The 144179-nt window shown below is 44.6% G+C and overlaps 2 protein-coding genes across 12 annotated transcripts in view; both read right to left on the minus strand.

The window, feature by feature from the left end:
* Positions 1 to 35240: 35240 nt before the first annotated feature.
* LOC133463659 (NACHT, LRR and PYD domains-containing protein 12-like) lies at positions 35241 to 99986 on the minus strand. 5 transcript variants are annotated; one of them, XM_061745320.1, is made up of 14 exons: positions 99936 to 99986; positions 90831 to 91017; positions 89549 to 89668; positions 86170 to 86405; positions 84282 to 86073; positions 68738 to 68914; positions 65094 to 65267; positions 56832 to 57005; positions 56509 to 56685; positions 50404 to 50577; positions 48245 to 48421; positions 40816 to 40992; positions 37763 to 37923; positions 35241 to 37370 (listed from the first exon to the last, which is right to left on the minus strand). In XM_061745320.1, exons 2-14 carry the CDS (start codon positions 90977 to 90979, stop codon positions 37360 to 37362), a joined length of 3699 nt encoding a protein of 1232 aa, XP_061601304.1. In that variant the 5' UTR covers positions 90980 to 91017; positions 99936 to 99986; the 3' UTR covers positions 35241 to 37359. The 5 variants fall into 5 exon arrangements, with proteins under 5 accessions (XP_061601304.1, XP_061601305.1, XP_061601306.1 ...); XM_061745321.1 differs by lacking the exon at positions 65094 to 65267; XM_061745322.1 differs by lacking the exons at positions 50404 to 50577; positions 56509 to 56685.
* A 20253-nt stretch (positions 99987 to 120239) lies between these two features.
* LOC133463660 (NACHT, LRR and PYD domains-containing protein 14-like) overlaps positions 120240 to 144179 on the minus strand; it is a 38067-nt gene continuing 14127 nt past the window's right edge. For 5 of the 7 annotated variants that reach the window (XM_061745330.1, XM_061745325.1, XM_061745328.1 and 2 more), the window contains 8 exons: positions 142974 to 143038; positions 141091 to 142882; positions 140413 to 140589; positions 127888 to 128061; positions 124507 to 124677; positions 123351 to 123527; positions 123034 to 123207; positions 120240 to 122641 (listed from right to left, as the gene is read on the minus strand). In XM_061745330.1, coding sequence (XP_061601314.1) covers positions 122629 to 122641; positions 123034 to 123207; positions 123351 to 123527; positions 124507 to 124677; positions 127888 to 128061; positions 140413 to 140589; positions 141091 to 142882; positions 142974 to 143038 — 2743 coding nt within the window. In that variant the 3' untranslated portion in view covers positions 120240 to 122628. The remainder of the gene's footprint in view (positions 122642 to 123033; positions 123208 to 123350; positions 123528 to 124506; positions 124678 to 127887; positions 128062 to 140412; positions 140590 to 141090; positions 142883 to 142973; positions 143039 to 144179) is intronic. The other 2 variants (XM_061745332.1, XM_061745329.1) reach the window with 1 other exon arrangement.

Raw genomic sequence — 144179 nt, forward strand, 5'->3', positions numbered from 1 at the left:
AGCTAGTGGAAAGCAAACCAAAGTGATCTAGGATTTTAATTATATGCTATATTTACCTTACACTTGTTCTCCACAACACATACGCCATCAGAGGACTGCAAATTTACAAAACAGTAAATTGAATTTAATTGTAATTTTTTAAAAGAAAACAAAAACAAAAAAGCAATTTGCCTTCACATCATCATCATCATCATCATCATCATCAGACAGTTTCCCCTTGCATGTCTTAATGTGCACTGCAAGCATCTGCAAAGGCATCAATTCATTACACTGGTAACATGTCTTCTTTGGCATTTTTGAGAAGTGCTGAGAGTCATGAGAAGGAGGAGAGGTGTCCAATGTCTCCTGAAGCGGGACTATGTAAAAAGTGGCTTTGCCACCTGCTGACTCGCGTCAGTCAGGCATCTTTAATGCTGTTTTGGGAGAAAATCACTTAAAGGCTCGAGAGTGGTCAGTTGCGCAAAAATGAATCACACACACACACACTCGCTTTTGCTATAATGATATATGAAAACATTTATTAGCAAGCAGTGCACACAGAAGACTCACACACAATTGCTCTTTTGCTAGGATAACTGTGTCAAGTTATCCCCCACAAATGGCAGAGCAACAGACAATTACACAGGGCTAGGCCTTATAACTCTTACCTCGACACAGAAGGACTGGAGAGCCGAACAGTCATGGCAGAGTAGCCAAAAAAACCTGGCTGGGCGTCGTGCACTAGACCCGCAGCTGACTCTGCTCGAACTTCCGGCTGTTTCGTCTTTATACCTTTTACTCAACATCTTGCGGAGGGGGGGGGAAAGGGCCCATTCACCCCCGCCCGCAAGCTCTCACAATAAGTCTCGCTTCCCACGGGAGCTAGGTCCCGTGTGAACAAGTGCCTCACTCACAGTTACATTTGTTATAATAAACAGCAGGTGCAGAGCTGATATGAGCATCCTTCGACCGGACTCAGACTGTGTTTTGGGAATTCAGGGCATTTCCAGGACACAAAATATATTTTTCTCCCTTCATTCCACCTCTGGCCTGAAAATGTCCTAATTCAAAAACAAGCATAATACATGAGCATAATTAATATGAAAAGTTGAATTCAGGGCATTCCAGGACACAAAACTTTATATATATATTTTACCTTTCATTCCACCTCTGGCCTGGAATGTCCTAATTCAAAAACAAGTATCCATTACCATGGTGATTATCAAAAGTGATATCCTCCTCTTCTCCCCTACGTCCTCTGTACTATCTACATGCATTTTGAATATAGTGGCATGCAAAATTTAACAAATCTGGTCTATTGTCAAATTGTCTCTCATTGTGGTAGTAATGTAGATTTACGCGGTAAGTACACGACCAGAGATCCCCAGGAACGTCTGGGTCAACTATGACCGTGTACCTCTCCGTTCCAAACCAATCTTCAGTCGTTCTTAGAGAGATTTTCATCTTAGGGCGGTGTTATATAAAATCCTTTGGAAGGAACGTTTCACCCTTCTTATATAGACACAAGTGAATATATTACACATGGTAAGCACACACAATACAACAACCAATATTAACAGTAGAGGCGCCACATGTGTCCTAGCTGTTGCAGACATTCCTGAAAAGATATCCCACCAATGATGTGCGCTATTCTGCTCTATCACCTTAGCGGCATGTACCACCTTTCCACCGGTGATGAGGGTCGACACGAGGAGTCTGGACACGTTAGACCCATGGGACTTCATAATCTGTTTTAGCTCTGTAGACTGATTCAGTGCTCACCTGAACCTGTCCAGGGAGATAGTCCAGGGCAAACTCAGTACCTTCCATTGGACCCCCGTCAGATGGTGTTCTGACGTGAAATTTGTAAGTCTAAAGGTCTGGTTGTTCCAGTGCCAAGTGTACACGTCCTTCAAACATCCAGAGAATGGTGTCTGCGGCAACCTTGGGTGAGCATGCATAGTAGCTAGACATAGGCTGAATCCCAATCTCCACCCTCACAGACTCACAGACTTACGTGCGCGCTCCCGCGACTTGCGTAAGGGTTTACGGCTGTCCCATTCCTAAAGTCGTGCGCCAGGGCTCCCGGCAGACATTTTGAGCCCTTACTGCTCACTTCCCGTAAGTCTGCATCTCCGCAGACTTTTGGAAAGGGAATTACCCACAGTTCATTGCGTTGTGACATAAAAGGAGGTTACCAGGGAGAATGTAAACAAAACAGGGGGCGGAGGAAAAGGAACCATGTGCGACTGTGAGACGAAAGAAGTTCACCTGTAAGTATAAATACATATCCCACTGGTGATTTAAATTCAGAAACTGTTGTCCTGTGATGATTTTTCAACGGCCCTATTATTTCCTTTACAAACAGGGAGCGACCAACAAACGGAGGGAAGAAAAACCAAAAAAAGGACAAATGAAGTTTTGGACTTTCTTCAAGACTAAAGACAAGAAAAGAGGCTGAGGGAGCTGGATGAAAAGGAGGAGGAGAGGGAAAAGAAGAGGGATGACCAGTTATCTAAGTCAATTGACATTTTTGGGAAGATGGTGGACAAAATGTAGTTTTCTTCATCATTTTGTTTATTCATAATTTGAAGTTCAATTTCTTTTGTTTTCATTTTATATTAAACAAATCCTCAGTTGACCTGGTGTTAAAAAACAAGACTTGCTTTTCTTTAATCTGAGTACAGTGTTTGAATTAAGATTCCCTATGTTAACAGAAATGCATACATGTAAATACTAGCAAGATAGTTTTAGATCCAACACAAACAAGTCAGGCAGTAATTTGGTTATTCATTTATTTATAACCACAAAATTTAAACAATTTCAGCAAGTTGAACAAAAACGTTGCAGTAAATAGTGATAATATAACTGAAATATTTAGCTCAGGTTACCATCAATTTATACGCTCTCTTACAAAAATGAAATTACTCGGCGATTGATCCTGGCATACTGGATGCGCTGGTATGGGTAGATTGAAAGAAAGATACTACATTTACAAGGAAATACATATTGTACTGTGCGCATATTTAAATTGTGTTCTTTGTTGAATTTTATGCTCCTTTACAGTATATAGGCTACCACTTTGTTTTCAAACATCCGTAGGATGATCATTCCCAAACTTATAATACCGGTACGTAACATTTTGATCTGACTAGGAATTTTGTAAATTGAAATGTTAAATAAAGTTTATAAAAAAAACAAAAGAAAACACAAACGTTTTTATCTGACGTGTTTCCGGTTTCTGCTAAGTGCTGTCCCATTCATATTTATACCATTTGGAGCCCTCACACCCTCTCACACTTGATCACGTGCCGCTGACGTCACGGAAAGTATGTGAGGGTTCAGGGCTGGAGGGTTTAGGGTGGAGATTGGGATTCAGCAAATGTTCCCTCGCCCTGCTGAGGCAGCGGGAGCTGTAGATATCAGACAAGGATGGCAGAGAGGGCAGAGGGCAGCCCATGATCTTCCGTGCTGTGTTTGCCACCCTCTGCAGCCTCTTCCTGTCTATCCACTCACCAAGTTTAAGGACCTCATCTCTGTAGGTCGCCTCGTTTCCCCCTGTGATTAGCCCCACCACCGTTGTGTCATCAGCAAACTTGACAATGACGTTCTCTGGGTGGGTGGGGCTGCAGTCCGATGTGTAGCGAGTACAGTAGTGGGCTCAGCCCACAGCCCTGAGGAGAGCCAGTATTGAGAGTGCGAGAGGAGGAGAGGTGAGGACCGAGCTTCACGCGCTGGGGTCGGTTCACCAAAAAGTCTTTAATCCAGGAGCAGGTGGGTGGTGGGATCCCCAGGGTGGATAGCTTGAGGATTAGAATGTCCGGTATTATTGTGTTAAAGGCTGAGCTGAAGTCGACGAAGAGCGTCCTGACGTAGCTTCCCTGTTTCTCCAGGTGACTCAGCGCGGAGTGGAGTGCGACGGTTATGGCGTCTTCCGTTGGATCTGTTTGCCCGGTATGCAAACTGGTGTGAGTCCAGGGTGGGGGGGAGACAGGCTTTGATGTGCTTTAAGATCAGTTTCTCAAAGCACTTGGTGAGGACTGGGGTGAGTGCTACAGAGCGGAAGTCGTTGAGAGTTGCAGTGGGTGATTTTTTTGGGGATCAGGATGATTGTGGCTGATTTCAGGCAGGGTGAGATAACAGCTTGGGCCAGAGACAGGTTGAAAATTGTCGTGAAAACCTGAGCGAGCTGGTTGGCACAAGCACTGAGCACCTTCCCAGGTACTCCATCTGGACCTGCAGCTTTCCTGGGGTTCACTGCACGGAGCACCCGTCTCACGTCCTGCTCCTCAAGAGTGAGTGGGGGGTTGCTGGTGGCTGGTGGGGGCTGTAGTGGTGGTTGTGTAATAAGTGTTGTATTCAAATTCTAACTACGGTGTATATATATATTTTTTCTAATGTAATCAGAAACCAAACTCCTGTCTGAGTGTGATTCAAAATGCACATTTGAATGTACACATCTTGGCAGTAATGACGTGGACCTAACGACAAAACGTTTTGTCCCCAGTACAAATGAGAATGACGTTGTGTGTCTTCAATAACAAACCTTGTCATTTTTTGCTGCACAGTTACATTTCCATTGGCTGGGCCGGGCTGCTCTGTCTCCTGCCTGGTGGGCGTTGTTGAGCCATTTGTGTCCAAAGTGACCACAGGTTTCTGGCTGCTGACACCACTGTACCATGACCCTAAATCAATTCATGATGTAACGTTAACATGTTGTCTGTTCAAGGTAATTAGACATGAGAGTGGCGGCTGACTTTAAAATCATGGCTAATGGTTGTTAGCTGCCAGTTTAGCTGGCTAGCTAGCAAAATTAATTTGATCTGAAACTGTCGGATAATAGGTGTAGGCATCATCATCAAAGCACAGACCAAAATGCGAGGTTGGTGGAGAAGCTGCAGCATTGAGGACGTACTGTTGTGGTGCTTGCTGATTGGGTAACGTACTGCGTCACGCATCGCGTCACTTCCTGGTGTTGCGGGCCGTTGCTGCTGCACGGCGTGCGGGCACAGATCTCTCCCGACTTTTTTGTCTTAAACTTAGACTGTTTTCTGGTAAAATAGCACTATATCTGGTACATTACTGTCTTTATTTCAACACTCGCTCATTTTCTCTTCCGTAACTTTCACTGTCACCAATCACCAATACATTTTCTGTCCGTTAGCCTCCGTTAGCATCTTAGCATGGGCTCTCCGTCTCCCACAGTTTCACCTCTTTGCTGCTCAGTGTGTGAAATGTTTAGTTATTCCTCTGCCTCCTTTAGTGAAGACGGTAAGTGCTTAAAATGTAGTTTATTTACAGGGCTGGAGGCGAGGCTCAGTCAGTTAGAGGTCCGGTTCTGCCAATTTGACCATAGTCCGATAGCCTCCTCAGCTAACCAGGCTAAGCTAGCGGCGGACCGGCCCATAGCAGCTGAGGCTAGCCGCTCCCCTGCAGCTCCCGAGCAGCCGGCCAGTCAGGACCGGTGGGTGACGGTTCGGGGGAAGCGTAGTAAAGGGCTCACGGAACACCACCACCCGCTTCACGTGTCTAACCGATTTTCCCCACTCAGCGACACACCCGTTGAGAAGCCGACCCTGGTGATTGGCGACTCCATAGTCAGACATGTGAAGCCGACTCCAGAGACCATAGTTAGGTGTATCCCGGGGGCCAGAGCGGGCGACATAGAAGCAAATTTGAAGCTACTGGCAAAGGGTAATCGTAAATATGGTAAAGTTATCATCCATGTCGGAGCTAACGACTCCCGTCTTCGCCAGTCGGAAGTAACCAGAATGAATATTGTCTCGGTGTGTAACTTCGCTAAATCCATGTCGGACTCCGTAGGTTTCTCTGGCCCCCTCCCCAATTTGACCAGTGATGACATGTTTAGTCGCATGCTCTCGCTCCGTCGCTGGTTGTATCGGTGGTGTTCAGAAAACGACGTGGCCTTTATTGACAATTGGGAAACGTTCTGGGGAAAGCCCGGTCTGATTAGAAGAGACGGCATTCATCCCACCCGGGATGGTGCTGCTCTTGTCTCTAGTAATTTGGCCTGTTTCATTAGACCCTCTCCCTGACATCGCAGGGTCCAGGCCAGGATGCAGAGCTGTAGTTTAACACACTTCTCTGCTGCTTCTCGAGGACCAACGCCTGCCAACAAAACTATAAGATTACATGATGTAACTGGTAACTCTAACCAGGTGCCTAGCAAAATAGAAGTAGTTGCAGTTCCCCGCCCTCCACTAGTTCACCAGGTGCGGCGTTATAGAGGCGTTAACCAAAATAATCTTGTAAAAATTAAAACCAATGCACATTTGGTACCAATAAGAGACCGAAAAATTAGATGCGGACTACTAAATATACGATCATTAAGCTCCAAGTCTCTGTTAGTAAACGATATAATCACAGAGAGCAGGAGTGATGTTTTCTGCTTAACAGAAACATGGTTACAGGATGAAGAGTATGTTAGTTTGAATGAATCAACTCCGCCCGGCTACTTTAATCATCACATTCCTAGAAACACGGGCCGGGGCGGAGGAGTCGCAGCAATTTATAACTCCAGTCTCCAAACAAAAATTGAACCTAAGTGCAATCATAATACGTTTGAAAGCCTCACGCTTAGTCTGAAATTTCCGAGCTGGAAATCAGAGAAGCCAGTTGTGTTAGTGGTAGTGTATCGGCCCCCTGCTGGCGCTTATCTAGAGTTTTTGTCTGAATTTTCAGATTTCCTTTCTGGATTATTGATCAGTACAGATAAATTCATCATAGTGGGTGATTTTAATATTCATATGGATGTTGAAAGCGATAATCTTAAATTAGCTTTCAATTCTCTTCTAGAATCAATGGGTATCTCACAAAAAGTGGACGGGCCGACGCATTGTTTTGGTCATACTCTCGATCTCGTTCTCACCTACGGTGTTGAAACTGATGGTCTGTTGGTGTCACCTGTTAACTCCCTTTTATCCGACCATTATTTAATAACGTTGGAATTGAATGTTGTTGATGTTGAAGTGCAGGGCAGGAGGTATTATTTTAGCAGATGTTTGTCTGATGAAGCTATTGCTAAATTTAAGGAGACCGTTGCTCGTCTTGCGACAGTGGAAAATAGTGAAGCCTCTACTGAAGCAATAGAGGCCAGTGACCTGGGTTCTACCTCTGATGTTGATTTTCTTGTTAGTAACACTGCTGATCTGTTGCACTCAGCTTTAGATGAAGTTGCTCCTTTGAAAAGGAGGGTTTCTAGCCACAGGAGCTTAACTCCCTGGTACAATTCAGATATTCGCATGTTGAAACAAAGCGTGCGTAAAATGGAAAGGAAGTGGTACTCTTGTAGGTCTGTAGACTCTTATCGTGAATGGAAAGATATTCTAATAGTATATAAAAAAGCCATTCGCAAAGCAAGAACAGCTTATTATTCAACGTTGATAGAGGATAACAAAAGTAACCCACGTTTTCTGTTCAGCACTGTAGCCAGGCTGACAAAGAGTCACAGCTCTGTGGAGCCGTGTATTCCTGCAGCTCTCAGTAGTGAGGACTTTATGAGCTTCTTTAACAGTAAAATCACGAGAATTAGAGAAGAAATCAACCAGCCGGTTGTGGGCGTTTCTTCAGCTTTAGCGACTTCCCTAGGCTCTGACTTGTCTCTAGACTGTTTTGATCCTATAGACCTCCCTGAGCTGACCTCACTCGTTAATAGAGCTAAGTCTACCACATGTATGTTAGACCCCATCCCGACTCGACTATTCAAAAATGTTTTTTCTCTTATTGGTGTGACAATACTGGACCAAATCAACCTATCCCTAAGCTTAGGATATGTACCACAGGTTTTCAAAGTGGCAGTAATTAAACCTTTACTTAAAAAACCTTCCCTTGACCCAGACACCTTAGCTAATTATAGGCCAATTTCTAACCTTCCATTTGTATCTAAAATTCTGGAAAAGGCAGTTTCAAGCCAGTTATGTGACTATTTGTATAGAAATGATCTGTTTGAAGTCTTTCAGTCAGGGTTCAGAATGCATCATAGCACAGAGACAGCACTGGTTCGAGTTACGAATGACCTTCTTATGGCCTCAGATAAGGGATTAGTGTCCATATTGGTTTTACTGGACCTCAGTGCTGCTTTTGACACTGTTGATCATGGCATTTTACTGCACAGGTTAGAGCATGTTGTTGGGATTAAAGGGACAGCTCTACGTTGGTTTAAATCATATCTATCTGACAGGTTCCAGTTTGTTCATGTACATGAGGTTTCTTCAGAACAGTCGAGGGTCTGTTATGGTGTTCCGCAGGGTTCAGTGCTAGGGCCAGTCTTGTTCAGTTTATACATGCAGCCGTTGGGAAGTATAATCCAGAATCACGGCATACACTTTCATTGTTATGCTGATGATACGCAGCTCTACTTGTCTATGAAGCCGGATGAAACAGAACCGTTAGTTAAACTTCAGGCATGTCTTAGGGACATCAAGGACTGGATGTCCAGAAATTTCTTGCTTCTAAATTCAGATAAAACAGAGGTTATCATTCTTGGTCCAGAGCATCTTAGGAAGGGATTAGATGGTGTTGCGATGGCTTCCAGTGCAACTGTGAGAAACCTTGGTGTTGTTTTCGATCAGGATTTGTCGTTTAAACCATATGTTAATCAGGTTTGTAAAATAGCGTTTTTCCATCTCCGTAATATTGCAAAAATTAGGAAAATCCTCTCGCAGAGGGATGCAGAGAAACTAGTTCATGCGTTTGTATCTTCTAGACTGGATTACTGTAATGTGTTGTTAGCAGGATGTCCAAGTAATTTGCTGAATAGGCTCCAGCTGATCCAAAATGCAGCAGCACGAGTACTGACAGGAATTAGCAGGAGAGACCACGTCTCTCCAGTGTTAGCGTCGCTCCATTGGCTACCTGTAAAATTCAGAATTCAATTTAAAATTTTATTACTTGCATATAAAGCCCAAAACGGCTTAGCTCCGCAGTATTTACAACATTTGATAGTACCTTATGTTCCTGGCCGAGCTCTCCGCTCCCAGGGTGCAGGTTTACTCGTAGTTCCTAGAGTATCTAAATGTAGATTTGGAGGACGGGCGTTCTGCTATCAGGCACCATTACTTTGGAACCAACTTCCAATCTGGGTTAAGGAGGCTGACACCACCTCCACCTTTAAAACTAAACTTAAAACCTTTCTGTTTAGTAAAGCTTATAGTTAGTGTTAAGTAAACCTCTAGCTGGTGTTGGTAAATCTCTAGGTAGTGTAAACTTTAGTGTGTTAGAGTCAGTAGTCATTGTCGCAGCTATAGAACAAAACTATAATAGTTAGTCTCAAATATAGCTTCGCGGTAGATATGCTGCTATAGGCTTATGCTGCAGGGGGGCACCGACATGATCCGCTGGGCGGTGCCTCTCACCCTTCTTCTCCTCTCCTTTTCCCTGCCTCTCTTCTCCATTACCATTTTTATTTATTATAAATATCTCATAGCTATCATTTTTGTCCATTGTTCCTGTAGTTTCTTGTGCCGGCCCCCCTTTTTTCTCTTTTGTGTATGTTTGCAGGCCGGAGCCTCAGGAGCTGCGTTCTGGCCTGTGTTCCCGGCCCTCCCCCCCCTCTGGTCATCCCATTGCTTCTTCCACCTGCCTACGTGGATGTCTGCTGTTGCTGCTTCCGCCTGCCTGCACCCCCCCCCCCCCTCTGGTCATCCCGCTGCTGCTTCCACATGACTGTTGTGTGCTGCTGACGCCCCCCCCCCCCTCTGGTCATCCCGCTGCTGCTTCCACATGACTGTTGTGTGCTGCTGACGCCCCCCCCCCCCCCCACCTCTGGTCATCCCGCTGCTGCTTCCACCTGCCTGCTGTGTGCTGTCGACGTCCCTGACTCCCCCAGTCTGGCCTTCGGCAGGAGGGTCCCCCCTTATGAGCCTGGTCCTGCTCAAGGTTTCTTCCCTCCTAAAGGGGAGTTTTTCCTTGCCACTGTTTGGCTTAAGGCTTTTCTCCCACTAAGGGAGTTTTTACCTGCCATTGTTTATATAATAATTGCTCGGGGGTTTATGTTTATGTTTATGTTTATGTTTATGTTTATGTTCATGTTCTGGATCTCTGGAAAGCGTCTAGAGACAACATCTGTTGTATTAGACGCTATATAAATAAAATTGAATTGAATTGAATTCAAAATAGCTAATCGCTAGTTCGCAAACTTACAATGGTTAAAACTAACGTGAAAACAGAACTTTACAAATGTTTTATGACACACTGTGTTTAACAAAGGCAACACAAATTTACATGTGGTTGTTGTTGTTCACCTGACATTATCTAATGGGGCCCAGGACAGAAAGGAAAAGTCTTCGTCAGTCACACAACAGCTAATGTCTCAAAATAAGGGTATCTAATGTAAGCCCAGACAACGCAACCCTAACGTTACAACACTATAGTACAAAAACTAACAAAGTAGTTCTGTAACATCAGACAATAATCATAATAATAATAAATACTGACCGAAATTTGTTTTAAAACACGTCCTCTTCATCCAGTCCGAGTCAATCTGATGCAATCTCACAAAGATACTCTATACAAAGTTTCAAATAAAACGTCTCTGATAAAACGTCTCTGGATCTCCTTCGTTTTTTCCGGGTTAAAGTAACCAGCGATCCAATTGGAGAGCAAACAGCCAATCAGGACGTACTTCCGCCAGGTCTCTGATTGGTTGGTTTTGTGGCACATTTGTAACGCGTGTGCCAAGCTGAGTGAGCGGAGAGAACAAACCCGAGCGCGCAGAGCGAGAGATGTTGAGCTAGAGCAGGATGAGTGGCAAGCGAGCGCAGCGGACTGTTTGTGCACACAGAATATGTTTTTGTTTGCTCAAGTGTAATTTCTTTTTGAAATATAATTGATGTGCTTGCAAAATATATTTTTCTCTGCTCAAAATCTCTCCTTGTGTGCTCAGAATATATCTTTGCTCGATTCTGGCACAAATATCACTCCATACCATGGTAGGGAAGGGGCTGATGTGGTTGTGCGTGGGTGGCAGACGTGTTTGCCATCCAGTTTGAGTGGCGGATGTACAGGACTGCTGCATCCTGGGACTGGACTTCCTCCGCCCGACGGCCCTCGCCAACAGTTGTCTCCTCTGGCCCCTGTGTTCACCCTGTCGCCCGCCCCTGACTCTTCCCCTTGGCCGGCGCTGCCTCCCCAGGTGGGGGAGAGGCGTCAACGGACACTGGGTACCTCCAGTGCCAGTCAAAAACTGCGGTCCTGCCTGGTGGCAACAGGGGTGAGCTGCCTTCCGGGGTGTGGAGGGAGGAATACGGAGACTTGGAGAAGAGTCAACAGGAGCAGCTGAGACAGGTGCTCTGGGAGTTCCGGGACTGTTTGGCGGCGAGTGAGAGTGAGGTGGGGAGGACCGATATGGCGGAGCCCTTGATAGACACTGGTCTGGCGCCGCCCATCAAGTGCCGTCCGCGCCGCCTCCCTCTCGCCCGTCAGCAGGCGTGTGACAAGGCCTTGGATGATCTGTTGCAGCCGGACATTATTGAGCCGTCAGACAGCCCGTGGGCGTCGCCCGTGGTCATGGACGCGAAGAAAAATGGAGACTGGCGGTTCCATGTTGATTATAGGTGGTTGAATGACGTGACCACGAAGGACTCGTACCCGCTTCCTCGCATCGATGAGTCCTTGGACCTGGTGTCTGGGTCCTCGTGGTTCAGCACCGGAGGGTATCGGCACCATGGATGACAAGGTGCGGGCCGTGGAGGAATGGCCCAACCCCCGCGACCAGAGTCAGCTGAAGAGTTTCATCGGTCTGGCCTCGTACTACAGCAGCCATTGGAAGAGTCGAGGGAGTCGTTTGCAGGGAGCTGCAGACAGTAACAGACGCCGAATGGAGAGCCGAACAGGAGAGAGACCCAGACCTGCAGCACGTCTTGTGGTGGGTGGAGACCAAACAACGTCCACCATGGGAGGAGGTGGGAGGAGGTGGCGCCCTTGTCCAAGGCGACCAAGGGTCTGTGGTCTATGTTTGACTCACTGCCCTTGTCCGGAGGAGTGCTACAGCGGGCGTTCAAGACTGCAGCCACCAGGGAGGAGCAGTGGCAGGTGGTGGTCCCTCGAGGCTTTCAGGAGGAGGTGCTGAAGGCCATGCACGGAGCGGGCGGGTCTGGACACTTTGGGGTAACCAAAACACTTCGCCGTCTTCGACAGAATTTCTACTGGGGGCGGCAGAATTTCAATTCAATTCAATTCAATTTTATTTATATAGCGTCTAATACAACAGAGCTGTCTCTAGACGCTTTACAGAGACCCATACCCAGAACATGACCCCCGAGCAGTTATTACATAAACAATGGCAGGTAAAAACTCCCCTAGTGGGAGAAAAACCTTAAGCCAAACAGTGGCAAGGAAAAACTCCCCTTTAGGAGGGAAGAAACCTTGAGCAGGACCAGGCTCATCAGGGGGGACCCTCCTGCCGAGGGCCAGACTGGTGGGTCAGGGACGGCAACAGCACAGCAGGCAGGTGGAAGCAGCAACGGGATGACCGGGGGTGGGGACCGCAGGCCAGCACACAGCTCCCGAAGCTCCGGCCCAATCAGCAAGTCCCAGGTTGGGGTGCAGGGTCAGGAAAAGACTTGTGCTCCGTAATGCAAGCTACAAGCCACCCACGGCCACCTGCAGGACAAAAGAGAGAAAAGGGAGGAGAAGGGGGGGCCAGCAACGGGATGACCAGGGGAAGGGACCGCAGGCCAGCACGCAGCTCCCGAAGCTCCGGCCCAATCAGCAAGTCCCAGGTTGGGGTGCAGGGTCGGGGAAAGACTTGTGCTCCGTAATGCAAGCTACAAGCCACCCACGACCACCTGCAGGTTCCGGTGTCCGGCAAAGGATGCTGCAACATGGACAAAAGAGAGAAAAGGGAGGAGAAGGGGGGGCCAGCACAAGAAACCACAGGAGCGACTCTGACACACTAAAGTTTACACTACCTAGAGATTTACCAACACCAGCTAGAGGTTTACTAAACACTAACTATAGGCTTTACTAAACAGAAATGTTTTAAGTTTAGTTTTAAAGGTGGAGGTGGTGTCAGCCCCCTTAACCCAGATTGGAAGTTGGTTCCATAGTAGTGGCGCCTGATAGCAGAACGCCCGCCCTCCAAATCTACATTTAGATACTCTAGGAACTACAAGTAAACCTGCACTCTGAGAACGGAGAGCTCTGACAGGAACATAAGGCACTATCAGGTCTTGCAAATAATGCGGAGCTAAGCCGTTTTGGGCTTTATACGCAAGTAATACAATTTTAAATTGGATTCTGAATTTTACGGGTAACCAATGGAGCGACGCTAACACTGGAGAGACGTGGTCTCTCCTGCTAATTCCTGTCAGTACTCGTGCTGCTGCATTTTGGATCAGCTGGAGCCTATTCAGCAAATTACTTGGACATCCTGCTAACAACACATTACAGTAATCTAGTCTAGAAGATACAAACGCATGAACTAGTTTTTCTGCATCACTCTGTGAGAGGATTTTCCTAATCTTTGCAATATTACGGAGATGGAAAAAGGCTATTTTACAAACCTGATTGACATATGGTTTAAACGACAAATCCTGATCGAAAATAACACCAAGATTTCTCACAGTTGCACTGGAAGCCATCGCAACACCATCTAATCCCTTCCTAAGATGCTCTGGACCAAGAATGATAACCTCTGTTTTATCTGAATTTAGAAGCAGGAAATTTCTGGACATCCAGTCCTTGATGTCCCTAAGACATGCCTGAAGTTTAACTAACGGTTCTGTTTCATCCGGCTTCATAGACAAATAGAGCTGCGTATCATCAGCATAACAGTGAAAGTGTATGCCGTGATTCTGGATTATACTTCCCAACGGCTGCATGTATAAACTGAACAAGATTGGCCCTAGCACTGAACCCTGCGGAACACCATAACAGACCCTTGACTGTTCTGAAGAAACCTCATGTACATGAACAAACTGGAACCTGTCAGATAGGTATGATTTAAACCAACATAGAGCTGTCCCTTTAATCCCAACAACATGCTCTAACCTGTGCAGTAAAATGCCATGATCTATAGTGTCAAAAGCAGCACTGAGGTCCAGTAGAACCAGTATGGACACTAATCCCTTATCTGAGGCCATAAGGAGGTCATTCGTGACTCGAACAAGTGCTGTCTCTGTGCTATGATGCATTCTGAACCCTGACTGAAAGACTTCAAACAGATCATTTCTATACAAATAGTCACATAACTGGCTTGAAACTGCCTTTTCCAGAATTTTAGACACAAATGGAAGGTTGGAAATTGGTCTATAATTAGCTAAGGTGTCTGGGTCAAGAGAAGGTTTTTTAAGTAAAGGTTTAATTACTGCAACTTTGAAAACCTGTGGTACATATCCTAAACTTAGGGATAAGTTAATTTGGTCCAGTATTGTCGTACCAATAAGAGAAAAAATATGTTTGAATAGTCGAGTCGGGATGGGGTCTAACATACATGTGGTTGACTTAGCTCTATTAACGAGTGAAGTCAGCTCAGGGAGGTCTATAGGATCAAAACAGTCTAGAGACAAGTCAGAGCCTAGGGAAGTCGCTAAAGCTGAAGAAACACCTACAACCGGCTGGTTGATTTCTTCTCTAATTCTCGCGATTTTACTGTTGAAGAAGCCCATAAAGTCCTCACTACTGAGAGCTGCAGGAATGCACGGCTCAACAGAGTTGTGACTCTTTGTCAGCCTGGCTACAGTGCTTTACAGAAAACGTGGGTTACTTTTGTTATCCTCTATCAACGTTGAATAATAAGCTGTTCTGGCTTTGCGAATGGCTTTTTTATATACTATTAGAATATCTTTCCATTCACGATGAGAGTCTACAGACCTACAAGAGTACCACTTCCTTTCCATTTTACGCACGTTTTGTTTCAACATGCGGATATCTGAATTATACCAGGGAGTTAAGCTCCTGTGGCTAGAAACCCTCCTTTTCAAAGGAGCAACTTCATCTAAAGCTGAATGCAACAAATCAGCAGTGTTACTAGCAAGGAAATCAACATCTGCAGAGGTAGAACCCAGGTCACTGGCCTCGACTACATCACTATTTCGCACTGTCGTAAGATAAGCAATGGCCTCCCTAAATTTAACAATAACTTCATCAGACAAACATCTGCTAAAATAATACCTCCTATTTTGCACTTCAACATCAACAAAATTAAATTCAAACGTTATTAAGTAATGGTCGGATAAAAGGGAGTTTACAGGTGACACCAACAGACCATCAGTTTCAACACCGTAGGTGAGAACGAGATCGAGAGTATGATTAAAACAGTGCGTCGGTTTATCCACTTTTTGTGAGATACCCATTGATTCTAGAAGAGAATCGAAGGCTAATTTAAGATTATCGCTTTCAACATCCATATGAATGTTAAAATCACCCACTATGATGAATTTATCTGTGCTGATCAATAATCCAGAAAGGAAATCTGAAAATTCAGACAAAAACTCCAGATACGCACCAGCAGGGGGCCGGTACACTACCACTAACACAACTGGCTTCTCTGATTTCCGGCTCGGAAATTTCAGACCAAGCATGAGGCTTTCAAATGTATTATAGTTGCACTTAGGTTCAATTTTTGTTTGGAGACCGGAGTTATAAATTGCTGCGACTCCTCCGCCTCGGCCCGTGCTTCTAGGAATGTGATGATTAAAGTAGCCGGGCGGAGTTGATTCATTCAAACTAACATACTCTTCCTCCTGTAACCATGTTTCTGTTAAGCAGAAAATATCACTCCTGCTCTCTGTAATTATATCATTTACTAACAGAGACTTAGAGCTTAATGATCGTATATTTAGTAGTCCGCATCTAATTTTTCGGTCTGTAATTGGTACCAAATGTACATTGGTTTTAATTTTTACAAGGTTATCTTGGTTAACGCCTCTATAACGCTGCACCTGGTGAACTTTTGGAGGGCGGGGAACTGCAACCACTTCTATTTTGCTAGGCACCTGGCCAGAGTCGCCAATATCATGTAATCCTACAGTTTTAGAGTCGCTAATTACATAATGCAATCCTACAGTTTTGTTGGCAGGCGTTGGTCCTTGAGAAGCAACAGATGTGTCGCTGAGTGGGGAAAAACGGTTAGACAAATGAAGCGGGTGGTGGTGTTCTGTGAGCCCTTTAAGACTACCCTTCCTCCGAACCGTCACCCAGCTGCCCTGCCTGGCCGGCTGCCGGGGAGCTGCAGGGGAGCGGTTACGCTCAGCTGCTACGGGCCGGTCCGCAGAGGATTCTATCGGACTATGGTCTAGTTGGCCAAACCGGACCTCTAACTGACTAAGCCTCGCCTCCAGCCCTGTTAAACTACAGCTCTGCATCCTGGCCTGGACCCTGCATTGTCAGGGGGAGTGTCTAATAACATTGGCCAGATTTCTAGACATAAGAGCTGCACCATCCCGGGTGGGATGAATGCCGTCCCTTCTAATCAGACCGGGCTTTCCCCAGAATGTCTCCCAGTTGTCAATAAAGTCCACGTCGTTTTCTGAACACCACTGAGACAACCAGCGGCGGAGCGAGAGCATGCGACTAAACATGTCATCGCTGGTCAGATTGGGGAGGGGGCCAGAAAAACCTACGGAGTCTGACATGGTTTTGGCGTAGTTACACACCGAGACAATATTCATTCTGGTTACTTCCGACTGGCGAAGACAGAAGTCATTAGCTCCGACATTGATGATAACTTTACCATATTTACGATTACCCTTTGCCAGTAGCTTCAAATTTGCTTCTATGTCGCCCGCTCTGGCCCCCGGGATACACCTAACTAAGGTCTCTGGAGTCGGTTTCACATGTCTCACAATAGAGTCTCCAATCACCAGGGTCTGTTTCTCAACAGATGTGTCGCTGAGTGGGGAAAAACGGTTAGACACATGAAGCGGGTGGTGGTGTTCTGTGAGCCCTTTAAGACTACCCTTCCTCCGAACCGTCACCCAGCTGCCCTGCCTGGCCGGCTGCCGGGGAGCTGCAGGGGAGCGGTTACGCTCAGCTGCTACGGGCCGGTCCGCAGAGGATTCTATCGGACTATGGTCTAGTTGGCCAAACCGGACCTCTAACTGACTGAGCCTCGCCTCCAGCCCTGCAAATAAGCTACACTTTAAGCACTTACCGTCTTCACTAAAGGAGGCAGAGGAATAACTAAACATTTCACACACTGAGCAGGAAAGAGGTGAAGCGGTGGGAGCCGGAGCGGCCATGCTAAGATGCTAACGGAGGCTAACGGACAGAAAATGTATCGGTGATTGGTGACAGTGAAAGTTACGGAAGAGAAAATGAGCGAGTGTTGAAATAAAGACAGTAATGTACCAGATATAGTGCTATTTTACCAGAAAACAGTCTAAGTTTTAGATAAAAAGTCGGGAGAGATCTGAGCCTGCAAGCGCCGAGAGACGGCAGCAGCACAGACCGCAAACACCAGGAAGTGACGCGATGCGTGACGCAATACGTTACCCAATCAGCCAAGACATGTATCTTGCTGCAAGAGAGATGTTGCTGACCTCTGCCGTCGCTGTGACCTCTGTGTTGCTCGCAAGGGCCCCACCGGGTGCCCGCAAGCACCACTTCAACAGCTTCCGGTGGGGTGCCCCATGGAGAGGGTGGGGATAGACATTACGGGGCCTTACCCACGCTCTGAAGGCGGCAACTGCTATGTCCTCTCTGCCATAGACTACTTTACGCAGTGGCCGGAGGCGTACGCCATCCCAAACCTAGAAGCTGAAATGATCGCCAACGCTCTCGTGGAGGGCATGATTAGCCGGTTTGGTGTCATGGAATCCCTACACAGCGATCGGGGAACGAACTTTGAGTCTCGGGTGTTCGCTGCCATGTGCGAGCACCTGGGCATGCACAAGACGCGCACTACCCCATTACACCCTCAGAGTGACGGGCTGGTGGAGATATTACACCGGAACATGGGAGATCAGCTTGCCATCGCCACCTCCCGTCACCAGCAGGACTGGGATGAACACCTGCCCCTGGTGCTTATGGCGTGCCGCTCTGCAGTGCAGGAGTCCACGGAGTGCACGCCGGCTCTCCTCATGCTGGGGCAAGAGCTCCGCACCCCGGCTGAGCTGGTCTTTGGTCGCCCACCAGATGCTCCGGGGTACGCCAGGAAACTGCAGGACCGCCTGGACTCAGCCCACAGCTTTTTAGGTTTCAGGTTTTTATGTGAGAGGAGAAGAAGAAGACGAAAAAAATTACACGTAGCGACTTTGAACACTTACCTTTTCACTTATTTTCTCGTTTGTTGTTCTTTTTATTCCTCGCTCTTCTTATTTCTTCCTTTTCACTTACGTCCTCTTCGTCTTCTTCTTCTCCTTTCACATAAAAAACACCGGTGCATCAGCAAAAACAGTCCCCGGTAATTCACTTCCGTTGTGGCTTTTTTATTTGCGTCGTTTTTTTTATTTGCATCGGCATTTATTATTTTATTTGCAGCGGGGTTTCTTTATATTTGCAGCGTTTCTTTTATTTGCAGCGGCGTTTGTTTTTATTTGCAGCGTTTCTTTTATTTGCAGTGGCGTTTATTGTTATTTGCAGCATTTCTTTAATTTGCAGCGGCGTTTGTTTCTGTTTGCAGCGTTACTTTTATTTTCAGCAATGGCGGGTCCGCAGGCCAGGAGGAGAGGAGAAGAAGGATGAGAGGCACCGCCCAGTGGATCATGTCGGTGCTCCCCTGCAGCATAGGCCTATAGCAGCATATCTACCACGAAGCTATATTTGAGACTAACTATTATAGTCTTGTTCTATAGCTGCAACCATGACTACTGACTCACATTGCAGATCATTCCGTGTTAAAAAAAACCTATTTGTGGATCGAGTCACGTCAGAGGAGTCTCAAAAGTCACACACAAATCCAGCGCAGCTCAGAGACAAAAAAAACGTTTGTAAATCAGGTTATATTTGTGTGTGAATCAAAAATACATTTGTATATCTTGTCCTACACACGTGTGAATTGTTTTGTGCATGTGTGAAACGGTGTGTGTATTTGCAAATCGGTCTGTGCATTTGTAAAACTTGTCCTGTGCACGTGTGAAACGGTGTGTGTATTTGCAAATCGGTCTGTGCATTTGTAAAACTTGTCCTGTGCATTTGTTAATTATGAGACTGTTCTAGCTCCATAGCACTCTGAGAGCGGAGAACTCTGCCAGGAAGATAAGGCATCAGGTCTTGCAAATAATGCGGAGCTAAGCCATTTTGGGCTTTATATGCAAGTAATACATTTTATTTATTATAATTTTACAAACCTGATTAAAATATGGTTTAAACGACAAATCCTGATTGAAAACAACACCAAGGTTTCTCACAGTTGCACTGGAAGCCATCGCAACACCATCTAATCCCTTCCTAAAATGCTCTGGAACAAGAATGATAACCTCTGTTTTATCTGAATTTAGAAGCCAGAAATTTCTGGACATCCAGTCCTTGATGTCCCAAAGACATGCCTGAAGTTTAACTAACGGTTCTGTCTCATCCGGCTTCATAGACAAATATAGCTGCGTATCATCAGCATAACAATAAAAGTGTATGCCGTGATTCAGGATTATACTTCCCAATGGCTGCATGTATAAACTGAACAAGATTGGCCCTAGCACTGAACCCTGCGGAACACCATAACAGACCCTTGACTGTTCTGAAGAAACCTCATGTACATGAATGTAGCGCCCTGCTATAAATGATGTTTGTATTCAGTATATGATACTGCTGTTTAAATGAGTCCCATGGTTATTTGGGTGAAGTAGTGAAATGTTCCATGTTTTCCATGGTCTGTGAATGTCTCATATGTTCTGGGTTTGTCATTTGTTTAGCCAGGTATCAATCTGGTGTTTTAGCCAATCTGTGCCTGTCAGAGAGGAATGTAATCTACCTACCGGATTCGAAGGGGGCGGGGCAAACGAGAGACGGGAGAAAAGATTGAAGAGCTGGTGACGGTGATGAGACGAGGAGAAGAGAAAACGGCAATTGTGTGTCTGCACCCTGCACGCCTGCCTGCTGCTGAGCTGCTGTTGCTGTAGAGGGCGCTCAGGATCCACGTTGTCGCCAGGAGGACCGCGCTGCTGCTGCCGCTGCTGCTGCTGCCGCTGCATGGGAATGTGACGGCGGAGTTCGGGTTCTGCATCAGGGCTCTCCACCTTACTCTTCTGAGTGAGGGTGTGGGGAGTTGTGGTTATCTGTGAGTACTGGGAAACCTTTTCAACAAGATACGAGCTCCAACTCATCAAGCGCGCCAACGATATGGTACCATAACTGACTCACAAAACCCCGAGGTATTCATTTTGTTTTATTTTTTTATTATTGAGCTCAAGGGTCACCAGGTTGGAGTACAAAGGTGATACCTGATTTTCTTTTGTGTGTAAATAAATACGTCATTCCTGCTGAACATATCTGCAGTCATAAGTGCTTTTTTAAGTGTGGTGTTATTAGGACTGTCGTGTGTTAAAGTTACATGCATGGGAGTGTTTATTATGACAATGTAGCTATTGGATCAGCTAACCAGGCCTCTCTGCACCCTAGTGAGAGTCATACGTTTTAAGGTTAAGTAAACGCAGTTAAACTGTCATATTTTCGTGGGCTCCCTCCAATTCAGCCCCCATGCATCAGGGGTCACTGACTATAAGGGATTTTGCTGTGACTAAGCTGAACTAGAATAGGATTGGTTGGGAGGGCTACATGAACAACTGGAACCTGTCAGATACAGTAGATATGATTTAAACCAACGTAGAGCTGTCCCTTTAATCCCAAAAACATGCTCTAACCTGTGCAGTAAAATGCCATGATCTACAGTGTCAAAAGCAGCACTGAGGTCCAGTAGAACCAGTATGGACACTAATCCCTTATCTGAGGCCATGTTACGATCACCAGTTAAAACACTTGGTTTAACTCTGACCAGAACATAAAGGACACCACACTCGAGGTTCAGTTGTGTATTTAATAAAAAGCAGGTTTATTCATGAACCAAGGAAAAACCCCATAACTTAACAAGACGAGTCTGGAGGCCTGACCAAACAAAACAATAAAGGAAAAGACCATGAGGGAAGCCTGAGCCAACCACGCAATGGGCCATCGGACCCAGAACCTCCCTCCTTGACCTAACAAGAACAGGAACCTAACCTCAAAACAAAAACCGAGGAAAGAAAACCAAACTGACAGACCTCCATCCTCAAAGCAACACAAACAAAAGAAACACAGGAGCAACCCTGGCACCAAGGTGAGGCTGCCTGGTTTGAGAGAGAGAGCCGGCTCCTCCTGTCCCTCTCAAATACAGGCGGAGCCAGATAATCGCCTGATGCGGAACACCTGAAGGGAGACAAGAAAGAAGAAGGGGGAAGGGAGCGCATAACACCCCCACCCTAAATTAGTGATTACTCTTTTTTTGTTCACATACACAGGAAATAAAAAAAAAACAATCACTACAATACACTCTACATGCGTGACAACGCATCGGCCACAACATTATCCCTGCCACGGATGTGCTCGATCTCAACGTTGTAGGACTGCATGAAGATACTCCAACGCATCAGCCTTCGGTTGGAGTTGCGCATCTTCTGCAGAAACACAAGAGGGTTATGATCGGTGTAGATCGTGACCGGAACATTAGATGACCCAACGTACACCTCAAAGTGATCCAGAGCCAAAACCATAGCAAGTGCCTCCTGTTCAATGGTAGAATAAACATGCTGATGTCGGTTGAATTTTCTGGAAAAATAGGACACTGGATGTTCCACCCCCTCAGCACCATCCTGAAGCAGAACAGCTCCAGCACCCCGCTCACTCGCATCGATAGCCAATTTTTTTTTTTTTTCTAAATATTTTTTATCCCCGATTTTTTTCCCATTTTATCACCCAGTGCTCCTACCTAGACAGTCCTGGGCATTGCCATCCTCTACCAACCCCGGGAGGGCCCTGCACTGAGCTCAGGTCTCCTCCTTAACCTGAGGAGTGAGCAGGCCGCATCTTTTCACCAGACAGGGTGGGGCTTCTCCGGCCGGACGTAGCGCGTGGAAGGATCACGTTACACGGATCCTCCCCACCCCATCTGGCGCCCCGGTTGGCCAGAGGGGGCATGTATAGCCCAGGACTGTTGCATGTTTTTGTGAGGGTAGCATTGCTACCCAAGGGAACATGGGGAGAACATGCAAACTCCACACAGAAAGGCCCCTTCGCCAACCCCACCCAGGGTCGATAGCCAATTTAAATGGCTGGTCAAAGTTAGGCGCCGCAAGCACAGGAGCATCAGTCATCAGAGCCTTAATCTGCTGAAAAGCCTGTTGACAGCTGTCAGACCACACAAACCGAACCTTTGGACTTAACAGGTCAGTTAATGGCGACGCGACAGCAGAAAAGTTCTTGCAAAATGCCCTATAATAACCAGCCATTCCCAGGAAGCAGTGCAAGTCTCGCCTAGAGCCAAGAATAGGAAAGGCCAGAACTAAGAAGGTAATTCGTGACTCGAACCAGTACTGTCTCTGTGCTATGATGCATTCTGAACCCTGACTGAAAAACTTCAAACAGATCATTTCTATACAAATAGTCACATAACTGCTTTGAAACTGCCTATTTCCAGAATTTTAGATACAAATGGAAGGTTGGAAATTGGTCTATAATTAGCTAAGGTGTCTGGGTCAAGAGAAGGTTTTTTTTAAGTAAAGGTTAAATTACTGCAACTTTGAAAACCTGTGGTAGGTTGATTTGGTCTAGTATTGTCGCACCAATAAGAGAAAAAACATTTTTGAATAGTCGAGTCGGGATGGGGTCTAACATACATGTGGTTGACTTAGCTCTATTGACGAGTGAGGTCAGCTCAGGGAGGTCTACAGGATCAACAGTCTAGAGTCAAGTTAGAGCCTAGAGAAGTCGCTAAAGCTGAAGAAACGCCCACAACCGGCTGGTTGATTTCTTCTCTAATTCTCGGGATTTTACTGTTAAAGAAGCTCATAAAGTCTTCACTACTGAGAGCTGCAGGAATACACGGCTCAACAGAGTTGTGACTCTTTGTCAGCCTGGCTACAGTGCTGAACAGAAAACGTGGGTTACTTTTGTTATCCTCTATCAACATTGAATAAAAAGGTGTTCTGGCGAGGGGGCGCTGTGGAGCAATGAGGGGATAGGACGCGTCTCGCTGTAGCTCCTACAGATTTCACGTTAAAATTACATTTAACACAAAACCTGTGCAATCTCTGACCTGCTGGTTACCGTATTCTTCATCCTAAACTCTCTGGGTGCCCACTACACTGCGAAAAATGCCGACGCGAGCGGGGACGACATGGGAAAAGGAGAATGAAGGTGAGGGCCCGACTGAAGCGCCGGTCCAGAGTGAGGGGGAGGACCCGGCGCCGAGCACGCCGAGCACGGACATTCAAGCTGTGCTGGCCGCCATAGCATCACTGCAAGCGGAGCTGTCCCAAGCTAAGTCGGACATTTGCGACAAAATTGACGAGAAAATTGCTGTTGTGAATACGGCTTTGAGATCTGAAATTGCCGCTCTGAGAACAGAAAGTGACGCCGCATTTGTTGTGGTACACGGCAAACTAAACTCCCAGAGTGAAACGCTGAAAAGTTTAGAAGCTAATGCTAATGCTACTTCCGATACTGTTGCGGACCTAGAAGCTACGGTGAAGCAGCTGCACAGCCAAGTTGAGCAACTGTCTGAAAAGTGTTTGGACCTGGAGGGGCGATCTAAGCGTCAGAATTTGAGAATCGCGGGAGTCAAGGAAGGGGAAGAAGACGGCCAGAAAGCCAGGGATTTCGTGGCCCAGCTGTTTATGGAGGTTTTACAGCTGGATGAAAAACCACTGATTGACAGAGCCCACAGAGCCCTGAGGCAGCGTCCTGGGGACAGCGAGCCTCCTCGGCACCTGATTCTCAGGGTGCACTACTGTCACGTGCTGGAGAGCATCCTGCAAAAGGTCATGAAATCCCGAAATCTCACATATCGAGGGCAGCGGATCCAAGTCTTCAGAGACTTTCAACCCACTGTTGTTAAACGCAGAGCCGCCTTCACTCCAGCCAGGAAGTTGCTGCGTGACCAGCCTGGAGTCAAATTTGGTTTCCTGTATCCAGCCAAGTTGAGAGTGACACACAATGGTAAAGAGACCACGTTCACAGATCCTGATGAGGCCCGTCGGTATGCTGAACACCACTTCGGTCAGGGTCGTACCTGAGGTGCACGTCTAAGAGCATGGCCCATGCACTTTCGATAGAGACTGGAGGTAAATGACAACTAGACCAGAGGCATGGATTCCAGTCCCCCCCCTCCCTACTACAATGTGAAACTTTTTTATTTAAAAAAAATATATATATATATATATTTTCTCTTATTAGGTTTACGTATTTATTTGCTTTTTGCCTGCATATCTGCTAGAATGCATATTTCATTTGGTAGTTTGAACTTGATTTTTGAACAATTACATTATTTTCTTGGACATTACTGTACTGCAGAGACAGCATGGCTTTAAGTCACTCAGAGGAGGGGACACCTTGTTAATCCTAGGGGTTTATGAATGGGTGTGAACCCCAGAGTTTTGTGTTTATTTCAATAAGGTCTGCTAAAAAGTGGAAGTTTACATATCTTTTCAATGCTGTTAATGGGAGATGTTTAATCCCTTTTGTAACTAAATAGGTTTTGTTAGAATTTTGACAACTGTAGGGCTACTAGCTCTAACTGTAGGATCAAGAGTTCAACCACAGTCGGTTGTTAGAGTTTCTTCTCTGTTAGAGAGGTTAGACTACATATTTATGATGTTTTTGTTTTTCCGTTTATCTGTGTCTTGGGTGGGAGGGGGGCGGGATTGGGTGGGGGGGTGGGTGGAGTGTCATTTAACTCACAGTTACATATACCCAGCGGAGCAGGGAGAGAGTCTGAGGATGGATGCCTGCAACCACCCTACATAATGCATAATAATAACAGCAGGAGGGATGATATAACATTCTGCTCGTGGAATGTTAATGGCGTTAACGAGCCAGTTAAAAGAGGCAAGGTGCTCGCCCACCTTAAATCCTTGCAGGCGGATGTAATTTTTTTACAGGAAACCCACCTGAAAAACGCTCACATGCTAAGCTCAGGTGTAGGTGGATACAACATATCTATCACTCTAATTTTTCAGTTAAGGCTCGTGGCACGGCCATCTTAATCCGTAGGGGGGTTCCCTTTAAACATCTGTCTACAATAGCGGATAAGGACGGGAGATATGTCATGGTTGTGGGAGAATTTCACTCTACACCTGTAACATTATTAAATATATATGGACCCAATTATGACGATCCAGGGTTTTTCAAAAAAGTTTTTAATCTGATTCCTGATATCTCCAGCACTAATCTAATAGTTGGTGGAGACTTTAATTTAGTTTTGGACACTTATTTGGATAGGTCTTCTTCACAGAGGGTGGAACCTTCCAGGGCCTCTAACCTGCTGAGATCTTATATTGAAAATATGAATGTTTTTGATGTGTGGCGGATTTCTAATGCTACTGGTAGAGACTATTCCTTTCATTCTAAGGTACATAATAGCTATACCAGAATAGACTTTTTCTTGGTTGATGGTAAACTAATGCCATTTTCCTACAATGCAAAATACCACAATATTATTATTTCCGATCACAGCCCAATATCATTTTCATTACAGCTCGGTGAGAACATGCCTGCCCAGAGAAATTGGAGATTCAATCCTCAACTCATCACAGATAAGAAGTTCTGTGAATATCTGGAATCAAACATTGAGTTATTTTTTGAAACTAACGATAATGAAAATACATCTCCTACACTGTTATGGGAAGCCTTTAAGGCCTTTCTGAGAGGGCACATTATTTCTTTTCAATCCTCTCTCAAGAAGCGTAATAAGGCAAAACAACTAGAACTTGAGGAGGAAATCCGTAAACTCGATATGGAGAATGCTCTGCGCCCCTCATTAGAAAAACATACTAAAATATCGACTCTTAAATTTAAACTTAACAAGTTACTATCAGATAGGATTTGCAGAGCCTTTATTTTTACAAAACAGCGATATTTTGAATTCGGCGATAAGCCACACAAATTACTGGCGAGACAACTACGAAAACTTGAGAACGACAGGACTATCCACAAAATTAAGTCTGGTTCAGGAAATGTCCTTACATCTCCCAAGGATATTAATGACAGATTTAGACAGTTTTATGAAACGCTATACACTTCTGAGGTTAACTCTGTGGGAGAAACAATGCAGAAATTTCTGGATAAATGTAATCTCCCGTCTCTGAGTGAAGCGGACCGCGATACCTTAGGAGCAGACATTACATGTAAAGAGCTATTAGCAACCATTGGTTCAATGAAAAACGGTAAAAGCCCCGGCCCTGATGGACTCAGCAATGAGATTTATAAGAGGTTTGGGGGATTGCTGGTTCCTTATCTGCGCAAAATGTACATCCAATCGTATGGGGATGGAGTATTACCCCAGACGCTGACCGAGGCCACTATCACCCTCCTTCCCAAAAAAGGGAAAGATTTGGAAGAAGTAGGTTCTTATAGGCCAATCTCGTTATTAAACTTGGATCAAAAAATTCTAGCCAAGACATTGGCCAGAAGACTTAACGTATTCATGTGCAAGCTGATTCACCCTGACCAAACTGGGTTTATCCCACAAAGAAATTCTTTCCATAACTTCAGACGTCTTTTAAATATCATGCATTCTCCCAGGCTTCCCCAAAAGGACCTTATCATTCTCAGTCTGGACGCCGAAAAAGCGTTTGACCGGGTCGAATTGGTATACTTATTTTCGGTCTTGCAGAAGTTCAACTGTGGTGATAAATTTGTGTCCTGGACTAAGCTCTTATACAATAGCCCCCGGGCCAGAATTCTTACTAACAGAACGCTTTCTGATCCTTTCCGGCTAGGTAGGGGCACGAGGCAGGGCTGCCCACTTTGCCCTCTACTGTTCGCGCTTGCCATAGAACCGCTGGCCGAGACTGTCCGTTTGCATCCAGATATACATGGTTACAATACAGAATACACTAAGAATAAAATATCGCTGTACACGGACGACATTTTGTTATTTGTCACGCAGCCTAGGATTACAATTCCCTCGATTTTGAAAACATTTCAACTGTTTGGTAGTTTCGGGTACAAAATTAACTGGGGCAAAAGCGAGCTACTACCAATACATGTAACAGATCAAGATTGGCTCAAACAGTTTCCTCTCAGAATAGCATCAGACAGTCTAACTTATTTGGGGATAGTAGTAACCAAGAAGTATAATGATCTTTACAAGGCCAATTTTCCCACCCTGTTAAATAAATTAGAAAACAATATACAATTTTGGAAGAAACTCCCCATTTCTCTGCTGGGCAGAGTGAATGCTATTAAGATGATTTTTCTCCCTCAGCTACTTTATCTTTTTCAAAACCTACCTATTTACCTTGCCAAATCTTTTTTCATTAAATTGGACTCAATCATTCTCCCCTTTGTATGGAATTACAAGTCTCATAGAATAAAGAAGGATCATCTCTGTAAACACAAAACTAATGGGGGTCTAGCACTGCCTAATTTTATTTTATATTACTGGGCCACTGGAATACGCTCTCTGGTATATTGGTTAGACGACAACCCGATACCCTATGACGGGCTAGAGATGGAACGAGAAGATTGTCTACCTCATTCTATTAGAGCTGTTGTACTATCTCCTGTCCCAGTCAATAGATCTTGTTTTAAACATAACCCTGTAATTTACGCTTTAACTAAGATTTGGAAACAACTAAGGAATCATTTTAATTTTAAGGCAGTTTCATTTCTGTTGCCTTTAACTGCAAACCCCTCTTTCACACCATCAGCTTTGGACGAGGCCTTTTCCACCTGGAAACGATTGGGGATTTGTATTGTTGGTAACCTATATATAGAGGGGACCTTTGCCTCCTTCCAGCAACTCCAAGAAAGGTTTAATTTACAGAAGAATCAGTTTTTCAGATATCTTCAGATTAGGAACTATGTCAGAACACACCTCCCTAATTGGGTACGCACTGTTGCCTTCTTTGTTTTGTTTTGTGTTTTTTTTTTCCTGTCGATTTTTGTTTCATCTGCTTTGTGGATGCAGGGCTTTGCTTATTTACTTGCTATTCATTTTTTGTCATCTGTCCCTTTCTGTCAGGGATTACTTTTCTCACCTTCTGTTAAAAAAAAAAAAAGATTGTTAATTCCTCTGTTAAATTTGTGGTTTCCCAATAAATATATTTGAAACAAAAAGGTGTTCTGGCTTTGCAAATGGCTTTTTTATACTATTAGAATATCTTTCCATTCACGATAGAAGTCTACAGACTTACAAGAGTACCACTTCCTTTCCATTTTACGCACATTTTGTTTCAACATGCGGATATCTGAATTATACCAGGGAGTTAAGCTCCTGTGAAACCCTCCTTTTCAAAGGAGCAACTTCATCTAAAGCTTAATGCAAGAAATCAGCAGTGTTACTAACAAGAAAATCAACATCAACATCTGCAGAGGTAGAACCCAGGTCACTGGCCTCTACTACTTCACTATTTTCCACTGTCCTAAGATGAGCAATGGCCTCTTTAACTTTAGCAATAGCTTCATCAGACAAACGTGCTGAAATAATACCTCTAATTTTGCACTTCAACATCGACAATATTAAATTCAAACGTTATTAAATAATGGTCGGATAAGAGGGAGTTTACAGGCGACACCAACAGATCATCAGTTTCAACACCGTAAGTGAGAACGAGATCGAGAGTATGATTAAAACAGTGCGTCGGTTTGTCCACTTTTTGTGAGATACCCATTGATTCTAGAAGAGAATTGAAAGCTAATTTAAGATTATCGCTTTCAGCATCCATATGAATATTAAAGTCACCCACTATGATGAATTTATCTGTACTGATCAATAATCCAGATAGGAAATCTGAAAATTCAGACAGAAACTCTAGATAAGCACCAGCAGGGGGCCGGTACACTACCACTAACAAAACTGGCTTCTTTGATTTCCAACTCGGAAATTTCAGACTAAGCGTGAGGTTTTCAAATGTATTATAATTGCACTTAGGTTCAATTTTTGTTTGGAGACTGGAGTTATAAATTGCTGCGACTCCTCCGCCTCGGCCCGTGCTTCTAGGAATATGATGATTAAAGTAGCCGGGCGGAGTCGATTCATTCAAACTAACATACTCTTCCTCCTATAGCCATGTTTCTGTTAAACAGAAAATATCACTCCAGGGGTCCGTTTCACAAAGCAGGTTTAGTGAAAACTCGGAGTCTGTTAACCCTGAAATGAGGGAAACTCTGAGTTTTCCGTTTCACAAAGGGAGGTAACTGAAACCAGAGAAAGAGGAGTAACTCTAGCCTGTTTCACAAAGAGAGGTAACTTAAAGTGGAAATGAAGCAGTCAGTCAAGTATACATTATTTGCTAAATGGATATCCACTCTATTCACCAATTATGTAATAAACATGAAAAACGTAATACAATAAAAAATAAAAAGAACTCCCGTTATAGCTTTCATAGCACGGACGCCGCCATCTTGGCCGTGACATCACAGGGTTGGTTAGCTTCACGGGAGTCCACAGACAGAGGTAGAGGTAGAGGTAGTGAGAGACAGAGACAGAGACAGAGGAAGATAGAGACAGAAAAAGATCCAGATAGAGAAAGATAGACATTTATAGATAGAGATAGTGACATATAAAGACGGTTATATATAAAGACAGTGATCTATATTAGTGATCAATAGAGTAAAAGAGGTTGCCTAGATAATTTGACAGACAGTCAAAGACGGAGACAGTTTTCACAGACAGACAAGATGGAAACTGAGGAAGAGCCACGACAGGACAGAAGAAGACAAGTCGGAGGTCATTATTGCATTGCTCAAGGGTGTAATAATGAATTTTACCGGGTTAAGGGCAGGGACAAAGCAGTCCATTTCCATAAACTGCCACTACCAATAAGTATTTCAAAAATCTTTTTTCCTCAAACAAAACTTTGCAGTGACAAATTGGATAACGTGCGCACGGCGCACTCCAGATATGGTGACATTATTATGAGCACCTCCACACAGATGCAAACATAAACATTAAGGTGTCAACGCATCAGAAACAGATGAAAACACAACTAAATATTAAAGGTGACGGCGCACCCAGAAACAGATGAAAATACAGCTAAACAGGTGGCGGCGCAACAGAAACCCAGATGAAAATTCAGCTAAAAACATTAAGGTGACGGCGCACCTAGAAAAAAGTAAAAAAAAAAAAAAAAAAAAAGATCAAAGTCGTGCGCATATTACCAGTGCATTAAACTGTATATAATGCAGCGGCGCAGCCAGCCGGAATCCCGTACGCACTGTGCATTCCCTTTTTTTGAAGGATTTATTTTTGGTACGTGCTGGGTCCACCGTTTGATGACAGACCAGAGGCTGAGGGGACTGGCCCGGGACTTTGACGAAACGGGAGGCGCAGACTCAAATAGGCAAGAACATCTTTATTTAATTTAATGACGCCAGATCTGGCTGGGGTTTATATTGTAGCATCGGCTATCTGCTAGTTGAAACGTGTGGTCCGTTAGTCTATCTGAGTTTTATGGTGTTTTTATAGTTCATGCTTTATGGTGCTGTATTTTTTTTTTTTTTTTTACTTTTTTGTAGGTGCACCGTCACCTTAATGTTTTTAGCTGCATTTTCATCTGGGTTTCTGTTGCGCCGCCACCTGTTTAGCTGTGTTTTCATCTGTTTCTGGGTGCGCCGTCACCTTTAATATTTAGTTGTGTTTTCATCTGTTTCTGATGCGTTGACATCATTGACAGCAGATACACTCCGGCACGGTGGGCATCACCGTGCATAAACCACACCTACACCAGGTAGTGTTGCCGACCCGCTCCTCACCCAAAACACTCGGCTCCTCCACGACTTCTTCCTCCCTAACCACCACCACCGCTCGGTTCCCTCGTCTAATAGGCTCAAAAGCATAAGCCATAGGGTTGCTGACCTCCACAGTCCTCTCAATCTCGTCCTCATCCATGATCTTTCGCAAAAACCACTTGCTGTCCTGTCTTGCCAATAGAGCGTTCAAAGCACCAACCAACCCCGTGACGTAAGCATTCGTCACTTCAAGATGGCGGCTCGCTAGCCAGAGAACTAGCTAGAAACTATGAAAATAAATGTGTTATTTCTATGGGTTTCACAATTTAAAAAAATCTGATTTTAGACAAAGTCGTTTTTTAAATATATTTGACCACTACCAGTGCCAAAACATGCACGTTTCATTTCCACTTTAAGCTCTCGGTCAGTTACCGTAGTAACACACTCTCTGAACCTAACCTGGTCGGGACCAGGTTTATATCGTGAAACCTGGAGTTTTTCTGCTTCTCCGCCTCTTTCTGTTCTGCCGTCTGTCATTAAAAACAGAGTCAGTATAAATATTAGAATTCCATTGTCACGAACATGGCATGTCCTTTTGATGAAGACACAATTGATGAAGGTGCAGAATTAATGCGCAGAGAATTAAATATTCGTCGGGAGATGGTTATCAGACCACGTAATACATGTACATTATACATAGTCTCATTACAGGCAAAACAATATATGTTAATCCTTTATTTGTTATAATTTTGATGATTGAATTGTTAAATGATTTCATAATATATTCTAATTTTTTGAGATTTTTTATTTGGGGTTTTCATAAACTGTGAGCCATAGGCTAATCACCAAAATTATAACAAATAAAGGCTTGAAATATCTCACTTTGCATGTAGTGGGAAATAATATTTGTTTCAACTTAAGTTGAATTTACTACGAATGAAGTTTTGCAATATATTCAAATTTTCCGACCTCCACCTGTATATTATTACATGAATAAATAAGAGCATAATACAGGGGTCTCCAACTCCGGTCCTGGAGAGACCTATCCAGCATGTTTTAGGTGTCTCCCTGCATGAACACACCTGATTCTAATCAATGGTCGTCATTAACTTGTCATCAAGGTCCGGACACTTCTGTTGTTGACACAGCTCCTTGTATCATGGTGTGCTGAAGCAGGGAAAGATCTAAAACATGCTGGATAGGTGCTCTCCAGGACCAGGGTTGGAGACCCCTGTTATAATATGTGTCTGTATTGGTTCAATACGGGACGCAACTTTTAATTCCCAATTACTGAACAATTCCGTATTTCAAGGGACTGGTGGCAAGCCTACATACACCTGTCCAAGCCATCAAGGGGTTCCACAGGATTGCAGGTGAATGATGTAGAGATCTGTTAAATTAATTTTATATTATTCTGTGCTGCGGTGTTACTCTTTTTTTTTTAATGCGTGCATTAAAATCTCTAATTCCATTCGGGTGAAAAAGGACACGGCGTGAAGTATGTGGATCTTCAGATGCAATGTTTCCTCAAATGGATTTTGTAAATTGAAATGATAAATAAAGTTTAAAATAAAAAAAAATAAAAAGTATGTCGCTCTTCTGTTGTAGCCGGTTGCCATGGTGAATCCTTGTATCAGCGCTCTACTGATGATGGCTTTTTATTTCCCTCACGCACGAACTTAACTCCAGGTGAAACTACTTAGAGTTGAGTAAATTACCTCAAATCCGCTGTTCTGGAACCGAAAACTCAGAGTTTCCGATCTCAGCTAAGAGTTCAGGATTAGACTCAGAGTTTGTTGAACCTGCTTTGTGAAACGGAACAGAGACTTGGAGCTTAATGATCGTATATTTAGTAGTCCGCATCTAATTTTTCGGTCTCTTATTGGTACCAAATGTGTATTGGTTTTTATTTTTACAAGGTTATTTTGGTTAACGCCTTTATAACGCCACACCTGGTGAACTTTTGGAGGGCGGGGAACTGCAACCACTTCTATTTTGCCAGGCACCTGGTTAGAGTCCCCTATTACATCATGTAATCCTACAGTTTTAGAGTCGCCAATTACATAATGCAATCCTACAGTTTTATTGGCAGGCGTTGGTTCTCGGGAAGCAGCAGAGAAGCGTGTAAGACTGCAGCTCTGCATCCTGGCCTGGACCCTGCATTGTCAGGTGGAGTGTCTAATAAAACTGGCCAAATTACTAGAGACAAGAGCTGCACCACCCCGGGTGGGATGAATGCCGTCTCTTCTAATCAGACCGGGTTTTCCTCAAAACGTCTCCCAATTGTCAATAAAGGCCACGTCGTTTTCTGAACACCACCGCGACAGCCAGCAACGGAGCGAGAGCATGCGGCTAAACATGTCATCGCTGGTCAGATTGGGGAGGGGACCAGAGAAACCTACGGAGTCCGACATACTTTTGGCGTAGTTACATACCGAGACAATATTCATTTTAGTAACTTCCGACTAGCGAAGACGGGAGTCATTAGCTCCGACATTGATGATAACTTTACCAAATTTACGATTACTCTTTGCCAGTAGCTTCAAATTTGCTTCGATGTCGCCCGCTCTGGCCCCCGTGATGCACCTAACTATGGTTGCTGGAGTCGGCCTAACATGCCTGACTATGGAGTCGCCGATCACCAGGGTCGAATTCTCAACGGGTGTGTCGCTGAGTGGGGAAAATCGGTTAGACACATGAAGCGGGTGGTGGTGTTCCGTGCGCCCTTTAGGACTACGCTTCCTCCGAACCGTCACCCAGCCGCCCTGCCTGGCCGGCTGCTCTGGAGCTGCAGGGGAGCGGCTAGCAGCTGCTACAGGCCGGTCCGCCGCTAACTTAGCCTGATTAGCTGACGAGTCTATCGGACTATCGTCAAATTGGCGGAACCGGACCTCTAACTGACTGAGCCTCACCTCCAACCCTGCAAAGAAACTACACTTCAAGCACTTAGGGCCTGATTTACTAAAGGTTTTACGTGCGTAAAAACGTGTGCAAACTTGACATCACCCGCAAACCAATGTGCAAGCTGATCTACTAACAGCGTGCAAAGAGGACTGTGCCTCTCAAATGACCAAAATAGCACACGCTGTTCATTTAGTACTTTTGCCCTGATGAATAATCAATATGGGGCGTACCCGCCAGAAAGCGCTAAATACTGGGAGGGGAAAATGCAAATAGGTCCATTTACCACACGCAATGAGATTTACCAAGCCTGAAAGTTATTGCGGGGATTGTGATTGCGTCTGTATTTAATACGTTCGAAAGGAAGGTGCTAATCTGCCCAGCATTACGCACCGATGGCTGCTGTTATTGTGGCAAGGAGGCGACATCGCCAAAATCAAAGAATACGCAGAGAGAGTCTTTATTCTGCTGCATGCTATTTTAAAAATGGTTGCACAAGTTTTATTAAAGGCCACTTTTTCTTTAGTTCTTCGCCTTATATCTTGCCACCTTCTTTTAACCTCATCTGCCGTTCTTTTTGTCTTACCAACTGCATTTATTCTATCGCAGATTTTCTCCCATATTGCGTTTCTTTTGGTAATGTTTAAATTTCTTTGCTGTAGTTCATGAATGTGTTTATTTGCCTCTTCCACTAATATCTCTAACTCCAACTCGTCAAATTTCATTTTGCGCTTGCGACTATCCTGCTTTCCATACAGACTCTCCATGGCGCAAACTGTAAGACACGCAACACCTCATTTAAATACTGCGCTTTGCACCTGTTATCAATTGCGCAAGCATTCTTAGTTGATCACCCGCAAAACACACAACAACAGCACGTGCAAACTTTTTCAGTGCACACGCGATTTAGTACTCTTTATTTAGGATCTTAGTAAATCAGGCCCTTACCGTCTTCGCTAAAGGAGGCAGAGGAATAGCTAAACATTTCACACACTGAGCAGCAAAGACGTGAAACGGTGGGAGAAGGGGAGGCCATGCTAAGAGGCTAACAGAGGCTAACAGACAGAGAATGTATCAGTGATTGGTGACAATGAAAGTTGCGGAAGAGAAAATGTGCGAGTTTTGAAATAAAGACAGAAATTTACCAGATATAGTACTATTTTACAAAGAGAACAATCTAAGTTTAGACAAAAAAGTCGGGAGAGATCAGAGCCTGCAAATGCCGTGCAACGGCAACAGACCGCAAAACCAGGAAGTGACGCGATGCGTGACGCAATACGTTACCCAATCAGTAAGCCAGCTGCTCATTCACTGTTGAATACATCTAGATGGTATGCCTACTTACCGAAAATAGCGATATGGTTCATGAAAATAGAAATGTTCGTTGCTCAAATGTGAATTTCTCAATCATGTCGCAGTTGGCCGTTAGCGCAGCACCACGTGATGCAGATGGCAGTGCGCGCGAACACACACACAGAAAACCCGAAAGAGTTGGGGAGCCGTTTGAAATAAAAAAAACACAAGGCAATGATTTCCTGATCTCGTTAACACATTTTATTGTGATGTAGATTTATTCTATTGTAACAGAATATAGGCAAGGCAAGTTTATTTGTATAGCACAATTCAACACAAGGTAATTCAAAGTATAACAGAGTATTCAAAGTATACCAAAGTAATAATACCAATACCAAAGAAATAATACCAATACCATAATATAATATGTATAACAAATATGAGTTAAAATAATAAAAAGCACAAGTTGTTAAAAGGTAAGGGCAGTAGAGTCCAGCAGGTAAGTATTAATTTTTTCACTTTTTCCTACCTAAGCGAGGAGTGAGCAGCTTCTTTTCACCAGACAGGGTGGGGATTCTCTGGCCGGACATAGCGCGTGGAAAGATCACGTTATTCCGGCCAGATCCTCCCCACCCCATCTGGCGCCCTGGTTGGCCAGAGGGGGCAGTAGAGCCAGGACTGCTGCATGTTTTTGTGAGGGTAGCTCACATTAGCTATCCAAGGGAACACGGGGAGAACATGCAAACTCCACACAAAGGCCCTTTCACCAACCCCACCCAGGGTGTGGGTGCTGAAGTCATGGGGGAACTAACACGCACTTCAGCGCCCACAGCGTCCCCGGCGGGAATCGAACCCAGGACCTTCTTGCTGTGAGATGCCATTGCAATAATCCAATTTACTGGAAATGAATGCACGAATAAGTTTTTCCATGTCTTGTTTAGACAGAAACCCCTTAATTCTAGCAATGTTTTTCAGGTGGTAATAGGCAGATTTAGTGATAATAAATTACACATCTGATAAATGACACATCAGATGTTGAAACATAGATTTTGCCATATCAAAGAATATAATAAGCCTATTTAAAAATTGATGGCAGTAACATGTTTCAAACACGTTGGCGAGTGTTTGTCGCAAATCTGTGTATCATTCTTTCTGTCTATTTATTATTGTCAATCACAAAGTAAAAAGTGACGTTTTATTTTGTTTTTTCGTCTTTTAATCTAACACAAAAAAACTGTCTTGTTTTGCATATTTCAATTTTAGACTCGGATAAAAATAAGAAATGGTAAAACGTAGGTCAAGAAAAAAACTTTGATTTTCTTCCTTTTACTCAATGAACTTAAAGGGGACCTATTATGAAAAACACGTTTTCTCTTGCTTTAACATATATAAAGTGGTCTCCCCTCAGCCAAGGAGGAAAGCAACCAAATTCTGCAGTGTCTGTACAGCCGCCTGGATGATCCGTCCAGTCTGACGTCGCTTCCACGAGCCATTCAGATTCTGCTCCCTTTCGTTACCTAACGGTGGGCGCGATTTGCATCGGTTGACCTCCGATGCCTCCGACGCCCACAACTAATCAAATCCCTACTAGTAAGGACTTACTGCCCCAGTTCTGCACAACCGGTGTCTTCAGCTACCTTGTTTGCCAGTGTTTGGCAGCTACTTTGGTAAATGTAAATTTGGTAAATGTTTCGCCATGTGTTTCAATAAATTAGTAGCCTATAATAGTACAACATACAGTACATGTTTTGTATTACTCTTACTTTTTTCTTTTCTTTTTTTGGCCGCTGTATTATGCGGAAGACGACCCGGAGGCATGAGCAATATTTTTGTTTTCCTCGTGGGATTATTTTTTTTCCCTGCAGCTACAAATAGAGTTGAATATTTTTTCCTCAACAAACTAGTTTTATCTGCAGATTGGGGTTAATCGCACAGCAGAGAGCTGGCCAGCGACTGCGTTTAGCTGGAGAAGTGGGGAATAAAACCCGTGTGAATGATCCGACCCCGGAAAAGTTAAACCATTAGCGATCTTTTCCCCACGTCTGTTATGTGTGGAGCTGCTGCAGCTACAACACAGCAACGGGTTACCATGGTTACAGAATAACGGAAAGTAACGATTACAAGTAAGACACAATGAAGAAGGAGCACGTCTGTACACAGTGGTCCGAAGAGCAGCTAATGTAGCATCCAACAGGGCGGCTCTGCCAGGTGATGACGTCAAGACGACCAAGCCCTATTCAGAAACTATGTACATCTTCATCATCATCTAGGTCTAGTCAAGAGTCCACACAAACTGGTACTGCTTCAACCCCCGAGGACCACCAGGACACAACTCATCCCGTCTCAGCACAAACACCGTCGTGGTCACTCTCCACCTGAAGAGGGAAGAAGAACGAAGAGAGGAGCTAAACGAGTGTTTGCAGAGACTCCCTCCATCAGCTGTCAGTCAGTGATGCAGCACATCCAGGACTTCAGAGTGTTCAGAGCTGCAGTGGAGCAGCTGTGTGTCTGTACATCCTGGAAGGCTGTCAGCTGGAATACACCTTTATTTCTGGACACGTGAACACAAGCACAACACTGGTCTACAACACACATCTGGATCATCTGATCCTGAAGCCTATAATCATCCTCCTCTCACAGCTTCATGAGGAAAGCAGCCGCTGAGAAGCTGCAGCTTCACTGGAAACACTGGATCTTTGCTCTGATACCAACTGGTTTTAGTAGAGAACCGCTGGAAGCAGCAGGACCGACTCCAACCTCCACTGACCTGAGAGTCTGCAGCTGATCACCAGATCAGACAGCTGCTCCACATCTGCATCCTGCAGGTCGTTCCCACTCAGGTCCAGATGTTTCAGATGGGAGGGGTTGGACCTCAGAGCTGAGACCAGAGAAGAACAGCTGATCTCTGACAGACCGCAGTTCACCAACCTGAATGAAGAATAAAAGATGTGAGCTGAAACCACCAGGATGCAGGTTCCAACAGTCCAATAGAACCAGTGAAAAAGAGCTTCATCAATAGAGCTGGGTATCATCACTGACCTCCCGATACGATAAGATTCCGATACACTAGGTCCCAAGACGATAGGATTTACGATTCGATTCGATATCAATATTCTAGTTATAATAACGGAATAACGTGATCCTTCCACGCGCTACGTCCGGCCAGAGAAGCCTCACCCTGTCTGGTGAAAAGATGCTGCTCACTCCTCAAGTAAGGAAACTACATCAAGATGATCAACCATGAAACTAATCCAACCGTGGAAAACATTTGAAAAAGCTGCAGAGAAAAGGAGATGGGGCCTCATTTATAAAGCTTGCGTGTGCACAAAACAGGGCTTGAAAGATGCACACACCACCACTACGCAAAGGTTGGGATTTAAAAAAAAAAAAAATTAACGGGAAAATGTGCGTATCTCTACGCAAACTTTGATCCTAGCGCACAAACATTTTGAAGATTTGTGGGAACTGGCGACGCAGACGGTGAGCTGGTGAAATTAAGCCAGATTAATGTCATACTTTTAATGTCATCACATATCAGACTTATAATATAATAGCGCTGATCGTGTCCCTCTGTGTTTGAAGCACAGCGTCAGTCAGGACTCGGCCACTTCCAGCTGCGCCATGCGCTTGGATCGCTGTGGTGCTGCTGGTGCTGCTGGTGCTGCAGCCGCGGTGCCAGGACACGCCGTGCCGGTTTCGTGCCAAAAAGTGATTGAAGGCCAAATACAGTTAATGAAAAGTTGTTTCTGCCTAAATATGACTTGATCTCATTCTTGAGCTTCATAATCTGAAAATCTGACGTTTTAGCGCTATCGCTCAATGGGCTGCTGTGCGCGCTCCCGCGGCCAGAAATCAGATTCTGGCAGGCAATCACTTTTTGGCACGACAACGGCGTTTACAGTAGCAATGACGTGCTGCCACTCACTCGCGTTAGTGATGCCAATTTCAATTCAATTTCAATTTACTTATTTTTGGTAGGGACAGTGTACATCAATCAACATTTTCTTTTAATAAAAAAAATAAAATGTAGATGCACCCAGATTGCAGCCATAGGCTGATTTACATCGGTAGTCCCCCAGCCAGATGTAATCAGCAAGAATCATCACAACAACAATAATAATAATCACAAAAAAAGAAAAACAATAGCCACTACTGTGACCACCAAATAATCTTGTTTTCCTGGCCTCCACCTCATCCACAACATCTCGATCTCAGTCTCCGTGAAATTTAGTGGCACGGTGGCTCGATATGTCTTATTCATCCTGACGCACAGCAGAAACAGACTGCAGGAAGCCGCTGCGCATGCTCAGCAGGCTCATTTATATGCAAACACAGTCATCAAGTAGTTTGCATTGACCATTTATGGTATAATGTGGGCGTGTGGAGGGCGGGATATGAGGCAAATTCACGTACGCAACCTTCCAGCTGGACTGTGATTTATAACATTGCATGCAGATGTGCGTGCACACGGTTTTATAAATCAGTTTATAAATCAATTTTTTTGTGCGCACGCCATTTTCGGCTTTTGAGCACACGTACACTTTTAGTATGAATCCTACGGACTCTTTTATAAATTCAATTCAATTTTCAATTCAATTTTATTTATATAGCGTCTAATACAACAAAAGTTGTCTCTAGACGCTTTCCAGAGACCCATACCCAGAACATGACCCCCGAGCAGTTATTACATAAACAATGGCAGGTAAAAACTCCCGTAGTGGGAGAAAAACCTTAAGCCAAACAGTGGCAAGGAAAAACTCCCCTTTAGGAGGGAAGAAACCTTGAGCAGGACCAGGCTCATAAGGGGGGACCCTCCTGCCAAGGGCCAGACTGGTGGGTCAGGGACGGCAGCAGCACAGCAGGCAGGTGGAAGCAGCAACGGGATGACCAGGGGTGGGGACCGCAGGCCAGCATGCAGCTCCCGAAGCTCCGGCCCAATCATCAAGTCCCAGGTTGGGGTGCAGGGTCGGGGAAAGGTTGAGAAGGGGCAGGGCCAGGGAGAGGAGTCTTGACGGACAAACCTCTCCCCCGCCTGCCCGGGCCGTTACCCTGCCCCCCTCACTCCCACGCTGCAGGTTCCGGTGTCCAGCAAAGGATGCTGCAACATGGACAAAAGAGAGAAAAGGGGAGGAGAAGGGGCCCCTAAATGAGGCCCCTGGAGATGAAATCTGGAATACAATATGTAATCCAGGATAAATCTGGGATTTAGTCATACTTTTTTCTGAAATATGTTTTTAAACTCATATAAAATAATTTTTTTAAATGTATTACTAATAATTCATTACATCATTCCTCTATTACCCATTTAAATGTTTCAAGAAATTTATTTTTGTTATTTCCCAGTTAATTCTTGCTTCTTCAGTTGTTTTATTCCAGGTTCAGACACATCTCTGGTTCTTCATTTGTTCCTGTCTGACACATTCAAATGTTATGTCAGAAATCAGAAGAGGGGGCCGCTTGGTGGTGCAGTGGGTTAAGCAAGCGGCTCATATACTGAGGCTACAGTCCTGCAGCGGTTGCAGCTTCGAATCCGGCATGCGCACCTTTGCTGCATGCCATCCCCAATATCTCTCTCTACCCCCTTCCTTTCTGCAACTTCAATAAAGGGCCACTAGAGCCACAAAAAAGTCTTAAAAAAAGAAATCAGAAGAGGAAGATTAAGAAGAAACAATCTGTTGGAGGACTAAAGCAGAGAAGAAGAAACCAGAGCAGTAAGTTGTCAGTGTGGATCAGCAGGAGATCAGCCTGATGTCTGCAGGTTAGTGTCAACACAACTTTCACATCGCATTCATCTGAACACACAACTAAAACATGTCTGACCTCAGAGTCTCCAGTCTGCAGTCTGGACTCTCCATGAAACCACACAGATGTCTCACTCCTGAATCCAGCAGGTTCTCGTTCCTGCTCAGGTCCAGATTTTTCAGATGGGAGGGGTTGGAATTCAGAGCTGAGACCAGAGAAGAACAGCTGATCTCTGACAAGAAGCACCACTGCAATCTGAATGAAGAATAAAAGATGTGAGCTGAAGCCACCAGGATGCAGGTTCCAACAGTCCAACAGAACCAGTGAAAAAGAACTTCATCAATATTCATGACATTGTGCTGCTGCTCCAATAAAGACGTAGTGACTTCAGCTCTGCAGCTCCACCAGTGGATCCATCCATACAAACTCATGTTGTGCAGCCAAATGATTCAAGTTTCCACAAAAACAAACATTTCAGGAGGAATTCTGGGACAAATGTCAACTCATTCATTTGTATGAAGAGAAAATGAAGCATTTGTTTGAATGTCAGAGACACAAAAACATGATGAACTGATGTCTAATATTTCAGGTAGTAAAACTAGTTTCATACAGATGAGAATTAGAAAGGTGATGGCAGCTTTATTTCACTTTTATTACTTCAACACCTGTGTATTTATATTTAGTTTTACATTCTGAAAACCATAAAAAGACATTATTTGTTGCACCTTATGTCTTGCTGTCACCTGGATGAAATGATCTTAACAGACGTATTAAGACATGATATTAAAAACCTAGAAAGAGATGTTTTCCATGGTGAAAGTTTTATATTTGGTAAATTTGGTATATTTGTTGAAATGAAATTTAACGGTAGTCAAAGGAACACCAGGGGCCTACATCACCCACGTTCCCTCGTCGGCCTGGCAGACAAGGTAAAAAAAAAAAAAAAGGCTTCTGACAATATCTGGGCTTTCCACTGGTAAACATCCAGCTTGTTAACCTGGAGGGAGCACTGCTGGAAAAATGTTATTAGCAGGGCTGCACATAATTATTTTGGTCTGGTGCTCAGAGGAGCCCCTGGATATGTGAATTGGGCCTCCAAAACGCGGTGACCCGTCTCGCCGGATCGATAAAAGAGGGATGCAGGAATAAGTTATAGGCAAAACGATATTTATTCACTTACTGTATAAAGATGAATGGCTCAATATAGTCTTTTACAAAGTTAATTTATTTCAATAATTCAACTAGAATATGGTGTAAAAGTGAATTTATTTCAATAATTCAACTAGAATATGGTGTAAAAGTTAACTTATTTCAATAATTCAACTAGAATATGGTGTAAAAGTTAACTTATTTCAATAATTCAACTAGAATATGGTGTAAAAGTTAACTTATTTCAATAATTCAACTAGAATTTGGTGTAAAAGTTAACTTATTTCAATAATCAACTAGAATATTGTGTAAAAGTTAATTTATTTCAATAATTCAACTAGAATATGGTGTAAAAGTTAATCTATTTCAATAATTCAATTTAAAAGGTGAAACTAATATATTACCTAGTCTTATTACATGCAAAGCAAGATATGTTGAACCTTTATTTGTTATAATTTTGATGATGGAATTGTTTATTGATTTAATAAAATATTCTCTAATTTATTTTTTATTTGGGGTTTTCATAAACTGTGAGCCATAATCAGAGCAGCGTCTTGCAGGTAACTGCTGCACGCAGTGACGGACACTGGCTGATTTATGGTCCGCGTTGCATCAACGCAGAGCTTACGGGGTAGGATACGCGGGACCGCGAACGTATGGTGCGCGTCGCCGCGTGCATCATGCAGCCACTTCTCGACGAAAACATGTTTTCTGTTTCTATCCACGGGTAGTGGTTTAGTTTGGCGTCTCTTTGTAGTTGGTGGTGGTGGAACGCCAAAATAATTACTTAATGGCGCTTGCTTCTTGGACATTTTGACGAGACGTGACGGGGTTTGTTCAGCTGTAAAGCTGATCCTTACCTCTCTTCCTGCCCAACCCACCGCCGCAACGAGCATGGAGGGGGAGTAAGGACGCGCTGTGATTGGCCAGTACAAACTTTGAGTGGGAGTTCTGGGGAAAAGCTCTCCCAATAGATGTTTTAATATTAATATTCTGGTCTGGCCACAACCAATAATATGAGCCCCAGCTGTTGGTACGCAAATGCGCTTCGCAGCAGAAGATTGACAGCGCACTGTGGATTTTGACGGCGCATGCGCTCTGGCGGCCCACTTATGTGCAGCCCTGGTTATTAGATACTTCAGAACACCATATCAGGAGAGCTACAAAAGGAACACATATGCCATGCAGGAGACAATGCAACTCAACTGATGCTGATATCATATCTTCTGGAAATACCCCAAGCTAAATGCTTTCTGGAAGGACATTCAGACCTCACTAAGCTCAGTATTTAACACTTTAGTACCTTTAGGGGGGACCTATTATGGCATTTTTGTTGAAGAGGGAAAACAACATGGGGAACTCAAAAAGTGTTTTTGTGTTCAAAATCTTTCTGTGGACGTTTATATACTACAAGAAAAGCAGTTGTACTTTTGCAGTTGTAGTTTTACAGAAGTTTACAAGAAAATGTGGTGAGTTGGCGTTCTTTTCTTTTGTTCAGTTAATGTAATAAAAAAAAAGACGACAACTTGATGTCTTCCACAGCTCCTCTTCCATATGGGGTCCCCGAGGGGTCAATCCTCGACCCTCTTTTATTTGCTCTTTACCTCCTCCCCCTCGGCTCTGTTTTTAGGAAACATGGTACTACGTCCTCTACTGAAGTGCCAAATTTTTAGGTCAAACATCCTTCAAACCTGACCGACAAAGGCGCCATACTGAACTATTTTAATGAACATTTTATCACAGCAGGGCACTTGTTTGAATCATCAAATAATGTTTCCAAAAAGTCAGCCACACAATACGAACCAGTAGTTGAAAGCAGTCCCTTGGTTGATTCTTCTTTTCATTTCGTACCTGTGTCTACCTCTGAAGTTTGTAGTGCGTTAAAGAAGTTGGACTCCAAAAAATCAGCCGGTCCCGATGATTTGGGCCCATTTTTCTTAAAACTGGCTGCTGACTTAATTGCTGAGCCTCTAAGCAGTATTTTTAACTTCAGCCTCCGGACAAACAAACTCTCTAAGGTGTGGAAATCTGCATTCATCCTCCCATTGCTAAAAGCAAACCCACTGTTGCGAATAACTACAGGCCAATTTCAAAATTATGCATTTTGGCAAAAATATTTGAAAAACTGGTCTGTGATCAACTGAGGGAATTTTTTGACTCAAACAACATTTTAAACCCCAATCATTCAGGTTTTAGGAAGCAGCACAGTACTGTTACTGCTGCCCTAAAAGTTTTTAATGATGTGTTTGAGGCATTGGATACCAAAAAGTTTTGTGCTGCCTTGTTCATTGACCTGTCCAAGGTATTTGACACTGTGGACCACAGCCTCTTGTTAAAAACTCTCCTTAAAATTGGAATCTCCAAACAAGCCACCACTTGGTTTGCAGATTACTTGGCATGTAGAATGCAATGTGTTCAGTTGGGTGCGGCTCGCTCTAACTTTCTTGAGGTCAAAAAGGTGTACCTCAAGGCTCAGTGTTAGGGCCCATTCTGTTCACAATTTATATAAATGAGCTGTGTGGAAACTTGTCAAATGCCTCATATCACTTTTATGCGGATGATTGTGTAATCTACTGCTGCTCACCCTTAATTGCACAAGCTTTTTAATTTTTGCAGTTTGCCTTTGATGAAGTGCAGTCTCGTTTGGAGAAACTGAAACTGGTTTTAAATGATGAAAAATCCAAAGTTATGTTTTTTTCAAATTCATCAGTTCTCCCGGAGAATACCCCATTAATTAAAACTGTCCATGGTAAAGCTCTTGAGCTGGTCACTAGCTACAAACCTACATACCTGGGATTAATTATTGATGGGGAGCTTACATTTAAAGCACACATAAAAAATTTGGTCTCTAAACTAAGGGTGAAACTCGGTTTTTATTACAGAAACAAGGCATGTTTTTCCCTCAGTGCACGAAAGTTTCTGATTTCGGCTACTTTTCTGCCTATTCTTGATTACGTCGATGTTGTGTACATGTGTGCGTCAGCCAGCTGTCTACAGTCTTTGACTCCAGTCCACCACTGTGCTCTACGGTTCATAACTGGTTGTAGCCATCTCACTCACCACTGTGAATTGTATGCTAAAGCTGGCTTGCCTTCTCTGAATGTTAGACGATTTACACACTGGATGACTCTGATTTATAAGGCTCTTCTTAGCTTGGTTCCTGTTTATTTATGTTTATTTTGTCCAGAGAACTAAAAGCCATTATGCTTTATGCACCTGGCTGTTCCTCGTGTTCGGACTAGCTTGGGGAAAAAAGCTTTTAGTTTCTCTGCACCCTCTGCGTGGAATACCCTCCAACTTGAACTGAAAATGCCTGAACTTGTTTCATTTGAAGCTTTTCGCTCACTTCTTAAAAACCGACAACGAGAATCCTTTCGGCAGTGCCTGTGTTTTTAAAGTACATGTGCCCGTGTTCTTAAATTTTAAATTATTTCTGAAGTTGTTGTTTTTTACATATTATTGAAGTCACCACTATTGCACTTTATTTGCTAAACAGATTGCACTCTCATTTTAATGTTTATTACGTGATTGCTGTTATTTGTGTGTGGACGTGTGCTGCTGCCTTCCTTGGCCAGGTCACCCTTGGAAAAGAGGCCTTGACCTCAATGGGTCTTTTTATCTGGTTAAATAAAGGTGAAATAATAAAAAAAAAAGGTATTTTATTTCACTTTTATGCTGATGATTGCCAGATCTATTTTCCCTTGGCACAAAAACAACACGGTCCAACAGTCACACACTGCCTTAATGACATTAACGCCGGACTCTCACTTAAAGGGGACCTATTATGAAAAACACGTTTTTTCTTGTTTTAACATATATAAAGTGGTCTCCCCTCACCCTGCCAACACAGAAAAGATGATACCCCATGAAAATTTGCAAGGTCTGCTCCCCCCCACCTTACAGAGTCCCCCAGTGTCATGTGGTTTCTGTGAGCCGTTTGGATTTGTGCATTTTCTTTACGTCACCAAAATGCAAACCACGCCCTCGGTCTCCTCCGCTGCTGAAACCACGCCCACAACCAGCTCAGCCGGCCGGGGCGTCCGCCATTGTTTACAAGCGCTGGCTGTTTGAACAGCGAGGGAGAGTAGAAATGAGGTTTTGCATCGACACTTACCCTTATAAAAGGATCAGATACCACAGCACGGACCCGGTAACTGCACACGAGTCAGCGGTAAGTTCCGTTTTTTTTTTTATGTCATTTATATTTGTCTATGAGTCTGATCTTTGCATGGGCTAAGTATTTAGCTTAGCTCCGGTGCACCGGAGCTGCTCACGGACTGGACCGTCGAGGAGCTCCGGGTTTGGAACTCCGAACCCGGAGCTCCGAACCCGGGGGCTCCGGGGGGCCGGAGCCGGGAGAGAGCCGGAGCCGGAGCCGGGAGAGCCGGCTCCGGGCTCGGGGGAGCCGGCGGCTCTATCAGTACCGTAATACATTTTTCTTCTGTGGTTTCAGATCTTTCAAGCACCTGGAGCTGTTCACATTCAGAAGACGCGCGGTCCTTCCTGAGCCAGCAATAGTGCATACATTTTATTTATATATTTTAACAATAAAGTTGCCATTTGTGAAAATTCAGTGTTGTGATTTCTTTAGTTACATGATTCATTTGTCTTGTAACATAAGAAGTGAAATGATGAGGAATCGGAGTAAATAACAGTGGTGTACCTGTTTAGAATTAAATTCAATCTTCCAGTTTGAAGACGAGGTGACTAAAGGCTGATTTATGGTTCCGCGTTACACCAACGCACAGCCTACGGCGTAGGTACGCGTCGATTTAACGCAGAACCGTGGACACGCTTTGCTACGCAGCAGCTGCTCTTCTCCCCGGAGCGACGCTTTGTCTCCTCCCCTGCTACACGTCATTCAAGCAGCCAATCAGCGCTGAGCCTCATTATCATAGCCCCCACCGCCCTGAAAATGAGCCGCAGAAAAAGGCTTTATTATCTGTAAAACTATAGACATGGCCCAGAGGCTGAATTTCTGATTTAGGTAGAAAAAACAAGCTTTATATTGTTTTTAAGAAATTCAAGGCCTGTTTAAAATATACATTAAATGCCATAATATGTCTCCTTTAATGTCCTCAATCTAAATGAGGACAAGACAGAAGTTATGTAGTTTGGACCGAGTTGCTGCCCCCCGCAACGTAGATCTTGGCTCAGTCACTTTATCTCTTGGACTGTGTCACAAATCTGGGGGTTAAGTTGGAATCTGATTTTACATTTGAGAAACAGATCAGCAGCGTTGTTCAAAAAGGTTTTTATCAACTTCACCAAATAGCAAAGATGAAACATATCTCATCAAGACCTGACTTGGATGAATGAATCCACGCTTTTATCACAGCTCATCTTGACTACTGTAATGTCTTGTATGTAGGCATCAGCCAGACCTCTCTGGCCCGTCTGCAGCTTGTGCAGAACCTGTTAAGTCAGACCTCAAGCACATCACTCCCATCCTAGCGCCCTTCACTGGCTCCTTGGGCACTACAGAATTCATTTTAAGCTTTTGTTTTGTTGAATCTCTTTTTAAAATCACACTTTTATTCCATTTCTTTTAATGCACTGTGATCTTATCTTGTATGGCACCTTAAAATGCACCTGCTGTGAACCTGTTGTTATATCTTTGGTATGTTTGTGTTTTTATGTCTTGTTTAACTTATTTTCTTGACCTACTTTGATTTTAATGTACCGCACTTTGCTCTCCCTGTAGTTCTTAAAAACGGGTGGTACAAATAAAGTTGATTGATTGATTGAAACCCCCGAAATGTCCCTGAAAGACTAACGATGATTAACGATGAACCAAATCCAACCTTGGAAAACATTTTAATAAAACAGCAGAGAAAAGGAACTTATAATAGTTTGAACATTTCTTAAATTTCGAAATTTATTCTAGTTTGTTCAGATGTTTTATTCCAGGTTCAGACACATCTCTGGTTCTTCAGTTGTTCCTGTCTGACACATTCAAATGTTTAGTTTTTATGTCAGAAATCAGAAGAGGGGGCCGCTCGATGGTGCAGTGGGTTAAGCAAGTGGTTCATATACTGAGGCTACAGTCCTGCAGCGGTCACAGCTTCAAATCCGGCATGCGCACCTTTGCTGCATGTCATCCCCAATTTCTCTCTCTACCCCCTTCCTTTCTGCAACTTCAATAAAGGGCCACTAGAGCCATAAAAAAGTCTTAAAAAAAAGAAATCAGAAGAGGAAGTTTAAGAAACAAACTGTTGGAGGACTAAAGCAGAGAAGAAGAAACCAAAGCAGTAAAATGGTCAGTGTGGATCAGCACATCAGCCTGATGTCTGCAGGTTAGTGTCAACACAACTTTCACATCATATTCATCTGAACACACAACTAAAACATGTCTGACCTCAGAGTCTCCAGTCTGCAGTCTGGACTCTCCAGGAAATCACACAGATGTTTCACTCCTGAATCCTGCAGGTCGTAGTTGTTACTCAGGTCCAGATGTTTCAGATGGGAGGGGTTGGACTTTAGAGCTGAGACCAGAGAAGAACAGCTGATCTCTGACATCCAGCAGTTCTCCAATCTGAATGAAGAATAAAAGATGTGAGCTGAACCACCAGGATGCAGGTTCCAACAGAACGAGTGAAAAAGAGCTTCATCAATATTCATGACATCATGCTGCTGCTTCAATAAAGATGTAGTGACTTCAGCTCTGCTGCTCTGCAGCTCCACCAGTGGATCCATTCATACAACTCATGTTGTGCAGCCAAATGATTCAAGTTTCCACACAAACAAACATGTCAGGAGGAATTCTGGGACAAATGTCAACTCATTCATTTGTATGAAGAGAAAATGAAGCATTTGTTTGAATGTCAGAGACACAAAAACATGATGAACTGATGTCTAATATTTCAGGTAGTAAAACTAGTTTCATACAGATGAGAGTTAGAAAGGTGATGGCAGCTTTATTTCACTTTTCTTACTTCCACACCTGTGTATTTATATTTAGTTTTACACTCTTAAAACCATAAAAAGACATTATTTGTTGCACCTTATGTCTTGCTGTCACCTGGATGAAATGCTCTTAACAGACTTATTAAGACATGAGACAGACAGAGAAGAAGAAACCAGGGGCCTCATTTATAAAAGAGTGCGTAGGATTCATACTAAAAGTGCACGTAAACCCAAAAGCCGAAAATGGCGGGCGCAAAAAAAAATCCGGATTTTTAAAACCATGTGCACGCACACCAGCACGCAATGTTCGCTTTATAAATCACAGTCCAGCTGGAAGGTTGCGCAGGTGAATTCGCCTCATATCCCGCCCTCTACACGCCCACTTCATACCATAAATGGACAATGCAAAGTAGTATTTGCACATGAATGAGCCTGCTGAGCATGCGCGGCGGCTTCTTGCAGCCTGTTTCTGCTGCATGTCAGGATGAATGAGACGTGTCGAGCCAGGCAACCGTGCCACTAAATTTCACGGAGACTGAGATCGAGATGTTGTGGATGAGGTGGAGGCCAGGAAAACCACATTATTTGGTGGTCACAGTAAAAGTGGAAAAAGTGTATAAATAGTATATAATAAAGCGAGTGAGTGGCAGCACGCCGTTGCTGCGCTAAACGCTGTGAGTGCCACGGCGCAATTTCCACTGGGGACAGGGGGGACATGTCCCCCTCACTTTTCAAAATCATGTTTTTGTCCCCCCCACTTTTTACACTTTAAAAATGGCTGTAATTGCAAATCATCAAGACACCCTGTGCGAAGGCGATGCGAAGACGGGACAGCATCCTCGCTCCCCCTCCCCTCTCCCCTCAGTGCTGCTCAAGGCTGATTTATGGTTCCACGTCACACCAATGCAGAGCCTACGGCGTAGGTGCGCGTCGCCGCGTACCCTACGGCATAGGCTCTGCGTCGTTTTAACGCGGAACCATAATTTAGGCTTACGCCCGCGCGTAAAGGTTTCGCGCGCACGTAAAACTCATTATATATTAAAAAAAAATCTGTGTCCCTTTAGGTGCTCCTTAGAGTGACCCCGCACTCATTTGTTCTGTCCTCAGTCGCTCTACGGTTGGAAGCGGTGGGTGAAGAGGAGGTTCCCGGCGTGTCCTGGCACTGCGGCTGCAGCAGCAGCAGCAGCAGAGTCCTGACTGACGCTGTGCTTCAAACACAGAGGGACACGATCAGCGCTATTATATTATAAGTCTGATATGTGATGACATTATTAAGAGTATGACATGAATATGGCTTCATTTCACCACCTCACCGCCTGCGTCGCCAGTTCCCCATATCTTAAGCATGTTCCTACGGGAGGGTTAGGGTTGGCGTAGAGATACGCACATTTTTCGGTTCGTTTTTTCTTTTTAAATCCCAACCTTTGCGTAGAAGGTGGCTTGCGCATCTTTCAAGTCCTGTTTTGTGCGCAAGCAAGCTTTATAAATGAGGCCCCAGAGCAGTAAGTTGTCAGTGTGGATCAGCAGGAGATCAGCCTGATGTCTGCAGGTTAGTGTCAACACAACTTTCACATCAGATTCATCTGAACACACAACTAAAACTAGTCTGACCTCAGAGTCTCCAGTCTGCTGTCTGGCTTCTCCAGAAGAACACACAGCTGCTTCACATCTGAATCCCGCAGCTCGTTGTTACTCAGGTCCAGATGTTCCAGATCAGATGGGTTGGACTTCAGAACTGAGACCAGAGGAGGACAGCTGATCTCTGACAAACTGCAGCACTCCGATCTGGAGAAAGAATAAAACACAGATAAACATTTAGATGAGTGTTTTCTCCACCTCCGTTCAGGGTGGTGTGGTGGGCAACACTGGAGCTTCACAGTCAGAAGGTTCCCGGTGCAAATCCTGGCCCGGTTCTTTCTACCTGGCATTTCCGTGATTTTCCCTCAGGTTCACTCAGAAACTCTACAGTTCAGAAACACGTCTGTCAGGATTCTTGAAGCTTCCACATTAAACGCAGGACGGAGATACTGGCTCATCTCTTTGATCTGATTATCATTTTTAATGACAGCCAACAAAGTACTACGTTTACTTTCAGGAATGAGGTAACAAAGTATTCTAGAAAAGTGGTGAGTACTCTGATTACTATTGGGGGATCATGGAGACCCTGTATGGACTTGGGAATGCAGGACTGGACTTTTACTGCTTCTGTTGCTGCCATCAAATTCAACATTCATCAATGTTTTGGTATTTCTATTTCAGAATTATTATAATTATTTTATCATATTTCTGTTAATAAAGGATGAAACCCAAATGACAGACTTATCACAATCAAACCGAAGCGATTGTAGGAGGAGAAGTTCTGGAGAACTCCATACAGGACCTGCATCATCCCACTGATAGTAATGAGAGTATGTAACACTATTTAACAATATTCCTGAAAGTAAAGAAAGTACTTTGTTGTTCAAAATGACAAACTACATTTTACTGTTTCAGCTGATTATACGTCTTACTTTTAGCTCCGATGTCAGGAATCAAGAATTAATCTTTATTGTCACATCATATTACTAAGTAACATGGGTAAAAATCTTGGTTGTGCATGCTCATCATTGCAGTTAAAAAAGATAGAGAGACAAAAGACAAAGTGCATAGTGCATGAATAATCTACATGATACCGTAGGTGGAATAAAAAATAGAAAAATAATAAATAGTCTTGGGCCTATGTGTATAATGTAAAAATCTCTATTAACAAGAGACACGTTCAGTTCAGTCTGTCACCAGAACTAGGTCTTGTTCAGCAGTCTATTTACTGACAGATAGAAACTGTTTAGGAATCTGTTGGTGCTGCTCTTTATGCACCGGTACCGTTTGCCCGGCATGTGGGTGCGGCAGTGGCTGGAACAGGCTATGGCTGGGGTGATGGATGTCCCTGATTATGTTTTGGGCCTTAGCCACACAACGTCTCTCATGAAGTTCTTGGAGAGGTGGAAGCTCCCCTCCCACGATGCGCTGTGCCGTTTGCACCACCCTCTGCAGTGTTTTCTGTTCTGCAGCGGTACAGTTCCCGAACCAGGTAGTGGTGCCGCTCATCAGGACGCTCTTGATGGTGCTCGTATAGAATGCCCTGAGGATGCGGGGGCTCACTTTGAACCTCTTCAGACGCCTCAGGCAGTAGAGCCATTGTTGGGCCTTTTTCACTACTTTTGTGGTGTGTGTAGCCCACTTCAGGTCCCTCGATATGTGAATTCCGAGGAACTTGAAGTCTTTGACCTGCTCCACAGCAGCACCATTGATGATCACAGGTGCGTGCTCTCTCTCTGGTCTCCTAAAGTGCACGATCAGCTCCTTGGTTTTGCTGACGTTTAAAGCCAGGCTGTTCTCTTGACACCACTGTGTCAGTGACCTGACCTCTGCTCTGTAGGCCGACTCGTCATCGTCGTCAATCAGGCCTATGACTGTCGTGTCGTCCGCATATTTGATTACGACGTTGGAGCTGTGCGTGGCTGTACAGTCATCTGTGTACAGTGAGTAGAGGAGAGGGCTCAGGACGCAGCCCTGGGGGGCTCCTGTGTTGAGGGTCAGTGGGTCCAACGTTATGTTGCCCATCCTCACCACCTGACGTCGGTCAGACAGAAAGTTGAGTATCCAGCTGCACATGGTCGGGTGCAGGCCGAGGTCCCTCAGCTTTGTGTCCAGTCTGGTTGGTATGATGGTGTTAAAAGCGGAACTGTGATCCACAAAGAGCATCCGTACACATCTCTTCTTCCCCCTCTTGTCCAGGTGGGAGAGTGCAGAATGTACGGCCAAGACAACTTCGTCGTCAGTTGATCGATTTTGACGATAGGCGAATTGCCAGGGATCCAGCGTGGCAGGCAGTACAGAGCAGATGCAGTCTCTCACCAGTCTGTCAAAGCACTTGCTGCCAATCAGTGTGAGAGCGATGGGGCTCTGGAGGCATGCCACCTTAGAGTGTTTTGGAATAGGGACCACAATAGCTCCAGCCATGCAGTCCTCACATCCCCGTTCTCAAACTGAGCCTCCAGCTTGGTCGTGTAGTCCTTCTTGGCCTTCCTGATGGTTCTCAGGAGTGCCGCACGTGTGTCCCCCAGATTCCCAGCTCTGAAGCCGACGTAGCGTGCATGGAGAGAAGCTCGTACCTTGCTGTTAATCCACGGTTTCTCATTTGGGAAAATGTGAACTGATTTCTTTGGAACATGTAATCAATGCAATGCATGTACTGATGAAACATGTGACTGTATCTGCGAACTCGACTTGTTCTCTGCAGAGTTCCTAAACATCTCCCAGTCCGCGTTGTCAAAACAGTCTTGTAGTGAAGTGAGTCCGATTGTTCTGACCATATCCGTATCTCCTTCTTGTAAATGGGCTATCTTTTCAGTCTCTGTCTGTAGGCAGGCGAAAGCTGAATGGCGCTGTGGTCCGATTTTCCAAAGGGGGGGCGGATAAGTGGCTTTTAGGCATCTGGAAAGGTGGTATAGCAGTGGTCTAGCAATGTGACTTATATTACAGTCTTTGGAGCATCTTCATGAAGGAAACCAGCAGTTTGGTCTTGTTGATTGTGAGATGTGATATATGACATAACAATGCTGAACATCTTCTGTTCCATGATCTGGTGTCAACTGTCTGAGGGAGCAGCAGCAGGAAGAGCTGGTGGTAGTTTCACTGGATGACAACTTTATCTACTTATTACAGATAACATCTATTTTCATGGAATAAAGGTTTGGATGATCAGAAGCATGTTGATTGATAGACTAATGTTACTTCCTGTGTGCTTCTTTCCTCCTGCATGCTCTCTGCTGCTCGCCTCCCTCCACCGACGGCTTCACGCCCGCATCCACAGACGTCACACATGTAAAAGGCTGATGGGAAAACCTGCGTTGTGGAGCGTTTGTCTCCGTTCCTCCAGAACCAGGACAACAACTGCTGCAGGAAGCTTCCGAACGTCACTCATGAGTTCTTGACCGTTAAGCTGCTGACTGAGAGAGCTGTTGGATGCTTCCATTGTTGACTCAAGCAACATTTTTTTTAGGGCCCGAGCACTTACAGGACATGGACGTGGCTTAATGGCTCAACAGCGCCCCCTAGAAAACTTCTTGCCTCAACCCCCACAATACCGTTTGATGTACATGCACGAAAATCGGTACACACCTGTATCATGTCGCAACTTAAAGAAAAGTCTTGGCGCCATGGCTGAAACTGCAAGATTAATTAAACTTGTGAACAAGTTTGTCCTTATAAACTATCACATGCAGATCACAGGCCACTTCCTGAGTTTTGTCAGGGGGGTCGACTGACAGCTGTCTCATTGTCTTTAAGGGTTAGTTGGACCATCTGATGACACAAGACCCCCATAAAGGTTGGCCTGGTGACTTCCCGATTTGTAAATGGCCCAGTGTCTTTAGACGCATCTGTTCAAAACCCTCAACAGAGTTCCTGTTTTTAGTTGACCCCTTGACCCTTTGTGTTTTCTAAGGATGTCTGTTTGTTTCTGCATACCACAGATTAGTTGCTCTTTAACTGAAATGTCACATGTGTGTTTTTTTACCCACAATGTCTGTTGCTGTTTCCTCCCATTGTCCATCCACTGTCTACCATTGGCTGTCTTAAAATGGTCATTCCTGTCACCATTTGCTCAATAAAAGCATCATGCTGCAAGAAGATTTTGGGAGAAGAGCTGACGAGTTCTCGAATGAGGGCCAGCGTGCCCTGCACTACTCAGCTTTCCTCCCCAAGCTTCTGCGCAGAAGGCCTTAAAATCATTCTACAGTCTCCGTGTCTTTCCTAAGTTATGAATTTATGTCATGTTGATTTAGGGACTTAACAGAAACCGAACAGGAAGTCGGTCAATTTGAATCAATCGTGTAATTTTGCCGCAATTTATGCCATTTTCACGTGTCGTACTTGAACAAACTCCTCCTAGAAGGATCGTCCGTTCAACATAAAACTCGCTCAGGAGACACAAAAGACGTTACCCATGAAAAGTTATCAAAATCGTGAGTTTTCGTGAAATGGCGTGGCCGTGGCGCCGAGTCAAACTTCAACACTAAACAGGAAGTGATACTAGTGGCTGATTGATCAATATTTGATGGATCCTAGTTTCTGCAATAACCTTTGAATGGTTTGCCATAAAGAGTCGTGGGTGGTGTCATCGTACTTAGTTTTGAGTCCTTGACCACAATTGGCGCAAATTAGCCCCGCCCCTTCTTCTGATTGGTCGATATGTGATCGTTCCTATTTTCTGCAATAACTTTTGAATGGTTTGACATAAAGAGTCGTGGGTGGTGTCATCGTACTTAGTTTTGAGCCCTTGACCCTTATTGGTGAAAATTGCACGCGCGAGGGCCCATTCATCGCTGCTTGCAGCTTTAATTTGTTCTTTTAATTCCTTTAAATCCTTTTCCCATTTTTCTTGGATATAAACTTTTATAAAGGACTGAGATTACTCTGCATTTTTTTACCTTCATAAACTCTTTGAAATACCTCAACAACCTCACTTTCAGTGTCAGTTTTTATCTCTTTCTCATAATAGTCCTTTATTTGCAGGTAGCGATATTGTCTGGAAGCCCCACCCTGTCTGGTGAAAAGAAGCGGACTGCTCACTCCTCAGCTTAAGGAGGAGACCTGAGCTCAATGCAGGGCCCTACCGGGGCTGGTAGCACTGGGTGATGAAAATCAGGGATAAAAAAATATAAAAAACAAAAAACAAAACAATATGTTCACATGTGCGGTTAATGTGCAACAGCACGGAGCCAGGGGGAGAACATCTGCTGTAAAGAGATACGGCGATACCGACAAACCCCAACCTCACACCGATTACATAAGTTCCATGAAAGAACCTTCTGGGGGGGAGATGAAGAGTTTCCTGCCTCTCTCCCTGCGAGCTGATCCCCCTCATCATCCTCACCTCTTCCTCTTCCTATTTAAACCCGTATGCAGCTCTCACCCTCTGCCAGTTTGGGTTTGTGGTCTCCCTGCAGATACCGGTCTCCAGCAGTTCTCCTTGGACTGCTATGCTGGACTGGATCCATGTCCTTGGACCTGTTTTGAGGTCCAGCCCTGATCGCTACGTCTGTCTGAGCTTATATGCCTGTCTTGGGTTCTGGCCCTGGCCCGCTGTTCCTGGATGGATCTGTCTTCTGCCTCACACTAACCGAACTACAGATCCTCCTGGTCTCTGGACTGGTGGCCCGTCCCTGCATGGTCACCATCTCACCTCTCCTGATCCACTCTGATTCCTATTTGGGTCAATAATTATTTAGATGAGGACTCTTTACGCCTGGTCAGCCGTTATTTCAGCCCAGTCTGCTGAAATCCCAGAACAAAATGTTAGTTTGTTCTGCCGTCAGCAGAAACCCGTCTTCCTTCAGGACATGTGTGGTCTGTGCCTGTCTTGGGGGGGGTCCGTGTCCGTCAGAGATGTGCTTTCATAGATGATTTAAAGATGATTATGTATCTCAGTTCTGTCTGGTTCTGTCAGGTTCTGTCTGGACCTGGAGCTGCTTCATGACAGCAGGAACACACATGTATGACGTCGAGGTGTGTGTGGTTCTAACAGAACAGACATGGATCACAGCAGGCTTCACATGAAATGTGACTGAATGATGAAGAGCCATCAGGAGGTTCAGACGATCAACACCTGAAACACCTTCACCTGGACTGACGGTGTCTTCTCTGTTTGAGGAGTCTCAAGTCAGAACCGACCTGAGAGTCTGCAGCTGGTAGTCTGGACTCTCCACCAGATCAGACAGCTGCTCCAAATCTGCAGCTTGCAGCTTGTAGTTGAATCTCAGGTCCAGATGTTTCAGATGGGAGGGTTTGGACTTCACAGCTGAGACCAGAAAAGAACAGCTGATCTCTGACAGACCGCAGCACTGCAAGCTGCACAAAGACACCAGAGAAGAAGAAACCAGAGCAGTAAGATGGTCAGTGTGGATCAGCAGGAGATCAGCCTGATGTCTGCAGGTTAGTGTCAACACAACTTTCACATCACATTCATCTGAACACATAACTAAAACATGTCTGACCTCAGAGTCTCCAGTCTGCAGTCTGGACTCTCCAGGAAACCACACAGATGTTTTACTCCTGAATCCAGCAGCTGGTTCCAGCTCAGGTCTAGATGTTTCAGATGTGAGGGGTTGGACTTCAGAGCTGAGACCAGAGAAGAACAGCTGATCTCTGACAACCAACAGCCCTCCAACCTGAATGAAGAAGAAACAGTTTATGATCTCTATAACCGGGTTGAAATAAATATTTCAGAAAACATGTTTGAATAAATAAGTTCATAGTTAAACAGCTCTGAAGTTGAAATGTTAAGAAGTCCTTGACCAGCAATAATGTTTTGGTATTGTTCACTAAGTGATGTTATTAAGGTTAATGTCACTGAAAATGCTGAAATGCTGAAACAAAAAGTGTGTAAAATGGAAAGGAAGTGGTACTCTTGTAAGTCTGTAGACTCTTATCGTGCATGGAAAAAGTTTAGTCTATGAAAAGTCTCTTTACATAGCTAGAACAGCTTATTACTCATCGTGGATAGGAACTCACTCGTCAATAGAGCTAAATCAACCACGTATGTTAGACCCCATCCTGACTACTCAAAAATGTTTTTTTCTCTTGAGAAAAATCAACCAGAGAGATCACGTCTCTCTGGTGTTGGCCTCACTCCACTGTTCCCCGTAAAACTTGGAATCCAGAGGATCCACATGTAGATCTGGAGGACAGTCTTCTGCTATCAGGAACCGTTACTATGGAAACAACTTCCAGTTTGGTTCAGGAGGCTGACACCACCTCCACCTTTAAAAGTTAGTGTTTAGTAAACCTCTAGTTATATATCGAGTATACTCGATGTATCTCGGCTTCTACTCTGTGCGATGTACAAAATGACTATATCGTGAATATTCGAGTATACATTGTCACGCATTTGCTTTTAGCCGCAGGCATTAAATTACAGGCTTTTCTCACTCTTTCTCGTCTCGTCTCTCCTTCTCAGAGAGATAAAAAAAAGCGCACCTAATTACACACGTCAATCACGTGCGTGCATCATCTTACGCCCACGATCAGCTGCTGGTGTCGGCGCTGCTGTCCAGTCTGCTGGTCAGTTCCACCTAACTTTCCCAAACTCGGCTTGTTTGGGCCGTGAGTTCATCCGCGCGGTTGCTACGCGTGACGGACTCTTTTCAAAACACACTGGTAGCCAGGCACATTAGTGAAACGATCGTTCACTTTGTGAGACAAGCGCCAAATTTTGCACAAAGTAGGTTCTAGGTCTACTTTTTCAAAAAAGCCCGTTAGCCACGCAAAAAAAACAATATGGCTGCCATTTTCCAAAATGGCTGCCACAAAAGCTGTTTTTATATGTTTTTTGACCTGGAATGTGAATGGAAAATCCAATTTTGATTATTCTGACATCAGACTATAATCTTGGGACCCCCCACCCCCTCCCCCATTAGCCATGCAAATAAAACAACTATATGGCTGCCATTTTCCAAAATGGCTGCAGGCAAAAGACCGTTTATATGGTTTTTGACCTGGATTGTGATTATATAATTAGATTTTGATTGTTTTGGCATCAAATTATAGCCCCCCCCTCCTCCCATTTCTGTATCACATTTTTTCTAATCATCACAGTTGCAGGCACACAGCTGTGTGCACTGGAGGCCAAAACGGTAGCACTTGCATCTTCCGCAACATTCCTTTTTGCACTTGCACTTCGTGAGTTGTTCACAGCTCTGGGCAATTGGTGGGAGTGTCATCCAATTCAATTCAATTTTATTTGTATAGCGTCGAATACAACAGATGTTGTCTCTAGACGCTTTCCAGAGACCCAGAACATGACCCCGAGCACTTATTACATAAACAATGGCAGGTAAAAACTCCCCTTTAGGAGGGAAGAAACCTTGAGCAGGACCAGGCTCATAAGGGGGGACCCTGCTGTCGAGGGCCAGACTGGGAGGTTCGGCGACGTCAGCAGCACACAGCAGGCATGTGGAAGCAGCAGAGGGATGCCCAGAGGGGGGGGGGGGGTCACTGAGGTGGTTCGTAAGCTCCTCAGTGGCACCGGGGGTAGATGAGATTCGCCCTGAGTACCTCAAGTCTCTGGATGTCGTAGGGCTGTCTTGGTTGACACGCCTCTGCGACATTGCATGGAGGAAGGGGACAGTACCGCTGGAGTGGCAAACCGGGGTGGTGGTGCCTCTGTTTAAAAAGGGGGACCGGAGAGTGTGTTCCAACTATAGGGGGATCACACTTCTCAGCCTCCCCGGGAAAGTCTACGCCAGGGTACTGGAGAGAAGAATACGGCCGATAGTTGAACCTCGGATTCAGGAGGAACAATGCGGTTTTCGTCCCGGTCTTGGAACACTGGACCAGCTCTATACCCTCCGCAGGGTGCTCGAGGGTTCATGGGAATTTGCCCAACCAGTCTACATGTGTTTTGTGGATCTGGAGAAGGCATTTGACCGTGTCCCTCATGCCATTCTGTGGGGGGTCAGTGAGTATGTAGTCCGGGGCCCTCTATTAAGGGCTGTCCGGTCTCTGTATAATCGGAGCAGGAGTTTGGTTCACATTGCCGGCAGTAAGTCAGACTTGTTCCCAGTGCATGTTGGACTCCGGCAGGGCTGCCCTTTGTCACCGATCCTGTTCATCATTTTTATGGACAGGATTTCTAGGCGCAGCCAGGGGCCGGAGGGGATCCGGTTTGGGAACCACAGGATTTCATCTCTGCTTTTTGCGGATGGTGTTGTCTTGTTGGCTTCATCAGACCGGGACCTTCAGCATGTGCTGGGGCGGTTTGAGGCCGAGTGCGACGCGGCAGGGATGAGAATCAGCACCTCCAAAACCGAGGCCATGGTTCTCCACCGGGAAATGGTGGCATGCTTTCTCCGGTCGGGTGGAGAAGTCCTGCCTCAGGTGGAGGAGTTCAAGTATCTCGGGGTCTTGTTCACGAGTGAGGGAAAGATGGAGCATGAGATTGACAGACGGATCGGTGCAGCGTCCGCAGTTATGCGGTCCATGTACCGGACCGTCGTGGTGAAGAAGGAGCTGAGTCGAAAGGAGAAGCTCTCGATTTACCGGTCAATCTACGCACCTACCCTCACCTATGGTCATGAACTTTGGGTAGTGACCGAAAGGACGAGATCACGGATACAAGCGGCCGAGATGAGTTTCCTCCGCAGGGTGGCTGGACGCTCCCTTAGAGATAGGGTGAGGAGTTTGGTCACCCGGGAGGAGCTCGGAGTCGAGCCGCTGCTCCTTCACATTGAGAGGAGTCAGCTGAGGTGGCTTGGGCATCTGTACCGGATCCTCCTGGACGCCTCCCTAGGGAGGTGTTCCAGGCATGTCCCTCCTCCCCAGGGAGGTGTTCCAGGCATGTCCCTCCGGGAGGAGACCCCGGGGAAGACCCAGGACACGCTGGAGAGACTATGTCTCTCGGCTGGCCTGGGAACATCTCGGACTCCCCTCGGAAGAGCTGGAGGAAGTGTCTGGGGTGAGGGAAGTCTGGGCATCTCTGTTGAGACTGGGAACCGGGAACGGATAAGCGGCGGACGACGGATAAAATATGTTCAGCAATTCAAGTTCTACACGGACAACCTTGTTTTAGCTTTCATAAGACAGCCATCTTGAAAAACGGCCGCCATCTTGGATTTTCAGGTGGCTAACGGGCTTTTCTGCATAAGTAGGTACTCGGCAATGTTCATGCAAAATTTGGTGCTTGTCTCACAAAGTGAACGATTCTCCTAAAAACCTGACTTAATTTCCCTCACTATGGGACGGTTTAGTAAAGACAGGAGGGGATGTTTTCTCCTCGCACAACACGCTGATGCAGCTCCAACTATCCATTCAGCGCGCACACGCGTCAGCGTGCGGCCGAGCCTTTCTCTTCCAGAGCTGAGAAACGTCACCTAGTGTTGCTTAAATGTGGCCACATGAAATCAATCACTATCATCGAAACAAAGTCAAACAAGACTATATGACGTCATATTTCTAAAAGTAAGTGAAAGTGATGCAAAGTAAAGAAGGAGAGGATGAAACATTGCAGTCCCTACACCTACAATTAGTCTTAATATAAAGTTGCTCTAAGGGGCCCCTCCTGCTCGAGAGCAGGTCATCCTGGTAAAACCGGGACCAAAACATGTTCCCCATGCAGATGTTCTTCAGACGGGGGGTCAGAGAGATGCAGCGTGCACTTTCTGTTTTCAAATGACACTTTTTATGTTTGTGCCACTCACTGCTTAGTAACTGTTTAATAAATACCGTTTGGGTAGATTTGACTTATTCCCCCTTTTTGCATGAAAGTTTAAAATTAGCATATTAATGCAGTATGAACAAAAATGTTTTAATATAGACATATAGAATCATCATACTGGTGTAATTGTATGCATCAAAGTGTTAATTCAAGGCTAAAGCAAAATATCGATATATATTGTGTATCGTGACATGGCCTAAAAATATCGAGATATTAATAAAAGACCATATCGCCCAGCCCTAAGTTAGTGTTTAGTGAACTTCTAGTTAGTGTTCAGTAAACCTCTAGTTAGTGGTTAGTAAAGCCTCTAGTTAGTGTTCAGTAAACCTCTAGTTAGTGTTTAGTAAAGCCTCTAGTTAGTGTTTAGTAAACCTATAGTCAGCGTTTAGTAAACCTATCGTTGGTGTTTAGTAAACCTCTAGTTAATGTTCAGTAAACCTCTAGTTAGTGTTCAGTAAAGCCTCTAGTTAGTGTTAAGTAAAGCCTCTAGTTAGTGTTTAGTAAACCTCTAGTTAGTGTTCAGTAAACCTCTAGTTAGTGTTCAGTAAACCTATAGTTAGTGTTAAGTAAAGCCTCTAGTTAGTGTTCAGTAAACCTCTAGTTAGTGTTTAGTAAACCTCTAGTTAGTGTTTAGTAAACCTCTAGTTAGTGTTCAGTAAACCTATAGTTAGTGTTAAGTAAAGCCTCTAGTTAGTGTTCAGTAAACCTATAGTTAGTGTTCAGTAAACCTCTAGTTAGTGTTCAGTAAACCTCTAGTTAGTGGTTAGTAAAGCCTCTAGTTAGTGTTCAGTAAACCTCTAGTTAGTGTTTAGTAAAGCCTCTAGTTAGTGTTTAGTAAACCTATAGTCAGCGTTTAGTAAACCTATCGTTGGTGTTTAGTAAACCTCTAGTTAATGTTCAGTAAACCTCTAGTTAGTGTTCAGTAAAGCCTCTAGTTAGTGTTAAGTAAAGCCTCTAGTTAGTGTTTAGTAAACCTCTAGTTAGTGTTCAGTAAACCTCTAGTTAGTGTTCAGTAAACCTATAGTTAGTGTTAAGTAAAGCCTCTAGTTAGTGTTCAGTAAACCTCTAGTTAGTGTTTAGTAAACCTCTAGTTAGTGTTTAGTAAACCTCTAGTTAGTGTTCAGTAAACCTATAGTTAGTGTTAAGTAAAGCCTCTAGTTAGTGTTCAGTAAACCTATAGTTAGTGTTCAGTAAACCTCTAGTTAGTGTTCAGTAAACCTCTAGTTAGTGTTTAGTAAACCTCTAGTTAGTGTTCAGTAAACCTATAGTTGGCGTTTAGTTAACCTCTAGTTAGTGTTCATTAAACTTAATGTACGTGGATGATCTGGTTATTTTCAGTCCATATAGTGCTGGCCTCCAGCAGCTGCTGAGGACATGTTCTCGGTACGGGTCTGAATATGATATTAAATTTAACACAAACAAGAGTAATGTGATGATTGTCCGTAGCCGGGGAGATAGAAAGTTAGCTTTTCCTGACTTCTTTCTGGCAGACTCTGCTCTCACCGAGTGTGACAAGGTGAAATACCTTGGTCATTGTATGACTAATGATCTTTCTGATGACAGAGATATTTATAGACAGAGTCGAAGGATGTGCGCCCAAGCTAATATGCTGCTGCGCAAATTCAGCATGTGCTCGGTGGATGTTAAAATTTCTTTGTTTAAAACAAATTGTACATCCCTTTACACTGGCCACTTTGGGTGTCGCTACAAGAAAAGCAGAATGCAGAGGCTAAACTGTGTCTTATAACGAGTGTATGAGGCTGATTCTTAAAGTCCCAAGGAGCTGTAGTGCCAGTCATCTGTTTGTTAGTGTTGGAGTACCAACCTGTGCTGCTGTGCTACGAAATTTGATTTATACATTTATTTATAGAGTATCTAACTCTTTAAATAGCATTATTACCTGCTTAATGAATCCTGCACTCAGCTCAGTCAGGTTCACATCTCTGTTGTGGAACCACTGCCGTCCATGTCTCTACACTTGCGCCTGACACTGTTTTCTTTTTGTGTCACTGTTGTTTTTAAGTCTTCTGTATTGTGGTTTTTGTTGTCTTTTATATCGTAGGTTGTTGTATTTTATATCGTGTATGTTATATGTATACATTTTTTATGGTAGCCTACTATGGACCTCTTCTCGAGATGTGTCTCTAATAAAGTGTGAATTGAATTGAATTGAATAAACCTCTAGTTAGTGTTCAGTAAACCTCTAGTTAGTGTTTAGTAAACCTCTAGTTAGTGTTCAGTAAACCTCTAGTTAGTGTTCAGTAAACCTCTAGTTAGTGTTTAGTGAACCTGTTTAGTAAAGCCTCTAGTTAGTGGTTACTAAACCTCTAGTTAATGTTTTGTAAACCCCTAGTTAGTGTAACTCTAGTGTGTTAGGGCTGGTACTTGTACATCCTGTTGTAGTTGCCAAACGTACCCATAATCTCTGTGTTCCAGTCAGTGAGATTGTCTGGCAACAAACCCAAAATACACAGAGTTTTCTTCAGGTGATAAAGGTTCGCTGACAATGATATTTAGTCATAATTTTCGTTGACGAAAGCAACTTTAACCTTACCTCTCTAATAAGCTCATAAAATTTAGAAGCTCCATATTTTTTATGTCCAGTTACATGGAATAAATCCTGAATGCTAGGTTCTTCCCCTGAATGGCTTTAATGCAGTGCCTAATCTGTAAAAGTTTCCAAAAATCCTCCTGGCTAAGGTTATATTCTCACTTAATTTCCTCAAATGAACAACATCTGTTGTATAAGACGCTATACAAATAGAATTGAATTGAATGATTCATTTGTCTTGTAACATAAGAAATGAAATGATGAGGATTTGGAGTAAAGAACTGTGGTGCACCTGTTTAGAATTCAATTAAATCTTCCTGTGTGAAGACGAGGTGACCCGGTCCCCTCTTCAGGGAATTAAAGGCTGATTTATGGTTCCGCGTTACACCAACGCAGAGCCTACGGCCTAGGGAACGCGTCAATTTAACGCAGAACCGTAATTCAGGCTATAAGATCCCTGGGAGTTGTTTACACCGTGTCATAAATGCATGCAAGCGTCCGACTATCGCGTCAAACTGCGTGACATCGGACGCTCTCTGTCCACACTGAAACCGTTAAGCCCCCGGCCAGTTAGGACAGTCCAATACAAAAAAAATAAAGCAATGGAATTGATTTTGTCACTGACACTCACTCGCATGGGACACGGTTTAATAGTTTACACCAGTGGTCTTCAACCCTGGTCCTCGAGGGCCGGTGTCCCTGCAGGTTTTAGATGTTTCCCTGCTTCATTGCACCATGATACAAGTGGCTGTGTCATCAACAGAACTATCCAGACTTTGATGACAAGCTGGTAACGAGGATTAATTAGAATCAGGTGTGTTAAAGCAGAGAAACATCTAAAACATGCAGGACACCGGCCGTCGAGGACCAGGATTGGTGACCCCTGGTTTACACAGCCGCTGCTCTTCTGCCAGAGCGAGGCTTTGTGCCCTCCCCTGCTACACGTCATTCAGGCAGCCAATCAGCACAGAGCCTCATTATCATAGCCCCGCCCCCTCAGAATCCCTCATAGAGAAGGAGGTTAGAAGCGGTAAAAATAGAGACATGGCCCAGAGGCTGAATTTCTGATTTATGTCGAAAAAACAAGCTTTTGATTGTTTTTAAGACATTCAAGGCCTGTTTAAAATATACATTAAATGCCATTATAGGTCTCCTTTAAACTTCAACTCCAACTTTTACACTTTAAACATCATCACACATATCTTCCAGGAGAGAAGGGAGAAAAAAACTTCTGGACATGTTTAATTAAATTAATTATTCTATATTGACCTCTAAAGTGAACTGGTTGCAGCAGAAAGAGTCAGTGTTACAGAGTCACTAGAAAGAAGAAGTTTCCAGGTGTGTTCAGGAATTATCTCCTGCAGCCGTCTGTATGACGGAGAACCTGAAGACGTCTCTGACTGAACACACTCCTTAGTTTCATCTGTGTTTGCGGAGGATCTGTTTGGACAGACTTTTCAAAGCATCTACGATGTTTTAAATCTGTGAACTGACCTCAGAGTCTCCAGTCTGCAGTCTGGACTCTCCAGAAAACCCCACAGATGTTTCACTCCTGAATCCTGCAGCTTGTTCAGACTCAGGTCCAGATGTTCCAGATGTGAGGGGTTGGACTTCAGAGCTGAGACCAGAGAAGAACAGCTGGTCGCTGACATCCTGCAGCTCTGCAATCTGAACAAAAAGTAAGTTCTTCAAATATCAACTTTGTCATCAGGTTCATGTGGGTCATCACTGATATCTGGACTTTATACAACAGGTTTTAAATTCTATTATATCCATGATGTTGGTTCCTGGTTGTTCCTCTGACATGTTCACCTTCACCTTCACAGAACAGAACAGAACAGAACAGAACAGAATGGAATGGAATAGAATAGAATAGAATTTGATATTAAATATTGTGCATGTAATAATAATAATAATAATACATTTTATTTATATAGCGCTTTTCAGGGCACTCAAAGACGCTTGTCCCAGAGTCCCGGGGGGTTCATTGTTCTGAGTGAGAGAGTGGGGGTTCCCTCCTTGGTGTCTAGACCAACAGCCTTACAGTAGCTGGTAGAAGCTGTTGTAGAAGCTCTGTAGATGCTGATGCTCAGGTTGTAGCCCCCCCACTGGAACAGACCATGGAGGGTGGCGTCGGTTCCTGAGGGCGCTCTGTGCTGGTTGTCAGTCTGCACGCCTTCCAGTCATCTTCAGGATTCTTTCTGTTTTCTGTCAGAAGCCTTTTTGTATGTGTTCATGTTTTGTTCAAATAAAGGACTTTGCTGCCCTCTGTCACCTTTGGGTCTCCTGCTTTTGGGTTCTGTAATCTCACCTCATGACAAAACCTGCAGTTGTTTTAAAACTAGTTCAGATTCAGGAAACTGCAGACTACAAACACAAGAAAGTACAAAGTACTTATCAAACATGTTCTCTGACCTGATGTACTGGGACTTCAGACCCGTGGCACTCACTTCAGTTGCCATGAAGAGTCTGGAGAAGCTGGTCCTCCGACAGCTCAACTCTGTGCTGCCAGACCCCGTTGACCTCTTCAGTTTGCCTACCGCTCCAACAGATCAGTGGACGATGTGGTGGCATTGGCAGTTCACTCAATTCTGCAACACCTGGATTCTCATGACACCGATGCACGGCTTCTGTTCCTGGATTACAGCTCAGCCTTCAATACAATCAGGCCGCTGAAGCGACCACAAAGCTGGCAGACCTGGAAGTACCCACTCCCACCCGGAACTGGATCCTGGACTTTCTCACAGACAGGCCACACGTGGGGAGGATGGGAGAGAAGGTCTGCTGAGCTCACAGTGAGCACAGGAACCCCGCAGGGCTGCTGCCTCAGCCCACAACTCTTCTTCCTCTACACATATGACTGAACCTCCAACCAGGACAATAACATCACCATAAGGATGCGGACGACACCACTATCCTTGGCCTGATTACAGGGAAGGACGAGTCATTGCACAGGAACCTGTCACGGTTTGTTACTTCCTGTTTTATTTTGAAGCCTGTGTCCTTGTGTTTAAGTTCTGGTTTGACCTTCCTGTTTCCCTTCCACCCTGATCATCTGCACCTGTGTCTCGTTAACCCTTCTGCATATCTAGGCTGTATCCAAATTCGCATACTGTACAACTAGTATACACTGATTTGGCCAAAATGTAGTATGTAGTATGCTGTATGTGAACAGAAGGAAATCTGCAGTATGCGAAAAATACCCGGATGTTTTACTGATTTGGAAAAAAATCCGCAGCATGCATCAGACCAGTCTACCTCGCCTACTATATCCCAGAATGCAATGCGCCCTTGGCCGGGCAGCACTTTTTTTTTTTTCAAAGCTTTATTAAGAAAACACCAGTGCGTGATTGTATGTCTGTGTCGGTGAGAATGCGGTATGGAAGGGTCCTGCCATGGAGGATTTGAGCCTCCATTGGCAGGACATCAAAAACTTAATAATTTATCAATATTATATTATACAAAGATGGTTATTATTATTATTATTATTAGTATTATTATTATTATTATGTATAGTATATTATATTATTATTAGTATAGGTATCGGATAGGTGAATGGATGAATGAATGGGATGCCTGGGTCTGGGGCCCTCCGTTGTCGGGCCTGCGAGGGTGTCGCCTTGTTGGGGGGTTCCCTCTCTCCGGGCCTGTCTCCGGTCCCCCCCGCTGCCTCTACGGCGGGGCGCCCGTCTGGTCTTGGAGGGCCACTTTCGTGGGGGACGGGTGCGCCTGCCCGCGTCGGCGGCCGGGGCGGCTCTGTCTCTCCGGGCTGGCTGGCCCCCTGCCGGGTGGGGGTCGTTGGCCTGAAGGGTGAGGGCCTCCTGGCCGCGTGTCCGGCCCGGACCGGGTGGCCGCGGGATCCCTGGCTGCTTCTTTCCGCGCCGTGGGGGCCCCGCCCGCGGGCCCCCTCGGCCGCCGCCGGGTGGGGGGGGGGGGGGCCTCGCAGGCGGTGGGTTGCCTGTTGCCTTTAGTCACATGCATACACACACACACACACACACACACACACACACACACACGCATGATCATATACATACACACACACACACATAGACATACACACTGGCTTGTTCACCTGCATGCTGGCTCTCCAGTTTTTGGGTTTAGGTAGCGGTAGCGATAGCTTAGCTCAGACTGCGATCAGATCTCAAGATTTAGGTCGATTGCTGTTCATGTTTTGGTTGGCTCCGTGCCGGTTTCGTGCTTTGTTTGTGGTTTTTTGTTGCAGATTTCCAGTGCTTGACGTGTGTCTCCGTGTGTTCCTGCTTCCTGGATTGGCAGTGGTATCAATCAATAATATGTGTGCAGACAAGGTAAAAAAAACAAAAACTGTTAGATTTCATCTATCACTGTAAACCAACATTTATCTTCCTAAATGATTTATTTCAGCCAGCGGTGATTTTCCACAGAGCTGCAGGTTTCTCCCCAGGACGGCTCTTCTGATCCCCAAAACATCGGATCAAATTTCTTAACAGGCGTTATTTGGATAAACTGAGCCCAGGTTGGGGATCTTAACGGTTACTTTTAGGCCTGAAAAAATATTAAAACTCAATAAAATGGCATATTTACAGCGCTACAGCTGAAATTAAAACAGCTTCTAGTCTGCTTTTAAATCTCAGCTTTCGCTGTCGTTTTGGTGCAAAATGCATTCTGGGATATACTGTAGCATACTGCTGTGTGAACGGTCTGCTGGAGCAGAGTACTGAATCGTTCATTTAGTAGGCAGTATACAGTGCATACTTTGCAGTATGTAGCATAGAGTGCGGTAGTATCCGAATTCGGATACAGCCCTAGTCTTGTCTTTCCCCTGCTCCCTGTTGGTCCGTACTGTTTCCTCCCTCTGTGTTTTTCCCGAGCCCGGTTTTGTAGTTTTGATCCTTGTGTGAAGCTCTAGTTTTTTTGTATCCAGCAAAGCAGCGCTTTTTGTTAGTTTAAAATAAATCATAATTTTTTTGGAACTCCTGCCTCCTGCTCTCTCCTACATCTGGGTCCGAACAACAACCGTTTCCTAACAGAACGGACCAGCCAGCATGGACCCAGCCGGAGAAAGTTTGGATCTGTGGGAGTACTTCTACTAACAGTTACATCTTTGGGGGATGATAAGTGGATAAATGTGGAAACATCTCCAGTGGACTGACCTCAGAGTCTCCAGTCTACAGTTTGGACTCTCCAGTCCACCAGACAGAAGCTTCACTCCTGAATCCTGCAGCTCCTGGTTCCAACTCAGGTCCAGTTCTGTCAGATGGGAGGGGTTGGACTTCAGAGATGACGCAACAACTTCACAGTGAGTCTCTGAGAGTTCACAATCAACAAATCTGTGATGAGAGAAAATATGATGTCAGTTGTAATAAAGTCTGATTTAAAGCCAGACTGACCCTCCCCCCAGGAGTTACAGGACGTTGCAGGATATCACAGAACCAGAGTTACTAGAATTAAAATCACGTACCAAGTACACACGTGTCCACACGTGTCCACACGTGTCCACATGAAACTATTGTAGGTTTACAGCTCTGAGCCGTTTAAACTTGTAAACTTCTTCAATAATCTCAATGAAAATGTTTCTTCGTATGAGTTCTCTGTAAAACTGGCCTTAAAGCAGCACAACGTAACTTTCAGCTTTTCTGAGTTTGGCGGCATCTTGTGGACAAAATCGGTAGTGTTTTACCAGAAAGAACACTACGTTTCCCATGAGCACCAGCGCGTACTGCCGGAAAACTCATGTCCCGTCCATGGATCTATTATAAAACGTCGCGTACATTTGTTTTGATGAGAGAAGACAGGACGCTTTTCTGTTTCACCAAGTGAACAGAAGGAACGCAAAAAAAAGATGTTAAACTGCTGGAAAGGAACTGGAATTTACCGGGATACCTTAAACAAGGAAGCCAGGGAGCAGTATATGGAGAAAATAATGATTATTAACGGTCTGGATCCATATGAAATCCCTAAGAGATCCCTGAATCGCCATGTGTTTCAATAAATTTGTATAATAGTACAACATACAGGACATGTTTTGTATCCCTCTTACTTCTCTTTTCTTTTTTTTTGACTGCTATATTATGTTGAAGAGGCGTGAGCAATATTTTTGTTTTCCTCGTGAGATTATTTTTTTCCTCTGCAGCTACAAATAGAGTTAATATTTTTTCCTCAACAAACTAGTTTTATCTGAAGATTGGGGTTAATTGCTCCGCAGAGAGCTGGCCAGCAACTGCGTTTAGCTGGAGAAGTGGGGAATAAAACCCGTGTTTTGATCCGACGCCCATCTGTGTGAGTGTTTGTGGTTTAAGGCTGTTTATGGTTCTGCGTTAAATCGACGCAGAGCCTACGGCGTAGGGTACGCGGCGACACGCACCGTACGTTGCGCGTCGCCACGTACCCTACGCCGTGGGTCTGCGTCGATTTAACGCAGAACCATAAATCATGCTTTACTGTGTGTTTGGTCGTTACAGCCGCGATCCAAAGCGAGCCGACGGCTCTTTCACTCTTTTACTTTGTTATATCAGATACTTGGCCTGCGTGGTTCTGCCTCCGAGCAGGAAACCGTTGAAAAGTTAAACCATTAGGGTCTTTTCCCCACGTCTGTTGTGTGGAGCTGCTGCAGCCATAACACAGCAACAGGTTCTGCGGAGCTGCGCTCCACGCCCCGCCCATTTTCGTCTCGACTGCGAATCGGGAAGGAGGGGGAAGTGACGTATGCCGCAAAGCAGTCAAAGTCGTAACGATTTGTAGTTTTTTAGTGTGGCAGGGTTCCTACCATGCTCCTCAAAGTTACATAGTGCCAGTGAAGGTGATACAGACCCCTCAGACCATGACAGAGGTGTCATTAAACCTGTTGGAAGTTGATGTACCATCACAATGACTCTGGAAATATGATATTAAGGTGGAAAAGTTACGTAGTGTTGCTTTAAGTTCACATCACCAAAACTCCCCTGTGGTTCTGATGTTTCATCTTTCTCCGTTACATATGTTAGGATTTCATGAAATTGTTAAGAGTTCAAAGAATTTCTAACACTGGTGGGCTTTTTCTTTATATGCAAAGTAACCTCGCATTCAGCAGGACATGGAGTCGCCCCCTGGTGTTACGGTAGACTAGTTTAGATGTAGGGGTTAAATACAATACACATACCATTGTCTCTCCTACCTCTGTGGTTTCAGACAAATGTACCTCCGGCCGGAAAAACATTGTGCTTGACATTAAAAGCTTGTATTAACTTTGATCCTATTCCACTAGTTTTCTTATGGTTTGCCAGACAAACGGACACTAGATCTTACAATTGGTGACCCCGACGTGATCTGGCTGTTCCTGACAGTGGAATCCTGGGCCCTCATTTATCAACAGTGCGTAGAAAAGGTCCTAAATTCTGTCGTAGGAGTGACATTTAGAATGTGTGTAAGTACAAAAAAATCCGGATTTATCAAACGTGCGGACGCTGGTCGTACGCACATCCGTGATGATAAATCCCACCTGTTCTAAACTGCCGTGCTCGTGCACGGTTACCGTCATTTGCATTCAGAAACGCCTCCATTTGACCATATATGGCAGCAACAACAGCTCCCGCTTGGAGGTTTTCAAACTTTATTGAACAAAATTCTGTAGAGTTTACAACAAAAGGCAAATGAAACAAAATAATCAATTATCTACAAATATTCAACATTTGGGGGGGTTGAGAGCAAAAAAAAAAAAAAAAGATACATTTACTGACAAGCTATGGGAAGTGTATTAATAAAAATGAAGAAACAAAGACATCGTTTCAGATAAGCTTTTGGCAATATCGTTTTTTTCACAGTGTTTCTCAATCCTGCTCCTCGTGGGCCCCTGTCCTGCATCATGTTTTAGATGTTTCCCTGCACCAACACACCTGATTCTAATTAAAGGTCCTAATTAGCTGGTCATCAAGGTCTGCACAGCTCTGTGGATGACACAGGTACTTTTATCACGGTGTGCTGAAGCAGGGTAGCATCTAAAACATGCAGGACAGGGGCCCACGAGGAGCAGGATTGAGAAACACTGGTTTAAGAGATGCTAAGTACAGTTTACATTCATTTTTCAGTTGTACAATGGAGGGTTTGCTGTTATTCCATTTGCATTTATGTATGTGATATTTGGCTTGTAAAATAATTATGTTGACCATGTTTGATATATTTCTTGGAAGATTATCCATATAAATTAAGATTTGGTTGGAGTCAAAAGCTCCTGCTTGGAGGTACAAACACCAATAAAGCTGTTCTGCAGAATAAATGAGTGTTGCATTCCTCCAGGTCACTGGGCAACGACGGGCAACAGAGACATAGTTGCATCGCAGATTATTTGTGCATTGATTGAATGAAATCCATTCATGTCCACGTAACTAAATTCATTGTGTGATGGTGCTTTTATTGCGATTTGGGTGCAATATAGCTCCAATTATGTTTGGGAATCCGGCGATGGCGTGAAATCCTCGTTTAATTTGGGATTGTTGATGATGTGTGTATGGAAACTGGGTGTAAATTAGGGCCAGAGAAATTATTGCATACAACACTGCCGGCATGATTCTGCTGCGAAATGCCGCATGTCTCCAATCTCTCTCTGAAATGTTCCGGTGGACAAACATCCCAGGGTGGACAGGAGCTGGATGTGACTGGGATGGAGTTGTAAATCACAGCATAGATCCATCAGAATGTTTTTGGGGAAGCGGTACCTGCTGAGAAGCCGCTCCGTGCTCTCACTGAACAGATCAGCGCGCTCTTTGAAAACGCGCTCTCTGTGGAGCGCGTTTTTGCGGAGCGCACAGTCTCTAAATCCTCCAACAGTGCAAGATAAGCCATGGTACTTGTATTTTCTTTTCAGGTCGTCCTGCCAAAGCTGTCTTTTATAGCTTGTCACACCAATTATTCAAAATGTCTGAATTACTTATGGAGAATTTTTATTAATTGGAGGAAACGGGGAACATGTGCACATGTTCCCCGTTCAGTCACAGCGATCTCAAACTTCACATGTAAAGTTTGAGACTCTTTTAATGGGTTCTATTTGTAGTTTCACTGTTCTACCACTAGGTTTTGTGCGTACGCATGGTCGGAGCTGTGCGTATATTTACACGTGTTTCTGCGCACAAATACATGTTGATAAATACCATACTTTGCGTGGGAATGCTCGTACGCACGCTTTACGCACAGATATGTGCGTACGCACGGTTGATAAATGAGGCCCCTGGAGAGGAGCCCTGGAGAATTTCATGCAGACAACCAAAACTGACTTGTCAAAATAAAGGTAAGCAGAAACTGCTGATGAGTAAGAAATTCTGTAGATTGCGTTTATCAAATTAATATTGGTTGTCTGATTGAATTTTTCTCAAGCTCATAAAGATTAAAAATAGATTTTGAGACTTTTATCGTACTGTCAAAATTTTACATAGACAGGTTTGACTTTTGATGTGTCATGCACAATGTTTAACATTTTGTTTTAACACGCGGGTTCGAGTCCCTCAGGTGAGATTCCTGTAAACGCTGTATTTTTCTGTTTTAGTCAGTTGAAAGTCAGGGACTTTCCGGGTCAGGGACCCCCTTAGTTAGAGATTTTAAATTGCCCGAGAAACTTAAAGGGGACCTATTATGAAAAACATGTTTTTTCTTGTTTTAACATATATAAAGTGGTTTCCCCTCACTCTGCCAACACAGAAAACATGAAATCCCATGAAATTCTACAGGGTCTGTACACCCCGCCCGGCTGAATCTTCCAGTGTCATGTGATTTCTACGAGCCGTTCAGAATCTGCTCCAGTCGTGAGTCACGACGGGAGCAGATTTCCATAGGTCGGCCTCCTCTACTGAAACCACGCCCACAACTAGCTCCGCCGGCTGGAGCTCCGCCATTGTTTAGAAGCGGTGGCTGTTTGAACAATGAGGGGACAGTAAAAATGAGGTTTTGCATCGACACTTACCCTCATAAAAGGATCAGTGCACACCCGGCAACTGCACACGAGTCAGCGGTAAGTGACGTTATTTTTTTATGTTATTTATATTTGTCTACAAGTATGATCTTTGCATGGGCTAAGTATTTAGCTTAGCTCCGGAGCACCAGAGGCAACACATCGGGGCCCCTCAACAGACCGGACCGGACCGGTGAGGAGCCCCGGCGGCTCCAGTGTTACCTAACAGAGTGTTAGGTAACAGCAGAGCTCTATTAGTACCGTAATACATTTTTCTTCTGTTTATGGTTTCAGATCTTCCAAGCAATGCACCTGAAGCTGTTCAACGACACCTTCAGAAGACGCACGGTCCTTCCTTGAGCCAGCAATAGTGCATACATGTTATTTATATACAACTTGTGTTTTATTTTTTTAACAATAAAGTTGCCATTTGTGAAAATTCAGTGTTGTGATTTCTTTACAGTTAACATGATTCATTTGTCTTGTAACCAGTGTTGGGGTAGTTACTCAAAAAAAGTAATCCATTACATATTACTAGTTAAAAAAGTAATCCCTTACACTACTTAGTTACTGGTTGCTGAAAGTAACTAGTTACATTACTAGTTACATTACTTTTGGATTACTCCGCAATATCACCTGAGCTGCACCATAACTCGATTGCCAATGAACAACATATACAGGACTGTCTCAGAAAATTAGAATATTGGGATTTTCTGTAATGCAATTACAAAAATTTCATACATTCTGGATCCATTACAAATCAACTGAAATATTGCAAGCCTTTTATTTTAATATTGCTGATCATGGTTTACAGCTTAAGAAAACTCAAATAACCTATCTCAAAAAATTTGAATATTCTGGGAATCTTAATCTTAAAATGTAAGCCATAATCAGCAATATTAAAATAATAAAAGGCTTGCAATATTTCAGTTGATTTGTAATGAATCCAAACTGTATGACATTTTTTTTTTTTTTTTTAATTGCATAACAGAAAATAAAGAACTTTATCACAATATTCAAATTTTCTGAGACAGTCCTGTAGTTGGAACCTTATTACTGCAGTGCCCAGATCAGCAACAGAAGTCCTGTAAAATCCCGTAAGATCACGTTAAAGGCTGATTTATGGTTCTGCGTTACACCAACGCAGAACATACGGCGAGGGTACGCGGCGACTCGCACCGTACGATGTGCGTCGCCGCGTACCCTACGCCGTAGGCTGTGCGTCGATTTAAGGCGGAACAATAAATCAGCCTTAAGTCAGACAAGTGTTGCGCAACGCGTGAAGACACATGAAAGGCAAGTTTGATTTTCTTTTCTGTTCTCCCGTTCTACATGTAGCTGAAAAGCTTAAAGGGGACCTATTATGAAAAACACGTTTTTTCTTGTTTTAACATATATAAAGTGGTCTCCCCTCACCCTGCCAGCACAGGGAAGATAAAATCCCATGGAATTCTGCAGGGTGTGCTCCCCCTGCCTGACTGAGTCTTCCAGTGTCACGTGATTTTTTTAGCCATTCTGAAGCTGGGCCTAGGGTGACGTCACCCTAGCCGCTCATTTCCATAGGTCGGCCCCCGCTGCTGAAACCACGCCCACAACCAGCTCTCTACTTTTAAGATATAAAAGGATCAGTACCAACAGCACGGACCCGGCAACTGCACACGAGTCAGCGGTAAGAACGTTGTTTTTTTATGTTATTTATATTTGTCTACAAGTATGATCTTTGCATGGGCTAAGTATTTAGCTTAGCTCGGAGCTCCGGGGCCGCTCACGGACCGGACCGGTGATGAGCCCCGACGGGTACCGTAATATATTTTTCTTCTGTTCATTTCAGATCTTCCAAGCAAAAGGCTGATTTATGGTTCCGCGTTACACCAACGCAGAGCCTACGGCGTAGGCTCCGTGGCGGGGTGCCTGGAGCGGAGAAGGAGACGCTGCTCCCATGGAGCTGCGCCGCAGAGGCGGGCCCGAAAACCCATCTCTGCCCGAAGACCGGGCGGTGGAACAGCCGCCCGAGCGGGAGCCGAGCGTCGGCTGCCCGTCGCAGCTGCAGTTCTCCTGGTCTCATTGATCAGGCTCGGATGAATGAAGAAACGGAGGATGGGGATTTCAATAGGTTTGATTAATGTAATAACTTAAATAAAGCACAATCAAACTAAGTTTTGCTCCCGCTCTATTTTTAAATACCACACTTTTATGCATGTGTGTGTGTGTGTGTGGTTGTTAGCCTTCCTGTGTGAAGACGAGGTGACTAAAGGCTGATTTATGGTTCCGCGTTACACCAACGCAGAGCCTACGGCGTAGGGTATGCGTCGATTTAACGCAGAACCGTAAATCAGGCTTTAAGATCCGTTTAAACCGTGTAACTGCATTCGAGCGTCCGACTATCGCGTCGAGCTGCGTGACATCGGACGCTCTCTGTCCACACAGAAACCGTTAAACTCGCGGCCAGTTAGGACAGTCCAATACAAAAAAAATAAAGCAATGGAATTTATTTTGTCGCCGAAGCTCCCTGGCATGGGACACGCTTTGTGTACGCAGCCGGCTCTTCTGCTCAGGGAGGCAATTGGCACTTTTGCACTAGGACTCGGCTCTTCACGCCTTTACCCGCCTCTACTCGTTTGTTTTTCCACAGCCAGGGGAGAAGCGGGCAGGGTGGGGTGAAGCTGCTGTGACGTACTCGATTGCGCAACACCTTTGTTCATGTCGGCGCAGATGAGAAATCAGCTGGAGCCGCGAGCGGCTGAGAGTAAAACAGCCCGTCTACATCGCTTTTTTAATTTTTTCTCGACAGCCACCAGGTTTATGAACATCTGCACCTCAGAGTTGGATCACCAAACAGACGTTTTTGCTGTATAATAAAATCGCTGCGAGCCGCGAGTCGCCTCGCGCTGACTCCCGCTTCCTGATTCAAACGTTTGACGGCCCCGCCCCCCGACCAATCAGAGGCGTGGAGGGTGATGACGGCCCCGCCCCCTGACCAATCGGTGGCGAGGAGGGTGGTGACGTCAGAAATAGTCCCGGCTCAGCCCGCTATAGAACCTCACTGAAATGGTTACAGAAAAAGGTATCGGCTTGGAGCGGCTCTACCCGTCTCAGCCCTAATGCAAAAGCGCAAAACGGGTAGAACCGAGCTAAGGTGATACTAGTGCAAAAGCGGCATTTGTTCCCTCCCCTGCTACACGTCATTCAGGGAGCCAATCAGCACAGAGCCTCATTATCATAGCCTCCCCTCTCCTTAGAATCCAGCACAGAAAATGAGCTTAGAAGCGGTAAAACTAGAGACATGGCCCACAGGCGGAATTTCTGTTTTATGTAAAAAAAAAACAAGCTTTAGATTGTTTTTAAGACATTCAAGGCCTGTTTAAAAATATACATTAAATGCCATAATAGGTCCCCTTTAAATGGTGAGGGTGTGGCCGTGGTTGACATGTGCCTAAGAGCTACCAAAAGAATATATATTGATGGTGAGCATTAGAAGTAGGGAATAGGATTTTGGAGGCCGGTCTGTGTGAAAATTACATGTAACTCAGCAAGTCATTGCTGGCGCGCCTGCAATTGTGTGTGTGTGTGTGTGTGTGTGTGTGTGTGTGTGTGTGTGTGTGTGTGTGTGTGTGTGTGTGTGTGTGTGTGTGTGTGTGTGTGTGTGTGTGTGTGTGAATTCTTCTGTTTAAATTTGGCGAGTCAGAAAAGCACTTAAAAATCCGGGTTTGTGTCATGGGTAGGGGAGATGCAGACACGTGGCCTGTTCCCCCAGGCAGAACCAAACGAGGAAGGAGGGGCTGTTGATGTAGAGACATTTACATCAATTATACAACAAGCTGCAGAGAGCCTAAAGGCAGCTTATTCGGAAAAGGACAGAGCGGGCTTCTTACAGAAAAGGCCAGTAAGGCTTTAGATACAGAAGATTATTTAGATAATATCATTTAGGGGTTGAAAAGGGTGAAAATTTCCGAATGTGTTCAGACATAAGACAATATGTTTAGAAATACAATGTTTAAATTCATATGAGCCTCTCTGTTGACACATTTGTTAAAATAATACGAATAATGAGCTTCTCTAGATGATGCAATCTGTCTGACGAAGGAGACTTTTTTATCTGCTAAAAAATACATGAGCTTCAAGAGACGAATTTTTGTGGATGTGAGGCTGTGCTCAGGCTGGTGTTTCAATGCATAAGCCTACCCTTGTTTGTTTGTTTGGTCATGAATGAACATTTGTCCGTGTAGGTGAGTTTGTCTGTTGGGGAGCTTGTTGGTGTGGCCAGGATTTGCCTGAATGGGAAATGTAAGACTCAGTGCTAAGAATGAGATTCTGAGCTTCGAGTTTCTACTGGAGTATGGGAGTAGATTGAAGTATAGAAAGGAAAAACAGAGAAATATGGGTGGAAAATAGTTGAAAAAGTGAAAGAAAAAAAAGGATAATATCTTTTGGGGAGATGAGTAACTGGTGGTCTAATAAAGTTAAAGATAGTGGAGATATTGTCAAAGGTGGACTCAGAATGTTCAAAGTGATTTGTTGACGTATGCTGATTAAATTAATGCTTACATTCGTTAATTGTGGGAAGTAATCTGGTTGCGGGTTATGATGTTGGTTTATGTTAAAAATTTTAAATTTAAATCAGACAGCAGAAGTAGATAGAAGGTATTTTATTTGATTTCACTTCTATGTATTTATGTGTGATTTAGTTATCCTCTGTGTTCATTGTGACTAAGGGAGTTGTGTCTATTATTGTTTTGTTTGTCATGTATAATGTATGTCTGTTATGTATTAAGTGTTAATTTGTACTCTCTCCCTTTGCGAGTCCCCCCCCCCCCCCTTTCTTTTGGACTGACAGTCAGTCCTCCCCTTTTGTTTTCCTTTGGGTGGTCACAGGGGGTGGGAGACACCCCCACCAACATTGAGAAAGCCAGAGAGGTGAAATGACCATATAAGGTGACTGAGGGGACATCACACTGTGAAAGAGTGGTTGACTGCAAAAACACTGAGGTCCGGACTGACTTGAGGACCTGAAAACCTGACATTGACACAAACAATGACCCCCAAGACTCCACCTGAACTTAAAGAGCCAGAAAGTTATTTCAGTCAGGGCACGTATAGTGTCCAGAATGGGAGGAGGGGCCTCCTCCCATTACAGTATGTCTGATTATAACTATTTTGATTGTCTAATTATAACTATTTTGATTGTGTGGAGCGAACTTCTACTCGCCAAAGAGGTGGGTAGTACCATATCTGTTACAACAGACCAGGTTAGGACTGGTACACACTCAATGGTGTTTTAGGTCCATAAGACTGGAACGGTGAAGCTCCTATAGATGAACATGTGACATTTTATATAAAATTAAACTAAAATTAAATCTGATTACTCACTCACTCACTCATCTTCTTCCGCTTATCCGTTCCCGGGTCGCGGGGGCAGCTGCCTCAGCAGGGATGCCCAGACTTCCTTCACCCCAGACACTTCCTCCAGCTCTTCTGAGGAGAGTCCGAGGTGTTCCCAGGCCAGCCGAGAGACATAGTCTCTCCAGCGTGTCCTGGTTCTTCCCCGGGGTCTCCTCCCGGTGGGACATGCCTGGAACACCTCCCTAGGGAGGCGTCCAGGAGGCATCCGGTACAGATGCCCAAGCCACCTCAGCTGACTCCTCTCAATGTGAAGGTGCAGTGGCTTGACTCCGAGCTCCTCCCGGGTGACCGAACTCCTCACCCTATCTCTAAGGGAGTGTCCAGCGACCCTGCGGAGGAAACTCATCTGGGCCGCTTGTATCCGCGATCTTGTCCTTTCGGTCACTACCCAAAGTTCGTGACCATAGGTGAGGGTAGGTGCGTAGATTGACCGGTATATCGAGAGCTTCGCCTTTCGACTCAGCTCCCTCTTCACTACGACGGTCCAGTACATCGACCGCATAACTGCGGACGCTGCACCGATCCGTCTGTCAATCTCACGCTCCATCGTTCCCTCACTCGTGAACAAGACCCCGAGATACTTGAACTCCTCCACCTGAGGCAGGACTTCTCCACCCACCCGGAGAAGGCATGCCACCCTTTCCCGATGGAGAACCATGGCCTCGGTTTTGGAGGTGCTGATTCTCATCCCTGCTGCGTCGCACCCGGCCTCAAACCGCCCCAGCACATGCTGAAGGTCCGGGTCCGATGAAGCAAACAGGACAACATCATCTGCAAAAAGCAGAGATAAAATCCTGAGGTTCCCAAACCGGATCCCCTGCGGCCCCTGGCTACGCCTAGAAATCCTGTCCATAAAAATTATGAACAGGACCGGTGACAAAGGGCAGCCCTGCCGGAGTCCAACATGCACCGGGAACAAGTAGTGCTGGGCGGTATGACCAAAAATTTATATCACCGTATTTTTCAAAATTATATCGGTTTCACAGTATATCACGTTTTTTTTTTTTTTCATGCACAACTGGGTGTTAACCACATTTTCTAATGATTTGGAAAGGAATTGCTGCAGTAAATTGGCTTAGAATGGCCTATTTTACTGTCATGATGAGGAAATATTGTAGAAAAACATTAATGTCCACACTAGTATAAATACAGGTTTGCATGGCCTCACAAAATGATGCCGTTTACAATGAGGTGGCAGCACTTATGATTCTAATGTAGGGCTGAACGATTTTTGAAAATAATCTAATTGCAATTTTTTTCATCAATATTACGATTGCGATTTAATATGCGATTTTTTTTTGTCCTGTTTTCATGTATTTTTCAAGGGGACAGTGCCACTCCACTGTCCCCTTCCTCCATGCAATGTCGCAGAGGTGTGTCAACCAAGACAGCCCTATGACATCCAGAGACTTGAGGTACTCAGGGCGAATCTCATCCACCCCTGGTGCCCTGCCACCGAGGAGCTTACGAACCACCTCAGTGACCTCGGCTTGGGTGATGGATGAGCACGTCCCTGAGTCCCCACTCTCTGCTTCCTCAGTGGAAGGCATGTCAGTCGGGTTTAGGAGATCCTCGAAGTATTCCTTCCACCGTCCGACAATGTCCCCAGTCGAGGTCAACAGCCCCCCACCCACACCGTAAACGGTGTCGGCAGAGTACTGCTTCCCCCTTCTGAGGCGCCGAACGGTCCTCCAGAATTTCCTCGAGGCCGACCGAAAGTCTTCCTCCATGGCCTCCCCGAACTTCTCCCAGACCCGAGTTTTTGCCTCCAGGACTGCCCGAGCCGCGGCTCGCTTGGCCTGCCGGTACCTATCTACTGCTTCAGGAGTACCACAGGCCAACATAGCCCGGTAGGACTCCTTCTTCAGTCTGACGGCATCCTGTACTTCCGGTGTCCGGTTCTAGGATTGCCGCCACGACAGGCGCCGGAGACCTTGCGTCCACAACTTCGAACCGCCGCGTCGGCAATGGAGGCAGAGAACATGGTCCACTCGGACTCGATGTCCACCGCCTCCCCCGGGAACCCGAAAGAAGCTCGCTCGGAGGTGGGAGTTGAAGATGTCCCTGACAGGGGGCTCAGCCAGACGTTCCCAACAGACCCTCACAATCCGTTTGGGTCTGCCCGGTCTATCCAACCTCCTCCTCCGCCAGCGCATCCAACTCACCACCAGGTGGTGAGAGACAGCTCAGCCCCTCTCTTCACCCGGCTGTCCAAGACATGCGGCCGAAGGTCAGATGAAACGACAACAAAGTCGATCATTGACCTAGGGCCCTGATTATAGAGGAGAAACTGTTTGGTTAAATTGGATAACTTCTGCTGTAAAATAGGCTTGTGTTAATGACTGTGTTGCATGCTCCCAAGCCCGACTGACATTACTTACAGTCAGAGAATGAGCCTGATTGCATGCTTAATTTATGTCTAACCGAAAGTCCCCCAACAGCATGCTCTCAATTTGAGAAACCATATCCTCTTTCTCCAATAAATGCAATTCCACCTATATTTACCCCTGTTAAAAACAATCACATGTGTGATGCCATAGGAGTGCCTAGGGGGGTCCCTGATGAATATAAATTGGTTGATCAGTTGGCTTTAGGATTCGAATCTAGCATCCCAACAATTACGGTGAATAAGAATGTGGATCGCATAAATTATATCCATTTCAATTTACAACGCCTTAATAATATGACTAGGGACGCTATAGTTGGTTTGCATGAACAGTTGGCAGCTCCAGATGGGTCCATAACTAGGGTCCTATCAGGTCTCAGAACTCTTTCTGAGGAGCTAACAGAGAATACTGGCATTCAGAATGTTCTTGGAGATTGGTTTTCTCAATATTTTGGTGAAAAATGGTGGTGTGTGCGGTGTACTCCCCTTAAAAATAGGATTAAAGCTGCACTGGTTTCCGTGGGACCTTGACTGGAAAGTTACCCCTGGTACAGAACCTCCTACAGAAATCACCGTCAGATCCATCTCCTACGCAGGATTCTGCTTCAATGTGCAATACTTTTCGTCTTCAGGTCAGAGACGACAAAGATTCTTTGCTGTGTTGGCTGATGATATGGACTTCATCTGAATGCAAGGTGGGCTCTCGCACAAGACGCTGACAAAGAAAAGACTGATGGAAGAGCTTCTCAAAGCTGACAGTGACATATCATTGCCATTGACCGTGGGGTGCGACGATGAGACTGTGGTCACAACAGAGAAATATAATGACCAGGGTCTTCTTCAAAAAAGGTACAACCCTGGTATCTGTCAGAACTATGCTTGGACACTGGCAAAAGGACTATCTGCTTACGGCTCTGGTGACAATGTCTGAGGGAACGGCCTGTGGTGCTGAAAGGACGGGGTTTTCTGTGGATGCCTGGTGTTGCTGATGAGGGTGATTATGGGTATACTGCACACATTCACTCATTTCCTGATGTTATGTTTCAATGGGTTATCGGTTTTACACATTCTTGATCATAGAGCAGGTTGGATGTTATGTTACGATTTTTTAAATTTTATCTTATGTTTTGGGGGGATTAGTTTGAAAGATGGTTGTCTGTCCAGAATGTGCCCACGCCTTTTGAAAGGGTTGGAAGAATAGGAAAATAAAAATGGGGGGGTAGTAGACAATTTTAATCAATCATAGTGATATCAATCATAGTGATTTTATATACTTGATTAGTGGATTTAGTGCTAGTTTATGGTTTATATATGATTGACTTGAGTGCATAAACCTGCACTAAATCTTTTGAATTTATTATTCTCATAACAGCATGTGCATTAATGATATTAGATGTATTACGTCATAGGAATACAGATTACCTGCATGCCATCTTTCCAATCACTAACATCTGTTGTTTGAATTTGTTACAAAGGGGCAAGGCTCAACTGAGATTGCAGATAGATAGATGTTACTGTGCAACCTGTCCATTCTGGGTTTTTTTTTCCGAGACATACAGGGATATGGAATGAAACCTTTTCGAGGCTAGTTGAAGACCTCTCCCGTCTATCGGATTGGCAGAAGGAGCCACTATGGGACCAGTGAGAGATGTATCTAGACGTTCCGGGGCCTGAGTGGATGCTTGAGTAAAGGCTACTTGGATGGGACAGCGAAAACTTGGGAGTCATCGGAGGACAACTTTCGTCATCTGGATCCAGTACTCCGATCTGCAGGAAATTACGGAGTGGGTGTGCTTTCGTCTCCAGAAGAACAGTGGATTTTTTGGTCGCCTTAACCTGGACACCTGGATTTCCTCATTTTGTAACTGGGATGTATAACAGACTTGACACATGGTTATACTGATTTATTTGGTTTATTTGTTCTTAACTGTGAAATGCTCATCTATCATGAGATGTACAATTGTTCACAATACGAATATTCAAACTTATACAGCTTTAAATGTATGATTGTCGTTGAATGTATTTGTATAATTAATCTATATGTATGGTTTTTGATATTTGTGGGTTTTCTTTTATGGCTCTGCTCGTATCTTTACATCTGGTGGTCATGTGTAATATTACAAGATTAGGACTGTTTGGATATACAGCTAAGCAGGTGATCTATTTTATATAAAAAGGGGGGATACAAAAAACAACACATATATTTTTAAATATCCCAGTGGACATTTTTACATGTTTGATTTGAAAAACATGAATTCATCATGTTTTGAGTGGAAATTGCTAGGATTTCATGAAATTGTTAAGAGTTCAAAGAATTTCTAACACTGGTGGGCTTTCTCTTTATATGTAAAATAACCTTGCATTCAGCAGGACACGGAGTCACCCCCTGGTGTTACGGGTAGACTAGTTTAGATGTAGGGGTTAAATACAATACACATACCATTGTTGAGAGGAGATGTTGGGGAGAAGCGGATGTTTTGGCATTGGGGGGTCTTATCTGTGATCTGGGTTGACACCTCAGATGGGAGATTTGGGGCTGGAGTTGTAACACGTTTGGGGGTCTTTCCCGTAGCTGGCTCCACCAATGAGAATCACGTACAGAGAATAACTCCCTTTTTTAGTATAAATTCAACTAAACTCGTGAAAACGGGGTGCATTTCTCTCCTACCTCTGTGGTTTCAGACAAATGTACCTCCGGCCGGAAAAACATTGTGCTTGACATATTAAAAGCTTGAATTAACTTTGATTCTACTCCACTAGTTTTCTTATGGTTCGCCAGACAAACGGACACTGGATCTTTCACATAGATTCATCTCTGAGCAGCAAAAACAACTAGATCAAGTGTTTGAAACATGAACCTCTGGTTGAGGTGACCCAGAATAAAACAAACACATCCGACTTCAAAAGTTTTCATTTGAAGATTAAAACAAGATTTAAAGAACTAAACTGCTAATTTACACTAACTGATGGTGTTATTGATCCCATCTGGACTCACCGAGCCTTTCTGCAGTTCCTCACAGCTGATATCAGTCTCTGTCGACCCCTTGGTGTTGTCTTGTACTTCTCCAGGTCCAACTCATCCAGAACCTCCTCAGACATCTGCAGCATGTAGGCCAGAGCGGAACATTGGATCTCAGAGAGCTTCTCCTCTGATCTGTTCTCTGACTTCAGGAACTCTTGGATCTGCTGATGAACTGAGAGGTCGTTCATCTCCATCAGGCACTGGAAGATGTTGATGCTTCTGTCAGGAGAGATTCTGCCAGTGTTCATCTTCTTCAGGTTGTTGATGACTCTCTCGATGGTTTCTGGACGGTTCTCCGACTGGTTCAGCAGACCTCCTAACAGTCTCTGGTTGGACTCCACAGAAAGACCATGAAGGAAGCGGACAAACAGGTCCAGGTGGCCATTTCTACTCTCCAGGGATTTCTGCATGACTCTCTTCAGGAAGTCATCCAGAGATGAGTATCTGTACTCTTCTCCCAGGAAGTTCTCCAGCACATCTGTGTTTCTGGTGGACCAACAGTGGAGCACGTAGACTGCAGCCAGGAACTCCTGGATGCTCAGATGAACAAAGCAGTAGACGGGTTTCTGGAAGATCTCACACTCTCTCCTGAAGATCTGGGTACAAACTCCTGAGTACACCGAGGCCTCTGGGACATCAAGACCACACTGCTCCAGGTCTTCTTGGTAGAACATGATGTTTCCTTTCTCCAGATGTTCAAACGCCAGCCTCCCCAGCTTCAGAAGAAGGTCCCTGTCAGCCTCCGTCAGCTCCTGTGGACTCATCTCATGTCCCTTCTGGTACTTGTTCCTCTTCCTCTTCGTCTGGACCAGCAGGAAGTGGGAGAACATGTCAGTCAGGGTCTTGGGCAGCTCTCCTCTCTGCTCTGTGGTCAACATGTGGTCCAGAACTGTAGCAGTGATCCAGCAGAAGACCGGGAGTTTACACATGATGTGGAGGGTTCTGGATGTCTTCATGTGGGAGACGATGCTGCTGGACCGCTCTTCATCCCTGAACCTCCTCCTGAAGTATTCCTCCTTCTGGCCGTCGGTGAAGCCTCGTACTTCTGTCACTCTGTCAACGTATTTCTGAGGGATCTGATTTGCTACTGCAGGTCTGGAAGTGATCCAGATGAGAGCTGAGGGAAGCAGGTTCCCCTGGATGAGGTTGGTCAGCAGCACGTTGACCGATGAGCTCTGTGTGACGTCAGACACGACCGGACCGTTGTTGAAGTCCAGTGAACGTCTACTTTCATCCAGGCCGTCAAAGATGAACAACAGTTTCCAGGCAGCCAGCTGCTCTGCTGTGAGCTTCTGGAATGATGGATGGAAAACTTGGATCAGCCTGATAAGACTGAGCTGCTCATCTCTGATCAGGTGCAGCTCCCTGAACGAGAGCAGAATAACCACGGTGACGTCTTGGTTCTCCAAGCCCTCAGCCCAGTCCAGAGAGAACTTCTGAACCGAGAAGGTTTTCCCAGCGCCAGCGACGCCGTTGGTCAGAACCACTCTGATGGCTCCACGTTGGCCAGGTAAGGCTTTAAAGATGTCCTGGCACCTGATTGGAGCGTCAGGGAGGCTCTTCATCCTGGAAGCTGTCTCCAGCTGCCTCACCTCATGTTGGGTATCAACCTCTTCACTCAGTCCCTCTGTGATAAAGAGCTCCGTGTAGATCCTGTTGAGGGGGGTTCTGCTTCCTGTTTCATCAATTCCTTCAGTCACATGTTCACATATCCTCCTCAGACTGGTCTGGTGTTCATCTCGGACCTCCTGCAGACCAGCATCTGCTGAAAGACAAGAAGAACTCTGAAACTACAGACTACAGAACAAGTCTTTCCAGTTGTCAGAAATGAGTCCATCAGCAGACAGATGTTCAGTGTTACCTGATACAGTTCTGTTCTGACTGGCTGTCTGCAGTCCAGCTCTGGTTCTGGATCTTTCTCCGCACTGGGGACAGAAGGACAGTCCTGGTGGAGCAGACTGGTCCCAGTATGAGCTCATGCAGCGCCTGCAGAACCAGTGTCCACAGCTGCTAGAGACTGGATCCTTCAGGACGTCCTGACACAAAGGACAGCAGGACGGCTGCTCCTCCACACCAACTCCTCTCCTCTTCCTCCCTCTGTGAAGACATGTCTTCATCACTAAAGTAATTTCTGACTGTTGTAGAAAAAAATCCGGATGAGTCAACAGTGTCCAGAAGCTCAGATGAAGTCTGGCTGCTTTTCTGTTTGAAGTTCCGCCTCAGGAATAAAACTGATGCTTCTGGAAGATCACATTCATTTATTTATGTGTATATGTTTTATATATGGGAGGAACGGCCTCCCCGATCTGAACCCGAGCGGTGTTTTGTTGTTGGACTTCTGTGCTAGTCACAGTTTGTCCATCACGAACACCATGTTCAAGCATAAGGGTGTCCATCAGTGCACGTGGCACCAGGACACCCTAGGCCGGAGGTCAATGATTGACTTTGTTGTCGTTTCATCTGACCTTCGGCCGCATGTCTTGGACACTCGGGTGAAGAGAGGGGCTGAGCTGTCACCACCTGATCTCACCTGGTGAGTTGGATGCGCTGGCAGAGGAGGAGGCTGGACAGACCGGGCAGACCCAAACGGATTGTGAGGGTCTGCTGGGAACGTCTGGCCGAGCCCTCTGTCAGGGACATCTTCAACTCCCACCTCCGGGAGAGCTTCTCTAAGATCCCGGGGGAGGCGGAGGACATTGAGTCCGAGTGGACCATGTTCTCTGCCTTCATTGTCGACGCGGCGGCTCGAAGTTGTGGTCGCAAGGTCTCCGGTGCCTGTCGTGGCGGCAATCCTAGAACCCGGTGGTAGACACCGGAAGTACAGGATGCCGTCAGACTGAAGAAGGAGTCCTTCCGGGCTATGTTGGCCTGTGGGACTCCTGAAGCAGTAGATGGGTACCGGCAGGCCAAGCGAGCCGCGGCTCGGGCAGTCCGGGAGGCAAAAACCCGGGTCTGGGAGGAGTTCGGGGAGGCCATGGAGGAAGACTTTCGGTCGGCCTCGAAGAAATTCTGGAGGACCGTTCTGCGCCTCAGAAGGGGGAAGCAGTACTCTGCCGGCACCGTTTACGGTGTGGGTGGGGAGCTGTTGACCTCGACTGGGGACATTGTCGGACGGTGGAAGGAATACTTCGAGGACCTCCTCAACCCGACTGACATGCCTTCCACTGAGGAAGCAGAGAGTGGGGACTCTGGGGCGCGCTCATCCATCACCCAAGCCGAGGTCACTGAGGTAGTTCGTAAGCTCCTCAGTGGCAGGGCACCAGGGGTGGATGAGATTCGCCCTGAGTACCTCAAGTCTCTGGATGTTGTAGGGCTGTCTTGGTTGACACGCCTCTGCGACATCGCATGGAGGAAGGGGACAGTGCCGCTGGAGTGGCAAACCGGGGTGGTGGTCCCTCTCTTTAAAAAGGGGGACCGGAGAGTGTGCTCCAACTACAGGGGGATCACACTTCTCAGCCTCCCGGGAAAGTCTACGCCAGGGTACTGGAGAGGAGATTACGGCCGATAGTTGAACCTCGGATTCAGGAGGAACAATGCGGTTTTCGTCCCGGTCGTGGAACACTGGACCAGCTCTATACCCTCCGCAGGGTGCTTGAGGGTTCATGGGAATTTGCCCAACCAGTCTACATGTGTTTTGTGGATCTGGAGAAGGCATTTGACTGTGTCCCTCGTGTCATTCTGTGGGGGGTGCTCCGTGAGTATGGAGTCCAGGGCCCTCTATTAAGGGCTGTCCGGTCTCTGTATGATCGGAGCAGGAGTCTGGTCCGCATTGCCGGCAGTAGATCAGACTTGTTCCCGGTGCATGTTGGACTCCGGCAGGGCTGCCCTTTGTCACCGGTCCTGTTCATAATTTTTATGGACAGGATTTCTAGGCGCAGCCAGGGGCCGGAGGGGTTCCGGTTTGGGAACCTCAGGATTTCATCTCTGCTTTTCGCAGATGATGTTGTCCTGATGTCCTTCAGCATTTGCTGGGGCGGTTTGCGGCCGAGTGCGACGCGGCAGGGATGAAAATCAGCACCTCCAAAACCGAGGCCATGGTTCTCCATCGGAAAAGGGTGGCGTGCCTTCTCCGGGTGGGTGGAGAAGTCTTGCCTCAGGTGGAGGAGTTCAAGTATCTCGGGATCTTGTTCACAAGTGAGGGAACGATGGAGCGGGAGATTGACGGACGGATCGGTGCAGCGTCCGCAGTTATGCGGTCGATGTACCGGACCGTCGTGGTGAAGAGGGAGCTGAGTCGAAAGGCAAAGCTCTCGATTTACCGGTCAATCTACGCCCCTACCCTCACCTATGGTCACGAACTTTGGGTAGTGACCGAAAGGACAAGATCGCGCATACAAGCGGCCAAGATGAGTTTCCTCCGCAGGGTGGCTGGACGCTCCCTCAGAGATAGGGTGAGGAGTTCAGTCACCCGGGAGGAGCTCGGAGTCGAGCCGCTGCTCCTTCACATTGAGAGGAGTCAGCTGAGGTGGCTTGGGCATCTGTACCGGATCCTGCTGGATCCTCCCTAGGGAGGTGTTCCAGGCATGTCACACCGGGAGGAGACCCCGGGGGGAGACCCAGGACACGCTGGAGAGACTATGTCTCTCGGCTGGCCTGGGAACGCCTCGGACTCCCCTCGGAGGAGCTGGAGGAAGTGTCTGGGGTGAAGGAAGTCTGGGCATCTTTGCTGAGGCTGCTGCCCCCGCGACCCGGGAACGGATAAAGCGGCGGACGATGGATGGATGGATGGATGTTTTATATTCATAAGTTTATGTGTATGCCAGTAGAGGAAGAAAGAAAAACGTCAGAAAAAAACGAAGAAAACCAGTTTGCCTGGGCGAGATATTAGGATCCAGGGTCGATTTCCCTTTTCTTCTTCCACTTATTCTTCCAAGCATTGTTTCATCCGTTAATGCGGCCCGGACCGTAACGTGCTCCTAGGCATGGCAGACATCAACATGTGCGTCTCCATAGTGCAAAACATCTGTCACTGATTAGTTTTTAATGTCATCAACGAGTACTAAAACTGCTGCAGACTCTCCTGGACCGATCTGGAGAGCTGGTTTCATCCTGAACCAAACTCTGGTCTCTGAACCAGCAGGACCAAATGGTTGAGGAACACAGAAGACTCCGTGGTGGAAAAACAGGAACGAGAAGGAAAAATTGATGTTTGAAGAACCTAAATCATCAAATAAACCACCATGGACAGAAAATATTAAGTCATGATGAGTCATAGAATCAGTTAACAGCAGTTGTCTTACTTTGTGTCTGAGGGTCCAGGTTCTTTACTGAAGGTTAGAGGATAATCTTTGGACCGGTCACTCTTCATAGAGAGACAGCTGGATCCTGGAGACTCTGGTCTCTGACTGCGGTACCGACTTCTGCAAACACAAATTCAAATCAGTCATTGATAATGTTGATGATGACCACTGAAGAAGATCAACAGCAGGGTCTCCAACTCTGGTCCTGACAGCCACAGTCCTGCATGTGTTAGAAGTTTCCTGCTTCAGGATTGTCCACCCCTGATCTAGTCTGTATCCAGTCCTGGAGCAGATTACTGCTTTCCTCTCCTCCTGACATCAGACCTCATGTTTCCTCTGCAGGAACCTTCCACGGGGATGAGGGATCTTAGGACATTCCTGCTTCCTGACCCTCTGAACTTCTCTGTGATCCAAACTCAACACTTCCTTAACTGAACTGAAATTATTTTGTTGATGACAAAATAAGATGAATCCATTTACAGTTTTTGTCCAACAATTTAACATCAGACTGTCCTCCCTCCAAAACCTGTAAAATGTTGAAATAAAACTTGTTTTGATCAAAAACAACATTTACAAGTTCCGGTGGAATGAGGAGGATGTAGGACGTGTTCCACCGAGGCTCCGCTGGAATGTGACTTTTTTTACACTTTTATATCACACTTTGTAATTCTGTTTGCCGGTATTTCGCCCTAACATTAAAGCTTTTCACTACCTGTACACTTTTTCGCTCGCGGGCGCTCTATGATGGCAAACCGAGGGAGAGGCGACCGCAGCAGCCCCGGCTACCACCTGAACCCGAAGCCCAAGAGTTTGAAACCACCATCTCAGCAGCAGTTAAAAGAGAGATTGTGGCGGCTTCGGAGCCCTTTGAGAACAAGCTGGCCTCATATGGCCTCATATACAGTAAATGAAAAATGTATTAAAACTAAATCACATGCAATTATATGGAAGTTTATGTTGTTTTATATTTTTATTTAATCTATATATGTATAACTAGAAAAACATCTGTCACTGATTAGTTTTTAATGTCATCAACGAGTACTAAAACTGCTGCAGACTCTCCTGGAACGATCTGGAGAGCTGGTTTCATCCTGAACCAAACTCTGCTCTCTGAACCAGCAGGACCACATGGTTGAGGAACACAGAAGACTCTGTGGTGGAAAAACAGGAACCAGAAGGAAAAATTGATGTTTGAAGAACCTAAATCATCAAACAAACCACCATGGATAGAAAATATAAAGTCATGATGAGTCATAGAATCAGTTAACAGCAGTTGTCTTACTCTGTGTCTGAGGGTCCAGGTTCTTTACTGAATTTTGGAGGTTGATCTTTGGACCAGTCACTCTTCAGAGACAGACAGCTGGATCCTGCAGACTCTGGTCTCTCCTCCTCTTTCTCCACACAATCATCCATCTTCTGGACTTCAGTCATTCAGAGACATGAACCAGAAACACAGATGATCTTTGAATCTGTAGACAGAAACTTTATTAGAACACGACTAAGTCATGAAATCAATTTAATAACTTTCCCTGAAGGACTTTGTCAAAACTCCTGAGGTGGAAGAAATAGGTTTTACTGATACTGACGATGACCCAGACCTGAAGACTTGAAGCTGAGTCTCCTCTAACCTGATGCCAGCATTTCTGTCCAGGTGTGATCTGTGAAGCCGAGTATTCACCTGGGGTCTCATGTTCGAAACGTGCGGTGCACGAAAAACTTGCGTACGCCACTTTCTACGCTCACGGTCGGATGTTCGAAAGTTGATTTGAACATAGAAAGTTGCGGTCTTTCACGCACAAATCAAGTCCGGCATATGCACTTTTCTGAGGTTTTGTCCGTTGGCGACACTCACTGGTGATGCAGTGAAGTGCAAAATATGAGGAAACGTGACGTCAACAATAAGTTCACGACCACATGAAGGACACGACAGTCCCCACATCACCAGATAAGTTACACAAGAGTGGAGCTGTAACAATCTCACAATCAACCACATGATCTGAACAAACAACTAAAGGAGCTCAACGATGGAACCTGCAAATCCTGATGGAGCTTTGGCTCCGAGAGGAACCTGCTGATGATCAGATCACACCGACCTGCCGGTCCAGGACTAAGACTGGACCATCAGCTGGTTTAGTCTGGACCTGCTGGTCCAGGACTAAGACTGGACCATCAGCTGGTTTAGTCTGGATCTGCTGGTCCAGGACTGAGACTGGACCATCAGCTGGTTTAGTCTGGATCTGCTGGTCCAGGACTAAGACTGGACCATCAGCGGGTTTAGGTACCAAGAGGATCCTTCTGGATCTCTGCCCTGAACTGGACCAGCTGCTCCGGTTAAGACCAACATGATCTTTCAGCTGGAGCTGCTACAGGTTCGACATCTCAGTCGCCATGACGACCGTATGGGACGATGTGGCAGGGTGGAGGAGGTGCAGCCACTCAGGCTGACGGGACACAGGTGTGGCCCGTCACCCTCTCCACCCTGCCAGCCTTGATAAGGCGGGGCTGGACAGCAGCAAGGTGGTTGGAGGAGCTGCTGCTGCTGGTGCACGTGTGTCCTGGGTGTGAGATTCTGCTTGAATAAAAGGGTTCTGCACAAAACTCCGTGTCCTCTCTATCCTATATCTATAATCCCATTGTCTTTATTTCTGCAGCGGAGGAATCAGATCGTGATGCTTCATGTTTTAAATATAAGTTTATACTGTTCATATTGTTATACTTATGAGAGAGGTGATCGCAGATATCCACAATGTGTAAGACTCAATAAACGTGTACATTGGGCTTAATCCGTTAGTATATAGTACGCGTGAATAAAGCGGAACGAGGAGCCGTTTTTTCGTTCACAAACTTAAGTTCTGGTGTCGGTTCTTAAAATACAAACAAGAAAAGGAGAGTGTAATGATGCACTAACGCTGCCCATAAACATTTACAAACCTTTACGATCATAATAAAACTAAAACTTTTTGTTTTACTTGTTGTTTTGTTTTACTTGTTGTAATCACATGGGCTACCGTCCATGTGATTATGAAGTCATGTGTGATTATGAATTCATGTGTGATTATGGACTCATGGCAGTCAGGCTTTGACCAGGCCGGATTTCAGGCCTTCGACCTAAGCCACCCTAAAGTTTTACGACACAGTGGCCACACGGCTTGGAACAACGGAAAAACCCCTGGACACGAAGTCCAGCCAGGATTTGCATATGTGGCCCCCTTTGGTGATAAGGGACCACACTCTGATTGGACAAGGACCTCAAGCTGCAGGAAGGAGCATGGACTTCCTGGGCGCAGCTATAAAGAGCAAGGCCCCCCTCTCTCGACCTCTTCTCTCTTTTCTGCCTTTCCTCTCACCTACAGGTCTCTGCTGTAGCACCAGGGGCGACCAGCCAAGGGCCGGCTTTCTCCTTTCGTGACCGAAGGAGCGTCCGTTTTGCAGCGCTGCACGAGCGATCCACACGGTTCCGAGCCCAGAGAGCCGAACTGGGACCCCGCATTGTCTCGACGTGGACGCTTTCGGACCGATTTGGAAGTTGAAGGAGGCCAAGCTGCTGTGCCCAGCTGCTGTCCCCTCATCCGCAGCACGGATAACAGGAGGGAGTGAGAGCCGCTTATCAGGGTCCCCTGCTGAGCGTAACCACCCAGCTGTTCCCCAAGGAACGCTGACCGGCCAGACCAAACCACCCTTTTTCTTCAACTACAAAGATCAACGTAAGAGGCTGTTTTTGGTGTCTGGGCAGAGAAAACTTAGTAACACACTTTAAAAGTTAGCTTATGTTGTGAGCTGGATTGCTGATCCCTTCACAACTGTGTTATTAGCTTAAGTGTTTTTGTTTATCTTCTTGTTTGCCTACTGCTGCATCCACATTGCTGGATCGTGATGACATGAAAACAAAACAGAAAACAGAAAACAGAAAACAAAGCCCTTCCTCATTTCCCAGTTGAATGACCCCTTCTTTATTTCTCTTTTCCTCTCCTACTAATCCCCCCACACACACACATACAAACGCTTCTCTCGGCAGTACTCGAGTTGTGAAAAAAAGTCAGGGGGGATGGTGGATTTTATCATATGGGGACAGATAATTTGTGCTGATTACAAATAATATAATATATTACAAATAATAGCACTGACCAAAACACCTGCAGAAATACTGCAGGAATGACATAGCAGCAGTTTTCTGAACTTATCAATATGCCTCTGTCCTTCACAGGATAAGTCAAATTTAGTTTCTAGTTAAAATGTCTCATTTTAGTAAAAAAAAATCTAATTACACTTAAAACAAGACTCATCACTGGAAAAAACAACAATTTTCACCTGTTTCAAGTAGATTTTCACTTGAAATAAGTAGAAAAATCTTCCAGTGGAACAAGATGTTTATTGCTTGTAATGAGAAGATAAATCTTGTCCCATTGGCAGATTTTCCTACTGATTTCAAGTGAAAATTTACTTGAAACACATGAAAATTGTCAAATAAGTTATTTTTCTGGTGATGACTCTAAATGTTGAAATAGCAGTAAAACCACATTCATTGATGAAATGACATAAGGGATGGAAAGGGGGATGGCAGTTTTACTGGGGGGATGATTTGGACCGTTTTTATTTCAGGGGGGGATGCCATCCCCCCTCATCCCCCCTCAACTCGAGTACTGTCTCTCGGTCATAAATTCCCGATCCATTCTGAGCTACCGACACACACACACACACACACACACACACACACACACACACACACACACACACACACGCATACACACACACATACACATACACATACACACACACACACACACACACACACACACACACACACACACACACACACACACACACACACACACACATACACACCAACACATTCTCACTCCCAGCTCGTCAAAAACCGACACTTGGTCAGGGCCCTTCGGCGTCAGTTTCTGACGCACAAGGTCGCCCTCAGCGTCTAAGCACCGATGCAGCGGGCTCTCAACAGATTCTAATGTAATTCCACCCAACCCAGCCGCGTTGTTTCAAGCCTCTGAGAGCATCAGTCCCATTGGATAACTGAGGATCGGACACACGGAAGTATTCTAATTAGAATCAGAATCAGCTTTATTGAGTCAGTTTAGAAAACAGTTTTTGACTTTCGGATACACCGGCGGCGGCACGATGGAATTGTGCGCCTGTTTTCCAAAGGGTAACACTGGGATAGGGGGGGGAGGAGAAAAAAAAATACATCTTCACATTGAATATCATACAATACACAATATCAAGTTGCAAAAAAACACCTCGCAGCACACGAAACACAGACGTCACAGGACTTGCATGTGGGTGATGGGGGGTGGGCAAGTCGGGGGGGGGGTGGGGGTGGTCCCGGCACAGTTCATCCCAAGTGATCGCCGCAAACACGTGGCGCTCGAACTCAAAATGTCCTTGTCAGGGGGGCTGATAAGAGGGGGGGGCCAGGAAGGCGATTGGATATGGGGAGAGGGGGGTGTGTGTCAGTGTGTATGTGAGAGTCTGTGACGCGATAAGTCCGAGGACCTTTCGCCCAGAGAGCAGCCAAGCGATGTTTCGGGCAGCCGTACAGTTCTGGGAGGCAGGATCCGCAGGGGTTTTGGAGACGGGGAGGGTTAGGTTGGGTGCAGAGCGTCATGTTTACATTCCTCCCGGGAAATTGTGACGGAGAGGCTTGCCAGCCGCTCCTTCAAGGCCAAAATTTAATCAACAATTTGCAGGCAGCTCAGTAATTTTCCGTCTGCTTTTCTTCTGGATCCTCAATAAACTCAGATCAGACGAATTTGTGATCAGTCCCCGCCAAGCCGGGTGCCCAGCTTCTCCAAGGTTTTCTCCATCTTGTTATAGAGCTCAAAGACCCCTGCTAGCCTACGATTCTGTTCAAGAATCGCATCCAGCTTGCTCTCCCAGCGTTACAGTTTGAGTGCTGAGCCCCGTGCTCAATCCTTCAGCAGCTTTGGGCAGCTCAGAGAGGGCCAGAACAGCCCCTGCAGCCTTCCGCGATTGTCGATAGGCCAGGAAGATCCCCACTCCAATTAGGAGAAATCCTGCTATCATAAATCCAATTATGAAGGCGTCCTCAACATCCTCAACAGATAAAATTTTGAGACACATCGGGCGCCAGTTCTTGTACGCGTCCATCGTGTAACCAGCAAAAAATTACTGTCCGTTTTGACGTTAACGATTTTCACAATGATATCTGCAACATTTCTTAAGGCAGAAACACCACTGTATCCTTGTTAATTACACAACATTAGTGGTTTAATTTCCTGCACATCACGCAGCGGGCTCTCAACAGATTCTAATGTAATTCCACCCAACCCGGCCGCGTCGTTACAAGCCGGTTCATGTTAAGGACATCCGTTTTAATTAGTTCTCCTTCGATTATGACATGTTATTAATGCTCAGTAGGCACAGGAGGTTTGTTATGTATTGTTATGAGGCCTATTTCGTGTCTATTTTTGAACAGTTCACTAACGCTTTGAGCTAGGAGGCTGAAATTCTAGACTCTGTATCAGGAGGTGACTTTCATCCACTGTGCGGAGTCTCAGATCTGTGTGACCTTCGGAAGTGTCAAAGGTCACCGCGTCTGTTGCTTTTCGGGCCTGCGAAGACTATTTTGTGTCTTTTTTTGCATAGTTCACTAACGCTTTGATCTAGGAGGCTGAAATTCTAGACTCTGTATCAGGAGGGGACTTTCATCCACTGTTCGGAGTTTCAGATCTGTGTGACCTTCGGAAGTGTCAAAGGTCAACGCGTCTGTTGCTTTTCGGCCTGCAAAGACTATTTTGTGTCTTTTTTTGCATAGTTCACTAACGCTTTGAGCTAAGAGGCTGTAATTCTAGACTCTGTATCAGGAGGTGACTTTCATCCACTGTGCCGAGGTCCAGACCCATGCGACATTCGGAAGTGCCAAAGGTCACCGTGTGTGGTGCCTTTTTCGGGCCTTTTTTGTGTTTTTTGAATAATTCAGTAACACTTTGAGCTGGGAGGCTGATTTTTGACTATGTTGCAATGCAGAAGGCCCTTTGCTAGGATCTTTTGGTCCCGTGGCTGTATGACATCCACAGAGCTAGTTGGCATTGCAGAGGGTTCACAGAGTTGAGACTTGGCAAGCCCAATCTAGGCCCCATATGGAGGTCACAGGTCAAGTTTTACTTGGTTTGGTCAAATATTGTGGCAACGGTGTCCGTTCGAATGTTGGAAAAGGTGACGTTTCAAAGCCCCGCCCATCAAAAAGTACAGGTCCGATCTGCACCAAACTAACGTCTGTCTGATCAGGGGATGCCCCCAAACAACATATAAAAAATAGACTCCTAGCTAAAGGCGTTAGTGAACTATGCAACAAAAAGACACAAAATAGGCCCTGTTCCATTAGTCAGGAGGCTCTCCGAGCTAGAGGTTTCTACACCCTCCTAACCAGCCAGAACGTTTTGGAGGAAACACTGTTGCAGAAGTCATAGAAATCTGATTTTTTTATATGTTGTTTGGGGGCATCATTTTCCTGGTAAAAATCCAGGTGGTGCCCCGTTTTGATTAAGTCATTTTGATGATTAAATTTGATAAATAATCTACTTTATTAATTATTAATAATTGTTGAAGGACAATTATTAATAACTCTTGATAACTGAACAACATCTACCCTGTGGCACAACATTGTTTTTGCAAGTTCCTTGTTAGGATGAATTATCTTCATTATCATATTCAAATATATGTATTTGAGGGAGGAGACAGGGTGGAGTGTTGTGCTCAGGCATGGGCGCTCACATCCACGCTGATTGTGATGTTCAAAGAAACCTGCGTGGATTTGGGCATACGCACAGTTTTGAACATCTGAATTTTTTTTTGCGTACGTAAAAATTCCACGAACGGATTCACGTTGAAATCCACGCACGTTTCGAATATGAGGCCCCAGATCCTGGATCAGGAGATATGAACAACCTGGTATTAAAATAGCCGTGCGTGCGTGCGTGCGTGCGTGCGTGCGTGCGTGCGTGCGTGCGTGCGTGCGTGCGTGCGTGCGTGCGTGCGTGCGTGCGTGCGTGCGTGCGTGCGTGCGTGCGTGCGTGCGTGCGTGCGTGCGTGCGTGTGGTAAAATGCAGTGCAAATGCAAGTGCTCTGTGTGTGCATCTTCGGGTGTGCGCAAGTCATTGTTTTGCAGGAAGCTGAAGCATTGCCATTAGGCATTCATGACAGGTGTTGGAAAAATATAAAACCATCTCCCTGCTGTCATCTCACTTTCAGCTGTTGATTTATGACTAGTATTAAACTATTTAACTACGTACTTAATAATGTGTGCATACACACAAAATACCCGCGGCAGTGCAGAATCAAGAGAGGCACAAAACAGCCAAAATGACTGGACATTTTACTGGATTTAAAGTGTTTCAGAATATTTGGATGAAACTGCAGTTTAAACAATTTATAATTTATTTGTAGTTAAAAAAGTTGGTGAATCATTTACTGTGTCAAAACATCCTTTAACACAGTTTTGAAACATAATTTTGTACATCCAAAAGTGTATTGTGTGTGTGTGTGTGTGTGTGTGTGTGTGTGTGTGTGTGTGTGTGTGTGTGTGTGTGTGTGTGTGTGTGTGTGTGTGTGTGATCCTGATGTTCAGAAGAGTTTTACAAATTCTCCAAGTTTGATCTATTTCGGTAACTGAGACTTTTTAAGCTCTAATTTTCTTCTCTAAATCTTCTTCAGAACTTTAGACTCTTCTGTTTGAGACTTGGATGAGACTTTAAAGGGGACCTATTATGGCATTTAATGTATATTTTAAACTGGCCTTGAATGTCTTAAAAACAATCAAAGGCTTGTTTTTTCTACATAAATGAGAAATTCAGCCTCTGGGCTATGTCTTTATTTTTACCGCTTCTAACCTCCTTCTCTATGAGGGATTCTGAGGGGCGGGGAGGCTATGATAATGAGGCTCTGTGCTGATTGGCTGCTTGAATGACGTGTAGCAGGGGAGGACAAAAAGCCTCGCTCCGGGCAGAAGAGCCGGCTCCGTACACTATTAAACTGTGTCTCATGCAAGTGAGCGTCAGCGACAAAATCAATTCCATTGCTTTATTTTTTTTTTGTATTGGACTGTCCTAACTGGCCGCGAGTTTAACGGTTTCAGTGTGGACAGAGAGCGTCCGATGTCACGCAGCTCGACGCCATAGTCGGACGCTCGCATGCATTTATGACACAGTGTAAACGACTCCCTGGGATCATAAAGCTTGAATTACGGTTCTGCGTTAAATCGACGCGTACCTTACGCAAGACAAATGAATCATGTTAACTGTAAAGAAATCACAACACTGAATTTTCACAAATGGCAACTTTATTGTTAAAAAAAATAAGATAACTTTGTTCATATTATATACACCACTTATATACACCAAGTTGTATATAAATAACATTTATGCACTATTGCTGGCTCAAGGAAGGACCGTGCATCTTCTGAAGGTGTCTGAACAGCTTCAGGTGCATTGCTTAGAAGATCTGAAACCAGCGACAGAATAAAATGTATTACTAATAGAGCTCCGGTGTTACCCATAGACAAATATAAATAAAATAAAAAATTAACGTCACTTACCACTGATTCGTGTGTAGTTGCTGGGTCCGTACTGTTGGTACTGATCCTTTTATGAGGGTAAGTGTCGATGCAAAACCTAATTTTTACTGTCCCTCGTTGTTGAAACAGCCACACGATTCACCGCTTCCAAACAATGGCGGAAGCTCCGGCCAGCGGAGCTGGTTGTGGGCGTGGTTTCATGCAGCGGAGGCCGACCTATGGAAATTGCTCCCGTCGTTGCGTAACGCCGACCTTCCGATCATTGGATGACCCGCTCTACCACCTGAGCTACTGCCGCCCCCGATGTTGTTTTTATATTGTTTTCATATTGTTTTATATATCTATTGTTAATATTGCACTCTGTTTTTTGTTGTACTTAAGGCCTGCACCCTACCTTTCGTTGCACTTGTTAGAATGACAATAAAGAGAATCTTGAATCTGGAAAACTAATCCTTTCAACAGAAACAATATTCAGCTTTTCAGTATAAACTATCCTGAAAACGTCACATTACATTTATCTGCATGTTCAAAATAATGCAGCAATGTTTTGGGAACAAATTCAATCAAATCTGATCAAACTGTTATTTTCAGCGTGGAGAACCTCTGAGAATGTTACACATAACTCTATAACTTTCCACAGCAGGAAATGTTCGGAGACAGGAAGTTCAGCACACACCCGCCTGTCCAGCTGTACTAATGAGGACCTTCTATACTTCTGTTATGTGTTTCCATCTGAACCCAAACCTCAGATCTCACGTCACCCCTCAGCTGGACTCCAACCAGAACCACAGAAATAACATTTAAACATCAGAAGAAGACTGAACAAACACTAACCTGGTTTCCTCTGCTGCTCCGTCCACATCAACATGGAGTCTGAACTCTGAATACTTTCATCAGTTGATCCCAGAGCTACTGCTCCCTGCAGTTACTAGAAACCACGTGACTGCTGAGAGAGAGAGAGAGAGAGAGAGAAAGAGAGAGAGCTTGTCGCCCCCTGGTGGTCGTCAGTGTTCAGGGCTTTTTTCCAAAAACACATTTGTTTGTGTAAATGTATTTGTTTTGTAAAGAAACTAATTTCAAATCAATGTTTTCAAAAACAGCTAAAGTCATGTGACCATAACGTGGGACTGCAGGCAGAACGATGAGAAACGACTCAGTCCAGGTCGGGACGTCGTTGGACCTGTTTTAGGGGCTTCAGTCATATAACGTTGTGTAGAATCTGTCACTTGTTTTACTCCCAAACATCTCTTTCATTTACAGAAACTGCAAAGATTTCATTTTTAGGTTCATAAGTGTGGATTCAAAAAGTTTTTCATCAACAAGGTTGTGGAAGACCTTGCCGATATCATTGCTGGGCAGAGTCAATGCTATTATGGCATATTGGCTGGATGACACAGTAACTCCACTTGAATTGGAGCAGGAAGCATGCCAGCCTTATTCTATAGGTGCCATCCTTTTGGCACCTTACGCTACTGAAAAATCTTTATACAATTCCAATGTGATGATCCACAGTACAGTGCGCATTTGGAAACAAATCAAGTTACACTTTAAGTTAAATATTTTATGCTCTACCAGTCACTGGGAACCCTACCTTTCCACCAGCCAATACTTTTAGTCTCTGGAAAAAGGCAGGCACCCATACAATAGGAGACTTATACATTAAAGGCATATTTGCTTCTTTTGCACAGTTACAGAATAAATACCATCTACCTGGAAGTAGTTTCTTCAGGTAAAGTATTTTTGCGACCATTAGGCGCATATAAACGTCTTATTTTTTTTTTTCAAAATGTGCGGCGCACAATAGCGCAGTGCACCGTATGTGTGTTGTCGGGGGCTCTCACCGTGGCTCCCTCACGGGAGTGCTTTGAGAAACAGCGTGCGTTCCGGAGGAACCGCCACCCGAGCGGCAGCCTGCGGGGAGGTCGACTGCTCAGCGGCCAGAGAGCTGCGCGCCCAGCTCGTGCCCGTCGCAGCGCTGAGCAGTTCTTCCGGTCTCACCACGATCAGCCCGGATGAAGCCTGACAACTGTTGCATATTTGATTTAGCGCAGCTGTTTAATTCAGAAACGGAGGATGATGTGCGCGGCTCCGAACCGCTGGAAAAAGTGATTCACGTGAGCGCCGCTGAGGCGCGTTCACGGGGACGGGGTGCTGCTCCCGGACCCGTCCCCACGCCCGTGACTCCCGTGACCCGCTAAACTCGGTTCTGACAGCAGTTCCGCCCGGCACCGAGCAGCAGCTTGTTGCTGCTGTCTTCCTGCATGGGTTTCCCCGGGTCTAGCTTGTTTACTGTCTGGAACTCTGAACATCTACCACGGAGCCAGGGCGAGCGCGCCCCCGCGTGGAGGCCGTGGTCCGAGCCACCAAGTCTATGGAGTGATATTTGAGCCAGAATCCTGAGCGAGCAAAGATATATTTTGAGCACACAAGGAGAGATTTTGAGCCCAGAAAAATATATTTTGGAAGCACATCAATTATATTTCAAAAAGAAATTACACTTGAGCAAACCAAAACATATTCTGTGTGCACAAACAGTCCACTGCGCTCGCTTGCTCCTCCCATCCTGCTCTCGCTCAACATCTCTCGCTCTGCGTGCTTGGGTTTGTTCTCGCATCAGATTGACGTGTTTTAAAAACAAATTTCGGTCAGTATTTATTATTATGATTATTGATGTTACAGAACTACATTGTTAGTTTTTGTACTATAGTGTTGTAAGACTTTTCCTTTCTGTCCTGGGCCCCATTAGATAATGACAGGTGAACAACAACAACAACCACATGTAAGTTTGTATTTCCTTTGTTATAAACACAGTGTGTCATAAAACATTTGTAAAGTTCTGTTTTCACGTTAGTTTTAACCATTGTAAGTTTGCGAACTAGCAAAACTAGCACTTACAACAGGTGCTTTCACTAATTAGCTCACCTCACTTGGCTGGGGAGTGCACGTCACATTTTACTTTTTACTTTGCCGACCTCTGCATATCTACATGACTGCATAATCATGTGTATTTTTTATTCGGAGACATATATGATTGAGTCTCTCTTCCTTGCTAATCTGGGCTCTTTCTGTCCAACAGGACTTGTTGAGACAGCAGTTGATGGAAGGACTTCTTACAAAACTGCAATCTGCCATAAACCAGCAACCACTAAATTTGGATTATCTGGAGTTCTTGATTCGCCATCAACTCTTTCTCTTTGAATCATTCTCTGAACAGATAGGCGGTGTGTCAGAAATTACCGAAGCTCTACAAGACCTCCATCATGCTGTTCAGTGGGAAAATAATGTCAGCTCTATACCCATTGTGGAACAGGAAATGGATTGGTCCAGGTTCTGGTCACCCCAAAATTGTAGTAGAGAGAGAAAAACTGAAAAGTCTGCTGGACACACATCTGCCAGTCTCCTGCATTGCAAAATGCCTTGGTGTTTTGAGAAGAATGCTTTACAGAAGAATGCAAGAATTTGGCTTGTCTGTAAGAGGATCATACAGCACTGTGACTGATGAGGAGCTTGACAACATTATTTCAGGTATTAAAGGTCAGATGCCAAATGCTAGTTATCAAATGGTTCAAGGACATTTGGTTTCAATGGGGCTCCGCATTCAGTGGTGGAGAATGATGGCCTCCATGCATCGTGTTGATGCTGCAGGGATCTTCTCACGGATCGTGGCACTAGGGTGTGTTGTGCAAAGAAGTTACGCTGTGCAAGGACCTCTCTCTCTGGTCCACATTGACACGAATCCCAAACTCATAAGGTAGTAAAATAGACTGTTTATGCAATTATCTACATACTGAATGTTGGAAGTAAGTGGCATATTATAAGAACAGTCATAGTTATATTCTTTTTTCCCTACCTTAACAGGTACAATATTGTGGTCTTCGGTGGAGTAGATGGTTATTCAAGGAAGGTCATTAATGTGTTCTTGTTCCTACAGCCATATGTTTGAGCTTAACTGTGCAGAATGATGTATGTGCAGTTTGTCAGTGGAAGGATGCTTTCAGATCTACTGAAAGTTTTTCTCTGTGCTAATTGAAAATACGATTTTGGAGATGATATAGGAATGTGAAACCCCCATTTCACAAACGGTGACTGCCTTTTTTTCTGAAATGAAACATTTTCATATTTATAGATTCTGGAATTTTTCAGGAGGGAAAATGTGTTATCAGCTTGTAGCTTGTATTTAAATTCTAATTAGAACAAAAAATGCATTTTGTATGCTTTAATTGTATCTCAAAGTTAAAGTAAACCTTGTTAGATTCATTGTTAAATTCATTATTAAAATGTATTTTCATCTTAGGGTAAGAAGGGATCAGGGTGTCGAAAATGTGGACATTGCACACTACATGTTTGCCACATGGGGAACAGGAAGAGCAAGCTTTATCTCTGGAAAGAGCGTACACAATCAGAGGTTAGTTGTTTGTAAGTCTTACAATTTTTGAATACCTAATTATTGTAGTTGTTGCAGTTTTGTTGTTCAATGAAAGCACAAATTGCAGTATAAATTGAAGTCGACCAATTCAAATTCCATTCTAGAATAGAGCGACTTTGGCGTGACGTCTGGGTTGCAGTCACTAGCAAGTACCATGATGTCCTTCACTCTCTAGAGGAAGATGGTCTGCTTGACATCGCTGATGTGCTACCCCTCTTTGGTGTGCACTACATCTTTGTCCCTCGACTCCGGGCTGATCTGGACACCTTCATCAGAGGATGGAATAATCATTCTCTGCGGACAGAAGGAGGTCTCACTCGTGAACAGCTGTGGTGTATGGGACATCTACAAGATCTAGACGGAGGGAAAAGACTTGAGGTACATCATTATAAAAGGACATAAAACACGCCAAAAAAATGAGTTGGAGAAGTGTGTGGTAAGCTGATACCAATCTCATTTTCTGACAGACTTAGCAGAAGCAATTGGACTGTGGAACACACTGGCAAATATATTTCCTAACAACATGGTTATGATGTCTAATGATCTTGGCCGGGTTTCCCAGATCAGTTAAGTAGTTCTTAACAGCGAAAGACTTCTTTCAAACCTTCTTAAGGAGCCTGTGAAAGAAAATCGCGTTTCCCAGAGTCGCTCTTAGCTTAAGTATCTCTTTCATTAAGAAGGAAATGAAAGATGCTGCTGACCCAGTCTTTACAACCATCTTAGTGAACAAAGACTCACAGATCCATCCGCGTCAGGCAAATCAATATCACACCAAGCAATGAGATATTAAAACAATGCACCCCGCACAAATTTTGATCTATTTTATACTTTAGATTTATATTGTTTAGCATTTATTGGTGACAGCAAAGGAAAAAAAAAAGAAAAATAAGGAATAACAAGTGTGTTCCTGTATATGCTTTATGCTTTACGCACAAATAAAACGATCATCATGAATATCATTTATTTGATAATTTGGCTGCTATACAGCATATTCTCGCTGCAAATCAACCGCGTCGCCGCGCGAAGCAGAACTGTATTCCTGCGTCAGCACTTCAGTCCCCTGGACGTGTCGGACCGGGCTGTCAGACCGGGACACCTGCGCCGTGCCCGAGCCCGAGCACCTCTACGTGTGATGACAGGGAAGCAGCAGCTGAAGAACAGGAGCCTTTGATGAATCGTTTATTACAGTCTCAAATACAATCAATGGTGTCGGTTTATATTAAAGAATCTTTTTGCCCAGAAGAAAAAAGAGCGAAGACAACGACCCATAACTATTTTCTTCTCTTGAAAAAACCTGCACCGCGGGGTTTAGGATAAAAAGACGCTGCAGCGCGAGTCGGGATGCAGGGTCTCAGAAGAGGAGGAATACGTGCGAGGCGGGGCTGATCTCTGCAATCTGAAGCGCTCTATAATTGTAAAAAGAATTTCACTTATCACGGGTTCTTTTTGGAACATAACCCCTGCGAAAAACCAGGGATTGCTGTAATTCCACGTTGCGATTTGCGAAACTCGCCTTCTCTTGGCTCATGTTTTTGAACACACACAAACGCCCACCCCGTTTCCTCCCGGTTTCTGCGTGTGGGGAAAAAAAGCCTCACTGTAGCCAGAAATAACGGAGTAACGCACCGTTTGGATGAAAAAGGGTCATTGAATTATATTTATCATCTTAATTTTTTATTATAACGCACAGGCAGCAGTGAATTAGTGCGTTAGGCAGCAATGCTGCGTGTGAAAATGCGCTGATAGTGATCGGTGATCGATTTGCCTGGCATCGATTCATTTGGTTTCAGAACCGGACAGCTGCTCCAAAGAGCTTCTGAAAGAGCGAAACTAAAGGACGGTGTTAAGAAGTCATCTGGGAAACACCCGTATCTTAGGGTTCTCTCTTAGTTCAAACCTTCTTTGAACCTCTCTTAAATCCTTAAGAGAGGTTGGATCTGGGAAACCCGGCCCTTGTCATTTGTGTAGATGATGCAGATAATTTTCACTAACAAACCATAATGCCTTCGTTGGTTGCAGTGAGTGAGAGGCACATGACATGTTTAAAATCCTTGGCAACAGTTCAATAATCAGTATTTTAATTTTAGTTTTAATTTTAGTTTTAATTTCTATATTGAGTAAAAACAGACACTTTTACGGAACAGTTGTTTATTTTTATAAACAATACACACAGCAGTGCAATATTTTTGTAATAGATTTTTGGTCTTTCTGGATCTGTAGGAACTTCAAGACCCATTGACTGGGAGAGTGTCGTATATACAGTATATTGCGAGCACTGTAAGAATTTACAGGATGCATGGTACATGTCAGAAAAATAAGATACAAACTCACAAATTCAGTTCATTGAACATACAAAACTTAAATATTCTACAGTACACTTCCTGATAGTTTGCATCATATCCAGTGCTATTTTCTCCATCTTACCACCGCCCACCCACAACCTCTCCCCACCCACACGAATACATGTACATCCATATACAAAAAACCAACACAGTAACAAAACACATAGAAAGAAATAAAAGAAAGAAAAAGAAAAAAAAAGAGCTGCTATCAGATCATATTAGTGTGGGAGATTTGCCCCAGTCCAGCTAGTTCATTCTGATACAGTGATGGATACAGAAATGGACCCCATACCTTCAGAAACCTGTGGCTTAATCTGGATCCAAAGAAATGTGTTTTTTCCAAATGTATAATGGAGATCATTTCATTAAGCCATTTCTTGAAACAAGGAGGTGAAGGTGTTTTCCAGTCCAATAAGATTATTTTCTTAGCCACAACCATTCCGAGCATTAGCGTCTGTTGTTCCTCAAGAGTGTAATCCAAGAAGGCTTCTGAACATCCAAGGAGAGCTAGTTTAGGGTCCAGGGGAAAGTCCTTTGAGTAAACTTTTGAAAACCAATCATTGGTCTGCAAGGGGACTCTAATGGAGCAGTTGTGGTTCCTGAAATCGCCTGCCCACTGGAGGATGAAGCCCTGGAGGAACTTCAGAGAACTATTGATCCTCTGGGACATTCTCATCCACATGGTCGTGACTTGTACACACACTTTTTGCACAAGGTGCCTGACATTAGAACATGAATAGACACATTAGCTGGTTACAGGAACCTTGTTTTACAGACATTCTGAAGCTTTTCAAACAAAATGTAAAAAATCCTGTATGAGGTATTGAAAAAATTTAACTAATGAATGAACAAAACTTAACTTGGCCGGGTTTCCCAGATCCAACCTCTCTTAAGGATTTAAGAGAGGTTCAAAGAAGGTTTGAACTAAGAGAGAACCCTAAGATACGGGTGTTTCCCAGATGACTTCTTAACACCGTCCTTTAGTTTCGCTCTTTCAGACGCTCTTTGGAGCAGCTGTCCGGTTCTGAAACCAAATGAATCGATGCCAGGCAAATCGATCACCGATCACTATCAGCGCATTTTCACACGCAGCACTGCTGCCTAACGCACTAATTCACTGCTGCCTGTGCGTTATAATAAAAAATTAAGATGATAAATATAATTCAATTACCCTTTTTCATCCAAACGGTGCGTTACTCCGTTATTTCTGGCTACAGTGAGGCTTTTTTTCCCCACACGCAGAAACCGTGAGGAAACGGGGTGGGCGTGTGTGTGCGTTCAAAAACATGAGCCAAGAGAAGGCGAGTTTCGCAAATCGCAACGTGGAATTACAGCAATCCCTGGTTTTTCGCAGGGGTTATGTTCCAAAAAGAACCCGTGATAAGTGAAATTCTTTTTACAATTATAGAGGGCTTCAGATTGCAGAGATCATCCCCGCCTCGCACGTATTCCTCCTCTTCTGAATGATGCGGCATCCCGACTCGCGCTGTATACAGCGCGAGTCGGCAGGTGGGTTTTTTCAAGAGAAGAAAATAGTTATGGGTCGTTGTCTTCGCTCTTTTTTCTTCTGGGCAAAAAGATTCTTTAATATAAACCGACACCATTGATTATATTTGAGACTGTAATGAACGATTCATCAAAGGATTCCGTTCTTTCAGCTGCTGCTTCCCTGTCATCACATAGGGGCTCGGGCTCGGGCTCGGCGCAGGTGTCCCGGCTGCCTGACAGCCCGGTCCGACAGCACGTCCAGGGGATTGAAGTGCTGATGCACGAATGCGTTCATAAAAACAGTTCTGCTTCGCGCACGGCGATGCGGTTGATTTGCAGCGAGAACATGCTGTATAGCAGCCAAATTATCAAATAAATGATATTCATGATGATCGTTTTATTTGTGCGTAAAGCATAAAGCATATACAGGAACACACTTGTTATTCCTTATTTTTCTTTTTTTTTCCCCCTTTGCTGTCACCAATAAATGCTAAACAATATAAATCTAAAGTATAAAATAGATCAAAATTTGTGCGGGGTGCATTGTTTTAATATCTAATTGCTTGGTGTGATATTGATTTGCCTGACGCGGCTGGATCTGTGAGTCTTTGTTCACTAAGATGGTTGTAAAGACTGGGTCAGCAGCATCTTTCATTTCCTTCTTAATGAAAGAGATACTTAAGCTAAGAGCGACTCTGGGAAACGCGATTTTCTTTCACAGGCTCCTTAAGAAGGTTTGAAAGAAGTCTTTCGCTGTTAAGAACTACTTAACTGATCTGGGAAACCCACCCCGCACAAATTTTGATCTATTTTATACTTTAGATTTATATTGTTTTGCATTTATTGGTGACAGCAAAGGGGGAAAAAAAAGAAAAATAAGGAATAACAAGTGTGTTCCTGTATATGCTTTATGCTTTACGCACAAATAAAACGATCATCATGAATATCATTTATTTGATAATTTGGCTGCTATACAGCATGTTCTCGCTGCAAATCAACCGCATCGCCGTGCGCGAAGCAGAACTGTTTTTATGAACGCATTCGTGCGTCAGCACTTCAATCCCCTGGACGTGCTGTCGGACCCGGCTGTCAGGCAGCCGGGACACCTGCGCCGTGCCCGAGCCCGAGCCCCTATGTGATGACAGGGAAGCAGCAGCTGAAGAACGAGATCCTTTGATGAATCGTTCATTACAGTCTCAAATATAATCAATGGTGTCGGTTTATATTAAAGAATCTTTTTGCCCAGAAGAAAAAAGAGCGAAGACAACGACCCATAACTATTTTCTTCTCTTGAAAAAACCCACCTGGGTCGGGTGCCGCATCATTCAGAAGAGGAGGAATACGTGCGAGGCGGGGATGATCTCTGCAATCTGAAGCCCTCTATAATTGTAAAAAGAATTTCACTTATCACGGGTTCTTTTTGGAACATAACCCCTGCGAAAAACCAGGGATTGCTGTAATTCCACGTTGCGATTTGCGAAACTCGCCTTCTCTTGGCTCATGTTTTTGAATGCACACACACGCCCACCCCGTTTCCTCCCGGTTTCTGCGTGTGGGGAAAAAAAGCCTCACTGTAGCCAGAAATAACGGAGTAACGCACCGTTTGGATGAAAAAGGGTCATTGAATTATATTTATCATCTTAATTTTTTATTATAACGCACAGGCAGCAGTGAATTAGTGCGTTAGGCAGCAGTGCTGCGTGTGAAAATGCGCTGATAGTGATCGGTGATCGATTTGCCTGGCATTGATTCATTTGGTTTCAGAACCGGACAGCTGCTCCAAAGAGCGTCTGAAAGAGCGAAACTAAAGAACGGTGTTAAGAAGTCATCTGGGAAACACCCGTATCTTAGGGTTCTCTCTTAGTTCAAACCTTCTTTGAACCTCTCTTAAATCCTTAAGAGAGGTTGGATCTGGGAAACCCGGCCCTTGTCTGTTTTCAGATCGAACAACCATTGATATTAATAACTTTAATAACTAAGTTTTGAGTAAAGCTAGAGCTGTTAAACTCTGTGGAATCCACCACCATATCGCACTGCTTCACTCAGGATTCTTCTAAACTCAGTGTAAGTGCTAAGATGCTGTACTGGAAAAGCCACAGTCTGAGTGCATGCACTCACTATTGGGTAACAAACCGAGTGGTCTCCAAGCCTTTCCCTGCATTCATGGTCAAAGTTGCATGTTATTTTGAAAAGTCTCTTTTCATCAGGGAGGATGGGGATGTGGAATTGCCCGGTCATCCACTGGAGCACACACTGCCAGAGGTTCTGTGTCACCAGCTGCACTGTCTGTCTCCCCATCTGTGATTAATATATTTTTCAAATAACATGAATTTAAGGAACAGTTTAAACTGAGTTTTAAAACAAAATCCAAGAAAATGTGCTTGGTACATTAAATGATGCTATGTGTATACTATACAGCAGGGGTTCTTAACCTTTCTGACCTTGGGGCCCAATTTTTTCAGTACAGAGTGGCCCGAGGCCCTTTAAATATTAACACTGTATAGCAGCGAAGGTCCAGAACATCATAATAAATATATATATATATATATATATATTCAAGTAGCCTCATAGTTGTATCAACATCTGCATCTGACTGTTATATTAAAAAAGTACATATTTGCCCATTAACATGTGTAACTTCAATTACACATTTTTTTCTCTTAAAAATAAAATAAATAAATAAGATTTTATTTTATTTTTCAAATGCTATCTTATTTTATTTCTTTACCAGCAGTTTGAATTTCCCCTTTTCTTTGTTAATTGTCTCAACACATTTTTATAATAAATTAATATAAACACATCTTAGCAATTTAAAAGTTTTGCAGTTTTTCTTTCTTCCCCTTAATCTTATGCCCTCACTTTCTGTCGTTCAGTGAGAGAACTGAGCTCTAATTTCTCCTGCCAGGACTTTAAATCTGGGCTGGATGGTGTCAGGTTCTCATGCACATGAGAAGGTGCTCATTGATGAGCCTGGAACGATATTTAGTTTTAATTATGTTCATTGTGGAGAAAGCTGCTTCACAGCTGTATGTGGACCCAAACATGTTTAAGATGGTCAGCTTATTTTCTGTGACTTCAGTTCAGACTTGAGTGGATATGTTTGATGAAAAACTTTGTGTTTTGTTTCAGTGGCGTTTTACTTTCGCACTTTGAACGCCACGGTCTCTGAACGTATGAGACACTGGTTTTGTCCCAGTGGGAAGACTGAACCAGGATGAATCTGTCCATTCCGGGTTGAACCTCCCTTTCCACCTGTTAGGCTTCTCATCTCTGTAAGAGTCAAGCTAATTACTTACTAAGTAACTTACTAAGTTTTATTTACATTAATAAGTTGTCAGGACTGCGCGTGTCGGATTTCATCCGAGCCTGATCAGCTGAGACGGCCGGGCAGAACCCGCAGCTCTCTGGCCGCTGCAGCAGAGTCACTTTCCGAGGCTTTTGCGAGCCCGAACAACAGTCCAGTCCAGCAGACACATCTACATATACAATCCTTCAGCAGTAACGATGGAGCCCACCGCCCGAGCGGCACCGACCTCCCCGGCCGCGCGGACGAGTCAGGATAAATGATCACGCCGCGCTCGCTCGCTCTGGGCGCAGACCCAAGTAATCGATCCCTGATCCTGGCGGATCTAAACCTACTCTGTGCAAAATGAAGGATTTTCTCTATAAATACACACCATTTCTCTTACTATTACACCTAGAGCTAGCTGAGGATCTTCCTCTCCTCATTTGGTCGGGAGTTGCTATGCAGTCCCGCGGCCCCCGCGGCCCACACGTACAAAACTGAATTCTTTTCGGGGCCCACTAGATGGCGCTCGCGGCCCAAGTGTGGGCCGCGGCCCTATGGTTAAGAATCACTGCTATACAGTACATCATACCTGGCATTTCAAATTACTAAGAAATCTTGGAAGTTGATAATCTTTCTCTCAGCTCTTTCCTTTTCACTGTAATGTGGCTGGCAGTTCATCATCATGAAATCAGCATCAGGCTATAAAGAAAGCGAATGCAGATTTGGATAAATATCTTTAAATGTACAAACTGAGGCTATTAATGACATACAAAATGGAGATTGCAATACAGAACAAAAAATAATGTATGCAAGAACAAAATAAGGAGCAGTTAAAATATTTACTTTGGTGATCTTCCCAGGAACAAACAAGTCATCTGGTCCACCATAATTACTCTTGTTGTAGAATGTAGGACAATTGCTCTTTGAAGAAAAGCACAGAAAAAGAAAAAAAATCAATACTGGTTTGAAAAGTTAATATAATATGTTAATATTGTTTTAAAAACACTTACCGATGATTATTTGCCAGTATTGGGATGGGTATGCAAGGGTGTGTGTGTGTGGATGTGAATGTGTGTCTGTGTGAGAGCGTGTACTGTATATGTATGTGGGTCAAGGAGGAGACAGACAAGCATAAATATGTACAACATATGAAATATTTTTGTTTTGTTCTAACTATTGTGACAAATTTTTTCCCCTGTTTTTTGTGTTTGGTTTTTTTTTTCAGATGTACAGTGGGCATGTTGCTACAGCAGAGCGGTGCTTGTGACTGTCTGCTCCCTTTTTCTTTTTAAAAGTTGGCAAAAAATTAATAAAAAATTGTTAACAAAAAAAAAACACTTACCGAATGATGCTTTCCTTTCTGTCCAGTTTGATCTGGCTGGTGTAATCACAGCTGACAATTTCATCAGCATACATCATCAGAGACTGAACATCCGTGGAATCTTCGACCTGAAATGTGCAATGAAGAGATGAAGCAAATCATACAATAGGTATGTGAAATAATACCTACACAGTGAAATAATTCATATTTAACAATGCCAAAAGCGCACTCACCCTGCTGATGAGTAAAAAGGATTCTAGATCAGCCACATCCTCCTTAGACAGACAGTGAAAGTCAACCTCTCCTGTGCAGAGGAAGTTGTAGCACCACTCTTTCAAAAAAGCAAGAGGTGGGCCACCTTGTGCAAGGCTGACTGCCATTATTTCACCAATAGTTCTGTGTGCAAGGTAAAAAAAAAAACAAAAAACTGAAAAATCACATACATGATTTTGTAAAAAAAGTTATTTAAATTTAAAAAGTTAGGCAGGGGGCGCAGTTTTCTTCCTTTTCCATTAGAGAATGCCACTGTCAAGAAGGTCTTCTCTGTCCACACACACCTTAAATTCTGTTGTGGTGTCAATTTGGTGTGTAAGGAAGAGCAGTACATCCTCCATGCTTAGGAAGACAAAAGAAGAAATATTAAGATAGTCCCAAATACCCAAACAAAATGTGTATACATTAAAATAATTTGAAAGTATGTGATGGCAAGCTCTTGTGTAACTAAGAACATGTTGACTGTGTAAATGACATGTATGCACTATTAAAAATAAACATGCAAAGGAAATCTTAATACAACATACCTTTTTGGTTTGGATACTGGAGTTTGAGCAGCTGTACTTGGACCATTGTCATTTGGTGCAGAAGTCACTGTACATTCAAGGCTGTACACAGGAAATAATAGTCTCACACTAAACACTGTACATACAGTATACACAGACATGGTTCAGGTTGTATAGACCATATACAGACATTCATCTATGAAAAATGTTTATTATACAAACAGCAGGACAAAGCAGATTACCTCTCTCCACATAGACTAGCATGGACTGTGATCTCATCATCTGGGAATTCTTTGGTGCAAAATGGACAAACCACCTGAAATTAAAAAAAATTGTTTAATGTTAAAAAAACCAACAACAACAAAACAGCTGATGGAAAGCAAACCAAAGTGATCTAGGATTTTAATTATATGCTATATTTGCCTTACACTTGTTCTCCACAACACATACGCCATCAGAGGACTACAAATTTACAAAACAGTAAATTCAATTAATAATTAACATCAGACAATAATCATAATAATAATAAATACTGACCGAAATTTGTTTTAAAACACGTCCTCTTCATCCAGTCTGAGTCAAACTAAACTGTTTGTGCACACAGAATATGTTTTTGTTTGCTCAAGTGTAATTTCTTTTTGAAATATAATTGATGTGCGTGCAAAATATATTTTTCTGTGCTCAAAATCTCTCCTTGTGTGCTTAGAATATATCTTTGCTCGATTCTGGCACAAATATCACTCCATACCATGGTAGGAAGGGGCTGATGTGGTTGTGCGTGGGTGGCAGACGTGTTCGCCATCCGGTTTGGGTGGCGGATGTACAGGACAGCTGCATCCTGGGACTGGACTTCCTCCGGGACACGGGGTGTCTGCTGGACATGGGGTACGCTCAGCTTCCAGGGGGGTCCCACAGTTTTCATGGGCCCTCTGGCTTCCAGCCCCTTCCCCCCGTGTTTGCTGCTGGGGCGGATCGACCCCTAGCAGCTCCGCCCGACGGCCCTCGCCAACAGCTATCTCCTCTGGCCCCTGTGTTCACCCCATCGCCCGCCCCTGACTCTTCCCCTTGGCCCGCTGCCTCCCCAGGTTATATTTGCAGCGTTTCTTTTATTTGCAGCGTTTCTTTTATTTGCAGCTGCGTTTATTTTTATTTGCAGCATTTATTTTATTTGCAAAGCGTTTATTTTATTTGCAGTGGCGTTTATTTTTATTTGCAGCGTTTCTTTAATTTGCAGCGGCGTTTGTTTCTGTTTGCAGCGTTACTTTTATTTTCAGCAATGGCGGGTCACATCCCAGAATGTTCTATTACTGTTAAGCCTACTATGAATACTAAAATATGCAAAATCAGTGTAGTATTCTGCGAGTTATGACTGATTAAATGCGCTGACACTTAACTGCGCAGCCAGACAGATGACAGAGTGGAGCGGGTGCCTGCTCCCAACGGCTCATCAGCGCCGGTTGACAGCAGCGGTCGATGAGGCGTCTATGTATACATGTCTATACGAGTCCTGAACCAGGTCTGCCGGGTTTCAGCTCGTAGCTTACAACAGGTCTGTCACAGCCAGTCGTAGGAAATATGTGTTCGGATCGAAACAGATTAAATTAACCGTTGCAGCTCAGACACAAAATGGCACTGGTGCGACTCACGGTCGTAACTCGTCGTAACTAAAATGTAAGGGACTAAGAAAATGTGTTTTAATATAAAACAGTCGCCCCCCATTTTTGTTTTTGGGTTGTCTTGTTGAGAGCTGAACTGGCTGGACGGACTCGCATGCAGCGGGAAGTTAACCTTCCAAGTCAGTAGATGGCGCTGGAGAGCTTCTGTGGGTCATACCCATGGATTTATTAATAGAACTGGATGGGAGATCGAAAATGGCCGCCCATTCATTTCAATGAAATTTGCTCAGCCAGCGCATACGCTGAAAAAGTTCCTGACTTCCAGGTTTACTTCCGCGTTAAGTGGCCCATAGAGCATGCGCAGTCACCTCCCATGATGCTCTGGGGCCTCCCATCATGCCCCGGGGCAATGACGCGAGTATTAATATAATATGTATTCATATAATATATTAATTCATGTATATTATTACATGTACAGTATTACATATATTATTAATGTATTAATATAATATAATTACATAATATATATTAATATAATACATCCGTGGAATGCACGGACACAGCTGTGACGTCAGCCGTCACGCCCAGAAAGAGACTTTTCTTTGACTTTTCTGGCCGTTATAAAACATCTTTGAAGGATATAAAGTCCATGACTTAAAAATATAGAATACAAAGATTAGTAATTGCCGGTGATTACAGCTGGAGGTTCCTGTGAACAGTTTTAGAGGCTTCTCTTTTACTATTGCGGTCTATGGGAAAAAAGCTTTCTGGGCCCCATGGGATTTTTTGTTGCAGTACCGCGGCTGGCCACTGGGAGAAATCGGCGTGCTGCTGAGTGCCAGACCCGGGGGCTGGTCATACCGAGAGAAGATTTCCACAAGCCCAACGAGCGTCAGAAATAAAATGGCGCTGGCTTTGTGAAGACGTTAACCCGTCGTCTCTCTCGTTATTAATCCACAGGTACGTAAAGTTACAAGTTTAGTTTGTTATATTTCACAGGGAATGGTTTACCATTTGGATACGTGAGTTTATATTGTTGAAATGTGAGCTTATATTGTTTAAATGTGAGTTTATATTGTTTAAATGTGTGTTTAAATCATGGGACAAAGCCAGTTTATTACTTTTTGTGAATAATTTATTTTATTTTGCACATTTTCATTTAATGTACTTTTGATGAACATTATTTACTGAATGAATAACAGAAATAAAATGGCGCTGGCTTTGTGAAGACGTTAACCCGTTGTTTCTCTCGTTATTAATCCACAGTGATCTCCATCCTGTGAATTACATGAACCGGTCCAGATACCCCTAGATCTGGCACCGGTCATAGACGGATTACCGCATGGGCAAAGTGGGCGTGTGCCCAGGGCCCTGGAGCCAATGGGGGCCCTCGGCTTTCAAACTTTTTTTTTTTTTTATGTGTAAATTAAAATAAATTTACAAGCTCATAGGGCCCAATGATAGGGCCCCGTTTTGTGTGATACGTTCAAATATAATCGTAAATTGTAGGCTATAATTACGATAAAATGTGCATTGTGTGGTCAGTGTAGACTAATTCTTACTTTACAACTGTCCTGAACGCATCAGGGCTGTGAGTCAACGCTGATTGGATGTAAAGCCTAATTTATGGTTCCGCGTTAAATCGACGCAGAGCCTCCGCCGTAGGGTACGGCGAGGCCTACGGCGTAGGGTACGCGGCGACGCGCACCGTACGTGCGCATCGCCGCGTATCCTACACGTATCCTAGGCGCTGCGCTCAGCAAATTTGCGACCATGAAGGAGATGAGCGCTAAACTTTAAAAGAGGACTAAGCATGTACAAAGTTTTATGGAAGAGTCAACTACCATTGGTGAGTCAGTGTAACCTTCATAAATAATTTCTTTCTTTATCAGAATGTTGTGGGTATCTCACAAAAAGTGGATAAACCGACGCACTGTTTTAATCATACTCTCGATCTCATTCTCACCTACGGTGTTGAAACTGATGGTCTGTCGGTGTCACCTGTAAACTCCCTTTTATCCGACCATTACTTAATAACGTTTGAATTTAATTTTGTTGATGTTGAAGTGCAAAATAGGAGGTATTATTTTAGCAGATGTTTGTCTGATGAAGTTATTGTTAAATTTAGGGAGGCCATTGCTTATCTTACGACAGTGCGAAATAGTGATGTAGTCGAGGCCAGTGACCTGGGTTCTACCTCTGCAGATGTTGATTTCCTTGCTAGTAACACTGCTGATTTGTTGCATTCAGCTTTAGATGAAGTTGCTCCTTTGAAAAGGAGGGTTTCTAGCCACAGGAGCTTAACTCCCTGGTATAATTCAGATATTCGCATGTTGAAACAAAACGTGCGTAAAATGGAAAGGAAGTGGTACTCTTGTAGGTCTGTAGACTCTTATCGTGAATGGAAAGATATTCTAATAGTATATAAAAAAGCCATTCGCAAAGCCAGAACAGCTTATTATTCAACGTTGATAGAGGATAACAAAAGTAACCCACGTTTTCTGTTCAGCACTGTAGCCAGGCTGACAAAGAGTCACAACTCTGTTGAGCCGTGCATTCCTGCAGCTCTCAGTAGTGAAGACTTGAAGACTATGAGCTTCTTTAACAGTAAAATCACGAGAATTAGAGAAGAAATCAACCAGCCGGTTGTAGGTGTTTCTTCAGCTTTAGCGACTTCCCTAGGCTCTGACTTGACTCTAGACTGTTTTGATCCTATAGACCTCCCTGAGCTGACCTCACTCGTCAATAGAGCTAAGTCAACCACATGTATGTTAGACCCCATCCCGACTCGACTATTCAAACATATTTTTTCTCTTATTGGTACGACAATACTGGACGAAATTAACCTATCCCTAAGTTTAGGATATGTACCACAGGTTTTCAAAGTCGCAGTAATTAAACCTTTACTTAAAAAACCTTCTCTTGACCCAGACACCTTAGCTAATTATAGACCAATTTCCAACCTTCCATTTGTGTCTAAAATTCTGGAAAAGGCAGTTTCAAGCCAGTTATGTGACTATTTGTATAGAAATGATCTGTTTGAAGTCTTTCCGTCAGGGTTCAGAATGCATCATAGCACAGAGACAGCACTGGTTCGAGTCACGAATGACCTCCTTATGGCCTCAGATAAGGGATTAGTGTCCATACTGGTTCTACTAGACCTCAGTGCTGCTTTTGACACTGTTGATCATGGCATTTTACTGCACAGGTTAGAGCATGTTGTTGGGATTAAAGGGACAGCTCTATGTTGGTTTAAATCATACCTATCTGACAGGTTCCAGTTTGTTCATGTACATGAGGTTTCTTCAGAACAGTCAAGGGTCTGTTATGGTGTTCCGCAGGGTTCAGTGCTAGGGCCAATCTTGTTCAGTTTATACATGCAGCCATTGGGAAGTATAATCCAGAATTACGGCATACACTTTCATTGTTATGCTGATGATACACAGCTCTATTTGTCTATGAAGCCGGATGAAACAGAACCGTTAGTTAAACTTCAGGCATGTCTTAGGGACATCAAGGACTGGATGTCCAGAAATGTCTTGCTTCTAAATTCAGATAAAACAGAGGTTATCATTCTTGGTCCAGAGCATCTTAGGAAGGGATTAGATGGTGTTGCGATGGCTTCCAGTGCAACTGTGAGAAACCTTGGTGTTGTTTTCGATCAGGATTTGTCGTTTAAACCATATGTTAATCAGGTTTGTAAAATAGCCTTTTTCCATCTCCGTAATATTGCAAAAATTAGGAAAATCCTCTCGCAGAGGGATGCAGAAAAACTAGTTCATGCGTTTGTGTCTTCTAGACTGGATTACTGTAATGTGTTGTTAGCAGGATGTTCAAGTAATTTGCTGAATAGGCTCCAGCTGATCCAAAATGCAGCAGCACGAGTACTGACAGGAATTAGCAGGAGAGACCACGTCTCTCCAGTGTTAGCGTCGCTCCATTGGTTACCCGTAAAATTCAGAATCCAATTTAAAATTGTATTACTTGCGTATAAAGCCCAAAACGGCTTAGCTCCGCATTATTTGCAAGACCTGATAGTGCCTTATGTTCCTGTCAGAGCTCTCCGTTCTCAGAGTGCAGGTTTACTCGTAGTTCCTAGAGTATCTAAATGTAGATTTGGAGGGCGGGCGTTCTGCTATCAGGCACCACTACTATGGAACCAACTTCCAATCTGGGTTAAGGAGGCTGACACCACCTCCACCTTTAAAACTAAACTTAAAACATTTCTGTTTAGTAAAGCCTATAGTTAGTGTTTAGTAAACCTCTAGCTGGTGTTGGTAAATCTCTAGGTAGTGTAAACTTTAGTGTGTCAGAGTCGCTCCTGTAGTTTCTTGTGCTGGCCCCCCCTTCTCCTCCCTTTTCTCTCTTTTGTCCATGTTGCAGCATCCTTTGCCGGACACCGGAACCTGCAGGTGGTCGTGGGTGGCTTGTAGCTTGCATTACGGAGAACAAGTCTTTCCCTGACCCCTTCCCTTCAACCCTTCCCCGACCCTGCACCCCAACCTGGGACTTGCTGATTGGGCCGGAGCTTCGGGAGCTGCGTGCTGGCCTGCGGTCCCCACCCCTGGTCATCCCGTTGCTGCTTCCACCTGCTGTGCTGTTGCCGTCCCTGACCCATCAGTCTGGCCCTCGGCAGGAGGGTCCCCCCTTATGAGCCTGGTCCTGCTCAAGGTTTCTTCCTCCTAAAGGGGAGTTTTTCTTGCCACTGTTTGGCTTAAGGTTTTTCTCCCACTAGGGGAGTTTTTACCTGCCATTGTTTATGTAATAACTGCTCGGGGGTCATGTTCTGGGTATGGGTCTCTGGAAAGCGTCTAGAGACAACTCTGTTGTATTAGACGCTATATAAATAAAATTGAATTGAAAATTGAATTGAATTGAATTGGTATTCTTGACCACCTGCCTATTTGAATGAGCTTTGTGTTGTTGTCAACTAGACCGCCGAGTCTATTCTCTGTTATAGAGCTCAGAAATTATGTTATAGACCACTGTGTCTATCTATCTAAATAGATTGTGTAATGGTTTTTTTTTGTATTTAAGCTGTATCAAAGATGGAACTGAGTCAGTCCGTGACTATCTGAGTTTTCAGCGCCACGTGATTGATTGACAGCTGTCAGGCCTGTGTGTGTGTGTGTGTGTGTGTGTGTGTGTGTGTGTGTGTGTGTGTGTGTGTGTGTGTGTGTGTGTGTGTGTGTGTGTGTGTGTTCTTCTGAACAAGTTTGTGACTTTACTCTGCTTTCTGCAGCATAGGCCTATAGGCTTGCTTAGCTCAATAAAAGTGAGAATAAATGTTGTTTGATGGGTAGGATGAGGTGTTGTTGAACGTTAAAATGACTATCATAACGGCCCATCGAGAATGCTCCGCCCCCTCTGTACTGAGACCCACGCTCCGCCACTCCGATTCTCTGCGCCATTGTGTGACCAAACTGAGTGATTGGGGAGGGCATGTACCGTGCACGTAGGATATTATTGTAGGTAGGGGCCCATAGCGAGTTTGTGTCCAGGGCCCGTGGTCATGATAATCCGTCCTTGGCGCCGGTCACATAAACACTACATCTAGATGGTATCCCTACTTACCGAAAATAACGATATGGTTCATGAAAATAGAAATGTTCGTTGCTCAAACGTGAATTTCTCAATCGTGTCGCAGTTGGCCATTAGAGCAGCGCCACATGATGCAGATGGCAGTGCGTGCACACACCCAGAAAACCCGAAAGAGTTGGGGAGCCGTTTGAAATTTAAAAAAAACAGAAGGCAATGATTTCCTTATCTCGTTAACATTTCATTGTGATGTAGATTTATTCTATTGTAACATACTTCAACACAAGGTAATTCAAAGTATAACAGAGTATTCAAAGTATACCAAAGTAATAATACCAATACCAAAATATAATAAGAATAACAAAGTTAAAATAATAAAAAGCACAAGTTGTTAAAAAGTAAGGGCAGCGGGTAAGTATTTAATTAATTACATTTTTTTCACTTTTTCCTACCTAAGTCAGGAAGGAGCAGCTTCTTTTCATCAGACAGGGTGGGGATTCTCTGGGGATTCTCCGGCCAGATCCTCCCCACCCCATCAGGTGCCTGATAGCCCAGGGGTTTCAGCTCGTAGCTTACACCAGGTCTGTCACAGCCTAGTCGTAGGACTGCTGCATGTCTTTGTGAGGGTAGCTCACATTAGCTACCCAAGGGAACACGGGGAGAACATGCAAACTCCACACAGAAAGGCCCTTTCACCAACCCTTTTGTGGCCTAATTGGTTTGCTGATGTGCTTGAGCTTTTCTTTTGAATTTCATTTATGAAACACACTTCACCAATAAAAATGTGGATTTCAAATCTTCTCTTCTTAGTGTATTCAATTGATTCAATTTTGCAATGTCTTAGAATTCAAATTCTTTATTTGGGGACCTTTAGCAGATATGAGATTAAAATCCGATTAATTAGATTAATTATAAATCCTGTAATTAATTAGATAGATTTTTTTTAATCGCCTGACGGCACTAATTTTAACCCAGTTTTACTATAGATTTTAACAACACTCATGTTTATTCACAAGTCGCATGTCATGATTTCTATTTCAATAAAGCAAATATGAAAATTATATACACAATCTGGTTTTTAAACTGTCCAAAGAAAGGATGTTTAGCTCAGCGGCAGTTGGTTTGACTGAAGTCCTTGTCCCGCGAACTGAACGTTTATTTACCTGTCCTGCTGCTGATTTTTTTCTTTTTTTTTTTTTTTTATATTTTTATCCCGTTTTTTCCCCCATTTTATCACCCAGTGCTCTACCTAAGTGACAGGCATTGCTCCCTCTACCAACCCCGGGAGTTCCTGCACTGAGCTCAGGTCTCCTCCTTAACCTGAGGAGTGAGCAGGCCGCATCTTTTCACCAGACAGGGTGGGGCCTCTCCGGCCGGATGTTATTCTGGCCAGATCCTCCCCACCCCATCTGGCGCCCCAGTTGGCCAGAGGGGGCAGTAGAGCCCAGGACTGCTGCATGTTTTTGTGAGGGTAGCTCACATTGCCAAGGGAACACGGGGAGAACATGCAAACTCCACACAGAAAGATCCTTTCTCCAACCCCACCCAGGGTGTGGGTGCTGAAGTCATGGGGGAAATAACACGCACTTCAGCGCCCACAGCGGGAATCGAACCCAGGACCTTCTTGCTGTGAGACGGCTGCACTACCTGCTGTGCCACCGTGCCCCCAAACAGTAATGTTTTTAGGCCTGATTTAAAGGAGCTGACAGTTGGAGCAGACCTCAGGTCTACAGGAAGTTTGTTCCTTGTATGAGCTGAAAGTGTAGAGGGACGACCAGGTCTTGGTAGATTTGCAGTGGTCTTATACTCCTTCCATTTCAATATTATCGCTTGCACAGTGCTCCTTGGGATGTTTAAAAGCTTGGGAATATTTCGTATCCAAATCCAGCTTTAAACTTCTCCACAACAGTATCTGGGACCTGCCTGGTGTGTTCCTTGTTCTTCATGATGCTCTCTGCGCTTTAAACAGACCTCTGAGACGATCACAGTGCAGGTGCATTTATACGGAGACGTGATTACACACTGGTGGATTCCATTTATCATCATTAGTCATTTAGGTCAACACTGGATCATTCAGAATCCTCACTGAACTTCTGGACAGAGTTTGCTGCACTGAAAGTAAAGGGGGTGAATCATTTTGCACGGCCACTTTTTCAGTTTTTTATTTGTTAAAAAAGTTTGAAATATCCAATACATTTCATTCCACTTCATGATTGTGTCCTACTGGTTGTTGATTCTTCACAACAAATTGCAGTTTTATATCTTTATGTTTGAAGCCTAAAATGTGGCAAAAGGTCACAAAGTTCAAGGGGGCCAAATACTTTCACAAGGCACTGTATGTGTTCCAGTTTCCTGGTGTTTGTAAGGACTCTGGCGGCAGCGTTCTGGATCAGCTGCAGCTGCCTGGTTGATTTCTTGTTAAGGCCTGTAAAGATGCCATTGCAATAATCCAACCTACTGGAAATGAATGCACGAATACGCTTTTCCATGTCTTGTTTAGACAGAAACCCCTTAATTCTAGCAATGTTTTTCAGGTGGTAATAGGCAGATTTAGTGATAATAAATGACACATCTGATAAATGACACATCAGATGTTGAAACACAGAAACTATGTACATCTTCATCATCACGGCCCAGTCAGAGTCTGTCCACACAAACTGGTGCTGCTTCAACCCCCGAGGACCATCCGGACACAACTCATCCCGTCTCTGCACAAACACCGTCCTGGTCACTCTCTCCACCTGAATAGGGAAGAAGAACGAAGAGAGGAGCTAAACGAGTGTTTGCAGAGACTCCCTCCATCAGCTGTCAGTCAGTGATGCAGCACATCCAGGACTTCAGAGTGTTCAGAGCTGCAGTGGAGCAGCTGTGTGTCTGTACATCCTGGAAGGCTGTCAGCTGGAATACACCTTTATTTGTGAACACATGGACACAAGCACAACACTGGTCTACAACACACATCTGGATCATCTGATTCTGAAGCCTGTCATCATCCTCCTCTCACAGCTTCATGAGGAAAGCAGCCGCTGAGAAGCTGCAGCTTCACTGGAAACACTGGATCTTTGCTCTGATACCAACTGGTTTTAGTAGAAAACCACTGGAAGCAGCAGGACCGACTCCAACCTCCACTGACCTGACAGTCTCCAGCTGGTAGTCTGGACTCTCCACCAGGTCAGACAGCTGCTCCACATCTGCAGCCTGCAGGTCGTTCCCACTCAGGTCCAGATGTTTCAGATGGGAGGGGTCGGACTTCAGAGCTGAGACCAGAGAAGAACAGCTGATCTCTAACAAACTGCAGCTCCTCAACCTGAACGAAGACACCAGAGAAGAAGAAACCAGAGCAGTCAGATGGTCAGTGTGGATCAGCAGATCAGCCTGATGTCTACAAGTTAGCGTCAACACAACTTTCACAACAGATTCATCTGAACACACAACTAAAACATGTCTGACCTCAGAGTCTCCAGTCTGCAGTCTGGACTCTCCAGGAAACCACACAGACGTTTCACTCCTGAATCCTGCAGGTCGTTGTTCCTGCTCAGGTCCAGATGTTTCAGATGGGAGAGGTTGGACTTCAGTACTGAGACCAGAGAAGAACAGCTGATCTCTGACAGACTGCAGTTCTCCAACCTGAATGAAGAATAAAAGATGTGAGCTGAAGCCACCAGGATGCAGGTTCCAACAGTCCAACAGAACCAGTGAAAATGAGCTTAATCAATATTCATGACATCATGCTGCTGCTCCAATAAAGACGTAGTGACTTCAACAAACTCATGATTTTCGACGATATGATTTTCGATACGATTCGATATCGATATTCTAGTTACAATAACGGAATAACGTGATCCTTCCACGCGCTACGTCCGGCCAGAGAAGCCTCACCCTGTCTGGTGAAAAGAAGCTGCTCACTCCTCAAGTAAGGAAACTACATCAAGATGATCAACCATGAAACTAATCCAACTGTGGAAAATATTTGAAAAAGCTGCAGAGAAAAAGAGCTGGAGATTAAATCTGGAATACAATATGTAATCCAGGATAAATCTGGGATTTAGTCATACTTTTTTCTGAAATATGCTTTTAAACTCATAACATTTTTTTTTTAAATGTAATACTAATAATTAATTACATAATTCCTCTATTACCTATTTAAATGTTGTAAGAAATGTATTTTGTTATTTCCCAGTTAATTCTAGTTTGTTCAGATTATTTTTTTATTTTATTATTCCAGGTTCAGACACATCTCTGGTCCTTCATTTGTTCCTGTCTGACACATTCAAATGTTATGTCAGAAATCAGAAGAGGGGGCCGCTCGGTGGTGCAGTGGGTTAAGCAAGTGGTTCATATACTGAGGCTACAGTCCTCCTGCAGCGGTCGCAGCTTCGAATCCGGCATGCGCACCTTTGCTGCATGTCATCCCCAATTTCTCTCTCTACCACCTTCCTTTCTGCAACTTCAATAAAGGGCCACTAGAGCCAAAAAAAAGTCTTAAAACCAGAGCAGTAAAATGGTCAGTGTGGATCAGCAGGAGATCAGCCTGATGTCTGCAGGTTAGTGTCAACACAACTTTCACATCAGATTCATCTGAACACACAACTAAAACATGTCTGACCTCAGAGTTTCCAGTCTGCAGTCTGGACTCTCCAGGAAACCACACAGATGTTTCACTCCTGAATCGAGCAGGTCGTTGTCACTCAGGTCCAGATGTTTCAGATGGGAGGGGTTGGACAGAGCTGAGACCAGAGAAGAACAGCTGATCTCTGACAAGAAGCACCACTGCAATCTGAATGAAGAATAAAATATGTGAGCTGAAGCCACCAGGATGCAGGTTCCAACAGTCAGACAGAACCAGTGAAAAAGAGCTTCATCAATATTCATGACATCATGCTGCTGCTCCAATAAAGACGTAGTGACTTCAACAAACGCATGTTGTGCAGCCAAATGATTCAAGTTTCCACACAAACAAACATGTCAGGAGGAATTCTGGGACAAATGTCAACTCATTCATTTGTATGAAGAGAAAATGAAGCATTTGTTTGAATGTCAGAGACACAAAAACATGATGAACTGATGTCTTATATTTCAGGTAGTAAAACTAGTTTACAGATGAGAATTAGAAAGGTGATGGCAGCTTTATTTCACTTTTCTTACTTCAACACCTGTGTATTTATATTTAGTTTTACACTCTGAAAACCATAAAAAGACATTATTTGTTGCACCTTATGTCTTGCTGTCACCTGGATGAAATGATCTTAACAGACTTATTAAGACATGATATTAAAAATCTAGAAAGAAATGTTTTCCATGGGGAGAGTTTTATATCTGGTAAACTTGTATTTGTTGAAACGAAATGTAACGGTAGTCAAAGGAACACCAGGGGCGGAAGAGGGGCCCATATCACCCGCGTTCCCTCGTCGGCCTGGGCCGGGCTGGTCGCGGTGCCCGGGCCTGGCGGGGCTCGCCGCACAACCTGGGGGGCCTTCTGGCGGTGCTGGACCCCCCGGGGAGGGGGAAACGGTGCGTGAATGTGCGTCTTTGTCGGTAAGAATGTGGTATGAAAGGGTCCTGCCATGGAGGATTTGGGCCTCCATCGGCAAGACAACAAAATGTAATAATGTATTAATATTATTACTATACAAAGATGGGTATTAATATTATTGGTAGTATTATTATTATTATTGTTAGTATATTATATCATTATTATTATAGAAATCGGATGGGTGAATGGATGGATGAATGGGATGCCTGGGTCTGGGGCCCTCCGTTGTCGGGCCCACGCGGGTGTCGCCCTGTTGGGGGGGTTCCCTCTCTCCGGGCCCGTCTCCGGTCCCCCCTGCTGCCTCCGCAGCGGGGCGCCCATCTGGTCCTGGAGGGCCACTCTTGTTTGTGCGGGTGCTCCTGCCCGTGTCGGCTCTGTCTCTCCGGACAGGCTGGCCCCTCTCCGGGTGGGGGTCGTTGGCCTGGAGGGTGAGGGCCTCCTGGCCACGTGTCCGGCCCGGACCGGGTGGCCGGGGATTGCCTGGGTAGCGGTCCGCCGCCACGGGATCCCTGGCTGCCTCTTCCCGTGTCGTGGGGGCCCCGCCCGCGGGCCCCCTCGGCCGCCGCCAGGGGGTGGGGGGTGGGGGGGGTCCTCGCTGGCGGTGGGTTTCCTCCCACCCTCTTCTCCCCTATGTGGGGTTGCTGGTGGCCTGGGTTCCGGGTTCTTCCTTGGCAGCCCCTGGACTCTCAGGTGGCGGGGTTGCTCCCCCCCCTCTCCCACTATAGATACACTTCAGGTGGAGCTTTGATAGGATTATTACACACACACACACACACACACACACACACACACACACACACACACACACACACACACACACACACACACACACACACACACACACACACACACACACACACACACACTTTGTACAGACAGACAGACACACACACACACACACACACACACACACACACACACACACACACACACACATATACACACAAACACACACACACACACACATAGCCACACATAGAGACATATACATCGGCTCATTCACCTGCATAATGCCTCTGTAGTTTTTGGGGTTAGTTAACTTGAGACTTGGGGCGGTTGCTGCTCGTGTTTTGGCCGGTTCCGTGCCGGTTCCTTGTCTTTTTTGTTTTTTCAGTTTGTTTTTTTGCAGATTTTCAGTGCTCGACATGCGCCTCCATGTGTGTTCTCGCGTCCTGGATTAGCGCCGGATGTCACCCCCCTCCCTTCCCCCCCAAAAAAGGAAAAATAAATATATATATATATATATATATATATATATATATATATATATATATATATATATATATATATATAGATATATATATATATATATATATATAGATATATATATATATATAACGACCTATGTATGTATGTGTATGCGTATGTATTTCAGATGGGAGGGGTTGGACTTCAAAGCTGAGACCAGAGCTGCATCTCTGACAGACCACAGTTCACCAACCTGTATGAAGAATAAAAGATGTGAGCTGAAGCCACCAGGATGCAGGTTCCAACAGTCCAACAGAACCAGTGAAAAGTGAAAAAGAGCTTCATCAATAGAGCTGGGTATCATCACTGACCTCCCGATACGATAAGATTCCGATACACTAGGTCCCAAGACGATACGATTTTCGATACGATTCGATATCGATTCTAGTTACAATAACGGAATAACGTGATCCTTCCACGCGCTACGTCCGGCCAGAGAAGCCTCACCCTGTCTGGTGAAAAGAAGCTGCTCACTCCTCAAGTAAGGAAACTACATCAAGATGATCAACCATGAAACTAATCCAACCGTGGAAAACATTTGGAAAAGCTGCAGAGAAAAGGAGCTGGAGATGAAATCTGGAATACAATATGTAATCCAGGATAAATCTGGGATTTAGTTATACTTTTTTCTGAAATATGCTTTTAAACTCATATAAAAAAAATGTTTAAATGTAATACTAATAATTAATTACATAATTCCTCTATTACCTATTTAAATGTTGTAAGAAATGTATTTAGCTATTTCCCAGTTAATTCTAGTTTGTTCAGATTATTTTTTTATTTTATTATTCCAGGTTCAGACACATCTCTGGTTCTTCATTTGTTCCTGTCTGACACATTCAAATGTCGGTGGCGCAGTGGGTTAAGCAAGTGGTTCATATACTGAGGCTACAGTCCTCCTGCAGCGGTCGCAGCTTGAATCCGGCATGCGCACCTTTGTTGCATGTCATCCCCAATTTCTCTCTCTACCCCCTTCCTTTCTGCAACTTCAATAAAGGGCCACTAGAGCCCAAAAAAGTATTAAAAAAAAAGAAATCAGAAGAGGAAGTTTAAGAAACAAACTGTTGGAGGACAAAAGCAGAGAAGAAGAAACCAGAGCAGTAAGTTGTCAGTGTGGATCAGCAGATCAGCCTGATGTCTGCAGGTTAGTGTCAACACAACTTTCACATCAGATTCATCTGAACACACAACTAAAACATGTCTGACCTCAGAGTCTCCAGTCTGCAGTCTGGACTCTCCAGGAAACCACACAGATGTTTCACTCCTGAATCCTGCAGCTGGTTCCAGCTCAGGTCCAGATGTTTCAGATGGGAGGGGTTGGACTTCAGAGCTGAGACCAGAGAAGAACAGCTGATCTCTGACAACCAACAGCCCTCCAACCTGAATGAAGAAGAAACAGTTCATGACTTCTGTAACCAGGTTGAAATAAATATTTCAGAAAACATGTTTGAATAAATAAGTTCATAGTTAAACAGCTCTGAAGTTGAAATGTTAAGAAGTCCTTGACCAGCAATAATGTTTTGGTATTGTTCACTAAGTGATGTTATTAAGGTTAATGTCACTGAAAATACTGAAATGCTGAAACAAAAAGTGTGTAAAATGGAAAGGAAGTGGTACTCTTCTAAGTCTGTAGACTCTTATCGTGCATGGAAAACGTCTAGTCTATGAAAAAGCCCTTCACACAGCTAGAACAGCTCATTACTCATCGTGGATAGAGGATAATAAAAATAACCCACGTTTTCTGTTTAGCACTGTAGCCCGGCTGACAAAGAGACACAACTCTGTTGAGCCGTGCATTCCTGCAGCTCTCAGTAGTGAAGACTTTATGAGCGTCTTTAGCAGTAAAATATCAGGATCAGAGTAGAAATCAACCAGGACGACCCGATAGCCGTTGTGGACGTTTCTTAAGCTTTAGCAACTTCCTCCCTCACTTGACTCTAGACTGTTTCGATCCTATAGACCTCCCTGAGCTGAACTCACTCGTCAATAGAGCTAAATCAACCACGTGTATGTTGGACCCCATCCCGACTACTCAAAAATGTTTTCTCTCTTCAAATCAAGCAGAGATATCACGTCTCTCCGGTGTTGGTCTCACTCCACTGTTCCCGTAAAACTTGGAATCCAATTAAAATGGTATTGCTTGTGTATAAAGTCCAAAACGGCCTAACTCCACAATATTTTAAGGACCTGATAGTTCCTCATGTTCCTAACAGAGCTCTCTGTTCTCAGAGTTCAGATTTACTCGTAGTTCCTGGAGGATCCACATGTAGATCTGGAGGACAGTCTTCTGCTATCAGGAACCGTTACTATGGGAACAACTTCCAGTTTGGGTTCAGGAGGCTGACACCACCTCCACCTTTAAAAGTTAGTGTTTAGTAAACCTCTAGTTAGTGTAGGGCTGGGCGATATATCGAGTATACTCGATGTATCTCGGCTTATACTCTGTGCGATGTACAAAAAATAAAAAATACATTGTCACGCATTTGCTTTTAGCCGCAGGCATTAAATTACAGGCTTTTCTCACTCTTTTTCGTCTCGTCTCTCCTTCTCAGAGAGATAAAACAAGCGCATCTACTTCCATACGTCACATAGTCACATACTGTCGTGCGTGCATCATCATACGTCCAGCAGAAAGGTAGCGGCAGCAGGTGTCGGCACTGCTGTCCGGTCCGCCGGTCAGTTCCACCTAACTTTCCCAAACTCAGCCTGTTTGCGCCGAGCTCATCCGTGCGGTTGCCAAGCGCGACGGACTCTTTTCAAAGCAAACTGGGACGGTTTAGCAAAGACGGGAGAAGATGTTTTCTCCTCGCACAACGCGCTGATGCAGCTCCAACTATCCGGTCAGTGCGATGTGTTCGCACGCAGCCAAGCCTTTCTCTTCCAGAGCTGAGAAACGTCAACTAGTGTTGCTTAAATCTGGCTACTTGAAATCAAGCACTATCATCGAAACAAAGTCAAACAAGACTATTTGACATCATATTTCTAAAAGTAAGTGAAAGTTATGCAAAGTAAAGGAGAGGATGAAACATTGCAGTCCCTACACCTACAATTAGTCTTAATATAAAGGTGCTCTAAGGCCCTCCTGCTCAGAGCAGCTCATCCAGGTAAAACCAGGTAAAACCAGGTAAAACCAGGTACAACCAGGTACAACCAGGTAAAACCAGGTAAAACCAGGTACAACCAGGTACAACCAGGTACAACCAGGTAAAACCAGGACCAGAAGATGTTCTTAGCAGATGTTCTTCAGACGGGGAGTCAGAGAGATGCAACGTGCACTTTCTGTTTTGAAATGACACTTTTTATGTTTGTGCCACTCACTGCTTAGTAAGTATTCATTCATTCATTCATTATCTTACCCGCTTTATCCCTTGCGGGGTCACGGGGGTCTGCTGGAGCCTATCCCAGCTCATTTTAGGTGAGAGGCAGGGGTTACACCCTGGACAGGTCACCAGTCCATCACAGGGCCACATATAGACACACAAACCATGCTCACAATCACACTCACACCTACGGGCAATTTAGAATCATCAATTAACCTAATATGCATGTTTTTGGACTGTGGGAGGAAGCCGGAGTACCCGGAGAAAACCCACGCAAGCACGGGGAGAACATGCAAACTCCACACAGAAAGGCCCCTGCCGGGCCTGGGAGTCGAACCGGGGACCTTCTTGCTGTGAGGCAACAGTGCTAACCACTAAGCCACCGTGCTGCTTAGTAAGTAGTTTAATAAATACAGTTTTGGTAAATTTGACTTATTCCCCCTTTTTGCATGAAAGTTTAAAATTAGCATATATTAATGCAGTATGAACAAGAATGTTTTAATATAGAAATATAGAATCATCATACTAGTGTGATTGTATGCATCAAAGTGTTAATTTAGTGCAATATTGTGTATTGTGACATGGCCTTCTCCATCAATGCCATGGGCCCTCTCGCCTCTAATATCAGGCCCTCTGTCAGAAATCTGGGAGTGATTTTCGACAGTGCTTTTAAGTTTGAGCAGCAGGTCAGTGCAATAGTTCGTAAAAGCTTCTTCCACCTGAGAACTATTGCCAAGGCCAAAGCATAACTGCCACAGAGCGATCTGGAGAGAGTCATCCGTGCTTTCGTCACTTCACAACTGGACTACTGCAACACCCTATACACCGGCATAGACCAATCTCAACTCCGACGCCTGCAGTTAGTTCAAAACTCAGCCGCTCGACTCCTTACTTGCACAAAGAAGCGAGATCACATCACCCCGGTCATTGCAGGTTTATTCGTAGCAGGTTTATTCGTAGTTCCTAGAGTATCCAAATGTAGATTTGGAGGGCGGGCGTTCTGCTATCAGGCACCATTACTATGGAACCAACTTCCAATCTGGGTTAAGGAGGCTGACACCACCTCCACCTTTAAAACTAAACTTAAAACCTTTCTGTTTAGTAAAGCCTATAGTTAATGTTTAGTAAACCCCTAGCTGGTGTTGGTAAATCTCTAGGTAGTGTAAACTCTAGTGTGTTAGAGTCAGTAGTCATAGTTGCAGCTATAGAACAAAACTATAATAGTTAGTCTCAAATATAGCTTCGCGGTAGATAGGCTGCTATAAGCCTATGCTGCAGGGGGGCACCGACATGATCCACTGGGCGGTGTCTCTCACCTTTCTTCTCCTCTCCTCTTCCCTTCCTCTCTTCTCCATTTCCATTTTTATTTATTATACGTATCTACGTAGCTATCATTTTTGTCATCGCTCCTGTAGTTTCTTGTGCTGGCCCCCCTTTTCTTTTTCTTTTTTTTCTCTTTTGTACATGGTGCAGCATCCTCTGCTGGTGGCGAAGAGCATCTCTGAATGCACAACAGCGGAACCTGCAGCGTGGGAGTGAAAGTCAGGCGGCGGAGAGATTTGCCCGTCAAGACACCTCTCCCTGGCCCTGCCCCTTCTCAACCTTTCCCCGACCCTGAACCTAACCTGGGGCTTGCTGATTGGGCCGGAGCTTTGGGAGCTGCGTGCTGGCCTGCGGTCCCCACCCCCGGTCATCCCGTTGCTGCTTGCACCTGCCTGCTGTGCTGTTGACGTCCCCGACTGCCCAGTCTGGCCCTCGGGAGGAGGGTCCCCCCTTATGAGCCTGGTCCTGCTCAAGGTTTCTTCCCTCCTAAAGGCGAGTTTTTCCTTGCCACTGTTTGGCTTAAGGCTTTTCTCCCACCATGGGAGTTTTTACCTGCCATTGTTTATGTAATAATTGCTCGGGGGTCATGTTCTGGGTCTCTGGAAAGCGTCTGGAGACAACTTTTGTTGTATTAGACGCTATATAAATAAAATTGAATTGAATTGAATTTAATTGAATACCTGTCTGATATTCTCCACCACCACATCCCATCTAGAGCACTCCGGTCAGCCGACCAACTGTTGTTGGAAGTGCCCAGGACTAGGCTTAAAACCAGGGGGGACAGAGCCTTCGCTGTGGCCCCCAGACTCTGGAACTCCCTCCCCCTACACATCCGCGCGGCCCAGTCTTTAAATATTTTGAAATCTCAGTTAAAGACCCACCTTTTTTCCCTTGCTTTTAATTAGTGTCTTTTTATATTGCCTTATCCAGATTTTGTCTTTTAGCCCTTTTCTTTTCTTATATCTCTTAAAAAATGTCCCTTTTTTTTATGTCTTCACTTTTAGCATTTAAGCACTTTCTGTGAAGCACTTTGGTTGCGGCTTAGTGTGCTATACAAATAAAATTTGATTTGATTTGATTTGATACAGACTAGATTTTATAAATTGGTGAGACCTCCAAGTTTCTTGTACAAAAGTCAATACTGGATCCTTAAAGGGTACTGGCCTTCCCGACTGAGTAAGAAAAGCTTCCAAGGAAGTTGGAGCCTCTAGGTCTACTTCAATTTTAACCCAGGGTGGCACCTGTTCGGGAGAATTATTCATCCTGGATAACTGGGAGAGTGAATACGCATATTGATACCAGTCTATTTTACCAAACCCTAACCCAAAACACATGCGTTAAATCAGCAGGAGTGTTTGAGGTTAGTTAGTCGCAGTAGCTTAGCTCGGACTGTGATTGGATCTCGAGATTTGGGACGATTGTGTCATGGTTCGGTTTGCTGAGGACCCAAATGCACGAGAGCAGGAGCCAGGAGTTGCAAAAAACAAGGATTTATTTACAAAAAACAAACTAAAGCGCTGCAGAGCAGGATCGGAACAAACTAAAAAGGGATCAAAAAACTTGAGGAGCAAAACGTGGTAGGAAACATGGGGAACAAACAGTACGGTCCGACAGGGAACAAAGGAATGACAAGACCAGATATACTGAGGGGATAACGAGACATGACGAGACACAGGTGCAGACACAATCAGGGCAGATGGAACACAGGCGGGCAAGACAGAAACTGAGAGCTGGGGGGAATGTCAACCTTGACAGATTGCTGCTCGTGTTTCTGTCGGTTCTGTGTCGGTCTCGTGTTTCGTTTGTGGTTTTTGTTGCAGATTTCTAATGCTCGACGTGTGCCTCCATGTGTTCTTGCTTCCTGGTTTGGCAGCGGATGTCACCCCCCCCAAAAAAACAAACAGAAAAACACACTGGGTTTGTATGTGTATATATATATGTATGTGTATGCGTATGTATGCGTATATATATATTAAATATAGTAACAATGCACATATATATGCCTTAGAATTTTAACAGCATGGTATTAACCATTAATATGTGTGCAGACAAGGTAAAAAAAAATAAAAAATCAGCAGGAGTGTTTCGGCACCTGTCACAACTCGCATCTGTGTTAGAATATATTTTAGCCAATCTTTGGAAAAATGCATGCGATGTAGGATCTTGAATTGTATTATGTTTAATTTTGCACAGGACTTGCTGTCATTTACTCTTAATAGAGCGCTTTCCCAAAAGTCCTCCTGCAAGTCCTTCCCTAATTCATTCTCCCAATCTGCCCTGATTTTCATTAGGGTTGTGTTTTTAAAGGAGGTTATACTGTCACTTATTCCTGAGATAAGTCTTTTAGGGTCAAATGCATAGATTAACAAATCATCCGTGTAGAGATACTCTTTCCTCCCCCCCTATGGATCAGTCTTGTTTTTGTCATCGATGACGATGACGAAATTATTTCGTTGACGCACCTTTTTTTCATGATGATAACGAGACGGTGACGAGCTTAACGAGGCTGATGACTAAAACATGACGAGACGTGTTTGAGTTTTCGTTGACCAGACAAGACTAGATGAAAATGTTAGTGGGTCAGACGTTCAAAATGCATGACATTTCTGCCTGCCTTTGACATGTCTGTCAAAAATGTAAAAATATCAGCGCTGCAACCTCTCCTGGTTTGGTCACCTGGCATCACCTGCAGCACCTGAACGCAACACGGCTGCGTCACAGTCACACAGTCCGGTAGGATGACGGACCTGGCAGCAGCAGTGAAATGACAAGATGATATATGGAGATATTTTCAATATAATCAAGCAGAAAGAAAATAGAATGCATCTTAGAGGGAGACGGTGATAAATGTGGCCACAAACTAGGTGGAAAGAATCCCACTAATCTCAAAACCTGACCGCACCTGAAGACTCACCACGCTGATATTTTTTCCGACGGTAAGTTACACCAAGTCCTGTTAACATATCATACAATGTTACTCAACAATCGGCTTGTGATCAATTTCATATGATCAATTGCTGACTTCAGTCTAAATTAGCTTGGTTGCGCTGCTAACCCAGGCTGAAGTTAGTTTAGTAGCTTCTGTGTGTGTTAAGGCTGATTTATGGTTCCGCGTTACACCAACGCAGAGCCTACGCCGTAGTTCTGCGTCGATTTAAAACTATCACATATAGAAATGTCTAAAATGTGACTAAAACTAATAAGCATTTTCGTCCAAAAGACTAAGATTAAATCTAAAATGGCTGCCAAAAACAACACTGCTATGGATTCCAATAATTGTTGGCAAAGCTTTGAGTGTAATAGACAAGGGCTCTATAGGTAAGTGTTTGCGTATGTGTGAGAGCATAAAAAGGGAGCTCTCGCAGGAAAAGGCTCATTTGAGGGGAAAGAAGGAGTGGAAAACAGATTCATATGTAAGCGTGATCATAAAAACAGAGATGTTTTTCTAAATAGGGAGAGCGTTGGTATCTGAGTCCCGAAGATGAAAGGCCGTTTTGTCAAGCCTCCGGTGTGGAGTAAGATATGACACTTACAGGTGGGAGATTGAAAGACTGGGGGTGTGGTCTTCCAAACCCTCGAGAATAAAAGAAGGAGCTCTGAGAAGGGTTTCGTCGGTATTCGAATGCTTGCTCTCCTGTAATGGTACAGTTGTATTCTTACAATAAACCTTTGCAGTATTGAACGGACCACCAGCTGACCTGACTCTTAGTGTTTTTATTCAGTCCAATTGGTAAAGGTGTTATACTTATAGAAACTTAGTTTACGTAGAAGGACCAAAACTCTCCACTACAGTATCCAGTTTTTCTCCACATTGTATGCCGTGATCACAAAGTCAATTTGTTTAGTTCGTTTGATTCCTGGCAGACAGATTCCTCCGTTTTCACCCATGCTGAAAGGTACCGGTCTTCAACCGTCATCAGGGACCTCTGTTGCCTCCCGGCTGCTGAGGAACCGCTTCACCTCAGCAGGGTTTGGGAACCGATGTCGCTGCCCGTCCAGTGTGAAGGTCAGAATCGCAGCATAACGCAGTGAATACTCAATATTGCGTTGTTGTGGCCTCACCTCATCATATTTCCTGTGTGTTTCCTGTATCTCCTGGGCGTAGTCTTGGAAAAAGCGGGTCCTCATGTCCCTCCAAGTGATCCGTTTTTTTTTTCCACCTAAGCTTTGTCCCACAGAGAGCGGACGATGATTTGCCTCGGTGTTGAGTCGTCAGCAGGTGCAGCGCCCACGCCGTGGATTCTGGCTCATAACAAGCATCGACTTCCACATCCAACGCCTCATTCAACCATTTTCAAACATCCTTCCCAATCGCGGCCCTCTCTGATAACAGAGATGCTGATGTTCTGGCGTTGGGAAAATCCCTCCAGTGCAGTCAGTTTGTCCTGTAGCCGCTGGTTCTGCTTCCCGAGGTTCTTCAGAACTGGGTCAGCCTCCTCATCTTCCAACCTGGAGATTCTCGCTTCGGCTTCCTACCACTCAGGTTGTTAACAGTTTCGTTCAGAGACTCGATACCATTTTTCACCTCTTTCATGTCTTTAGCCAGGAACTCTAGGACAGTTCGGAGGCTGGTCAACTCAGCCGCCACGTTCTTTTCCGGCGGCCTCTTGGATGTAACAGGTGTCTCCGCCATTTCTGACCGTGGCGTTACCAGGGAGTCCTGTACTGGCCTCCCTTGAGAATGAATAGGCTGGTTGTGAGTAAAATAATGACTCTTCTGACTTATCTCACCTCCCAAAAATGTCCGATATCAAAATGCAATCAGAACTTAAACTAAAATTTTAGGAGGATTTGAGGAAAGAGCAAGCTCCGTCTTCACCTACAAGGCCATCTTGGGCGAGGGTACCACATGACTCCCATTCTCCATCCATCCATCCATCTTCTTCCGCTTATCCGTTCCCGGGTCGCGGGGGCAGCAGTCTCAACAGAGATGCCCAGACTTCCTTCACCCCAGACACTTCCTCCAGCTCTTCCTCCAGCTCTTCCTCCATCTCTTCCTCCAGCTCTTCCAAGGGGAGTCCGAGACGTTCCCAGGCCAGCCGAGAGACATAGTCTCTCCAGCGTGTCCTGGGTCTTCCCCGGGGTCTCCTCCCGGAGGGACATGCCTGGAACACCTCCCTAGGGAGGAGGGACATGCCTGGAACACCTCCCTAGGGAGGAGGGACATGCCTGGAACACCTCCCTAGGGAGGAGGGACATGCCTGGAACACCTCCCTAGGGAGGCGTCCAGGAAGATCCGGTACAGATGTCCAAGCCACCTCAGCTGACTCCTCTCAATGTGAAGGAGCAGCGGCTCGACTCCGAGCTCCTCCCGGGTGACCGAACCCTCACCCTATCTCTAAGGGAGCGTCCAGCCACCCTGCGGAGGAAACTCATCTCTAAGGGAGCGTCGAGTCACCCTGCGGAGGAAACTCATCTCGGCCGCTTGTATCCGCGATCTTGTCCTTTCGGTCACTACCCAAAGTTCATGACCATAGGTGAGGGTAGGTGCGTAGATTGACTGGTAAATCGAGAGCTTCACCTTTCGACTCAGCTCCTTCTTCACCACGACGGTCCGGTACACCAACCGCATAACTGCGGACGCTGCACCGATCCGTCTGTCAATCTCCCGCTCCATCGTTCCCTCACTCGTGAACAAGATCCCGAGATACTTGAACTCCTCCACCTGAGGCAGGACTTCTCCACCCACTCCCATTCTGAATGTTTTTATCATAGTAGTTCATGCAAATTGGCAGTAATTTAAGGTTTAATGGTTTAAAGAGTGAAAAGTAAGTTCAGAGACATTGAATTACTTCAAGTCCCTCACTGTGAAAGACTATATTAGTTAAAGGTGAACGATCGCTTGCACATCAGGTCAATTCTGTTGACTTTATTGAAGGAACCCCAAGTTCTCTGAAGGTTCAACGAACTCAGGTCAGCACCTCGTTATGGTCACATCCACTGGAGAGGCGCTACACTTCCACTCAGACTGCACTTTAAACTTCAACTCCAACTTTTATACTTTAAACATCATCACACATCTCTTCCAGGAGAAGGGATAAATAAACTTCTGGACATGTTTCATTAAATCAATTATTCTATATTGACCTCTAAAGGGAACTGATGGTTGGAGCAGAAAGAGTCAGTGTTACAGAGTCACTAGAAAGAGTCTTTCTAGAAGAGTCCAGGGGCCTTATGTACTAAGAGTGCGGCGCACAAAAAACGTGCGTACGCCACTTTCAACGCTCACGGTCGGATGTACAAAGAATGACGTGAACGTAGAAAGCTGCGGTCCGTCACTCACACATCAAGGCTTTTGTACGCACTTTTCTGAGGTTCTGTCCGTTGGCGACACTCACTGGTGATGGAGTGAAGTGCAGAATATGAGGAAACTTAACGTCAACAATAATACAATATTCACGACCACGTGAATCCCCACATCACCAGATAAGTTACGCAAGAGTGGAGCTGCAACAATCTCACAATCAACCACATGATCTGAACAAACAACTAAAGGAGCTCAACGATGGAACCTGCAAATCCTGATGGAGCTTTGGCTCCGTTAGAGGAACCTGCTGATGGCAGGATCAGGAGCGAGTCTTCAGGGACCAAACTGACCTGCTGGTCCAGGACTAAGACTGAATCATCAGCTGGTTCAGGTACCAAGAGGATCCTTCTGGATCTCTGCCTGAACTGGACCAGCTGCTCCGGTTCAGACCAACATGATGCTTCAGCTGGAGCTGCTACAGGTCGGACACCTGTCTGTCGTCATGACAACCGTATGGGAGGACTACTGGAGATAAAAGCCAGATCCTAAACATCTCATAACTGTGTCTGGACAGAAATACATTAAAATTAATTTTGAAGCAAAAACCGGTGTTGTGCCAAAAAGGGATTGCCTGCCAGAATCTGATTTCTTCTGATTTGTGGCCGCGGGAGCGCGCACAGCAGCCCGTTGAGCGAGAGCGCTAAACCGTCAGATTTCAGATTATGAAGCTCAAGAATGAGATCAAGTCATATTTAGGCAGAAACAACCTTTCATTAACTGTATTTGGCCTTCAATCAATTTTTGGCAGGTAAAAACACCCATTTCCAGGGGAGAAATCAGATTCTGGCAGGAAATCACTTTTTGGATCTAGACCGGTCTCTCCTCCTGCAGATGCAACACTCCGAGTTACAGCAATTTTGCTCTTTATTTCTCACGTTTGCACCTCGATAATCCCGTCGGCACAAATTGTCTTTATTTCTGCAGAGGAATCAGATCGTAATGCTTCATGTTTTAAATATAAATGTATTTTGTTCACATTGTTATACTTATGAGAGAGGTGATCGCGGACATCCATAATGTGTAAGACTCAATAAACGTGTACATTGGTCTTAATCCGTTAGTATATAATATGCATGACAATAAAGCGGAACAAGGAGCCGTTTTTCATCCACCAAAAATTCTGGTGTCGGTTCTTAAAATACAAACAAGAAAAGCAGAGTGTAATGATGCACTAACGCTGCACATAAACATTCACAAACCCGTACGATCATAATAAAACCACAACTCTTCACGGAACGCAACGCAACGCAAAGCAAAGAACACCATAATGTAGTGTCAAACTGAATCCCAGAAGGGCCGGTGTCCTGCATGTTTTAGATGTTTCACTGCTTTGACACACCTGATTCTAATTAATCATCGTCACCAACTTGTCATCAAAGTCTGGATAGTTCTGTTGATGACACAGTCACTTGTATCATGGTGCAATGAAGCAGAGAAACATCTAAAACCTGCAGGGACACCGGCCCTCGAGGACTGGAGTCCGACACCCAGCTCAGAGCCGATGTTTTCTTTTTTTATTTGTTTTACCTGTTTTTGCACATTTCTTGTTAGGATGAACGGTTTTTAATGGATAATTATCTTCATATCATATTCAAACATATTTGAGGGAGGAGACAAGGCGGAGTGTTGTGCTCCCGCATGTGCGCTCAAATCCACGCTGATTGGGATGTACAGAGAAACCTGCGTGGATTTGGGCGAACGCACAGCTTTGTACATATGAATTTTTGCGGTCTTGTTAATTCCACGCACGGATTCACGTTGAAATCCACGCACTCTTAGTACATGAGGCCCCAGGTGTGTTCAGGAATGATCTCCTGCAGCCGTCTATATGACAGAGAACCTGAACACGTCTCTGACTGAACACACTCCTTAGTTTCATCTGTGTTTGTGGAGGATCTGTTTGGACGGACTTTTCAAAGCATCTACGATACGAGAAGGTCTGCTGAGCTCACAGTGAGCACAGGAACCCCGCAGGGCTGCTGCCTCAGCCCACAAATCTTCTCCCTCCACACCAGGGGTGTCCGAAGTTGGTCCTCGAGGGCCGGTGTCCTGCGTGTTTTAGATGTGTCCCTTTTTTTATCAAACCGTGATACTAGGAGCTTGGTCATCAACAGAACTATACAGACTTTGATGACAAGGTGGTGACGACCGTTAATTAGAATCAGGTGTGTTGATGCAGGGAAACAACTAAAACATGCAGGACACCGGCCCTCGAGGACCGACTTTGGACACCCCTGCTCTACACATATGACTGTACCTCCAACCACGACAATAACATCACCATTAAGGATGCTGACGACACCACTATCCTTGGCCTGATTACAGGGAAGGACGAGTCATCGCCCGTGTCCTCCTGTTTAAGTTCTGGTTTGACCTTCCTGTTTCCCATCTGCCCTGATTGTCTGCACCTGTGTCTCGTTAACCCTTCTGTATATCTAGTCTTGTCTTTCCCCTTCTACCTGCTGGACCGTACTGTTTCCTCCCTCTGTGTTTCTCCCAAGCCCGGTTTTGTAGTTTTGATCCTCGTGTGAAGCTCTAGTTTTTTTGTATTCAGCAAAGCAGCGCTTTTTGTTAGTTTAAAATAAATCATCATTTTTGGAACTCCTGCCTCCTGCTCTCTCCTACATCTGGGTCCGAACAACAACCGTTTCCTAACAGAACGGACCAGCCAGCATGGAGCCAGCCGGAGAAAGTTTGGATCTGTGGGAGTTCTTTTACTAACAGTTACATCTTTGGGGGATGATAACTGGATAAATGTGGAAACATCTCCAGTGGACTGACCTCAGAGTCTCCAGTCTACAGTTTGGACTCTCCAGTCCCCCAGACAGAAGCTTCACTCCTGAATCCTGTAGGTTCTGGTTCTGACTCAGGTCCAGTTCTGTCAGATGGGAGGGGTTGGACTTCAGAGCGGACGCAACAACTTCACAGTGAGTCTCTGAGAGTCCACAACCAACAAATCTGTGATGAGAGAAAATATGATGTCAGTTGTAATAAAGTCTGATTTAAAGCCAGACTGACCCACAGGAGTTACAGGACGGTGCAGGAGATCACAGAACCAGATTACCAGAATTAAAGTCACGTACCAAGTACACACGTGTCCACATGAAACTTTTGTAGGTTTACAACTCTGAGCCGTTTAAACTTGTAAACTTCTTCAATAATCTCAATGAAAATGTTTAATCTGATGAGTTCTCTGTAAAACTGGCCTTATGTTCACATCAACAAAACTCCCCGTGGTTCTGATGTTTCATCTTTCCCGGTTATATAGATTAATCTCTGAGCAGCAAAAACATCAACTAGATCAAGTGTTTGAAACATTAACCTCTGGTTGAGGTGACCCAGAATACAACAAACACATTTGACTTCAAAAGTTTTCATTTTCAAGATCAAAACAAGATTTGAAGAACTGAACTGCTAATTTACACTAACTGATGGTGTTATTGATCCATCTGGACTCACCGAGCCTTTCTGCAGTTCCTCACAGCTGATATCAGTCTCCGTCGACCCCATGTTGTTGTCTTGTACTTGTCCAGGTCCAACTCATCCAGAACCTCCTCCGACATCTGCAGCATGTAGGCCAGAGCTGAACACTGGAACTCAGAGAGTTCCTCCTCTGATCTGTTCTCTGACTTCAGGAACTCTTGGATCTGCTGATGAAGTGAGAGGTCGTTCATCTCCATCAGACACTGGAAGATGTTGATGCTTCTGTCAGGAGAGATTCTGTCAGTGTTCATCTTCTTCAGGTTGTAGATGACTCTTTCGATGGTTTCTGGACGGTTCTTCCTCAGGTCCAGCAGACCTCCTAACAGTCTCTGGTTGGACTCCACAGAAAGACCATGAAGGAAGCGGACAAACAGGTCCAGGTGGCCATTTTTACTCTCCAGGGATTTCTGCATGACTCTCTTCAGGAAGTCATCCACAGTTGAGTATCTGTAGTCTTCTCCCAGGAAGTTCTCCAGCACATCTGTGTTTCTGGTGAAGTAACAGTGGAGCACGTAGACTGCAGCCAGGAACTCCTGGATGCTCAGTTGAACAAAGCAGTAGACGGGTTTCTGGAAGATCTCACACTCTCTCCTGAAGATCTGGGTACAAACTCCTGAGTACACCGAGGCCTCTGGGACATCAAGACCACACTGCTCCAGGTCTTCTTGGTAGAACATGATGTTTCCTTTCTCCAGATGTTCAAACGCCAGCCTCCCCAGCTTCAGGAGAAGGTCCCTGTCGGCCTCCGTCAGCTCCTGTGGACTCGTCTCATGTCCCTCCTGGTACTTGTTCCTCTTCCTCTTGGTCTGGACCACCAGGAAGTGGGAGAACATGTCAGTCAGGGTCTTGGGCAGCTCTCCTCTCTGCTCCGTGGTCAACATGTGGTCCAGAACTGTAGCAGTGATCCAGCAGAAGACCGGGAGTTTACACATGATGTGGAGGGTTCTGGATGTCTTCATGTGGGAGACGATGCTGCTGGACCGCTCTTCATCCCTGAACCTCCTCCTGAAGTAATGCTCCTTCTGGCCGTCGGTGAAGCCTCGTACTTCTGTCACCCTGTCCACGTGTTTGTGAGGGATCTGATGGGCTACTGCAGGTCTGGAAGTGATCCAGATGAGAGCTGAGGGAAGCAGGTTCCCCTGGATGAGGTTGGTCAGCAGCACGTTGACCGATGAGCTCTGTGTGACGTCAGACACGACCGGACCGTTGTTGAAGTCAAGGGAACGTCTGCTTTCATCCAGGCCGTCAAGGATGAACAACGGTTTCCCGGCAGCCAGCTGCTCTGCTGTGAGCATTTGGAACGATGGATGGAAAATCTGGATCAGCCTGAGAAGACTGAGCTGCTCATCTCTGATCAGGTTCAGCTCCCTGAACGAGAGCAGAATCACCACGGTGACGTCTTGGTTCTCCAAGCCCTCGGCCCAGTCCAGAGAGAACTTCTGAACCGAGAAGGTTTTCCCAACGCCAGCGACGCCGTTGGTCAGAACCACTCTGATGGCTCCACGTTGGTCAGGTATGGCCTTAAAGATGTCCTGGCACCTGATTGGAGTGACATGGAGGCTCTTCATCCTGGAAGCTGTCTCCAGCTGCCTCACCTCATGTTGGGTATCTACCTCTTCACTCAGTCCCTCTGTGATGAAGAGCTCTGTGTAGATCCTGTTGAGGAGTGTTCTACTTCCTGTTTCATCAATTCCTTCAGTCACATGTTCACATCTCCTCCTCAGACTGGTCTTGTGTTTATCTCGGACCTCCTGCAGACCAGCATCTGCTGAAAGACAAGAAGAACTCTGAAACTACAGAACAAAAGTCTTTCCAGTTGTCAGAAATGATTCCATCAGCAGACAGAAGTTCAGTCTTACCTGGTACAGTTCTGCTCTGACTGGACAGCTGCTCCTCCACACCAACTCCTCTCCTCTTCCTCCCTCTGTGAACACATGTCTTCATCACTAAAGTAATTTCTGACTGTTGTAGAAAAACATCCAGATGAGTCAACAGTGTCCAGAAGCTCAGGTGGTCTCAGAGAGTAAAAGTCTGGCTGCTTTTCTGTTTGAATTCAGCCTCCAGACGGGAATAAAACTGATGCTTCTGGAAGACATGGCAGACATCAACACGTGCGTCTCCATAGTGCCTTCCATGGCTATTATTTTCTCCGTCAATAGTGTTACCGTGGCAATGCTAGACGGCAAAAAGCAGAGAAAATGGCAAAAATTTGCTCGGCCGTACTTTATCGCAGAGACATCATTCAAAAGTTCAAAGACTCTTTAGATATTATTTTTGAGTTTGTACATTCCTCCCCTTTAATCAATAAAGAAGAAACTGCAGATTTTCCATTTCTTGGTTTTTTCAAGCCTCATAATGGATGGATTTTCCATCTTCTGCCCACTTGGACCGTGATCTGACAAAAGCACCTGGGTCTTTGTTAAGTTACAACTGGTCTGATTGAGTATTTGAGATTCCTACTTTATCTTCTTCCCACCGATTCTGACTAGAGTAATAATTGAGCAATGTTTTAATCGGTTCACCAAAAGCAACAGAGAGTTTTCTTATTGCAAATTGTAGATATTCCCATTTTTGTATTTGGGAAAGGTTGGTACTATTATTAATGTCTAATATCAATTCTTTGAGTTTCATTCTTTAAGAGGGATGTGTTGGGCCACCGCCCATGTGATTATGAAGTCATGTGTGATTATGAATTCATGTGTGATTATGGACTCATGGGGGATTATGAATTTATATTTTTAAAGTTTAGAGTTTTAAAAGTTTAAAGCAAAAAATCATTCGCTACCGGATAACATTCAGAAATTATTTATTGGGAGGGAAGGGGGTTATAATTTAAGGGGAAACCTAAACTTCAAATCTTTATTTGTGCGTACAACAAATATAAGTTTTTGTGTATCAGTTTGTGGAATCAGACTGGGGAATGATTTGAATTTGGAGTTAAAAGAATGTACAAACAAAACAATTTAAGAAGAAATATAAAGACATAGTTTATTTGAGGTATAAAAGTGAAGACTGTGTTTAAAGATCAGCAGCTGTGTGTGTTTTGCTATTTCGTCATGTTGTCT

The sequence above is a fragment of the Cololabis saira genome, chromosome 17 (genome assembly GCF_033807715.1).
Source record: "Cololabis saira isolate AMF1-May2022 chromosome 17, fColSai1.1, whole genome shotgun sequence".
Classification (NCBI taxonomy): domain Eukaryota; kingdom Metazoa; phylum Chordata; class Actinopteri; order Beloniformes; family Belonidae; genus Cololabis; species Cololabis saira.

Bases quoted from the DNA above. Each gene is read 5' to 3' on its own strand.
- LOC133463659 (XM_061745320.1), bottom strand. From the start codon at position 90,979: ATGACTGAAGTCCAGAAGATGGATGATTGTGTGGAGAAAGAGGAGGAG. The intron at 57,006-65,093 runs GTCAGTTCACAG...TTCTTCATTCAG, and splicing joins TGCAGACTGGAGACTCTGAG to GTTGGAGGGCTGTTGGTTGT. The intron at 50,578-56,508 runs GTCGGTTCTGAC...TTCTTTCTCCAG, and splicing joins TACCAGCTGCAGACTCTCAG to ATCGGAGTGCTGCAGTTTGT.